Genomic DNA, 144,179 nt, shown 5'->3' on the forward strand with positions numbered 1-144,179 from the left:
TAGTGTTGTGTTGTGAGTTTGCTGCAGTCGGTTATTTGCTTGTGCCTAATTTTTTAATGACCCGAACGGCAAAGGCAGATTCGTATGGTAATGGTCATCGATCGTTGGTTTTGTCGTTCCTTTTAATGAATGCATGCATGAAATACTCCTTTATTACTGGTGGTCGGGATTGTAGAGTTGTTGTGCTGTAAAAAAAGGTTTTATATTTTTGTCTCTCCTTAGAATTACCTACTTAGATATTGAACAGATTCCGAGTCATATGCCTGAAACAAGATATTTTCATTTTATTATTGATCATACTTTGACATCCACTTACAGATTGCAGGTGAACATTGGACATGGTTCTTCTAAATTAAAATTAGCTCAGCTTAATTAAGCTTAAAGCGACGATCATACGATGGACGAGTCGTTACGGTTTGAGAATCAATATAGTCTCTGTACCAAATTAATTGTCTATAATTTCCACTTCCTTACAGTATGCAGTTATCCGATGAACTCTAAAAGCTTACAGACGGCAGGTAGCAGTTTAAGGCTGAGAGTAGTCGCACACCGTTGATTTTTCGTCGGCCGATAGTTTAGTCGGGCAGTTGATCAGTATGGGCATGTATGGGAGTGCGCACACTACGCCGATTCGATTTGGCCGATTCTTCATACAATTTAAAATCGGGCACAACTATCGGCCAACTAAAAATCAACGGTGTGCGCGAACTCTGAGTTGCACCACCTTATTTTAATAACAATGACAATAACTGGTGCTTTTTGTATAGAGTTTGACAAACTTTTGACGTTTGTCAAAGTTAAAGTAAGATGGTGCAACTCAGCCTAAGGCCCTGAACAGACGCTGAAACGCAACTGCAACGATACTGCAACTGCTAGTTACTTTTGAAACTTTCAAACTGGTCGCGTTATGTGTGGTCTCTCAACGGACGCTATGGCAGAAACTTAGATGCAACTCAAAAGTAACTAGCAGTTGCAGTTTCGTTGCAGTTGCGTTTCACCGTCTGTTCTGGGCCTAAGAAAACAGTCCAGGCATCTTCGTTTCATTAGCGATACCGGTACCCGTTTACGATGATTAGCCGGTCGCGACGCGGAAGCAGGCGCAGACTGCCCCGTTACGCGTTTACTGCGATTTCGTAGTATTAGGAACGATACGACACCTTGTGATTATGCTATTATAGTCAGATAATTGGCTAAATAATTCACAGGTTAGCTTAAGCCTAGGGCTATGTCTAGCGTTTAACTAAGTCAGTGCCTGAGCTATGGGAGCGGCACGGAAGGGGTTAGTAGTAGTATCGCACGAAATTAAAATCGCGTGCGAATCGACTCCTTCCAGAACGAGTAGTATGAGATTACTAGTTCTCGTAGGAGTCGATTCGCACGCGATTTTAATACTTTTAATATATCCGGGCGAAACCTCTACGAAACTACTACTAACCCCACACGGAAGGGGTTTTTGTGACAGTCTACTTTACTTTCAGATCTTCTTCAGACTTGTTTGCTCTATCAGGTCATAAATGTCAATGTCACCTCTCTTTTGTCGCTCCCATATCTCAAGTACTGATTCAGTTACGCACTACAACTATAATACTGACTCCAAGTTAAGTTAAAACTTGATTTAATCGTATAGGTACTTAGTTAAACCCTGCGTCCAGCGCCTTCCTGCTATACGCAGGCCGCTGGGCAATATGGAAAGCATTGGGGGAGGCCTATGTTCAGCAGTGGACGTCCTATGGCTGAGATGATGATGATGATGATGAGTTAAACCCATTTTAATGAGAGATCAAATGAATGCTGAAAGGTTTTGACAGGAAAACGCTGATCATAATAAGCAAATTTATCACGCGAATATGCAAAGTACACGAGGGATCCGCGATAATTACTTATCGAACCACAAAGGGTAATTTTGATATAATGAACAAAATTTATCTCGCTGTCGATTTTGATATACTTTTTCGTGTGCAGATAACTAAGAAACTAAGTAACATTACACAACATTAGTAAGGGCTAATTCCCATGGAAATGCAGGATCAGGGGTCTAGTAATGCACGATCCTGTAAAACTAGACTCACACTAGACTGTCGTGTGAGCACTTAATATTATTATGTGAGTTTGAAATTCAAATACAAATTCGAAAGAACGGTTTGCGGGACACTGCAAATTATCCTGAAAAAAAAAACAGTTCCTGCAAAAAACTGGATATATCCCTGGGAATAAGCTCTAATAAGTGCTGTTTTGTCCAAAAGTGTGTATTCTGATGTTTTCGCCTGTCTGTACAAACTACGGCACATCTAGACACTGTCATGGTGTCATAAGTACCTACTTGTAATGGGTGCAGTTTGTTGTGCACCAATAATGCTGTGGTGTTTTCGTCTACATTATCTGAGAATCTGCGCGGGCGCACCCCGCGGCTTATCGGCGGGCGACGCGGCGGCCATGTTTCCCGGAAGCGCCACAAAGCGCTTTCGCGGCCGCTCCCTTTTTGTGTGCGCCAATTAGCGCAGATGCGCTGTTGACGGTGCGCTCTTTAGTATTTATCGCTTTATTGTTCACCGTGTTTTGTTTTGGGACAATATTTTGGGTTACTGAACCAGAGAACTCATCTACCTCTGTATGTAGGTACTTATATTCAGTAGAGTTACAAGGGGTGTGGAAGACAATTTGTGGTACAACTTATTACGAGTATAATAATTTATTTATACTTATGATAATACCACGAAATTATTTTGCAATGTTCTGAACATGGAGTATGTCTTCAGTTAGATTTTGCTCAATCTAGGTAACGTTAGGTTATACAAAAAATTACTAACCTTCGAATGAACATGTTTTAGTTAGGATTCTAGATAGATACCCAGTACATTGTATGTATTTGCTAGGCCTCGGGCAAAAGGTATCTTTCCACCTTCGTTATACTAGAAAATAATTGCTGTGTTATTGATATCCAGGGTTTGAAGGCAGTACCTATACATTACATTGAAATAATACCGACCATGTTAAGCTCAGGCGAAGGAAGATGGTTCAGTACTTCTTCATCAAATGCTTAACAATAATAATACTCTTCATAAAATACAGTTAAACTAATTTACTGCTTTAAATACGACGTGCACAAACGCACCGATCCCAATTCTAAGCAGATAACATTGACAAAAAGGTTCTGTCGTCCTCATTGTACGACGGCAGCACATCAAGCTTGACACTGTAGGGTCTTCAGAAGATGTAATAAAGGCGAGTTAGCAACGAAAATGTAGAGTCTAATGTGCTGTCCCCTGTACTGATTTCGCGGTCCGTTATTACGGCGAGCGGCGGAGGATTATTTTTTAGGCTCGTAAAAATTAGCGATTTCCTAGTAAACGCCGAACAGTAATTACTGGCGGGATAGCTAGGGTGGCCAGGCTACCGGTTTAAAGTTTACGGGATTTTAAACGCTGCTTATTTGGTTATGTTTACTTGATATGCAGTAAGAGACGCAACACGGGTCCAAGTGCTCTAGAAAATAGCTAGCATTGGAAGGATGAGAATTAAATCGTGATGATTTCCCATATTTTAATTTCTGGAGTAAATAATCAGTACGGTTACATGGTGCCAAAAACTGTGAAAATAATTATGTAGTAGAGTTCTTGCAACTCAAGTTGATTCTGTAGGCTGTATATTGATCTCTTTTAAGGGCATGTCATTTTAATTGATCCATATCATTCGAATAATATGACCGCTCTTTAATCTGACACTAGGGTTATCGTCTCAGTAGCTAGCTACTCTTCACTGCGCCGTATGAGAATGTGAAAATTTAACTTTTTCCGACATTCTCCTACGATATGGCCGCCCTGAAGCACTGGCGGCGGAAGGCAACAGGCGTGAAACGGAATGGCGGCGCGCGGGAAAAAACGCGAGCGCCCGCGCAGGTATAATGAGTGCCAGGTACGTGCGCGCGACGACGCGAGTTTACCCCATGGATCCCGTGGCAAACCAAATTGACCATAAAGGTCCACTATCAAAAATACGCCGCCGTTAGGCCTGCAACTAAAGTTGCTATGGACGACCTAGCCCTTATGCTAATAATCTAGGATGCATCAAAAAAGACTACGTAAATGACCACTTGTATGTCAAGAGTAATTTATTTTAAGGCCAAAATTGACGCCAGTATTCATAAACGATGCTTGCTTAAGTGAAGCAGCAAATCGAACGCACAGCATTGAGTAGAGCTTTGTGATAAGTTCGTGTGTCACCCTGTGCGTCCACGCGCACTGTGAGACCTCATAGTAATGTTTGTGAATACGGGCGTGAGACCTTTGCCCAAGTGAATTGAGATAAGTTCATCCGAAACGTTGTCGTCATTGTTATATCCACTTTCGATTTCAATGTTCCTGAAAACATAATGGGAATATTCCGGCCCTCTGTGCCTCTAGTACTATAGCCAGGATCTACGATTCTAATTATTTAGGCACGGCTAGGCTCTCCCCATTTATACCTAAGCGCTAAGTAATGTTCTAGGTTGTCTGTCTGCGACCCTCGTTAGCTTAGGTGAGGCTGTCAAGCGCTATATTTGACTCTACCATGAAAATAGAGTGGTTGGATGCAGCTCATATGACTCACAATCGATCTAACAGGTTAACCACTTAGCGACGGATGAGTCAAGCATCATGCCCCCCTTGTTCATAGAAGCGATTGTTTCTCGTGGCCACTGTCTTTCTTAGAACTTACGATCAAGGTAGTACTATTATTATCACGTCATCTTCCGATAACAGATTTTACTCATACTTTATCAAAATGATACGAATGGTAATGTACTTGTTGTTTTTACGCTCGCCGCGCTATCTCATTATCTTTTAAGATATTTTCAGGATATCATTGCCATGTGATTTATGATGATAGTGTTGTGGAGTCATTCGCGAGGCTAATGTGAATGTCACTGTGCATCATTTTAGATTTCACAATATAGCAATTAGGTGTAAACTGTAAACTACTAATTCTTGCATTAAGGGTAAGCTCTCTTATACTCCAAGCAATGCATGAGCGGCAGAAATAGCAAACCTTTTCGTGAGGCATTAGCCGAGGCGGCTGCAGATGGTATGAGCGCCGCTTTTAGTGTTGTCATTAGACCGCGTTCGGGCAACGATTGATGGCTGCAATTCCGCGGCGCGCCTATCTGTGTCGCGGATATTATAGTTCACAATCTACCCATTAGCTGTAGGTAGTATTCTTGCATCTACGAGAAGCTCTTATACTCCAAGCAATGCACGAGTGTGGCGGCAGAAATAGCAAACCTTTTCGTGAGGCATTAGCCGAGGCGGCTGCAGACGGTATGAGCGCCGCTTTTAGTGTTGTCATTAGACCGCGTTCGGGCCACGATTGATGGCTGCAATTCCGCGGCGCGCCTCGTATCTGTGTCGCGGAGGCGCGCGGCGCGGATGGAAATGTGGGATCATGCCGCACTCAGGGCTGCCAAACAAAACTCACGCTTCAGTAAAGAAATATTTAAAGTAAGTTGAGTTAAGGACTTAATGTCCTTTCAGCTATTACCTTCGTTTCATTCCATTTCAGAGATCCTGAATTTTAGATTTTTAATAGACAGAAACAGGTAATAAAAAGAATCGCCGAAATCACGTCATGGTCATTAGACATCGCAAAAGTTTTTAATGACACAAAAAGAAAGAAAATATTATGTTTTTCTTTAGATTTTCTTTGGCTCTCTCATCTTTTTCACTTTTTTCCCCTATTTCATCGCTTTCGTCATCGGATGATGACCGTGGCATTGTTTATGGGTCGACTGTTTATCATACCATCCTTTTCGCCTTCAATACTATTAGAAAACTGCGCAGTTTTTGAATATTCTCGTCTTAGCGACAGCCCTGCATGTCGCAGGCTGGTAATTTAGCGGCCGCCCGGCGCGCGCCCATCGCGGCGCTTACGTAAAAACTCGCGATGCACTTTATGAACGCGCACGCAGTATCGACTTTCTCTCGAGCTAGCCCGTCCCTAGTTCTTTGTGCGATTGGATAATGCAAACTCATCGGATCGCATGCCGAACGGGAAAAAGAGCTCATTAACAATGAAGTAGCACATTTTGATTCGATTTATCAGGTAGAAAATAATGATTGAGTGTCCTTTTTATTTGTTGCCGGTAGCTGTACGTTATTAATAAGGACGCATTGTTGAAACATGCTAGAATATGGATGGGAATTATCTGGAAGTGGGCTCCTATTTTTTGTTTTCATTATCGCTACTAACTTACTAAGTATTTCTTAACACAAATGTTGAATCTCATTAAGCTTCAGACGCATAGGTCACCGGTTCGATTCCCAGTGGGGGCAGATTTCTCTGTTCGGTTTGGTTGGTGGTAGGGCTTGTTCTAAGTCCGCCTGGCTAGCTACCACCATCTTACCTAAGTCTGTCGCCATAACAACAATGTTAACAGCATTGTTGTGTTCCGGCAGTTAGAGGAAAGATAGCCAGTTCCTCCGTGGTTGAGGATTCCGGATGAAGCTAGCTTCCACCTTCGGCCTGATCGTCACTTACCATCAGGTGAGATACATGCCAAGAGCTTCCTCGTTGTGAATAAAAAAAAAGTATCTAATTCGATTGTTTTTTTTATTATCCTAAAATACTGCCCATTCGAATACGCAAATATGCATTCATTTCGTCAATGGAGGAGTCTAGCGCATTCGGTTATAGCGGTTCGCAAAAACGCGGCCCGAGGTGTGTGACGGGTTCGGGCCTAATGACTGCAATCAGTGCAATCGTGCGCAGTTCTAAGAAGCCTACGTTTATTAAATAAAGCGGCGGTAACTTTGTATCAAAGTAAATATAGCCTTCATCTTTCAAACAGTTCGCTACCGAACAAAGCTCGATCATAATCACAAAGGAGGCGCCGAATTTGAGCGAAAAAATCAAAGTAAACCCTTTTGACGACCCTGCTCTACATTTCTTAAAATTTCAGTATTAACTATTTTCAACCTTTTTTTAGATAGCTGGATTACCAAGATTAAATTAACAAGGACTCCTTGATTTGTTACAAAATACCAATAATTAAGGAATTAATAATTAGGAGCCCGCCTTAGGCAGTTCGATTTTTTCAAGTTATTTATAATTTTCAAATTAAGGAGTATTTTTGTTACAAGTCTGGATACTTTGATTTGGTTTTATGTACAATGACGTAGTCTACGTTTTATCACCAAACTATTTGGTATCGCGCGTCACTACTGATTTTAATTGATTTATCACGTAAACAGCGAATTTTTATCATTATTATATTACGTATATTACGCGCTAATGCATTATTACAAGCGTGGGCATGTTGACGTGTTTATTTTTATTCGAACACACCGGGACCGCTCCGTCAGGTCGTCGACTCGAGTCATTGCTGTGACATTGCCTTCGTAAACATGTCTATGCCTAGAGAGTGATATTATGGATCTATTACGTGGGCACTTATAAAGGTTTTCCAAATATCGTATGACTGAGATAGCGGCGAGGAGGGTTTGATTAGGATTCTGAAGCTGAATTAGGTTTCAAATGACGCTACCTACCGGCCAATATAGGAGCATTGGGGGAGGCCTGAGGCTGAAATGATGATTGGTAATGATGAAAAAATCGTTTACAATGATGTAGGAATGCAGGATTGCATCCCGTAGCAACCTCTTATAAAGACAGCCCTAAGATTTAACAAAGGTATTGTGTGGTAGAACAGTGTCTTGTTGGTTGTCCATAAATAAATTAATAAAAACAACGAAAAATTAAGGTGACCGAAAAGCGTGGCGGAAGATCACTGACGCATTTACATTGTTTAAACTGCTTACAATGCAAAACGTGTGAATACATATAGAGCCGATACGTAAATAACCAAATGTCTAAAATAAGTACGTTCAGTAATACAAAATGATCACAAAATCACTCGCAATAAATTAGACATGCAAACTGTATGCGGGTTAATTATCAAAAATTCGCACAAATAGGACTTGTAATAAAAAATAAAATAGCAGGAATATTGTAATCCTAAATTATGATTTTCAACATTCCATACAAAATCGCTCAAATTCGATGATAGACCACTAGTCTTTGTTGTTTGCTATCATTATTACGTTTATGTTTTTGAATTTTACAAATTCATAACACTTCTAATACTACATAACAACGTATCGTGCCATATTAGAGCGGGTGCGGCAGATGATGAATTGGCGCCCATTTTTCTTCAACCGCACGCGTTATACCAAATTCAAATTTTAACTCCGACGGGCCTAATCACCTTGTCTGACCTTGATGTCTGGCTGGCTGCTGCTGATAACGTTGGTATACCTACATTTACGAAATGGAGGTTTTAATCTGTAGTTTTAGTTTGGTTTGTCTCTCTAGCAGGCACAAAAGAGGTTTCGTTCTTTTTAAATTTGACTTTGGCAGGACTGGAGGCGTAATTCTAAATTCAAATTCAGCAGGCACAAAAGAGTTTTCGTTCTTTTTAAAGACACTGGCAGGAGGCATTTAAAGACTCTGAAAAAAAGTTTTTGGCCATGATGGATGACGTAATTCTAAATTCAAATTCTGATTTCTTACTGCAAATAACTTGGAAGAACTTGGTCTGTTTTGCGCATTAGCGACCGAGTGTGTTGCCAGCGGTTATCAGTGAGACGTGCTCTATCAAAGGGGACGCGTTTTTGTCACCCAGACAGTCGCGGTATAGGGGTGTAAGAAATCATTGTTATATTTAGAAAGTTCGTTCGTTCGTTTCAGCCAAATGACGTCCACTGCTGGACGTTTAGAAAGTATACTTTTGCAATCGTCAGAAGAGATCTTTGAATTAAAGTATACCCAAAAAATATTTTAAAGACTGTGAATTAAAAATTCATCAGTTTTCCATACATTTGGCACCTATAGTCTTTGTGAAATTTATTTACTCACCACTGGAAGAAAAATTCAATTTTTTCAGCGAAAACTGCGTAGCTGTATTCAATTAAATACCTAATCATCGGTAATGAAGGAAGGTACATTTATTTGGTCGCTTTTCCGCGACTCGTGAGTTCATTCAAGCAGTGCTTGTACTTGCAAGTGCACTACGTGAAAAATGCGGACACATTTTGTCATGGCCGCGGGCCATGTCACCATTTTCTCGGATATTGCGATGTTCTTCTGATTTTTTTAAGGTGGTATGCGTATGGATAGTTATTTTTGCTAATAATCATGTCCTATGTTTAGGACATAGCAGGCAGGCTATTCTTAACGCGCTTAAATATTTTGCACTGTATCCACATTCAAATCCTTGCGATTCTCGGTTACCGGCTGATATCAACAGTAATAAATACCTAAGTAGCATGTTATTTTGAAAGCAATCAAACTATGCCGATTATTTCTTCTTCCCATGTCGATTTTCTTAGGTTGGGTTGCACCATCTTACTTTAACTTTGACAAACGTCAAAAATCTGTCAAACTCCATAATATAAAAACACCGGTTATCGTTGTAGTTACGGTCAAAGTTGGGTGGTGCAACTCAGCCTTAGAGTCCGTGGAGATAAAGTATCATGTTAACTGACATGACAGCTCTCTTTGTGCTGACCCTTATTGTCAAATGTCTTTGACTATAGTGGGTATAGTACAGTCTATTCACTTATCAATCAGCCCTAAGCTGTCCGTGTGCCGTGCGCTCATTACAGCGGTGCCCGTATGGCGGCGCTACGTGCTCTATCAAAGCACGGACGCGACGTTTTTTGTCGCGCGCGGCGACGCGGCCGCGGGCTAGGGAGTCCAGTACCTCTAGTAGGAAAAACTTTCGAGTTCGTTTCGTTGCGTATTCAAAGTGTCATCGAAAAATTTTGTATGAAAAATTAAACAGCGCCCCCTATATTATAGCCGCCCTAGGGGGCGCTGTTTAATTTTTCATACAAAATTTTTCGATGACACTTTGAATACGCAACGAAACGAACTCGAAAGTTTTTCCTACTAGAGGTACTGACGACTATTGTTTTCGAGGATTTGTTTCGTGTGTTCTGGCAAGACAAGATTTATGTATTTTATTTTTCGATAAATGTAATGGAACATACAACAAGTAATATTAACAGCTTGAATAATAATTTCGAAGCAAGGAACTAATTACTTGACGTCCCTCAGTGGGGATTATCTGTGAATGAATTTACATTTGAATAGAGTTTCAAATTGGAATAAGTACCTACCTTCATCAAATATGGCAATATGTATGTAGGTAGAGCACGTGCTTTATAATCAAGGTTCATTCATAAGCAAGGTTGATACAATATAATATTTCGCTATTGGTTCATTGAAACTTTCAAACAACCATAAGCGCTATTTGGGAACCTATGAATCCTACAAAACCAAAAGATATGGTGTCAACAGCACGCGTCTCGCAAATGACAAAGAACTGGCGTTATCGTAAAGACGGTTGGATGTAGCGCACAGCCGCGCAGCCTAGCCGTGGGAACCGCGGAAGGGTTAACACTGGCCGGATGCAAAAAACAAAACTATCGGATGACGTGAGTACGCGCGCGTTAATTGGGTCCTTTTGAAATTGGAAGAATGTGAAATACGAAAAAAGAACATCATACTTTTTCTGACATTCCCATAGCGCTTGTCAGCTTTTGCAATTTGTATGTGGCCAGTGTTGATTGACGAGAAGTTCAAGACAAGCTACTCGTTATATTGTCGTAGAAATTATTTACTTACTCTTTTTTCTGTATAACTAATTGGGTATTGGCGTTATAGTAGTTAATGCAATTAAACAGCAATAAATTGAAGTAGTATTTCTGACATGTTAATGGGTCAGAATATCAATTAACACTTTCATCAACCTACCTATTGGTTGCGTTGTGTTTGTCAAACTGATCATCAGGGAAATTACTTTTTATCCAGTTTTGAACTTATTGTGTCGCTCGTGACGAACTTATTTCAAGTGGATAGATTTAAGGATAGTAACTAAGAAAACTATAACGCATTCTACTAAACTATGCATGTGAAAATGAAGTACCAACTTTTGATAGGGGCTCACAATCTTGTTTGTAGTTTTGCACCTGCAATACTTAATGCAGTCTTACTTATAATATCGTTCTGCGAGCATTTCTCTCGCTTATGTCATGTATTGCGATATTATCAATGTTATCTACAGATAGGACGTGGCCCGTGGGCCCGACCGATATCAGTCGCGAGTTCGCCTTGCGACATTAAGTAATAAAGAGAACAAAACGTTCAAGTTTTTCTTTCCGATCGTTTATTGATCGATATGTTGCGTAAACGTGTGATGACGATATGGTGTCGTCATAAGTTTTATTTGCAGGTAGCCTTAGGTACAAACCGCTAATGTTCGTCCATAAAACACTGTTTGCAAGATAGGCACTACAGGCTGTCTATATTTTAGAAATGCACGTCCCTGTATTTAAGACAAAAATGCTAAACTTATTGGGAATGCCAATGTCCAGCTGTGGACTGCTACAGGGTTGATATTGATGATATTTCCTCTATACGAAGAGCACATTTATAGAGATTTACTTAACTAGGTAGAGTTTAGGACATAAAGTGTTCCTTGAAAAACACCGCGTATGTCGCGATTGTATCACATATTACACCCTGGAACATCTTTCGCGAGGGCTTTCCCATTATTACCATAAACCAAAATTATTATGTATTTATTGCCTGGCATAGTTTTAAGCGACCACCATAAACGTGGTAACTGACATCCCGTTCAGATTCTCAGATAATTCTTGAATGACTTGAATTTTGATTCATGCGTATGCATAAGCAATTTGATACACAGTCGAAGTAGACGTAGTAGTGCCGCAAGGGTTAATAATAACCCTGGGTTACAGCCAGCGTGACGTGAGTGTAACGTGACATAAGGACGGTGCGTGACGTTTTCGTATAGGCGTGTCTTGTATCGTAGCCCGAGGTAACGATTAAAAAAAGAGATGACTTACCTGTAATTTGTGGTCATCTATCAAATTGTACGTTAATGTCACGTCACGTTCATGCGCACACAAGCATCGTTTGTGAATACGGGTGTAACTAAAGATATTTTACTAAGTTCCTCACTTGTAAGGCTCAGTTCCTCACTTTGTTTTAAGGTAAGCATAGGAAAATGCAAGGCTACTTTACGTCTCGCCACTGGAGTACCAGCCACACAGGTTTCGCCTCGCGACCGGCCCGCGCGTAATTAATATTCCGCTAATTATCGCCATTGACGTCGTTTTGCGCTTCGCGGCTAATTCTATCTTCGACGTGCAATCGGAACACTTGTGATCATTTGTACAGTCAGCGTCAAACAGTTCGTGACACGCAGTGGCCAAAAACTTGACAATACACCCTTATTCCAATTACAAAGACGTGTTGCGAACTTTTTAGCTACTTTTGGTGTCATGAACTATTTGACGCTGACTGTAGGTAGTACTTAAATGATATGAAATAATAAATGACAAGCGCTAAGTGATGATAAACCGAACGTATCCCTGGGTACCGATCGTTTTTCTTTTGTGCAGTTTTCGGAGAGAGCTAGCTCATTGGTTAGCTGACTCTATGCCGCCTTTAATCAAGTTGAAAGAAAACATTTTGCGTTTGGTCTGTGTGAGGAGTGTGGGTCAAATCCACCATTTTGATCGTGATACTCCTGCAGTGGAGACTAAATGACCAGGTGATGTTGAATGTGGGTCCAACAGTTGGGCACGCTCTCCTCATGAGTGCTATTAAACCATTTACTGCTTAATAGGCATTAAACATCAAAATGGATCTTACTAATAAGTGCAGTAAACCAGGCATTTGTGGCTATCTAGTTATTATGAGATGTTATGTGCATGGGTTTCCCGCTGCGGTTTTCCCTTTGCCTTATCTACGCATGGGATTCTGGAAAAAGATATGAGTAAACAAATTGCAACGGGGCGTCTTAGCTAGCTCAGTCTGACACCCCGCTGTTTAGTACTAAGTCCCAGTTCGCCTTCTGCGATGAGGGATGTGTACCTATCCAGGATGCCTACAGGGATATTCGACCAAGGAAACGCACAATCAATAACACAATGGCACTTATAATTCAGGTTCCACAATAGTTTTACTTATTCTAGTTTCACTGACTCTAAGCTTATTATTATTACGAGCAATTACTTTACAGGTTATATCACAATTACTAATTAATAGCAATGAAAAGAATAGCGACGCGCCCGATCCGCGTCCCGAGACTAGTTTACGTATCCGCGAGAGGGGCGGCGCCCTGTGCGAGGTTTAGCGAGTGTTAGTCTGGATANCAGGAGAGCAGAATGCATCTTATCAGCTATAGGATGTCCATTGCTGAATATAGACGACCCAATGATTTCCTAATGAGGGTTTTCGCTATTGAAAAATCCGCCAGATGGCAATACGTAGACGGGACCGGGTCCAAATCTTCAAATGCTGCATGATTGGTGGATTTTGACATATCTGTCAATGCCAAAACCCTCATTGGCCGGTTAGGAACTAGTTGCATCCAGCGCCTTCGTCATCATTTCAGCCACAGGACGTCCACATAGACGGGAGGCCTGATTTTCAGATTGGCTGCCTTTTAGCGACCTGCATCTAGCGCCTTCCTACTATTTTTATGAGGTCGTCGGTCAACGCTGCACGTGTCGTTGCAATGCCTCCATTCCAGAATGATAGATTTTCTGGACGTTACCCTATCAGTAGCGTCTTTTGAGTGTCATAGTTTTGTCAGAGCGCCCGCGAAGCGTCGAAACGCGGCACTAAGTAACGCTGGCGCCATGCGTGACGTTTGAAAGACGTTAATGTGAGGCCTTATCATGCTTAGATTTTTGTTTTATGATTTATTTATTTATTTACTAGCTTTCCGCCCGCGGCTTCGTCCGCGTGGAATTTTGTCTGTCACAGACAAAAACTTTATCGCGCGCGTCCCTGTTTCAAAAACCGGGATAAATTCTATCGTATGTCCTTTCCCGGGACTAAAACTATCTCTATGCCAAATTTAATTAAAATCAGTTTAGTGGTTTAGGCGTGAAAGAGAGACAGACAGACAGAGTTACTTTCGCATTTATAATATTAAAGTATAGATAGAAACAACAGCGATACATTGAAAATGGTAGTCATAAGATTTAGACTGATAGTAAAGCCAATGACAGTTTTCCCTCTCTTTTTACGTGTTCAGTGTATTTATCTCTGTATAAACCTTCCATGAAACTTGTTTGTGTTATTTGCCGAGAGATGTCACTGCTCTTTGAGACGCGTAAAGCTGTACCGCGGTGTCCAGATTTTTTTCCCCGGCTTTATATACCTGGAGTATTTTGACATCTGTGAACCATTGTGAACCATTGACAACCTGTGTCAAGCAATAAATTGTCACCTAAATATTGACGTCTTATTTAAACCTAGATAAGAGTCCCTTAAGTGCACCGAGAGTATCCGTGGTTTATTCAATCTCATTGTATCGGCTTGCAGATGGAAGTCGCGCGCGGGCGGGCTCCGCACGCGAGTGTCGCTGGGCAGCTCGGCGGCGCTGCAGCAGACGCACCAGCTGCGCGACAAGCAGCGCGCCTTCACGCTGTTCCGCGACTTCCTGCGCGCGCACGGCCTGCTGCGCCGCCTGCAGCTCGTGTCCACAGGTCAGCTCGTCATATAAATCACCTTAAACTTACCACAATTAGGCCCGGTTTTCAGAAGTTGAAAGAAGACGAGACTAGAGGAGTGGAGATGTGAGTCTTCGTCTTCTGGTGTGCGAACCGCGCCGATGGTGGAGAACATTAAGACGCATAAATGCGGGCACCTGTTGTCGCTGGCGAAGCTAGCATTCATTTGTATAGATTGTTTCATCCACGAAGACCGCGCCCCACCATCCTTACGCTAATGTTTGAGTGTTATCGATAGATGCAAAATTTTATCCATGAGTGCACACACACACTACAATAATGACGCTCGGATTATTCGGATCAAACTCCCCGCAACCCGCGCTTCCCTCAACCAAAGATTGGTGGGGCGCGTCTTCGTGGATGAAACGATTAATAGCATTCATTTGTAGGTGTTTTTTTATTTCTGGGCTCACTTTTAGTGACCACCAACTAGCTTCAAGAGGTATTTTCCCGGTCACCAACAGCCTACGGCGCGTAGCAACATACATACATAATAGCCATGCGTTATAGGCTTTCTTTGGCGGGCATTTGATTGCCTCGAGTGAGTTTTACCTATGCCTATTCATTTGTATAGCTGTAGACTTACGGTATTTTCTAGACGCGCAAGTAGACGTGCGACCAGTGTAAGAAAATCAAAGCAGTGTTTGAAATGAAATACTTATTAAATTGATAAAGTTTATTTTCCCATGGAAATTGTATTATCTTTAACATGTTTTTGTTTGTCGGTTAGAGTCCGGCGGCGGAGTGCAGAGCACGGTGTGGGCGCTGTGCGGACTGGCGGAGCAGCTGGCCATCGCCGCGGCGCTGCGCCGCCTGCAGCACGGGCCCGACGCGCAGCTCATCGACGCCGCCATCTACCAGGTGCGCCTCACTGGGGGAGGAAAAGGAAACATTAAGTGCTTGTTCACGTAGGTACGCGCGGGCGCGGGAAACGTTGCGAGCTCGTGTTCACATTAACCACCAGGCGTTCGCGCGAGTGTGACGTACTATATCGTTTCTAGCGACAAGTTCAAACTGGTTGAACTTACCTGACGTCGCGAGTGAAACGCGCGCGCCGCCGCTAGTTTGACATGAACACACACAAACATCTTCACGCGTTGAAATTACCGCGAGCGCTCCGCGCGCCAGTCGCTAGCTTGCTAGCTAGCTAGTTAGACCGCACGTGCGTTTCGTACGTGAACACTTGGAATCACTAATGTTTGATATTTCGTCACCGCGCGCGCCACCACGCCCGTGAGTCAACGTGAACAAGCACTAAGAGCCTTACCACTGGTAGATCGCAAGCGTTTTGTGGGCGGAGGCGCCGCGGCATTTTGCAAGCATTTTGGCGACCGCGGCGTGCCTGCCGCTCCGTTTACAATTCGCCATTGTGGCAAGACCCCTAGGCTTGAATTACTTCTATGCTGACGTCGAAACACATAATCGTATGTATATGAGGCACTGTATTGCAATGTCAGCGACGTGCTTATTCTTAATGTCGTCTTTCTATGTGATCGACGTCAGCTTAAAAAGAAGTACAAACCTATGTGCGTTCCCTTCGAGAGGCCACTGTGGAAAACAAAGGTTTCGTATACATAAATATTTAAAACAGAATCTCTAAAACAATTGTAGCTAGAATGATACATTTGTAGATGTAAGTTGGACGCTACAACTCGCCGAATGTGGCCCCTCAGATGAACTATGTCAAATACCAAATTACTGAATCTGACCAAATAAGATGATTTTGATGAATGGTAATATTTAGGAGGTAAATTGTAGGACTATGTAGTCCTCTCGAAGGGAACGTACATTCCAAACTTTAGGCAGAAATTAGTTTTATCGCTATGCTCTCATGGACAATGTGTTCATGAAGCGATATGTAACAATGCGCCATGAAGTTGTCGATTGTACAGTCGCGGAATGAAAAGGTTCGTCACCTTAGTGTCGGTTTTCGCTTGCACTAATAGGTACTGTGAGAGTCAAACCTGCCAACATAACAGTGCAAGAAACAGTGCTGCTAACATTTAAATAAATATGACGTTTGCTAACGAATAAGGTTTTGCTTGTTTATTTTTCTATCCCATCAGTGCAATGCNTACTTATTCTAGTTTCACTGACTCTAAGCTTATTATTATTACGAGCAATTACTTTACAGGTTATATCACAATTACTAATTAATAGCAATGAAAAGAATAGCGACGCGCCCGATCCGCGTCCCGAGACTAGTTTACGTATCCGCGAGAGGGGCGGCGCCCTGTGCGAGGTTTAGCGAGTGTTAGTCTGGATACTTATAACTAGGGGGGTGGGATGTGGCCCAATTAGCTCGAGCCAGAGGCCGAAGCCCTCAGGTGAGCGCGACCACAGAGGAAAGGCGTTGGCCCTACGTGGCGAGGGGGTGTGAAGTTCAGGAAGGGTGGCAGCAGGATTGCTACCGCAGGTCGGGGATGAGTATCTCATGCACTACTCGGTAAGGATTAGAACCGGTAGGCTATCAGCGGTAAAACGTCTCGAATCGACAATTAGATCACCGACCGAGTTATCGAGATACCGAATCAAGCCCGAGTCGAACAGTTAGGGTTAGTGGGAACAATGAGGATAGCTATTCGCTAGGGACTCTGTACAATGCAGCCGAGGGAACGATAGACGCGCGCGCGAACGTCTGGCTGTTGCAATGGCTCCCGAGCGAATGCTAGGCGCCCGCGGTCGCCGCCGTCTCATATATTAGCTCGGTCCGTGCGGCGTGCGGCCGCGCAGCCGTAGGGTTGTCAAAATCTCTGCGCTGGGTGCTAGGGCTGTCGATGCGTCGCGGGGCGCGTCACAAAATTATTAATTACTACTCGTATGTAGCGTGCTTTATTTAGTAATAAATATAATATATCAAATATGCACTTAATGACTTGAATTTCTCATTGTTTTGAACTGCTATTTGGGCGGAAATAGAGTTGTGTCAATATTATCTCTACAATGTCTATTGCGTGTTTTGTAGTGCTAGAGGTACGAATTATGTGACTATACACTACGCAGTGATAATACCTAATGGCTTCAACATGACTCGCCTTGATACTAAAGATTCAGGTATCGATACAGATAGTTAGATATGTCCGTAACAAAGAGTGAGCTCATGTTTTGGTCGGCAATGACCCAACGACGCGTTGCGAGAGCTCGTCGGCGGCGGCGGGGTAACGAGCGCGAACCGGCGATTATCTTCGCGACTAATTATTTCCGGCGCGCCGTCGCCGCCGGCCGCCGTGAGTCAGCGGCGCGCGCGCAATCGAACGCGCTCAAATGTCGCGGGCCGCGGTCAATAGACGTTAGGCTCAAGCTACACTGATGGGCAGTGTCGTTCGGTGGATGTACATCTGAAACAAAATTAAAACTGTTTTTTTCCAATGAGCAGACGTTAATAGTAGTTAGCCTCGAGCTACATTGATGGGCTATGTAGCGTCGCGACTTTTTTTGCTTCCCTTCAACTTTCCAAAATAGGCTTCTTTTTGTTTCCCTTCAACTTTTCAAAATGGGTTTTTGAACAGCAGCAGCATGTAGGATGGTAGTCTACTTCTGAAATAAAACTAAAAAAACTAAAACTGTTTAGTTTTCACTAATAGACTACGCTCTACCTCTATCTAAGGTCTACTTCTGCAAGATGATGTCGTAGCTGCTTTCGTAGCCGATTAGCTGTCGTAGCCGAGAGTCGATCGAAAATAGAGTAGAGTAGGCTTATCCTTAAGCGATTACGAAGTTAAGATTAGAGACGACTATTCCCAGACAAGAGTGATCGTAAAGATAGAGCAAATGTCATACTGAATAAATACCATGTCCGTAAGAGCAGACTCAAAGTCTTCTGCTATAAAATGGCAGCCAAGCATTGTAGTGTGGCCGCAGCCTTAGCCGAGTCCACCTCCTTGAAATGCCCACACGAGAATACGTTTTTTTCAAACCAGACGGCTGCGGCCCGGAATGTAGCTTAATTGATTGTCGCTGAATCCCGGCTTTGGCATACCCACAGCTTACAGAATGTGGCGCCTTGAGTGCTAGCTTTGGATTTGCAGCTTTCGGATCTTCAGATTACGCTATTTTAAGGTGATTTTCCTACTGAATGAGAAAATTAGTGTAGGATAATTTAGATTCTAGCACACAGCTGGCGGCTGTAATTTCAACTTGATAAGTAGTCGTCGTCTCACACAAGCTTACGGTTGTCAATTTGTATGGAAACGATGGCTCTGTGGTAGAGGCTTAATCTGCTAAATAATCACTTCCAATATCCTCTGGGGCTACCAGTTAATTGCAGTACTTGACGTTCAACATACAAATGAACTAATTCACCGTTTAAAACGTGTGCAGCTCGAACACGCTTCAAAATGTACAAAGCAACATCTGCTTTGCTCCATTAGCTGGTATTATCGAGCGTGCCGCTCCCAAAAACCCATTTTCGCTATTACATCTCGCGGCGCGGTATCTATACCTGACTGACACGGTCTTATTACCGGCGGCGAAAAAAAACAAAAGACACCCGAGCAGTGCGGAGAGATTTATGGAGGCGCGGCGCCGCCGGGGGCCGCCGGCCTGCCTCGGAGCGGGCTAGGCATTAAAGTGCGAGGAGCCCCTCTGCGACAAAGATTAAGCTTTGGTCACATCCTGAATGCCATGACTTATGCCTAATAGTTTTCCTGGGGTAGCGCTGAGATTTTAAATTAAAGTTATTCTTAGATTTCATCGTTTCTTGCTCTAGGAAGTTCTTTATTTGCTTTAGATTGCAGTTAGGTACATTATTAGTACATTAATATGTATCTCGTTGTTTAAAAAATCATTGCTCCATGTTTCGAAAACACGTCATTTGTTCCACAGTTTTGTTCAACTGCCCTTTAAATCTGTGCACACCGTGAGTTGCAGTTATTCCACGAATTTGTTATGTAAAGTTTTCATCGCGAATTTCAGTGTATTTTCTCGTTCGAGCAGCTTATCTGCGCTTAAATATTCTGTGCGCAGCGAGCCCCGCGGGTTCCAGGAAGCGCGATGCGGGCGAGGGTTGCCTACACACCGAATATTGATTGCCCGTACTATTAATAGGTCGTGGACAGGGTAGTGTCGCCACGTGTCGCGCTGGCCGAGGGACCCACGCTGTCCGCTTTGAATTTCAAAAGGTTTGAAGCTGTACTCGGAACGAGGAAGCCGTGCCGCAATCATTTCCTAAAGCATTCCTGGAAGGACGTTTGTGTGGCTTCAGCCTCGTTGCTTGCTCGAAATCGAAATCACTATGCTTTTATTGAGATACACAAAAATATCGCTCATTTTGTGTTTAGGTAAAAGTGACATTATCTGTTGGGTGTCTCATTATTTAGCTTGTCATCCTGTTCAAATTGACGTCGCTCGCATTAAAATTGGAAAGAAGAAATAAATAACTTGCACACCTATATGCCTATAGGCAAATGTCCACTTAGATTTTGCTTTAGGAGTTGTCTCATTAGTACTGGCGAGCTAGATCGTCTCCTCGAAGATCTGCCTGATGTTCGTCGGCATAAATATTTATTATTTCGTCTCGCGGTGATTAGCAGGCATTGCGATAGCGACCGTTCTCTCCAGCTCGTCTCTTGTACATTTGCTAATTACACTTTCCACTTGAGTCGTTGTACTGTCATGTATAGAAGGTGTAATGGACAAGTTGGCAAAAACAAGATTAATAATGAAGTACTGTTGAAACAAGTATCATTTTCTCGTTAAAATAGTAACGTTAAGAGACCCCAAAAGACCCGGAATCCTTAAGCTTACCGATCCAATGTCTAAATAAGAATGTGTAGATCTTATTTATTTTATTTACTAGCTTTCCGCCCGCGGCTTCGCCCGCGTGATAAAACGGATGTTTTTAGGGTTTTCCCGGAAGTTATTCGAATTTTTCTCGCCGTAAAAACCATCCTTGGACTTCAACGAACATTAAAAAAAGAATTGGTAAAATTGGTTCAGGCGTTGTTGAGTTATGCGCTTACCAACACATTTTGCGATTCATTTTTATATTATAGACGAGCTTTATATAATATAGATTATGTACAGATAACGGCACGTCAAGCTAAACACTATGGCCTCTAATGTAGAGCTTTTTTTGCAACAAAAATGAGTAGTCTGATTTGCTATCGACAGTACATGTATTAAATTAGCTAATTGTCATTCGTCATGTAACCCAGGCACACGTTAACCTGTCCTAATAACATTTTGCTCGTCTTACAGTAACTTGACCTTCACTGGTTGGGTTTATTGGCGGTCAAGCTGTAGATCCTGGCTACACAGGAGTTGTAGTGGTGGGAAAGAGAGGTGGGAATAGTCCCGTTTTAGCAGCCTTTAAAGCTGGCAACACTACAGCCTCATCCTCCACGGCGCTCGCCTTTCCGGTGTCCACTTTGCTAATTGCCGCTGCCGCACCGGAGACCGGTCTCTTGAATAGTTAGAGCGATCGATGCTGTTTGATGCGTATTACGGTACTGGGTCGAAAGGGCAGTGTAGAATGAAACGTTTTGATGCGTGAGCGGTAGTGTGGGATGATAGAGTTTAAAACTGGAGGGCTAAAGTTTTAACACAAGTGAACAGGTTTTTTATTCTTTTAGGAAAACATAAAGCTTTCATTTGCTGTGTGCTTTTAAAACTACCCCCGCTTTTCCTCTGAAGGTCCTAAAAGGCGACTAAAGGACAAAATATGCGAACATTTAAGCCTCTTAATTTAACTCCTCTGGCCAGTCACCGTAGGCAAGTTAAATTCTCCGTTAGCCTCTACTTATAGCGAGCGTGCTCCTTCAGCGTAGCCTGGTGATGACATCTTACAAACATATTTACAGTAGACGTGGTTCATAGATAGATTTCAGTGCGAGAAAAAGTCATTTTTATTTAGTTTCCCCGGACTTTTCTTACAAACAAGTTTTTCCATTTTTCCCTTGATTGAAAAGCAGCCGATTTTAAATTGTTGTGTAAACCGTTCTTGTTCAAATTTAATAGCGTAAGGGACACCAATTCATTCACCCGATTTAACTGTTCTAAAAGTCTTAAATAAACAGTAGCTTGAGCTTGTGAAGGGAAAGTATGCGCGCGCGCAAGTTAGCCTCTAGAAAGTTCGTCGCGTTAATCAGACGAGCAAGCTACTGACCTGCGTAGGACGGGAGCCGGGGCTAGGCGTCGTGGGGATTAATAAAAAGTCTAATAGAGGTACCTACTAGGTCTTGGCATCTTGATGCCACTTTCTGATTTAACCAGATGAGTCAATTGGTTAAACGAATTTTCACATACACAAATTCATTGGTCGGTCGAATTGTAAATCAAAACTGGAACCCTTTTGTTTTCTAAACCAATTGTTTATCATTTCTTTATAGTTTAAATATCCCCAATGAACCCATTTTTTTCTTTTTAGCACCATCTAAGCAAGGTTTAGTTTAGTTAGTTTCTCTTCAAGGAAGCTCTACCTACGTCTCCTGCTTTCGGTTTCTGCATATCCATTTATGGGTCAGTCGATATCCGTCCAGAAATAAACGTTGTTTGCTATCTGTGGCGGCCTTGGTACTGTGATTGATATTCAAAATGCATCCACGTGTCCGTCTCGCTGCGCCCGCGCCGCACGGTGGGCTGATATTAGAGCTTCATAGACTTAGCGTCGCTCAAAAATCAAGTGCCTAATTTTGAAAAAATANGAACGCTTAAAACTTCAAATTGTTTAGCTATAGATTCCTAACAGTGTTAATATGTCATCATAGGCTAATAACTGTGTGTGATTGTGTTCTACGTTTTACTAATATACCTATGCCTTTCAAAATCGCAGGTGGTGTGCGGCGACAGCGGCGAGGTAGAAGAGGAGCCCGAAGTGGAGGCGGCACTAGCGTCGGGCGCGCTGGCGCCGGCGGACGCGTGCTACCGGCGCGTGTCGCGCATCGGCCGCGTGCTGCGCGCGCTGGCCACGCTGCCGCACGCGCGCGCCACGCCCGACCCGCGCGCGCACGCCGCGCACGTGCACGCCTCCATGAACATCATTAATGTATGTATACGAGTGTTTTAGTAGCTCATTTGGAACCTTATTACAACTCTGTAGACACCCCTTAGGATTTCAGCTAAAACGTGGCGCGTGTTGAGTATACAAAAATAGTAAGAGCAGCGCATGTGTATGACGTTCACGAATTTCCGTGCATTATTAGGTGTCAAGCTGGGATGCGCGCCGTTATACACTTTATCGGCGTCAAAATGTATGTGCAAAATCGATAAAATGGCGTGATAACGCTTATCGCGGCGCGCATCCTGGGCCTACAGATAATCACCGCCCATTCAGACAGTACTAGTTTAGGGTAAGGCTGGCAATACACGGACCGCTTGAAGCAGTCAGGGTCGACAACTTCAAGCTGCGACTGCACAGTGAACTGCAGAGTTCTATGGACGCACATACACAAACCGCTCGAGCGGTTGCAACTGATTCGGGCGGTCGACAGCACCGTTTATTCCCGATGTCCCCCACTATTTGTCCACCACTGGTGGACATCGAGAAAAAAAGTTGCAATGTCCACCAGTGGGGGACAGCGCTACTGAAATCTTCCCGTTGGGCCCTACTGGTGGACACTGAGAAGAAATGAGTTGCTCTGTCCCTCAGTGGTGGACATCGAAACCAAAAAAGTTCCGTTGTCCCCCACTATTTGTTTTGTTTTCGTGATTATTAAAAAATAAACATTTTTAATTCGTATCAAATACAATTCTCAGTGCATCTTATTTTTTTCTTTTTCTTTTTCAATTTGTCGTGCACTAGATTCTGATATTTCCGACATTATTACAGATAATAAGTGCAAAATAGTAACATTACCGACACAATAATTTCTGATAACATGAACATTGTGGGTAGGTACTTGGAAAATTAAAAATGACAAAACCGTTCCGATTAACGCACACTTCCTAGGGGCGTCAGTATAAATTAAGGATTGTTTTAAACTAATAAAAATGCTTTAAAAATGTATGTATTATAATTAATAATTATAATAAGTATAAGATTTACTTAAAATGTTTGTATTCATCAACACAAATATAATAGTGGGGGATGTTACTATTTTGCACTTATTATCTGTAATAATGTCGGAAATATCAGAATCTAGTGCACGACAAATTGAAAAAGAAAAAGAAAAAAATAAGATGCACTGAGAATTGTATTTGATACGAATTAAAAATGTTTATTTTTTAATAATCACGAAAACAAAACAAATAGTGGGGGACAACGGAACTTTTTTGGTTTCGATGTCCACTACTGAGGGACAGAGCAACTCATTTCTTCTCAGTGTCCACCAGTAGGGCCCAACGGGAAGATTTCAGTAGCGCTGTCCCCCACTGGTGGACATTGCAACTTTTTTTCTCGATGTCCACCAGTGGTGGACAAATAGTGGGGGACATCGGGAATAAACGGACAGCACGGTGAAATTTCATCGTGCGGTCAAGCAGTCGCCAGCCATACACTGACTGCTCGAGCTGTCGACAGCTCTCGCGCAGTTTCCTCCGCCCACTTTCTTAATTCCACGGCGCGCGCGCTTGTGATTTGTTGAGCAGTTAATACCAACTGCTCGAGCAGTTATCACTGGCAGCTTCAAGCTGTTGACTCTTGACTGCAAGAGCGGTCCGTGTATGTTGATCACTGACTAACTGCTCGAGCTGTCCGTGTATTGACGGTCTTAGAGAGTTGGGAGACTATAAAAAAATAGTATGAGCAGCGCATACTTGTGACATGTTTCCCCAGTGTCTCAGCGGGCGTCCGCCGCTGGCGTCCGCTCTGTGCACCCGTGCAATTTTTAGCGTAAGCCCTACAAGTCCACTACTGAACGCCACAGCGGGCGACTCTGCGTATGTATAGGCATCTCGTATACATGACGCGTGTGTGATTACTAGATTATGACAAAAAGCCTCATATGTGAATAATTAATTGCGAACAAATATTAGCGAACTTCTGCATTAGCTTCGACTGACTGTATACAAAACACGCACGTGGCTACCTAAGTAAACTCCGACAAACTTTACTTCGACATTACGTTACTCCGACATTTCTGAATATCGACATGACTTTACTTCGACACTACACTACTCCGACAAAGGATATTCGCCTTTGTCTAAGTAGTGTAGTGTCGAAGTAGTCATGTCGATATTCAGTAGTGTCGGAGTAACGTAATGTCGAAGTAACGTTTGTCGGAGTTCAGTTTTTGAACCCACGCACGTATCTCCATAAAAACGTAGAACATAAAAAAAGTGAAGAAGGAGAAATAAATGAAAAACTTATTTATTCGCAGACGGTGCTAGGCGAGGCGCACAAGTGCCGCGCGGCGTGGGCGGCCGAGGTGTGCGGCGCCGCGCCCGCGCCCGCGCCGCCGCTCGGGCCCCGCGCGCTGCTGCCCGCGCTTGTACAGATGCTACGCCTGGCTCTCACGTGAGTACAGCCACAGAATAAGTAATAGTACAGGTACAGAAGGATTACTCCGCAAGACGATTTAAATAAATGCGAGTCTTGCTACGACGCGATACAGTGGAATTCAGCTCGCACAGCACTACGTACCTACAATTTTATTCACCTACAAGTTTTGTCTCTTTCTATCGCGTGCTTCTGAACTCTTTTTACGCTGTTAGGATTGCTGTATTATACAATATTTCTTTCTCTTTATGTCCATTTTTAAATAATACTTCGATCATAGAATTATAATCATACTACAACGCACGCCAGTGTCCTGACGAGCGCGCGCGTGACACTCGACTGATATAATACCCGCCGGCGGGGCGCTTCGCTGTAGCTGTAGGTAATTATCGGATGTACCGCGCGGAGTGAGCCAGGCCTGGTACAGCTACTGTTTAGCTTTTGCCAAGGGTTGGCTTGCGGAATAGGTTGCGCCGAATTTTGTCAGTGTGCGCGTGCGCGCCGCATACGTATATTGGCGCGCTCACATACAAACCGCGCTCGGTGCGTTTCTGTACTCATTTGTATTTACTCTGCCGCTACCAATCGGGCAACATGGAAAGCATTGGGGGAGGCCTATGTTCAGCAGTGGACGTCCTATGGCTGAGATTATTATGATGATGATGATGATAGCAGCGTGACAAACACGCGACAGACGCGCTGCCGATAAATTCATACTACATGACAGCGGATGCCTGCCTTCACATTATAAAAATGCCTCTGACGCGCTGCTGTCGCGCTTCTTACGCCCTAATGTGAAGGCGACCTTAGGCTAGGCTAGGCTTTGATGCAACCTATTCTCAAAACCATACATGTTAGAGATTCAACTAGTTGTTATCCTCGAGTCAAACTTGACCTTCACTAGTTGGGTTTTTATTGGCGATCAAGCTGTAGATCCTGGCTACACAGGAGTTGCAGCGGTGGGAACGGGAGGTGGGAATACTCCCGTTTTAGTTGTAGTTACTCAAAGCGTCTTTAGTAGCAAGGCTTGAAACCAGTTTGAAAAATACCGTTATTAATATACTCTAACGGTTTTTGCATTAATTTCGTACCGAGCGAAACCGAAATTCATTTCAATCTTTATCCTAAAAAAAGCGGTTAGGACCGCGCGGCTGGAATTTAACCTGCAGCCACAGGGTTACCTACCCGACGCCCAACTGTCGCCGACTCGCTTTGGTTTTAGGAAGAAGACAAAAATAGACGACGAGAAGAAAATGACGAAAAGAAAGTCGAGTAGGAGATAAGAAGAAGACGAAAAGAAGAGAAAAGAAAATGAGGATAAGAAAGGAGAAGAGGAGAAGGCTACAAGAAGAACAGAAGACTACGACATGAAGGGAATAAGACAAGAAAAAGAGAACATTTTGAGAAGAACAGATAAAGACGATGAGAAGAAGAAGACGAAGAGATGAAGACTACGAGAAGAAGAGAAGACGAGGAAAAGGATACGAGAAGAAAAGGCTACGAAATAATAGAAGAGAAGACTACGAGAAGAAGAAGAGACTCCGAAGAAAAGAAGAGAAGATTACGTGAAGATTAGAAGAAAAGACTACGAAGAAAAGAAGAGAACACTAAGAGAATAAGAGAAGACTACGAGAAGAAGAAAAGAAGAGAAGACTACTAGATGAAGAGAAGAGTGCAAGAAGAAGAAGACTACGAGAAGAAGAAAAGAAGAGAAGACTACTAGAAGAAGAGAAGAGTGCAAGAAGAAGAAGACTACGAGAAGAAGATTAGACTACGAGAAGAAGAGTAGACTACTAGAAGAAGAGAAGACTACAAGAAGAAGATAAGATTACGAAATGAAGAGAAGACTACGAAAAGGAAAGATTAAGAGATGAAGAGAAGACTACGAGATGCAGAAAAGACTACGAGAAGAAGACTGCGAGTAGTAGAGAAGAAGACTGCGAGAAGAAAAGATGAAGACTGCGAGAAGAAGAGAAGAAGACTACAAGAAGAAGAGATGAAGACTGCGAGAAGAAGAGAAGAAGACTGCGAGAAGAAAAGAAGAACAAGACTGAGAAGAAAAGAAGAAGACTACGAGAAGAAGAAGACTGCGAGAAGAAGAGAAGAAGACTGCGAGAAGAAAAGAAGAACAAGACTGAGAAGAAAAGAAGAAGACTACGAGAAGAAGAAGACTGCGTGAAGAAGAGAAGAAGACTGCGTGAAGAAGAGAAGAAGACTGCGTGAAGAAGAGAAGAAGACTGCGTGAAGAAGAGAAGAAGACTGCGTGAAGAAGAGAAGAAGACTGCGTGAAGAAGAGAAGAAGACTGCGTGAGGAAGAGAAGAAGACTGCGTGAAGAAGAGAAGACTGCGTGAAGAAGAGAAGAAGACTGCGTGAAGAAGAGAAGAAGACAGCGAGAAGAAGAGAAGAAGACTACGAGAAGAAGAGAAGTAGACTATGAGAAGAAGCCTAGAAGAAGATCTAGTGCCTGGAGGCAGGACTACGCGGCGTCGTACAGCGGCATCTAGTGCCTGGAGGCAGGACTACGCGGCGTGGTACAGCGCCATCTAGTGCCTGGAGGCAGGACTACGCGGCGTGGTACAGCGCCATCTAGTGCCTGGAGGCAGGACTACGCGGCGTGGTACAGCGGCATGTAGTGCCTGGAGGCAGGACTACGCGGCGTAGTACAGCGCCATCTAGTGCCTGGAGGCAGGACTACGCGGCGTGGTACAGCGCGAGGAGAAAAAAAGACTACGAGAAGGAAATCTATACTTATGAATTAATAAATGATTTGATTTGCCTAACTAGTGTTTCAGTCATATCCTATGTCACGGTAGGCGTGGCCATAGATAACCTCCCTCTAGTTTAGTTCCTCCCTCATGACTTAACTTACAACACAGGCAATCGGCGCACAACTGCCCGGATCCGAACGTGCGCTGGCAGCTGTGCGAGACAGCGGGCGCGCTGGCCGACCGCCTGCTGTCCGACGCGGCCCCGCTGCGCGCGCCGCACACGCGCCACGTGCACGACAAGCTCAGCCAGGACATCATCCGCCCCTTCAGTGAGTACGAGGTCCTGGTGCAGTCCTGTTGTCCCTCCTGTTTGGCCCAGTAGGATTTCCAACCCCCCTAAAAACCTGGACTGAACAGGACTGCACCAAGATCCCTGATGTCCACCAGTGGGGGACAAGGAAGCCACTGTCCGTTGAGTATTGGACAGTTACATAAGGACCGATAAGTCCGGTTTCCACCAAAGCGGAGCGGAACTGTGCGGAGCGAAGTGGAGAAGTGGAAATAATGATAATAATTCTATGATAAACTTCTCCGCTCCGCTCCGCCTTAGTGGAAACCGAGCCATAAGCGTCCACAGGCGTACTTCCGCGAGCGAGAGTAGGACCATAAGACGTTCTAAATTATCATATTCTAAGCAATAATTTAGAATCTCTGCGCGCGTCGAAGCGCTACTATCTAAACTTAGCCTTTATCTTCCGTTGCGGACATCCGCAGTACCCTATGCCTATCTAGTGTGAGTTTTCGTGAAGGAATAATTCTGTAGCCGACGATATATCGCCGCGACACTATTGTTTTCTGTATTTCTATGAAGTATGAACTCCCATACATTGTCGAAGGTATTTTACCAGAATCAGATGACGCGGCGATGCGTCGTCGGCTACGAACCGTTTGAACAGTGATTTCTTTTTTACTACTTATGTCATTCTGGGAGTGGGTAGTCAATGCGAAAAATCGCTCAACGGTTGGAATGTGCAGGTGTCAAAATGTCCATAGGGACCGGCTGTTAGTTATCTATTAATTTATAGAACCCAAAGTAGTAATTTGAGTATTTTTGCAAACGCCTGCTTCTTCTCCAGCTGAGACAAAAGCGAAACGAATACCTCAAAATATTTATGCAACGGCTTATCCAAAAGAAATCCACCCTGAACCGTCAATCTTATAAAAGTAGCACCAAATAAGAGAACGCCAAATAAAAGAAAGGGAATTAATTAGGTTCCTGTGGCAGAGGTGTGGTGATATAATAATATGTGACTTCGTATCAGACTTGTCACAGTGTACACGTTTAAAATCTTGCAGCATTTGACATAAAAAAACACCACCTCTCCTGCACCAGTTCACTGCCACAAGAACCTAATGCCTATGCCTAAAGCAACATCACACACCTATCCCACTTACCTCCAGATATGCAGTAAAAGGTGTGGTATGAAATGGGTGTGGATGGATATGGAAGTATGGTTGGTTTATGGACTTAACAACTGGAAACATGAAGCTGGGAATTCAGAATCTGCTACTGTTCCGCAGAACTTCGATTTTGAACTCGGCCCCGTAGAGGAACTAAGCACATTCAGTCGGCACCTCGGACTCGGAACTCGGCCTTCGGAACTCAGGCGCGGAACTCGGACTCGACAACGATCGCGGAACACTTGGCCAGGAACCTTGGGTCACGGAACTCGGCCTCGGAGCTCGCACTGTGTTACTTCAGGACCGTCTGTTTAGAGCACGGAACCAATCTCTGAACCTTGGAATCTGAACAGAAGTCTGAATTTCCAGCTTGGGTAGGTGTGGGAGTGGTAGGGTAGGAATTATGATATGTGACGAAAATATGTTAACATTACTATGACTAAACTATAAGGCTGGATTGCATCACCTTATTATAACTTTAACAAACGTCAAAAGTCTGTTTAACTCTATACAGAAAACACCGGTTATGGTTTTACTCACGGTTAAAATAGGTGGTGCAACTAAGCCTAAATATCAAATAGTTTCAAATACCTATTTATCATCATACTCGTACTTACATTGTTAAGAAATTCAAATTACTACTTTGGGCTCTACAATAAAAGGACTAAATAGCACAAAAAGAAATCACATGACAGTGTTGAGGTCAGGAAGTAGGGGTATGAATAAATTGACGCCGTTATCATTTAATAAAGCATCCACAGAACTTAACACTATTTTCTGATCAGGAAGTGGGGTATGAATAAATTGACGCCATTAGAGTTTAATAAAGTATCCACAGAACTTAATCTTATATCCTGATAAATGCCGAGGATGAGCCGGCTGGAGATCGAGGCTGATAAAGGTCCACTTCTCAGCGCTAGCCGACGGAAGTGTAGGGTCCTACCATCTCTATCAAACTATATTTGGGACGTTAAAGAGTCTCGAAAAGGTCCTATACGCTAGGCTTCTTGTACACGCTAAGAAATTTCACCGTGTCTGCCGCAGACAAGACAAGAATTTCGTCGGAGCTAGCTACGAAAATTTGTTACACAGTGCGCATCCGCCGCGTGTCGGTATCTAGCGCAGACAAGAATTTTTTCTCGGTCACAAATTCTTGCGGAGGCCCGGCGACTTCTTGGCGTGTACAAGCGGCCAAAAGGTCCTACATTCTAACACACGACTGAACTGATGTTTACTTGTGCAGTGGAGGAGGGGCTGACGGAGCGCGCGGCGGTGCTGGCGGAGAAGTTCCGCGAGTGGCAGCTGCTGGTGGAGCTGTGCGTGCGCGCCGCCGACCTGCCGCGCCTCTACGCATACGTCGACAAGTATCCCAGCGAGGTTGGTGTTCGTGACTCTTCTGTACGCCATGTAATCTGAAATGGGAAACGTAATGCAACATTGAGCAAGGGTGATGAATAAGCCGTGTAGTGACGGCAGAGTAGAATACATTTGTCACCAACCCCTACTTTTACCGCGGGTGTCGAAAGAGGCGACTTAAGGACTACACATCAAACAAAGAACGGGCAGCAGCGCTCTCTGAAAAACATCAGTCTTTTAAACTGAGAATTCCAACCCGCTCATAGTCCAGCATTAAAGGGCTGTTGATGATGATGAATAAGCGTGACAATAATTTTGCTGTCTCAAACTTTCAGTGTAACGACAACTCATTACATTGAAATACATAGTTCAACAACTAGATGGCGCTACTGTATAGTAAAATCACTGTCACTTGTTAGTGGTGAAGACATTGGCGTTATTTGGTGAATTGTCGCATTTGCGTAAACTAGTGAGCGTAAATAACTGGCATTGAGAAACAACCAATGACGTAATTATGTACCTTTGAAACATTTTATCAGCGTCTCAATCCTTGCAGGGCGTGGCCGAGTTAGCATTCGCTCAGATCGTGGACGGCGGCGGGCCTCTAGTCTCCGCTCTGGTGCGCTGCGAGCGGCCCAACGTAGCTTCCAAGCTGACGGCCTGGCTGCAGGCCTCGCCCACCAGAGCTCATCTATTAGCGCTGCAGCGGCTGACGGCGCGCGACTACAGCGCTGCCGCGCCGGCGTTAGCGCAGCTGGCTGGCGAGGAGCAGGACTCGGTTAATAGGATGACTGTGAGTATACTGGCTACTTGTTAGCTCATAATGTCAAGGGCTACAGAATTTCTAAGCCTACTTTTGTAAGTTTTGATCCATAAAATGACACGAGTTGTTATGAGTGAAGATCTAGAGACATTAGGTCATACAGAGATTATTTCTGTTTTTGGTGCTAGAGTTAACATTTAGGAGCTACGGGACTATTCCCAGTTCTCGTTCCCACTGCTGAAACTTGAATAGCCTGGCTACACAGGAGCCTTGACGAAATTAATCACAAGAACATAGGAGTTTGAACCATATTTAAGAGCTAGTAAGAAACATCCATAGGAAATGTAGAGCACGTAAGTGCCCTGGGCACTGTATTGCTAAAGCCAAATGGGGCACAATATTGCTAAAGCCTGGTCCGTGAGCACGTAGAATGCCGTCCAATGACCCCAAGCTACCCATCCTTATCGCTCGCGCGTTGGACGGGATTCTACGTGCTCACGGATCAGGCTTTAGTAAATAACCGTCTGCCTACAACTTTCTAGAAGAAGCTAATTGCAACAAGCCAAGAATTCAATTCAATCAAATTCAACTATATTATTATGTCCAGCAATGAACTGCTCTGGGCTGATGATGACAATTATTCAAAAATATGCTCACTTTCTTCCAGACCATGGCATCCCTAGCCAAGCTGTGTATCCTGGCATCCGACGAGCCGGAGAACCAGCCCGCCGAGACGCGGCGTAAAGTGGAGACGTGCCTGGCGCTCAGCGACCAGCACGCCGCACTACCGCGCGACATCCGCCTGCATTACGGCCTGGACGCGGAAGACACCAAAGTTATTCCGCCTGAGGAGATGATCCAGGTGAAATATCTACGTCACAACAAACACTTGATATTCCCGAAATTCTCTCGAAAATATCCTGTGTGCTTACCATAAGTTTACTCAATACTCAATTCTTAATTGCATCCATAATGTTACAGAGGTGGTATGTATATGGTTTTATAAGATACAATTATGGACCCTGTCGGGCACAGCATTCTAAGAGAAATATGACGTTTACGATAGGTATGCTCGCAAAAAATCTATGGAGATTTTTGTTCTTGAAAGTAGCCGCTGGGGGCGCTGTACAATTTGTCATACATTGAATATAATTTTTGTACGCAGTCGCTAGCGAGCATACATAACGTAAACTCATGGTAAACACACTATGGGTCTAAACAAAGTGCAAATTATAATCAAAACCAAAAATATTTATTCAGTTTAGACCACAAGTGGAACACCACTTTTGAACGTCAAAGTGGCACTTATAATCGCAAACCAGTCTAAAAGCCATTTTATTGTATGGTGTTTTGACGGATTCTATTTTCGATTTGATCAAAAAGTGCATTTTGTCTAGAGAGGTTGATCTTTTATATACGATACGGTTATCTCATTTGCAAATGTAGTAACTTTATATTGTCTGTTCATAGATGTACATCGACGCAGAGGGCCAGAACCTGACAGAGTACGACTATAAGAAAGCATTGGACCTTACCGACTATGTCCCTGACATCGAGAGGCGCGACGATCTGCGCATGAAGGTAATCTACCGATTATGGAAACCAATCTTGCTTAGTTCTTGGTGTACAACCAGCTCTATTGTTGCCAAATACTTCAAGTCCTCGGCCCTGGAAGCAAACACAAACGTTGACGAGTTGACNGAGTTGACGTCCACACCGGGTGGATGGGATCGCGAGGAACGGTCGACATTCTGCTCATACAAGAGCAGAGTAAGCAAGACGACAAGTGTGCCTCGCGAGCCTATGCGTCTGGTGTCGACTTATGTTTACACTTATTGTTCTCTCGTTCGTTTCAGCCAAATGACGTCCACTGCTGGACAAAGGTCTCCCCCAAGGATATCCACAACGACCTTTCCTGCGCAGCCTGCATCCAGGTTCTTCCTGCGACCTTTGCCAGATCGTTGGTCTACCTAGTGGGAGGCCTGTCCACACTAAGTCTTCCGGCTCGAGAACTTTCTGCCCCAACGGCCATCATATCTATGAGCTATTCCGTTCCTCCGTAATTCTGCGGGCTATACTGTTCCCTCTTAGAGTAGGCGCACACCGTTGATTTTTAGTTGGCCGATAGTTGTGCCCGATTTTAATTTGTATGAAGAATCGGCCAAATCGAATCGGCGTAGTGTGCGCACTCCCATACATGCCCATACTGATCAACAGCCCGACTAAACTATCGGCCGACGAAAAATCAACGGTGTGCGCCTACTCTTAAATGTAAAGAAATAAAAATATTTCTGTCACTCACCCTCACCGATAAGTGTGTTGTATATCATTTGTGTGTGCAGGTGTGGTGCGCGAGCATCGTGCGCGACGACTGGGCGGCGTGCCGCGTGGAGGCGCCGGCCGACGAGCTGCAGCGCCGCTTGTTCTTCCGCCTCATCGACCTCGTGCACCTCATGGGTGAGTGCATGTCTGGAGACAGGACGAGAAATTATATTCCTTATGATAACGTCACTCGCGTACCAAGTAAATAGAGTGGCGGCAGTGGTGACAGCGCAAAAAAGATTCGCTAGATCGTCGGTCCACCTAGTGGGAGGCCTGCGCACGCTACGTCTTCCAGTCCTAGAATCAAGCATAATTATAATTTGGAAAATAAGTGGTAAAAGACGCTAGAGCTATTTCAACGCATACCTATCATAAGCTCGTTCGAAAGACGACGTACCGGCAAGTGTAGCGTGAATCCCATCCACAAGGTACTGGTATAAAGGTTGCAAGAAGGCGCTGGATGAGGGCCGCTTTGAACTCCAATTGACTGAAACGAAACTAGGCAATTTTAGTGGGTAAACCCCTGCTCTTCTGGCTGGGAGAACCCCACATATCCCACTAGCTGCCCCCGTAGCTGGTGGGTGTAAAAATTTAAGTATTTTCCTGAAAAAAAAAAAAGGATAAACAATAATTGGCAAATAAACGTTTTGAATTTGAATTTGTGTTGTCCACATGTCTTAAATACTTTTTGTCAAGTACCTTATTATAATAAACGTCTTCAATCCAGGCGGCGAGGTGGAGCTAGTGCTGCCAGGCGCGGAGGAACTATTAGCGGCGCCGGCGCTGTCCGCGCTGGCGCAGGACGCGCGCTTCGGCTACATCCTCAAGTACGGCTACGAGTGCCTCGCCGCGCGCGACCCGCCGCCCGCGCAGGCCTAGCACGAACCAGACACTTCCACCGATGACTCTACCATAAGCTGATTTACACCAAAGGATTTTGAACTTTGACTTAGAGCGCTTTCACATTTAGGAGATAATGCCTTGATCCCACGTACCGAGTAAACAGTGCTCTCGGCCGAGTACTCGGTGTGTATGAACATTACGCCGAGTGCTCGAATATGTGACCACCCAATGAGGGCTATCGTTTTTATACTTAACAGTTGGCACCCCTGGCGATTGACAGGACCTTACTCTACGGTGGCGCCATCTTGATGAGTGCAAATACGATAGTCCTCCTACCACTTTCGCGCTCACCAGTTGGTGCCACTGTCTTCGCTACTAGCAAGTGACAGGACCTTACTCTACAGTGGCGCTAACTGGTGAGCGCTAAAACGATAGCCCTCATTGTCTCGACCGAGTAAACATTTTACTGTCTCGCCCGTTTACTCGGTACGTGTGATCAAGGCTTTAGCAGCGCAACAAACGCGCGACAGACGCGTTGCCGATAATTTCATACTATGTGACAGCGGATGCATGCCTTCACATTATAAAAACGCCGCTGCCGCGCTGCTGTCGCGCTTCCCTAAAATCGATTTTTGTCCAAATCTGTCCTTCAACTGTCAAATTTCAATCTTTTTTGGATAAAATATCCATATTTTTTATGCTTTTACACTTTAATATTGTTTAAATAGTCTTATAAACAATATGAAAATGTAAAAACATCGAAAACCACAGATATTTCGACCAAAACATATTGAAATTTGACGGTTGATGAACGGATTGGATAAAGAAGAATTGATTATAGAAAATCGGCATTAGTTGTAAGGTTCAAAGTCAGTTGAGTAGTGCTTCTGGTAGGTGACATTCTGGCGACACACAACAGCTCATCAAACTGAACAGTATCATCTTATTTCCTGAAACAAATGTGTAAAGTTAGATAGATATACGTCTACATTGCTGCAAAACGTCCGCTGTAATCACTTTTTAATACCTGTGTGGATATGTTCCCAAGAAAAAAGCGGAACACGCGACGGCTTGCGTAGTTTGTAGACGACAGCACAAGCTAAACAAACATTATCTTTCATATCTTAATGCCATGTTGTAATTAAGTTCAATTTTGCAACAAATATTAATAGTCTGATGTGCTTTCGACCTACCAAAGCCTGAGTAGAACTCAAGCTCACTGTAATAGTTGCCATAAGCAATAAAACCATTCATTTACTACTGTGTAATTTTGTACTTTCATCAGTACTGCTTTATTGGTGTTCACTATGAAAAAACATCCCACGCAATCACCAACTCCAGTGTTCTTTTCAAAATTGCGTTCATAGTGATTCACTACTAAAACCACGGACTTGATGACTACGAGAGAAATATCTCCACCCCTAATAAGATTCTGTAACTCGACAGCAAATACAAAGAGACCTGTCAAAATTTTTATGAAGCCAACATTTGGCATTCAAATAATGCATTGCCAATTCGATGAAATAGTTTCTTAATAACATTCCTAACGCGATGACGATTGTATTTGCTGTCGGGCTGGATTTAGGTTTAATACTTTGTACTTGGTGTCTCTTACTAGTTCTTTTCCAGTATTTTATTTGGAAAACTAAAAGATCATTCACATTCCGAAAAGTATTTTTTTGCTGATAATAGTGTGTGAAAATTAATTTAATTTTTGGTCATTTATACCGCAAACCTAGTTTTTTTTGTTCTTCATATCGATGTTTTCGCTAAGTTGGAATTCTCTTTCCACGACTTGTCCCTCAAGAGATGTATGAGTCATATTGAAGTAGAGAAGTCCATCTTTTTATTGTGTGTTTCATGCAGTAAAAAATTGATTTTGTTGACTGTTTCTATATGTTTCATATCTATTTCTAGAAGAGTAAATCGTGGAATGATACATTAATAAAAAGATACGCCAAGCACGAAGTTAGTATCGTAAGCTTAGTCGTAAGCTAGTGCTAAGTGTAGGTAAGTCAGCCGCGGCAATGCCACAGAGATGGGTTGCCCGGCTCCCCAGCGGATGCGTGGGCTATTCTGGAGACGCTCGACACGCCCCCAAAGCCTGGGTGCATACGGTATCGCACGATATCGAATGCATTACAGAGTTAAAGCAATCACAATGTTCAGAATCAGTCACTTTGAAAGGTTCGACCAAATCTACGCGTGCAGCCCGCGTGCGCGATGAAGATGGCGATGGCGATACTACTGATCGCCATTGCTATCGCCATCGCGCACGCGAGCGGATGCACGCGTTGGTTTGGTCGAACCTTTATTTGCTTTGAATTATTTCAAATTAAATGTTCCCAAATAAAATCAAATTCCATAACAAGAACATCGTCATTTCAGTACTAATTTTTACACAAGTAAAATTTCCATATTAAAATAGTCTTGCAATCCATATTAAAATAGTCTTGTAATACCAAATAGTAAGTAGATATACGCTCTGCTTGCTACGTGTCGACCGGCTTGGGAGTAACACGCCCAATCTGCACCCTTTTTGAACTCACCATTCGATGAATAAAGGCAGACTGACTTAGGCTTAGTTAGGAATAAGATAGGCTAACTTTTTGTTTTGTTTCCGCTTCTTATCTCAGACGACGTTTCAAAAGGGCGTGAAAAGTGATTTTGAAAGGGTTATGCCTTGTAGGAAAGTTTGTAATTTTAGATTTCAGTTAGCAGCTGAAGGACGATTCACACAAATAAGTTTAATTTGTAGTTGTCACATCACATCATTACACCACCATTGCGCATTGAAAACTTTATCGCGTAATCACTTTCAAACATGAAGCTATAACATCTGCAAGCTTAGATTACTCGAGTTGACCTAATGATAGCGTGCAGCAATGACTTCATTTTGTGTGGATCGCGCCTCCAAGCCCATCATGTTTCACCCTCATCATCACCATCATCATCATCAATCAATTTTTTATACACCATTAATTTCACCATCTGCATGATTTCTTATGCTATATGAATCTGATATTAGGACAGTTTGAATCATGGTTGTTTTATGAATAACAGCGACATCTGGATTGTTAATGGGCATAACTTTTGAAAGGCGAATTTTGAAAGAACTTTGAATGGGATGGACGAAAGGAGTTAATTTTTAAGGCAATTTAGCGTGTAAGTATTAGGCATAAGTACATATGAAACGCAATGAACGCACATATTGTCAACTTTACCACAGTCTGGAAGCCATTTTTGCGGAGGAGATTAAAATTTATTGTAAGGAGAATAATCATCAAAAATACATACCTATCATCAACTTATGGCACAGGACTTGTATAACAATTTTTAATGCATTTTATAAAACCATTCGAATATTATTTAACTTTATGTCAAAGATGTTTAGTTTTTAAGTTTCGATTGTGATTAATGTAATTGTTTTCAAATGAAGTTTATTTTGATATTAATTTTGTTGTTGATTTGTCAATAGCGGGTCTAAAGACTTACGAATTCGTTGTTGTTATCTTTTCATTTCTGTATTAATCAATGTATCAGTAGATTTTGTAATAAAAATTAAAAAACCGATGGGCATTTTCCTTTATTTCCCGCGCGTTTTCCCGCCAGATTCCGAAGGGGTTAGTTAGGTAGATAAAAGCGGCGCAGCAGTCGGGTGGCCGCCGCCGCGCAAGACGCATGCGTATTGCGGTTGTTGAAGGATGCTCCGCGTCGGTCACGATCGTCGCACTAACATCGCTACGTCTCAACGAAAATAAATGCAGTGACTGAATAGTGCTAAATTAAAAAGTGGTAGTTAGGAAACTGAAAATTATAATCAGTGAGTAGGGGTTGGAGTTGCACCCTCCGATCGATCGCCGAAGCCGGCTGTGACTTTGTGAGTTTTGACGTTATTGAGCTTTGCAAATCTGATTTTGTTGCTTTGCAGTTTAATTTTATTAGTTTAATATAATATTTATGCAGGTTGTTTTGTTCTGTGTATACACAAAATTTTGAAAAAGTAAAATTGATTTAGGATTTATTGTCTATCATAACTTTTCTTATGTTGCGCGTATCGTTCCTAATTACTTTATCGAAACTTTTGTAATATTTCGATAATAATCCAAAGTAAATTAGTTACTGACTAGCGTAACTCAGGTAAAAAGTTAATGTTATCATATTATCGTTAGTATGTTTGCTTACGTCCTGTTTAGTTATGATAGAGATGTTATTTTTGGGATTATTGGATTCCAAGTTAGTAAAAAAGCGTAAATATTACACTAAATTGCTCTGTAAAACGAACTAGATAGAGTTAGGCAATAAAATTATGTAGAGTCAAATCAAAACTGCGTTCAATCCATAGTTTCTTTAAGCGCAAAGCTACGCACGTTAGTTTGCTAAACAAAGTCATTTATCGGCGACTACTAACGCGCCGTAATATGAAGTAACACCCTTGTGTATTGTAAACTGTGGTAATAGCGTAGCTGATTGCCTGCCACGGTCTAGTAGGCACAGAGGACAGCCCTTTTTACGCAGAGGAAGTATAAAGCACGTTTGATGTCTAATTCTCTTGGCGTTAACCACTGTCAGTCACCAATCATACCTACTAAACAGTGTAGCAGCTAAGAAAATAAATTCTAGCCTCTACTCTGCCCAGTCCGATAGTAAAATCAACGTTTCTATATTGAGAAAAAGGTAGAGTTGCTAATCCCAAGTCGAAAGCTGTTTATAATAACCCGTAACGTCAAAGAAAACTTTCTATAAAGCTGAAGCTTTGTAAGCTCTAAAGAAAAATGTTGCATTCGCGTTTTGGGCGGTAAGTAGAGTTAGGCGAATCTTAAGATAGTTCAAAATCGTTTTGATAAAGGAACTAATTTTCGTTTATTTTTGCTGTTCTTTCGAAGTATTAGGTACCTACAAACCTTACTTCGGAATATTATCAAGAGGCTCAACGAATCGATCAATCTTGTAAGTCGTTATGATGTCTTAATCCAAAGAGAGCCGACAAATATTATTGTAGTATGTCCGGATTTGGGACGTTCAGTAGTCCTATGATAAGGCCGGTGATAAAGTGATTAATGATTCTACTCGGTCATAGGATTGACAGTTTAAAGCTTAAATAATCTTTTAGGCGGATTAAATAGTCGTTAATAAGGATTATAACTATTTATCTATTTATATCGAAATATTGAACGTTCTAACAACAAAGAGTAGGTAACCTATCTAAACTTATTCGTAGGTAGTTCGTTTCAAGTTGTTTTAATGGTCTCGGAGGCCGAACCGACAGACGGATTAAAGGGATTTAGGATTTTCGGGTAAAAAGATAAAGGTGGTGAATGTTGTGAATCGATAAGTTGATTAATCAATGTTAGTATTAAGGCAGGATTTAAATGAATCTGTTTAAAGGACCGCTCCACATACTAGCAAATGGAAATAATATAAGAGGACAACCATATTTTAGAAAATAAATTCATGATTCATTCAAGTTGTTAAAGGAATTACACACCTACTTACGTAGTTTACATGTAAGATAATAAGAAAAATATCGTTTTCTGAATGACTCTACCAAGAAATAAACAGTAATGGAACGCCATTGCGTTGAAATTTTATTTATTTATTTTAAATGGCGCCAATGCGCTATAATTTCAGATAATTCCGTCAATCCACATTCCTACTTAACTTTAATTGATTAAAGATGTTAAGTTCATTGCCAAACGGTTACTGTATCCAGCTTTATTGCGGTTTTACTGAACATATTGGCGTCTTTACGATGTCACCTGAGTTGATTGAAAGCAAACGCTCGCGTGTCGGCTGCGCCAGAGCAGACACGCCAGAGTTCACTTTCAAAGGACGGCTGATTACTCAGATCAGAGGTACTGAAAGTGGCGCATTATACTTTAGGAGAAATTAAAAGGGCTTTTTCTTTGTGACAAATTGACAGTGGATTTCCATAGAGTCCTATTATAAATTCAGGTAACTTGGGGATGCGGATATAGCGAATCTTAATCTCGAATTTAAGTTCATAGTTCGTTATATTATCCACAGAGGGTTATCCTATGTGTTTAAGCTTGGGTAGCTCTTAAAGTCTTAGCTTAGGGATATCCTAGGCGAATTAGGTGAATGAAAGTTATTGGGAGACGTAGGATGAGAAGTTTCTGAAGGAACCTGCTACATTACAGTTAGGACCAAAATATAATCAAAAAGAAGGATCGACACGAAATGTTTAAATAAAGAATAGTAGACATGGCCTTTAGCATTGAGTGTTTTACTGAAGAAAATGGTAAATATATTTATTTATTACAATATTTTAGGATGTTGATGTTTTGGGACCTTGACGCGAGACATCAGGGTCTCCAAACAACTGACTGTCATCGTGAACCCTTGTCAAAACATTAATATTTTCTATTGTTTTCTTGGGGCAGAGATCAACGACAGACACACAGGAATTACATTGTTATTAAACATACTTGCATAAAACATTCAAAAACCACAAAGTATGTAAGTATTTAAGGAGAGATTTAATTTTGACTTAAAACTCAATAATTGGCGAACTTGCGTTTTCTACGAGTCAAAGAATTTGATTTATTTAACCATGTGTGTTCCACTTTATCCTAAAATCCTTTAGAGTATCCCGGAGGCGGAGATCTCAAGTAGTTGCCTGTTTCTATCAATTTGGATGCTCATAGGCCTCAATTCCTCAATTGGGACAATTTGTGTTTACACTTTACGTCGCCTGGGTTGATCGGGGAAACAGTAGAGGCAGTAGACTTTTTTAACGTACTAACTATAACGACATAATCATTTACATTTAAGATAGACAGGTAATAAAACATGTATAGCCATAAACTCATACGGCGCCTGATTAGGTATTCCTTTTTCGTATCAGTTGGCTGACCGTCAACAATTACTTACTTAGTAGAGTCGGTTGAATAATTTTTTCGAAGTTTTTTTAGTTAAACTCCTACAATTTTTTAGACCATCATACAATTTCATTTACAATTAGGTACCAGCTGAAAGGTTAGGTTGTAAAAAAAAAGAGTTTACTGAGCACCTCTGTTTGTTTTACTGCAGAAGAATGGTGACACATCGCTTGTCAATTAAACGGATTCTAACTAACTTACGGTAAGTAGTAAACGGCTTACTATAAAACGTTCATTAATATATCAGAACTTGTGTTTCTTTAATGAAAAGACCGATAGTTAGCGAGGTAAGCATTTATTATTCGGGTTCTTACACAGACACATCTTGTTCGTACATAGCCGGAAGAGGGAAGGACGTTCTACCGGAAACAGTTAACTTTTTAATATTNACCCATACTGATCAACAGCCCGACTAAACTATCGGCCGACGAAAAATCAACGGTGTGCGCCTACTCTTAAATGTAAAGAAATAAAAATATTTCTGTCACTCACCCTCACCGATAAGTGTGTTCTATATCATTTGTGTGTGCAGGTGTGGTGCGCGAGCATCGTGCGCGACGACTGGGCGGCGTGCCGCGTGGAGGCGCCGGCCGACGAGCTGCAGCGCCGCTTGTTCTTCCGCCTCATCGACCTCGTGCACCTCATGGGTGAGTGCATGTCTGGAGACAGGACGACACACTACATTCCTTATGCTAACGTCACTCGCGTACCAAGTAAATAGAGTGATAGAGTGGAGGCAAACGGTGTCACGGCGCCAAAAAGAACAAATCCCACCACCACCCATGGTTCTTCCTGCCTCACGGCGTACGAACCGAATCTCGGGAGAGCGCGCGGGTACTTGCTCTGGACTCTTTTCCCCGGGCGCTTTGCTTGACTCCCTACAAATTTTTCTGATCCATGTGCCAAAAAGAACAATCGAGCATCAAGCAAATAGGGCTGGAAAGTAAGTGTCTGGTGAAAGACAACGCATACCTATTATAAGCTTGTTGGCCATGGTACCGGCAAGTGCAGCGTCAATACCACACCCCAAAGTGCAAGTTTAAAGTGCGCACAAAGGCGCTGGGTGAAGGTCGCTTTGAACTCCAATTGACTGAAATAATGAAAATGAAAATAATTAAATGAAAATCATAGGGCAATTTAGAACTTGTAAACGAACACTATAGGCGTGGCTGTGTTCCGCATCTTGACCTTCAACTGGGGTGCTATGTGAAACTAGGAATAAACATGGCTTACCAAGGGCAACGTCAGGTTTTTAGTGGGTAAATCCTGCCCTTCTGGCTGGGAGAACCCCACATAACCCACTAACCGCCCCCGTAGCTGGTGGGTATAAAAATTCAAGTATTTTCCTGAAAAAAAAAAGGATAATGCGTTTTCCACATGTCTTAAATACTTTAGTGTCAAGTACCTTATTATAATAAACGGTGTTCTCTCCAGGCGGCGAGGTGGAGCTAGTGCTGCCAGGCGCGGAGGAGCTATTGGCGGCGCCGGCGCTGTCGGCGCTGGCGCAGGACGCGCGCTTCGGCTACATCCTCAAGTACGGCTACGAGTGCCTCGCCGCGCGCGACCCGCCGCCCGCGCCGGCCTAGCACCACCCAGACACTTCCACCGATGACTCTACCATAAGCTGATCTAAAGCCCGGTCCGTGAGCCCGGTCCGCTACCCGTCCTTATTGCTCGCGCGTAATTATGTTGCTATAGCGCTCGCACACTCACTGCGGGTCGCACAGTCGCGACAGCAATATAATTACGCGCGAGCGATAAGGATGGGTAGCTAGGGGTCATTGGACAAAATTCTACGTGCTCACGGACCAGACTATACACCAAACGATTTTGAACTTTGACTTAGAGCGCTTTCACATTTAGGCGACTTTAGCAGCGTGCCAAACACGCGACAGACGCGCGATAATTTCATACTATGTGACAGCGGATGCATGCATTCACATTATAAAACGCCGCTGCCGCGCTGCTGTCGCGCTTCTAACGCCCTAATGTGAAAGCGCTCGTAGGCCGGTACCCTAAAATCGATTCTTGTCCAAATTCGTTCTTCAACTGTCAAATTTCAATTTGCTTTCAATTATTGTTTAAATACTCTTATAAACAATATGAAAATGTAAAAACATCGAAAACCACAGATATTTCGACCAAAAACCTATTGAAATTTTACAGTTGACGAACGGATTTGGATAAAGAAGAATTGATTATAGAAAATCGGCATTAGTTGTAAGGTTCAAAGTCAGTTGAGTAGTGCTTCTGGTAGGTGACATTCTGGCGACACACAACAGCTCATCAAACTGAACATTATCATCTTATTTCCTGAAACAAATGTGTAAAGTTAGATAGATATACGTCTACATTGCTGCAAAACGTCCGCTGTAATCACTTTTTAATACCTGTGTGGATATGTTCCCAAGAAAAAAGCGGAACACGCGACGGCTTGCGTAGTTTGTAGACGACAGCACAAGCTAAACATTATCTTTCATCTTAATGTCATGTTGTAATTAAGTTCAATTTTGCAACAAATATTAATAGTCTGATGTGCTTTCGACCTACCAAAGCTTGAGTAGAACTCAAGCTCACTGTAATAGTTGCCATAAGCAATAAAACCATTCATTTACCACTGTGTAATTTTGTACTTTCATCTGTACTGCTTTATGTGTGATTCACTATGTGAAAAAAACATCCCACGCAATCACCAACTCAAGTGTTCTTTTCAAAATTGCGTTCATAGTGATTTCGTACTAAAACCACGGACTTGAAGACTACGAGAGAAATGTCTCCACACCCAATAAGATTCTGTAACTCGACAGCAAATACAAAGAGACCTGTCAAAATATTTTTGAAGCCAACATTTGCCATTCAAATAATGCATTGCCAATTCGATGAAATAGTTTCTTAATAACATTCCTAACTGATACGCGATGACGATTGTATTTGCTGTCGGGCTGGATTTAGGTTTAATACTTTGTACTTGGTGTCTCTTACTAGTTCTTTTCCAGTATTTTATTTGGAAAACTAAAAGATCATTCACATTCCGAAAAGTATTTTTTTGCTGATAATGGTGTGTGAAAATTAATTTAATTTTTGGTCATTTATACCGCAAACCTATTTTTTTTTGTTATTCATATCGATGTTTTCGCTAAGTTGGAATTCTCTTTCCACGACTTGTCCCTCAAGAGATGTATGAGTCATATTGAAGCAGAGAAGTCCATCTTTTTATTGTGTGTTTCATGCAGTAAAAAAATGATTTTGTTGACTGCTTTTATATGTTTCATATCTATCTCTAGAAGAGTAAATCGTGGAATGATACATTAAGGCGATAGNCACGTATCCCGGAGATCTCAAGTAGTTGCCTGTTTCTATCAATTTGGATGTCCATGGGCCTCAATTCCTCAATTGGGACAATTCGTGTTTACACTTTACGCACCCTGGTTTGATCGGGGAAACAGTAGGAGTAGAGGCAGTCGACTTTTTTAACGTACTAACTATAACGGCATAATAAATTTCATTTAAGATAGACAGGTAATAAAACATGTATAGCCATAAACTCATACGGTGCCTGATTAGGTATTCCTTTTTCGTATCAGTTGGCTGACCGTCAATGATTACTTAGTAGAGGCGCTAGGCGGTTGAATAATTTTTTCGAAGTTTTTTTAGTTAAACTCCTACAATTATTTACACCATCATACAATTTCATTTACTACTAGCTGAAAGGTTAGGTTGTAAAAAAATGAGTTGACTGAGCATCTCTGTTTTACTGCAGAAGAATGGTGACACGTCATCGCTTGTCAATTAAACGGATTCTAACTAACTTACGGCAAGTTAGTAGTAAACATGGCTTACTATAAAACGTTCATTAATATAGCGTCCACCGGTGGCCTATTTCGTTAATTGAAGTTAATACAAAGAGTATTTCAAAATCACCGCTTCTATTATTATACAGTTTCGTGCAGACTTCAGTTAAGGTCCTCACATATCGTGCATGGAAACTGTTACGATGAACTGTGAACTAACTAGCCCGACACTTGAAAGGTCACATTTTATTTCATGTCCGAACGCCATGCGAAATAAAACTTCAGCCCTTCGTGAAGCATGAGTCACGGCAATCAATCCAAGCTACTCATTCATTAAGCCTAAGGCTACGTGTACATGAAGTACCGGTTAGCTATTCGTACATTTAATCCATATTACTGCAAGAATGTTGCTCATTAAATAAATAAATAAATAAAGAATCAATGAAGGTGATAACGATATTCACCTATAAGAGCGGATTTGCTCTACGTCCTTTCCGAATCCGTGAAAATACGGTCCAGAGTACATAATCTTTTAGTGGAAGGACTCAGAAAAAAGAAGCTTGACAATATCATAAAACCTTACGGCAGAGTGACAGGTTTAGCCCATTACAGACAAACCTTCGTGTTCTTTCGCCGGATGACCATGGCAGAATCTGGTGGCACCCAATAGAAGAACATTATTCAGATATTTTGTGCTTAAAAAATAAGCAGTGTACTGTACATTACGCCTAGCTCTAATGTTTGATCGTGCTGACTATAAAATCGGCACCGGCCGAGTGAGCCGCGATGACCTGGCGATTGTAGAAACGCAAACGTTGACTTTACTACCATCGCCGCTTGATTTGGGACGTGATACCAGTCATAGATCACTAGATGGGTTTTTGATGTGGAGCTACTTGAGAAATAGGCTGAGAATAGCTGAAACACAATGCCTATGAACATAGACGTGACAACTCTAGCGTGTGTGAGCTAGACTGTGATTCTAGATAGAGATTCATTGTTTGTAAACTTTTTAAGGACAAGATCACACCGATAGAGATAGTGTAGTGTAGAAGTAGCGTTATACTTGATTTCTTTGAAGACTGATAATCACAATTTCTTGTGAAATTATATTCCAGAGAACAATAACGCCAAAAATTTTTTTTGAAGGTAATTCAAGTAACTAAAGGAAAAGTTACGCACCTCTATCTAAAATAATAACAAATCAATGTGTACTTTACAACTTTAAAATCAAAACACGATATTGTGTGTTGTTGACTGCATCTGTTACGCGAGTTACCGTACAATACAACTTAATTACGCGGTTTACGCGACTATTATGAAATTTTCTTGATTTTATTAGCAAAAACAGCGAATGACTGTGTTTGCCTTAGCCTATTGTAAGTATGAGAAAGCGCAATCGGTTGGTAAGCTAGTGTTGCTTCACCGCGTTTTTGTATCATTGTGTGCAAATCAGCTGACGCGGCAGGCTCTAGGAACCGATTATTGATGCTACTAACCGATATTGGACGAATAATAAACACTTAGGTTTCAAGTTCAGTTGGACGAATCGAAGGTTGAAATGCCATTGTAATACTAAGATGATTAATTGGTTTGTTTTTGAAACGGAACATGCTATATTGTAATGTTAAGTAATAGGTACGCTTAATACTACCGAGATTTAAAAATGTGTCGGGGCATTTCCAGTTTTGCCAAAGTATCCGAAACTACGACTACGTCTAACTTTTCTGTAGGTCCCTCATTTCCAATCCACTTTGCGATAGATGGTATGTACAAAGCTTGTAGGTACAATGGTTCCACCGTCCCTGATGGAACAGATTCAGCTAATAGGTCCAAAGTGGAATCCTTCGACCTTGCTGTATACCTAGCTAGATGTTCGTATTTCTTTTGTCATAATCCGGTTCGCGTGTCTGAAGACTTCACCTTGTGAATATCTAAAACTCCGTTTATCTTTAAATGGACTTCATTTTCCGACCAGCCCGTCAATGAGCAAAGTACCTAAGTGTCGCAAAAGACACGAATTGCCTAAATCGCCTCAAGGTGGATTCGGGCCAGGACGTCCTATTTACCGGCTAAATCAGCGAATTACCTTCGCGCATTATTACAATTTCTGGACTTAGTCGGTCATTACATTTAAGGTTCACAGTTTAAATTATCGACACTATTACATGTTACAAAAGAATTTTGGTACCTACTGAGATGGATCGCATTCATTGAATCGCACGTGTACTTGAGTGGTCAACTGGCCAGTAGAGTCGATCCGATCTATGTGCTTGACTTTCAGGGCTATATTTCTTTATATTTCACTTAAAATTGAAGTTAGTGGTAAATTAGCTAGTAAAAGGTACTAATTCCGTGATAAGCGACATGCGGATCTTTCGCCAAAGGCGCGCATCCTACTGCATAATTCATCGCTTTGTCTGCGCGCGCGCCGCGCCCACTTCCGAGCGATTATGACTGCGCGTTACGCGATTTGCCATTCATAGGTTGATAATAAGTTGAATAGAAGCGACTTTACTTAAATTGGGATCATTTGTAGAGCAATATTAACGTTTAAGGCCATGAGTGTAACATAACATGGTAGAGTTAAATTTTGAGCGGACATAGAAGTTTGCTTAGCTTTGAACAGGGATTGTCTATTTATAGTCGTCTGTATTAGTTGTTATTAATTAATTTACTAAATAAATAACTGAAATAAAATCTAAAAAAAAGATCGAGATGAGGCCTCTCTAAAAAGTAACTAAAAGCTTTCAATATATCTACCTTGTCTAGCTTAAAAAAAAAAAACAATGCCGTCAATAAATTTAACCCACTAAATATCCCAGTCTATGTGGAGTGAAAGGATTTTTTAAACTCTAGCGTGGCTTATCTAGCACATATCTTGCCAAGTGACAATATCAGTTGACTGAAACTCCCGTGACCAGCGAATATAGAGCAGGCCGGTGTTATTCCGCATTGAGTAGCCGCCGTATTAACATAATAATGTCTATCAAGCATATTATATTATTATGTTTGTGTAGAGTTTCCTTTGTGGAGGCTGGGGGCTCTATTGTCGCATCTCGCGACGGGCGGATACGCGGACTTTGTATGTTGTGGGTAGGGCTCCCCTTTTATAATACAAGAGCTTTGTATTGGATTTTAAGCGAATGAGTTGCGGATTCATACAAAGTGATTTGATTGATTAACCTAACTACGTACCAGTACCTATGTGATGCTTGAGGTTTTTGCATAAACCGATTTTTGCAGTAACCGACTTTATCGCCTTTAGGCTAGGCGCAGACCACCGACTAGTTGAGGCCGATTTTAATCTTATGAAGAATCGGCCGATACCAAATCAGTGTAATGTACGCACTTTCATTCAAGTCCATAGTGATTAACAGCCCGACCCAACTATCGGCCAACTAAAAGTAGGTGGTCTGCGCCTAGCCTTATTATTCTTAGACTGAATTTAATCTATTGACTCGAAAGTAAAGTGTTCACGGATTAAGTCACCCCATTCAAAATCAGACAGTGTGTATCTTGACCTACTTCGGATGAGACGGGGGCACGGGGCCCACCTGCCCCAAGCTGGGACCCCTCGCGTTAGGGCGGGTCGACGACCCGTGACTGAAGGTCAACGGACGATAGGGAGCGATACCAAACTTCGGTTAGCTTTAAAAAGTACGAACAGTTAGAATACGTTAGACATTGTTATGTTGTTACAAAATTTTGCGGTTATTAGATACTTTTTATCGGTAATTCATGTAACCTAACATAATATTTTTTATACTACTGGCATAATACTCTAGTTAATATCGAAGCCACTAATTGTGTTACATATGCTTCATTACTTTGTAATACTTGTTGCTCGTTATTATAGAATTATTATCAAGTATTAATTATTTATTTGCAGCTTCATTATGCGCTCCTGATTGCTACGAACATTTCGTAGAGACTACCAATTACGTAGTTCTATTTCAAATTAGGGCGAATTCACTACTCTACTTGCATGGTTTTTGGAAGCTATTTTACTCTGAAGTAGTTGAGCTTTCAGTTTATGAAGAAATATCGAGAATTGAACCAAACGGTTTTAGTATTTATAATATTCACTGATTCTACGTATATTTATTATTCTAGGGACACAATACTTATTATTGAAACAAATTAACGTGAAAACTTATATTTTACATTGAAACAAACTATCAAGCCCTATGCCCAGAATAATTGTGTAAACTGTAAAGTAAATGAATGATGAAATAAGTGGTGTTGTAATGGTAGTGACAGCACGCTTGAGCGGAGAACCCTTTGAGGGCCTACTGGAGCGCGGCGATGCGTGCGCGTCGCGCGGATCGGTCAGTCATATTTTATTTTATCAATGAACGGGAGACAAAGAAAGGTGGAGCATTAACCGGAAAAAAGGTAGAAACATGTTTTTCATGTAGGTAATATTGTACTTTCGATGGGATTGCTTCGGTTACCATGTCTTTCTAAAAGCGCATATAGCATCAAATAGAGTAAACACAAAGGTGAAATAGTGTTTTCGATCCCAGTTTGGTTAAATATTCTTGGATCACCCGCATTTGGATTCAAAAATACATGATGTTCAGCAGATATTCAAAGTTATAATCCAGGTTTTTGGCTCCAGCTGTTACAACTTATAAAGATGAAAGGAATCTTGGCCGGCATCATGTGATGCAAGTTGCAGAGCATGTGCAGAAAGTATCATCTTTCTTGTTACGTGAAAACTACCGATCAGGTAACATGTAGAGAAACGTTTCAGCACAAACTTGTTTGATGACTTACACTAATAGCAACTTTCTATTCAAAATGAGTCTTAGATTACTAATTTGGTGCAAGTCAACAGATAGCAACAACTGGACTGATAAATTATTACGGAGTACGTCGGTTTTTATTAAAAGGCAAAAACGGCATATTTACAATCTATAGATGAACTCAACAGCAGCGCCGGAGCGGAACGGTACGTTACTTTGTTCCGCGGGCAGCTGTAATTGCTGATTAACAATGCGTTGATTGATTCCTTCACTATGTTGCTCTAATCTAATATTAACAGAAGCATTGTGCTTAGGTGCTAAGTTATAGTAATAACGTGACTCATAACCACGACGACTCTTTATTTAAAAGGCTTTACATAAAAGGAAATAAACAATTTTAATTGAGTGAAAACTTTGTTGTCCCCGTAAACAACATTGTACTTTACTTATTACGATCGAATGTTCAATGATAAATAGTACTTTTGCACGTGTAAAGTGATGTGTTAATTGTAAAAACAGATTAAGTTATAATTTGTGTTTAGTTTATTACTATACTTTGGGATATATCAATCGCTGGTAGAGTCTGATTCTGATAACTAAACTCAAATGGAAGACTTAGAATAAGCCCTACCAACTACCAAACCGAACAGAAAACTTTACCCCCACTGGGAATCGAACCGAAATTAAATCATACATAGACTGTTTCTGATTTTAAATTGAATGTGATTAAAAACTAAAGCAATATTCTTATAACGCGTTCCTTTACATTATTACTTTCTAGAAATGCAATGTAACTGTAATTCATCTAATATTTTGGTAGCATAAAAAGGTAAAGTACAGTATTGAAAGAGACTGATGCTAAAAAACAACCTAAGTGTCAGTTATTCAGTCCAATTGGTCTCGGGAGAGTTTTTGTAGCGCCGACACCGTTCTCATTCTGACCGCTACTCGAGAAATGCAATAGAACGTCTGCATGTAGTAGTAAAGCTCTTTACAAAGTGTAAATAAATAAAAAGAGATTATTACCAAAATTAAGTATTATGGATTAAAGTTTTGTACATAGAGATTAGGAACATAGATTAGATTCCTTAGGCTGAGTTGCACCAGCTAATTTTGACTGTAACTATAACGTTAACCGGCTTTTTTGTATAAAATTTGACAGATTTTTTACTTTTGTCAAAGTTAAAGTAAGATGGTGCAACCCGTGCAACCCAACATTAGTATGACTTCACGTTTATGTAATTCCCTTAAATTATCAAACGGAACTGGATTACTTTGACTCTACATTTCTTATTTGTGTTAAAGAAGTGGTTGTTTAATTTATCCCACCGATCGGTGAATGATGTAAGCAAAGTCAAAGTCAAAATTTCTTTATTTGTTTAGACTAATAAATAGTTCTTACAAATCGTCATTTTGCTCTTAAGGAGCCTCTACATGTCTCATAATCTTTTTACCCTACCAGCGCTTTGAGACCAACATTAGGCAAGTGCTGAGAAGAAGCGGTAGGTACATAACGATATGATTAAGAAATGTTTTATAGAATTTGTCCCAAATCCACACGTGTGATAAAGGTACCATACACTAGTGACACGGGCCAGGATATGGTTATAGTTTATCTATCTTCGGCAAATCTGCCGCCACAAAGAGGTCTGTAGACGCCGCCGCTCCCGCTGAGCAAACGCCGCGGCCGATAAAGATAAGCTGCGGCAGGGGATTCACAGAAATTAGTACTCAGTGTACCTACATTGAGTACTAATTTCCATTACCTAACTGTTATGTGACTAGTTACCATTCTGATAGTCGCCCAAAGAAGGTTCCGGCAGTTTCTTGGTATTGGACGCACCCAATTCCGGATTCTCTTAACACTGACTTAAGCCGACAAAACAAAATAAAAATAAAAATTATTGAATGTTCTGCAAGTTACACAGTTGAACTAATTTAAAAGTGGTTTGTCTAAAACATTAATAGTTTTCTTTTAATTTCCTTGCTTCATTTAAAATAACATAGGTGCTCACGAATAATATTTTTCTTTAAATAAGATAGTTAATCCTGGTTAAGTACAAGGAATGGTATCAGTTACGAAGTATTAATCATGAGTTCTTACACCTCTTACTTAATCAACCTTAATCAAATACACTTACCTACTTAAGCTATAGATTAACCAAGTAGTAAGTGCTTTAAGATAAAGCGCAGGTAAACATTGCAAGTTGCTGCGGCGAGAGAAGGCAGAGGGTCGGCTTATCTTATCAGTAAGCTATCAGTTTCGAAAGGCTTTCAAGTGCTTGGAATCCACTGTCCTAGAAGGACAAGGTTTACATAAACCATTAATGAATATTACACAATCTCATGCTATAAGACAGCCATTTGACCTGGTAGCGGTGAACGACAATGCATTGTTTGCGGGTTCGAATTCTGTTAGTGCAAAATGTTAATGTGATTAGTATGAGCATATTTTAATACTAAAACCAAAGCTTACTAATAGAAATAATAACTGTTTTGGATGACTCCTGAAAACTTACTAATGTAAATAAAGTAGGTATGTATTGTTATAGGTACTTCAGTATTCTATTTTGTATTTAAGTGCTTCAGAATTATTTACCAGAACACAGAGGGAGGGAAAGATTAGAAGCTCAACTGCAAGAATGTGTTTTAAATCATTAAAGTTCAGGAATCGTATGGCAAGTGTAATGGAGAACTCAGATGTGTCGCGGAAGCGGAACCGCGGCGTCGGGTTACAAAGATGCGCCCGCGCAGTGCTCCAGTATCGATTATGCGCTCTCGTTACATCATCCGCGATCGCCATTTTCCTTATCGATTGCAAAAAAATATTAACTAATCGAGGAATGTTTAATTTTCTTTGTTTTCTAGTCGTTATTATGGTTAGGTTATGTTTATTTTAATTTATTTTTACTCGTAATGTGATGGAAAATCTCAGAGAAATCGAAATCCGTTTAAAAGCGGAACTAATAACGCCCGTATTCACAAACATTACTATGAGGTCTTACAGTGCGCGTTGACGCACAGGTTGACAAACAAACCAATCACAGAGCTCTATTCAACGCTGTGCGTTCGATTTGCTGCTTCATTTAAAAGCAAGCATCGTTTGTGAATACGGGCGTAAATGAAGTTTTCAAGTATTAGCTACTCAAAATAATTAAAGAGTAAGTGTTAAGATATGTTTTCTAAGTGCATGCTGGTGTGGTGGATAATTCCTAACTGAAAAGGTATATTATTTCTCTTGTAACCTCTATAAATTGAGTGGTCACGAATTATTTACCAGCTCTTGTTATTATAAAAGTAAGTGTTATGTTGACCAAACTTATTCAAACTTTAGTTAGAAGGTCAAAGTCGTGACTGTCACACTCCTGTTAACGATCAAGGGATGACATAACTCGTCCTTGTTAGCGTCTAATGAATAGTATTATTTACTATCACGGGCAATAGAACTAGTTATCTGTTTACAATGTATTCTGTGGCATAAAAGTGATTTTATTAGTCACTAAACACGGCTTTTCTAAATTTTATTATACTTTAGAAGCAGCTATCATCATACATCAACATTGCATAATCCTATCCTTCGGATTAGGATCGTTCGTTTTCAGCCAAATGACGTCCACTGCTGGACAAAGGCCTCCCCCAAGGTTTTCCACAATGAACGGTCCTGCGCTGCCCGCCGGATTAGGATCATATTTTGGAAAATCAATTTGATCTACAATGTCCTAACCAATGGAAATAATACGCAATGTGATTTTGTTTGGAAATTGAACCTAGGACCTACTTCAACTTAGATCAACGTCTCAAACTCTAAGCACTAGACTACCAAAACCGTGGGGATCGGCGTAAGGGTGGATTCGACCAGTTATGGAGTGAATATTAATCTCAGAATAAATCGTCAGTTTTGACATAATATTTCCCATACTGAAACTGTCAATGTGCCAGTTATACCAGGAGTTATTCTCGGATAAAAGTTTGGTCGAATCGGGCCTAAAAGTTTTAAATTAGACTTAAAGAAACTTTTCACTTGAATACATGAAAATAAGAGTGAGTCACCACCTCTAACAACAGAATAGTTCACACGCTGGTAAAAATAGTTAAAATAATGAGATGGCATTCATAGAGCATCCTTGAGGATGCATTATCGTGCCCGTTCGGCTGCTGTTAACACTTCAATAAAATGTGTGTCGTAAAAATGGAAGTAAATCCCACCGATGAGTGTAATCCGAATCGGGATAAAATCAAGGTTAAAAATAAATAGAAAATGCGTCATGTGATTTCTTAGGACACGGTTATAAACTACGAACCATTTATGCCAATTTATCTATGCCCAAACTAAACAGAACTTGTATTATGGTGACTAAACATAAAGTTTAAACACTTTGTAAGCGACTCTTGCGATATTTTTATTTGTCATATTTATTTTCATCTAAAGGATTTTCCAGGAATCCAATACAATTTTCAGACAGTTAAATTAATGGCATAACGTCTATTGGAAATTGATCAACAACGTCAATAACAACCTACAGTCCTTCAATAGACTAGACTCTACTACTTGATCCTATAGCAAATGGTTTTCTTCAAAATACATAATGATCGATTGACGATGATGACTTTAAACACAGACAAAATGCTACATATATACAGACAAGCGTGTCAATTAAAACCAATATAAACAATTACTCCACTAATGAATATTGATAAATCTACGGTTCCAAACACCATGAATCACTTGTAACCAGGTGCATCCTTCTAACGGTTCCCGAATACGTGCGCGCGAGCACGGAGCCCTACGAGCCCTACTGACCCACTAAAGGTACACAGACGATGCCTATTCCATCAGCTGGCTTTGATGATTATGCATCAGCAGGCCCTAACTTGAATCGTTGGAAGAGATCCACTAGCGTTGCGATGATTAAATTTTAAGTCAATTATAGCGTGTTCAACGATAAATAATTAGTGAGAAAATTTATGTACTTAGTCATTCTAGGACTTTTTATGAGAATACTTTCAAAAAAGTTCTCATATCTATTTTACACCATCATGTTATCTCTATAAAGTTTTTGAGCAAACAACAAACATTATTAAAAGCTGAAGTTTAATGAATTGGAATGGAAAGATTCATCGCTCTTCTCTAGTTTCAAAACATCGCTGAAATACAGTTCAATTTGAAATGTACAGTTTTAGAGACAAACAGAGAAATAATCTTAACTGGCCATTTAATAATTTATCTAACAACAGTCGTGAAAAGCGTTTAGTGCCAGTCCCGGCGAGCACTTTACCCTGTTTTCAAAACCTCGTAAATCCGCACTCCGGCGATCCACTAGCTACCGTCCTACCTACCCACAGTATAAGCGCTTTGATGTCCACTACAATATGGGCCGCGTCTTATATTTTATGTTACGAAAACAATGTGTAACAATGTGGCTTTCAACCCAGGAGGTATTTCGGTTGGCGACCTTGGCATATTTAGGTTTATGGAGAGATTTACAACGTATAATTTTAAAGTATCTAGCACCGTATGGTCCGTTTTATGTTAACTAGCATGATTAACAATAAAAAGTTTTATGAGAAGGGTTGATTGTCAACTTTACCCGATCTACATCAAAATGAAAAGTATTTTTAGATAAAAAAGTAGAATTGTAAATGGTATGGAAAGTAGTTATTAGATAAATACTTTTGTTGGTTTAATACCTCATATAATAGAATCACAGAATAAGGACTCATACTTCGATAGAACCAATTCTGCCTGAAAGAGTTGACGGTAGTGTAAAATAGTACTAAACATTTATTAATAGTTAATTTTCTTATTGAAGTCCTTCAAAACGATATTGCAAAATCTATCACTGCTAAGTCGTAAGAATGCTCATTAGCATTAGAACTTCTGTCCTTCTCTTCCGGACAGCATGTGAGCAGGACCTCCTACCACACGCGCTGCGAGGCAGGCGCGGATTGCATACGAATGCTGCAATTTGCTCGTCGCGATGTGACTGACCTACGAGACTAGTGGCACGACGCGGACGGACTTGGGACAAACTGACAAACATTTATGGAGAGATATAGAAGTTTTTGGACGTCTATTCATAGGTCTAAGTTTCTGATCTTTAGTAACTATTGAGCATCTCTCGGGAGTCGAGATTAAAACGGCATTATGAAAGAAAGTAAAATTGACTAAGATCAGAGAAATTAAATCAGATTTCGAGAAGCTGTAAACACAGTTCTTAAATATTTCACTGATCTAAAGTAGATTATGAATGTTTACTAAAACATTTAAGTTCAATAAATTAATTAAAGTTAACACGTTGTTTCAATTATCGTTAAATGATGCTAAAGTATTGGAACGTGATGTTCAAACGTGCGTTGGGCTGAACCCCTGTAGCTTAATTGACAAAAGTAACTGCGCTTCAGTCTAGCAAGAGTCTCCAGTTCAAACCCGACATGAGCGAGTTGTATTATGTATTCTTAAATACTAGCTAGGTTACAAATAAATTATTTTAGAGACAGGATGTTAGTTACCTACCTCTCCACTAAATACCTAGGTGTTTGAAAAGTAACTTGCTATGCATTTTCAGCACCTATCGGTATAAAAGATCCTTATAAATTCAAGAAGCGCAACACGATATTCGCGCTGCGAATTTACGAGCCCAATACAATAGAACTATTAGATGCTTAATGGTATCCAGTGCAGTGTCCTTCACGAGGGTTGCCTGCCTGGTTTATGTTCGATATACAGTTTATGTTCGATATACAAAAAAGAAGTTAAATTGTGATGAATTTCAAAAATTAAAACAAACAAAGTTAATTGTAGTCTTGCACTTTACCTTACCTCCACCTTAGAATTGTCTTGTTCATTATTATTGCAGATTATTGGGGGTTTCTTCTTCTTTTTTATTTTTTACTACATTTTGACGTTCATAAGTGCCACTTGTGGTCTAAACTGAATAAATATTTTTGATTTTGATTTTTTGATTTCAAATAGGAAAGTTGAGCATTTTCAGGAAATAAAGTTTACAGATTTTGAATTAAAAAAAATGAAAAAGTTTAAGCCAAAACATTCTGAATTTTAAATAAATTAGGTTTGGCAACCCTATGGAAGTGCACCAGCATTTCCAAGAAGGCTGCACCAAAGTGGAGACCAATGGGGCATGCTAACTGCTCGCAATGAGGATGAACACGGCACCGCTGCACCGGCGCATCCGATGCTAGGCGTGCGCTTTCTAATGGTGAAAGTGATTAGAAATCGTGTCAAAATACATTTTTGACCTATCGACACAAAAAGGATCAAAGTCCTTTAGAACTACTCTAATTTCTGCTTAGACCAAAGCTATTATGGGAGAGAATGCCTTATAGATAGACAACAGTGTTTGGAGGGCCATCATCATTGAAGTAATTTTTCCTTTTCAGTGCGAGCGGCGCTATACTAAGAGTGAGATGGGATGGTGGCGACGTGGGCCGTCTTGCCTCTGCTGGCAGTTGTCGCGGGAGACGTCATCTTCAGGGTGCCAGAGGTGTTGGTAAGTTCCTATCAAGAGATACTAAAAAGGATGCAGAAATGCAATGACATAGCTTTCTGTATGAAGAGGGATTCACGAGAGAGAGAACTAAGCCGATCAACTAGTTGTGCTCAATGGAAAAACAATATTCGAAAAAACCGGAACAAAAGAATAAAAAGTCCGAAAAAATTACGTCATAATTCATCGTCAGAGAATTTAAACATGACCGTCGTAACTTAAGTACAGACCTGCACTTCCAGCTAAACACTGGTTGTGTGTTTATTAGCTATTATTTTGCAATAAAAATGTATGTTGAATGTGTTGGTTCACTGTGTACGTCATTATTGTCATTGATTTTTTTCCTTTAAAACTAGGTTTCTAGCTATATTTATTATCATCTGTCCTAGGTCCGACACGCGGCAGCGTCCAAGCCAGTGGGCACGGGGCGCGCGAATACCTCCCGCGTGAACAACTCGGAGCACTTGAGGCACGATGAGAACGTCGTGGAGGTGCGCTACGAGGAGTACTTCGTGGAGCACGATATCTCCACCGCCGACGCCCGCAAGGCAGCAGCAGAGCTCCACCTTGACGATGGTAAGCTCATATTCCTAGTCTATACCAGGATTCTATAGAACTCCTCAGATGCTCGTGTGAACCACTAAGAGCATTGGAGGTGCGACGAGAGCGTCGTGGAGATGCGCTACGAGGAGTACTTCGTGGAGCACGACATCTCCACCGCCGACGCCAGGAAAGCTGCGGCAGAGCTGCACCTTGATGATGGTAAGCTCACATTACTAGTCTATACCAGGATTCTATAGAACTGCTGGAATGGTCGTGAGAACCACTCAGAGCACTGGAGGTCCGACGAGAGCGTCGTGGAGATGCGATACGAGGAGTACTTAGTAGAGCACGACATCTCCACCGCCGACGCCCGCAAAGCCGCGGCAGAGCTTCACCTTGACGATGGTAAGCTCATATTTCTAGTTACCAGGATTCTAAAGAACTCCTGGAATGGTCGCGTGAACGACTCGGAGCCCTGGGGCGCCAACGAGAATGTTATAGAGATGTGATACAAGGAGTACTTCGTGGAGCACGACATCTCCACCGCCGACGCCCGCAAGGCCGCGGCAGAGCTCCACCTTGACGATGGTAAGCTCATATTCCTAGTCTATAACAGGATTCTATAGAACTCTTCTGATGCTCGTGTGAACTACTAAGAGCATTGGAGGTCCGATGAGAGCGTCGTGGAGATGCGATACGAGGAGTAAGTACTTCGTGGAGCACCTTGATGATAGTGAGACATATTTCTAGACCATTCTCATAGAACGCCCCAGATGCTCGCGTGAATCTCTTGATGCACTTAAGAGAGCTTGGTGGAAGTCCGCTACAAGGAGTAGGTACTTCATCTCTACCGCTGAGGCTCGGAAGGCCGCTTTCATAGGCTAGAAGCTCAGCTTCATGACTAACTTGCTTCGTGGAAAATGCCGTATTTAAATGAGTATTGTTCTCTTTAAATATAAGTCAAGGTGTTCTTAAACGTGACTCAAGCTCCAGGAATCCAGAATTAGATGACTTAACATTAATAGCTACATGATCTAAAAAGAAGTAGGCAGTTTTATTGTCGCTGGTGCTCGTCCGATTATACTGGTCTGAACACGATTTGATTGTTACGTTTTCTAGTTTATAAAATAGTTCATAAAGGTAACCTTATATCCTGGCTTACGCACTGCACGCGGCTGTTGGATATTTTATTTCCTGACTCAAATCAAAGAACAAACTGGTATCACTAGCCGATCGTGCGAAACTGTGGCGTATCGATCGAAACGCTTGATTTTAGATTGATAAATTTACAAATGGAAATTATTAAATATTTAATGCATTCTTCTGGGAATCTTTGAGCCCGCATGGCCCTGGCCCTCGATTCCTGAATTGGCTTGTGTCGCAACCTCAATTAACGAGCCGTTTAATTGTGGTTCCGACAACCGAGTGAATCAGGCGGTGACGGGATTAGGAGAACGAGATTAATTGGGTTACCTTGAAGGTTACTATAATTACAATAATACAAACGTAGAACGATCTAGAGTCTAAGACTCATCATCTTATCATAACCGATGTAAGAGTGCTTTTGGTACATAGAGGGCGTAAACGTATTACAACAATTATTCAAATAACTTCTTTACCATTACAATTGCAATAACGTTATTATATCTACGAATAAGTACCTTCGGCCTCATTATTACTTTCATAAGATGAGAGGCAAGCTAAGAGGACAAAAAAATTAGCTTGTATCCGTTTCCTAAGAAAGACTCTCTGTATTCATATTTTGAAGCGTACAATTCTGTGATCTACCGAAGACAGTTCATCTAGATGCCCATTAATTTCAGTAGTATCACCAGCTATATTTATAGTGTTGACTTTAGTTAATTGGTCTCAACGAGGCACTGTGATATCAACACACCAGCTATTAGGGCCATGAATCATGGTGGCAAATTGATCAGCAACAATGTGGGCTTTACATCTGAAGATGTCACAAAAAGATAAGAGAGTTCCATAAAATGTATAAATGGGAAAAAACATAAAAGAAATCGAAACTATCACCCTCGGTTATTGTTTTGTTCTAAATGATTTGCTAAATGAATACATTCCTCAATAATCCCGTAATTTCACTTTTTATTTGAAACATTCCCAATAAGTAATACTCATTCCCGGAGATTCCTACCACTGCAATACTTGTGTAACTGTGCTTGACCGTCGATTAAATCTTACAAGTGAAGGTCAGCTAGTATGTAGAGACTCCCCTTACCCTCAAATTTAAAATGTCGTTGATTTCGTAACTGTTTGACTTTAAAGACCCGTATACTGCACGAGTGCTCATCAAAATAAAAACTATTATTTTTTCAAAGCACACCACAAGATCAGTTTTTGATCTTGCAGAAAGAAAAATAATGTAATATGAACAACCTACTCTTCTAGAATCCTCAATGTCTTCGTGGTCAGTGCCTAATGATGGCCGCGAGTGTATCAGTTTCGCGATTAACAGCCGTGTCTCCGCCAACAACAAGTACTTAGTACAATGACATAACGACGCGGTTAGATCGCTTCCACCACGTGTCCGTAGGCGGCGGCAATTAGAAGGTCCGCTGGTGGATATACGATACTTCTTCATAGAATGACATGATAGAGCGGTTTAAGTGCGCTTGAAGCTGAAAATATTAAAGCTTTAAATCTCTTAAATAATATGTAATTTAAAAGAAAACAGTCTGAATGTTGTGCTTACCCTTAAGTGACATATATATCAGAAATGTTATCTTCATAAATGTTAATCATAAGAGTATAAAATATATGTTGTTGGTATGCCATATAATTATAGTTTTTCATCAGGTTATTTTTGGCTGAACTAGACAGTAGAGACATGAATGCAAATAGACAGTATGTAATATCTAATAAAATAAGAAAAAATAACTTGTCTTTATAGCCTGGTGCTAGCAAAAACCGAGACAATAAATAAGTACAAACAATGGAGCGTCCCAAAGATCAATTTAGTAATTCTATACCTACGTAACGGTATCAACTACACTTTGAATGCTTTGCAATTTAAATTCTTTTGTAGCAGTCTAGATTTTAGTACCTGTTCTCGAAATTACTTTGCATAACGCGAGTGTAACTACTACTATTCACAAGTAAAAAATAAGAGTTAAAGTATTAATTTTTTAAGTCGTGTGGGTTGATTACACCTGAGATCTAAATTCCGGTCTGAGTAAGATTTAGTACGTTTTTAAGATAATTATTATTTCAAACCACCTATTATTATCGATTCAAAACTGCAATATTCTAATTAAACCAGGACAGGGTGGATTCATTCCCCATCCGAAAATCAAACCCAGAAGTTCTGGGCCAGAATATCTGATTCGAGAATTTTCATAATACCTAATACAAAACGACATAGAAAATCTTGATCCCAGATGCAGCCCTATAGTGTTCAAGTACACAAATGCGCGCACATTTAATTTGCGCGATTGTCGCCCGCGGGCTAATGGGCGATGCGCCGTGCAAATGGCTGCGAATTACAAAAATTGCCGCCTATCTCCGCATCGGTGTCATTTAATCTGGATGGACTCCTGTGATGAGCCTAATGGAGGGTAATGATGATTGAGCCATGTCTGACGCCCATGGCGGATTATAATCTGACTTCAAGTTTGTTACAGCAGTGATAAAATGAAGATAATGATAGTTTTGAGAATAGAAACGTTAAAAGATTGTAGTCACGGTGTTAACGGGATTTGAAAATGTACCTATATTTCGGATAAGTAGTATTAAATTATTGGTTAAATAATCGACTGGTAAGGGCAGTCGACTATAGATGAACTACACTGAACTGTCCCACTAAACACATTGACAGGGGGTCGCCCCACCTCCATCGTTCAACTACTTTAGTACTTTATGAATGGATGTTTGAAAAGGAAAATCGCATGTTGCAACTATAAGAACTGATTGAAAATTGGTATCCAATTTCAGTATTCGCTTAAATGACTCGTAGTTGTTAGCACATTGTTTTCTCATGGCCAGCGTCTTGAATGTCTCTGGTGGTTCTCTAAACTAGCCGTAATCACGGCGTTGCTTACTAATTGCACTACGAAGTATTATTAATTGTTGGACATAGCTTCAGTACCTACTATTATGATGCTCAGGGATGTCGCAAATATAAGTTTAACCCGAATGCAATTTTTCCATTTTTAAAATTTTTACAACTTCTTCCGCTTATCGTGAATTTACATAGTTTTATGTTATCTTCACAAAACAAAGCTCCGCCTTTGTTATCGTATTGTCTTGTTAATCGGATTCCATTTTTGGAAATCGCGAAAAATTCGATTAGGTATGACAATGCTAAAGCAAACACGTGTATTAATGTGTTTAAAACAAAATTTCATTGTGTCATTCATTTGTTCACTTAACCATTTTAATAAAATGTTTTAATTAGTAGAATATAAAACCATTGTGCATGGCTAGACTTAGTAAAATTAATCGAAACGTAACGGTTTTTACTTATGTAATGTATGTATGACCGATAAAAAGGAATTTGGGTTATTTTTTTAACATAAAATACTCTGTTTTTATTAAATTGCAGAATTATATGCAATATGTAACGGGTCCTAAGTCCTAACCTAACCTAACATACGCTGAGCGATAAAAGAATAACTATTGTTGTCTGCAAAACCAATTACACTGTCAAAAAAGTTATAAGTATAAATGCTCGATTACTTTAGGCAAATGAATCAATTCACAAACGATCTGCCCTTTTGAATGATATCCTCTGTCCCCAAGGACGCCTTTTGTTGGTTCCCCAAGCTGGCAGCCCTACTGGCTCCTGCTCTACCCAAGGTCGGATCAGCTGTGAAACGCCATAGTTATCAATACCTATTACTTTGCAATCTGTTCGGCTTTCATCAATTAATACGGTTTACGACCATAATTAGGTAATTAATTAGGCATGTAACGCAAATAAGAAAAATGATTTTTGTTCTACAATGAAGTATAATTAATTGATGAGAGAATTTCAAGGTAACACCCACCGAATTACAAACAACTTTCTTCGAAGGTTGTTTGAACGAGATAAAAACTCTCAACTTTAAAAACTCTCAATTAACTTTCAAACTAATGCCAAGTGCCGATTGCTTTATTTTTCTGTTACGTAAACTTTCAGTAGGTTACCTAACCTATACTTTTAACGACAAACTATATGCTATTTATCCGACTGCGCCAGAAGGAGGGTTATGTTTCAAACAATTCTAGCCGGGTGTTCCGTAGACTGTACCTGTAGGTAGGTACATATTTGCTTTGTCGTGTGAACAAACAAGCGATAAACAAAACCAGGGCAGGGGGTGGGCAATCAAAACAAGTGAGTCATAGCCAACTGAGGCTGGTGGTGACGTCAGAGGGTGCGAGGACATTAAGTACCTACTTCTCCTACAGGGTCTGTTATTGCGCACTTCAATATTAAATACGCAATACGGTAGGCAAATGAAATATTTAACGACCAAAACTTCACACTAAACTTCGAACATGGTATTCAAATCAAGTTTCGATTTTCCTACGAGTCAAATGGTTGATTAGGTTAAAGCACAAAATTAACAACAACAACAAAAATGTAAAAAACCATTAGAAAATATAAATCCTACCTTGTTACTTTTCCATCTGGCGACTTTTGCGGTCCATGAAGAACACCCTCTTGGTAATTTTGTCACTTCACAGTTTAAACATCACACTTTTTTACACTTACTAGGTATTCACTTCAGTTTCTATCTTGATTTTACCGAAATCTACACCGATAAATCCAATAAACCCGAAAAAAAGAATAATTAGTTGCAGAGAATTCGCACCACGCGTCTGCAACGAAATAATAAATGAGACTGGCCTCCCTCACAAGCCGTTAATATCATCTTGTGATAGTACCCACTTTTTAATTTAATATTATTTCACACCAACTACCCTTGTTTAGACGCGTTTGGCGAACTCGAGAGTACATCGTCACGCTTGAATGCTCGCACCATGTAAAGGCGCGCGCACACGGTTGACTTTTGGCATCGTGACAAGTTTATCTTTTTTTACACTTCAAAACAAATACAATTTTTTATAGGGACTACATAGAGATTTTACTCATTTTTACTAAATTGATGAATATTATACTAGGCTGCAATTTTGAAATATATTATTAAATGAAATACATATAATGAAATAACAAAATCTATCTTCTGTACTAATATTATAAATGCGAAAGTAACTCTGTCTGTCTGTCTCTCTTTCACGCCTAAACCACTGAACCGATTTTGATGAAATTTGGCATAGAGATAGTTTGAGTCCCGGGAAAGGATATAGGATAGTTTTTATGCCGGTTTTTGAAACAGGGACGCGCGCGATATTTTTTCTGTGACGGACAAAATTCCACGCGGGCGAAGCCGCGGGCGGAAAGCTAGTTAATAATAAAATTGTACTACCCAATCTAATATTGTAATTTATTTTTTTATTATAAAATTTTAATTTATCTAAAGTAAGAATTAATGAAGTAAAATAATATATTTAAGTTTAATAAATACTTGCTATGCCCTTTTACAGGGTGCATGTGCTATACTATCCTACCATTTACTAACTATTAAACCACACACTCACAAAGTCCACAAAGTCAACCATGTGCGCGCTCCCTAAGATAACTAAGTATTACCAATTACTGGTATTACTTGTATCACAGAATACATAATAGTAGCCTTGTATGTAAGCTTAATCATAAAACAGCAAGGCGCTGGACGCAGGCCGCTATGGCTACCAACCGGGCAACATGGAAAGCATTGCGGGAGGCCTATGTTCAGCAGTGGACGTCCTATGGCTGAAATGATGATGATGATGATGAAGATGATGAAGGTGAGATACAGGCCAAGAGCTTCCTTGTAGTAGATAAAAAAAGGATAAAATAATTATGGCGGTTTAACGGTGTGGTTCTTTTAATACCTTAAAAGCGCTATTTAATAGCCTAATGCCTGTTTTCACCATCAATCCCTCGAGCGTTTCCTAACTAAGCATCACTTTAGTTAAACGATCCTCTAAACTACGAAAATGGGCATAAGTAATTATTGCAAAATATAATGACTTTTAATTATGTATTTTTCCTGTTGAATTTAATTTAACTTTTAGTTTGCGACGATATGGAATTATACATTGGTAAGGTGAAACCTATTAGTCATCTAAAATCCTCGTACTCATGAGTTTCCACCATAATTACATCCCAATGTCATTTAATTAGATTTCAGCAATGTTCTCAACCAATGATTAAGCCAAGGCCGAGGGCGGGGCAGCCAAATGACACGGTGCAGCATCACCAAGGTTTGGAGGCAGGGCGCTGTGACATTGACTAACTCCCAAAACAACTAGTCTTAATTTGTTTACAAAGTACTGGGGTACTGTTTAGAGGTTAAAGTTGTAAAGTTTTAAATGAGTCATAGCAGTGGGCTTACAAATCGTAGGTAACTTAAAATAAATGTTGGAAAGTATGAAAAGCTAGTCATCATTATTTGATAAGGGGTAACCTTAAAAAATAATGTTTATTTTTGTAGGCTTTTATGTTCATTTGGTCTAATAAATAGCAGCAGTATCGAATCCATTGCTACTGATTTGATGAGGTAGGCATAGGTACCTTGAGAATATGGTATTATGTTTTAGGGTTCCGGAACTAAGTAAAGCAAAAAACGTTTTATTAGTCGTTAACAACAGAAAAGTGTTGTATTTGTTCCGTGATGGCGCTTGGTCGAGCGGAACCGTCGGTACACTTGCAACCTTCGATTTTACTTTGTCATCATGTTTTTTCTCAATTTTTCACGCCACCACGCTTTTACGTGATTGCATAAAAACGTCTATTTTCCACGACTACGAGGTACTAACAACAATAATAATAGACGGTAAACTGCCACAGCAAGCAATGCAGTGACTAATTCGTCAATATACCCGCACTTATTATAAACCACCAGACATAAAGGCTCAGTGCGAAGCCACATATGGGAATGCATTATGTAACAGGCTGTGGTTCTCCGGCATAAATCATTGCAAACCATTGTTCAAACATTTGATAGGAAACGCATTGCCTCAAATGTTCGCACCACATTGAATGAATGGAATACAGAATTGGCATATTTGTCGTATGAATGTATGATGAACTAATTTTGAGCTACGCCGCTTTGAACGCAATCTAGACAAACATTTGACGATTCTATTTCGTCCAGTTTATTTTCAACTCCAAATATCGTTTCTTCGGATTGATTGGATTCTCAAGATCCAATTGCTACTCGGCAACTTTCACTGGAATCTAATTTTAAAGTTGTTGTTTGGTTTGCTTGGCTTGGCTCTAAGTTTTTATAATTTAAAAGATTCCTTCAATTTGCTTGATCTTGTGACATCTGCTGAAAATAACTTAGGCCAACAGATCAAGGATTGCTTTAAAAGAACGCCACCAAAGTACCTTCATTATCTCCCATTTTTGGTGCTCATGTAGTTAGTTAGGTAGTTCGAATTTTGGTTCGACTGGACTTTTCCCCCAAAAACGTTGTATCCTGATTGGTTCATTGTGACTGATCGTGTTCTTTCTTCTTGCCTGTATCATCCCAGAAACCGAGCAGCATCCCATATACGTGTCTTTTTTTCTGCTGCTGTCAGGGTCATAAAATGTGGAATCCAGTAATTTTCAACTGTCCTCTCCTCATTCCAGTGCCATCGACCCGCGCGGGCTGCGGTACCTGCAGCCGCAGCGAGATGGAGTACTGCGAGACGCGCGTGCTGGCCGACCACTGCTGCTGCGAGCGGCGCTTCCTGCCCGAGCCGTTCCCTTGGCTGCCGCACACCTGCTACGTCGGGCCCGCGCGCTGCCGGCCATTGGCACACGACTGCGTGCGCTACGCACGTCTAAGGGACTGCTGCTGCTATCGCAAGCTGGCTGAGCGATGTGAGTATCATCTAACTTATGGAGTAGTGTGAGACGCGCGTGCTGGCCGACCACTGCTGCTGCCGCACACTTGCTACGTAGGCCCGGCGCGCTGCCGGCCATTGGCACACGACTGCGTGCGGTATGCGCGCTTGAGGGACTGCTGCTGCTATCGCAAGCTGGCTGAACGATGTGAGTATCCTCTGACTTATGGAGTACTGTGAGATGAGCGTGCTGGCCGACCACAGCTGCTGCGTGCGACGCTTCCTGCCCGAGCCATTCCCCTGGCTACCACACACCTGCTACGTCGGCCCAGCGAGGTGTCGTCCCCTGGCGCATGACTGCGTTCGCTATGCACGCCTGAGAGACTGCTGCTGACTGACTTATGGAGTAGTGTGAGACACGCGTGCTGGCCGACCGCTGCTGCTGCGAGCGGCGCTTCCTGCCCGAGCCATTCCCCTGGCTGCCGCACCTGAGAGACTGCTGCTGCTACCGCGAGCTGGCTGAACGATGTGAGTATCCTCTGACTTATTGAGTACCGGGAGACGCGCATGTTTTCAGACCACTGCTGCCCTTCCTGGCCGAGCCCTTCCCCTGGCTGCCGCACACCAGCTACGTCGGCCCAGCGAGGTGTCGTCCCCTGGCGCACGACTGCGTACGCTACACACGTCTAAGGGACTGCTGCTGCTATCGCAAGCTGGCTGAACGATGCCGATGTGAGAATCCTAGCTTTAGGTTGAGCTGCAAGGTTCCTTTCATCTGCGACAATAGAACCAGATTGTGAAGCAGAATCTTCCAAACAAACCAAGACGATTAATATTGATGCCGAATTATCTTATGTTTCTGCGTCTGCAAGTTCTGTATCATCAAGTCTCGGCTTTGTCAGGAAATAAGATTGTGTTATCGACGTGCCCTTTTTAATTCTTACTGTCGCGAATGGTTAAGCGTTTAAATTCAACTAACTCCTTCCATTGCTTTGTTTTGTAGATATTTCTAAAGATCAATCTCGTTGAATATTCATGCTCTTGGTTTCTGTCATTGGACGTCATAACTAATCCAAGTAATCTCGTTCCAGGGAAGAGTATCCTGTCCAAGTCGTCCCGGCTGGGCGTGAGCGGCGCGTCGCTGCTGCTGCTGTCGATGCTGCTGTTCGTGGCCTACCTGTGACACGCGCCTGCGCGCGCGCCGCTTGTGCCCGCGCACGTGTAGGCACCAGCGGCAAAGTGCACAGGATTTAGATCCTTATCAACATTAGTATTGGCTACTGCTGGTCGTAGTTTTTCTTCAAGCCTCATGTCGATTCTTGGACCCTTTAATATATCTGTGTATTTGTGAAGAGGACACTTCAATTTGTCATGGGCAAGGGAGCTTATCTTCTGTTGAACTGTCAGTTCTTACTATTGTATCAATATAATTACGAAGATAACATTTCAATTTCCCAAACGCGAGGAGCTTCTTCTACTCATCTGAACCACCAGACATTCGATTCGTTCGACTCATTCAGTATGTTCAAGCTTTAAATTGATGAGGGTAACTGCGGGTACTTCTTCAATCATAACTCGTTACTGATGCACTATTTCACTATCATTAAGCGGACCGCTATACTTTTTGACATGTTTTTTAAATTTAAATAAAACTGACTGCTTCTTATTATCTCTTTTGTAACTAGAGAGTAGTTGAAATAATGAACTTTGGGCACAATAAGAAGAAAGAAGAGAATAGCTATTTGTTCCTATTCTTGATCTTGACTCATGGATAATAATCAAACATGTCTTGAATGAAATAATTTTAATATAGTAGTTTTAAATGTTCTTCGAAATTATAAGAATTAATTGTTTCGATCGATGTATAAATTGTAGATACTTGTAATTAAAGAAGTTTAGTGAACTAGTAAGCACTAATTTATTTTCAGGGCTATAAGATAGCTTCGTGTCTGCTTAGCTGCACTGAATAGAAGGCTTTTTAGTTAAATGTAAAGCTATTTTTCCTTTGGAATTAAAAATATGTTACCTTCTTGCTTGTATTTTAGATGTTGGAATTTTACGCATTTATATTTAAGAAAATTAACTTTGCAAATATTTAAAATATTTTCCTTATTTTGAAAAACCAATGATTTAGTTAAATGTTACGTTGTACAATGTTTTGGTTAGACGTTATTTATTTATGTTAAGTTCAGTATCGACGCCAAAGGTGTATTAGTGTAAGGGGCTGTCATGTAATGATGGGCTGTGTGTGTTTGAATTAAAATAGTTCACAGAAATTAAAATGATTAACAGCAACCTAAGCTACCTATAATAATTCTGTTTTTAATGTTGTCTAATATACGTAATGATAATTTCAAATGTAAAAATAATATAATTAAAAATGAAACCACGTTTCGTACACAATTTAAAATTGATGTTTCAGGAGTTTCAGTTCTTTGTGAAACTGTAATAAAGGATTATTTTAATGTTTTAATTTTGTGAACTATTTTCCTATACAGGGTGCGACACCAGTCTGCATAGTTATGGTGTGATAGGTAAAGAATAAGAGAGATTGGACAATATTTTTGTAATTTACTCATGTAATTACGCCTACGATGGAAAAATACCTACTATTTATATGAACTTATTACCTTTCAGATAATATAACAAAATCAAATTAAATAAATAAATAAATAGAACAGAATTTTAAAATATTTAATTAAATATTTTACTATCCAAAACAGATTTTCGTAATTAATATACCTTGAAAAGTTTGAAATTATACCTACTCGTTTAAAAATATGTAATATTGTCTTGGATTATAATATTTACAAACGAAATAAAGAGTTACCGCATTGATTCTGTTTTTTACTTTACATAAGCTTGTATAACTTTAGTGCCCTGATTGTATAATTGACCTACTTGTATAAAAGGAAACATATTTTTCTTAATAGCAATTTGATCAGGTTCATTAATTAATATTTTAGTAGGTACCTACTTAGTGATTTTCTATGTAATAGTTATTTAATCCTAATACCTAAATACTGAACTGAAGTTCAGAGGACACAGAACCCCTAATCATTTTGGAATGCAAACATTTACATGATGGCAAATGGAGAACAGAGAATTTTCGAAGACAAAATTTCATCAGTTTGCAAGTGTACGTAGAAAACATTTTGTGCGAATGCAAATTTCGAATGGAAACAACAGTTAAAAGAAATCAGTTAATTTTTTTTATCCACAACGAGGACGCTCTTGGTCTGTATCTCACGTGATGGCAAGTGACGATCAGGCCGAAGGTGGAAGCGAATTTCACCCGGAATCCTCAACCACGGAGGAACTGGCTATCTTACCTCTACTAATTAATATTCATCTATTAAACTAACCACGAATGCGTACGAGAACTAAAATAAGCTGCAGTTATAGGTTTAACTTCAAAAGTCAAAAGTCAAAAAAGTCAAAAGTCAAAATTTCTTTATTTGTTTGGACTAATAAATAGTTCTTACAAATCGTCATTTTGCTCTTAAGGAGCCTCTACATGTCTCATAATCTTTTTACCCTACCAGCGCTTCGAGACCAACATTTGGCAAGTGCTGAGAAGAAGCGCCGCAACAAACTCAGTCACCACTGTCTGCCGGTTAATATAAATAAATAGAAATAGTAGTAGTAGGTACATTCGATTCAGGAGCAGTTCACTGAATTTACCATGCATTCTTGTATGGTGTATCTTATAAGAATGGGTATACAAGATTGCGTGGTATATTAAACAAGGTAGTGACGTGCTAATTTCTATCTCATGGCGTGGCATACAACAGTTAAATAGAGTAATTGTTAATTTAGTAAAATGTGAAAATATCTGAACGAGGTAAATAAAAACAAAGTAAATAATTGAAACTATCATGGAACTGTTTTAAATGTACAAGTACAATCATGCTACTGTCACGCGAATATTAATTGCATGCGGTATGATTTTTATTGTGGAGTGATTCGTGCAGTCGTGCAGTGAGGGATTGACCATCAATTAAGTTACAATAAAATAATTTATAAATACCGCTATTCTCTGCTATTGTAAATACAGTTAAACCAGGAAAAGATGTTCTTATTACTCCTACTTGAATTACGGGCTGAACTACCAAGTACCTAGGTCTTCTTCTTTTCGTGTCGACTACAAACCTACACAGTGTCAGCCCAAAACTCCGCCACAAGAGTGGCGTTGTCAGTAGCACTCATCAAATCCTCCTGAGTGCAGTTGCTTGGGCACTCAGGGCACGACATCAGGTGCTTCATCGACTGGGGAACAAAACCGAAGTACCAAGGTTATTCTGTTCTGTTCGGTTCAGCCTAATCCCCACAATGCGCACAGTAGACCCGGCCGTCTGGTCCAAGTACAAGGCCAAGAGCGGCGTGAAGCTGAGCTGGCAACAGGCCGAGAGTCTGGAGGAGAGGCTGCGCAGGAGTCTGGTGGACGCTTTCAAGGAGTACGTCACGCACTGCACGATCAAGGGCGTCAGATTCGCGACGGATAAGGACTCTCCGACGGCTATGAGGTGGGTAACATACAAGTATGTTACCATAAGTATGTAAATTCTTTGAAAGTGAGCTAAAGTGAGCCAATTTGTAGGTACGCCTGTTAGTTTCATGCTTTATCAAATCACCTGGCGGTGAATTATCGCTTAGGTACCATTGAAGTAATCAGTGATTTCAAAATAAAAGATCCCATCGTTTTTATTATCCGTGGAAATATCGTGGTTGGTGCAATAAAGTAGCTCTTCAATTTCTCAAATCTCACTCAATTAAGTACGAGTAAGTAGCTGTACTGCTTATAGAATTACAATAATGCCTTTCAACGACATAAGTACGTTTTCTTCGATCTTCAAACTCAAATTCCACGTAAAAGCTAGAGCCACGGCTTTCCTAGGTGGTGCTACAGGATCATCATGCTCCTCCTCATGATCTGGGGCTCGTCGTGGGTGGCGTTCAACTGCTACAGGGCGCGCGTACGTCCTCCGCTGCAGATCAACCTGCAGGACAGCGAGGGCGCGCCCTCCGTGCCCTTCCCGGCTGTCGGCATTTGCAGCAACTGCCTCGTCAGCGAGAAGGCGCTCCAGCTCTATGCTGATGAACTGTGCGTATGATTGCTAGAATCCTCGGCACTTGCAACAACTGTCTCGTCAGTGAGAAGGTACTCTAGCTATACGCTGATGAGCTGTGTATAACTGCTACAGGCCACGTTCACGTGCTCATCTGCAAATTAACCTTGAGGCTAGCGAGTACGTCCTCAGTGCCCTAGGGATGTTTCCTGGGTCAAAAAGCAAAAGTTTTAATTAGTCCGTCAGTTAACTTATCAAAAAATACTCTACACGTATTTTTCACTTTTTCAAACTAATGAAAATTTAAAGAGATAAAGCGCGCCAAAGTTCATAAGAAGAGGCCCGTGACGTCAATGCGTAGATAAAGCGCGCCAAAGTTCATAAGAAGAGGCCCGTGACGCCAATGCGTGCATAAAAAGTGCCGCACGTTGTGACGTCGTGCGGAACTTCAACGCACCATAACTATGTAATTATTTGTTAGATTGACAAATAAAAATATATGTGTCCAATATTTTTTGATATTAAACATGACGGACTAAAAAATTTTTTTTAGGAAACTAGCCTATTGCCTCGTAAGCACTTTAGCTTTATGCTTATGAGCTGTGCGTATGATGGCCAGTAGTGTCCGACCGAAACAAGTTTTACGACCGAAACCGAAACCGAAAACGAATTTCGGCAACGGTGTCTATTTCGGCCGAAACCGAAACCGAAACCGAAACTTCCTTACAAAAAAAAAGAAAACGTTGTTATAATCAGTCAGTCTTTATTGTTTTTTCTTTAAATTGCATTAAAATTGAACTTATAAAGTTCCTTTTTAATCTAAAAGGTATCAAATTATGTATTAAAAAAGAAGGATTTATAGTCTAAATTTTTTTTAATTACGCAATATTCAGAACATCTACATAACCCGTCCCATGGTCGGGCATGGTCGGGTCTTTTACCTTAATAATTTCTCAAAACAAAATTGGTAGGTAGTACGTAAGTTAGTATCTACTGTACTTGCCACTTGGATACCTTGGTGATAAATACTAAAATGAACTTTGAAACTCTGAATCCATAATATTATCACCATGAAATGCACTATAGTCATTACTATAAAACTTACCAAATTCAAAATAAATCACTCGAAAACTCGCCACCACAACAAAACAAAACTAACAGCAAACAAACAAGCGAGCGAATCACGACATTGGCTTGGCTCTGATCGGATTCATTCTCTAATTTAACGCGCCGAACATGACCGATAACAGCGCGGAAACTCCCGAATGCACATTCGGTTTCGGTCGTAGTTTCGGCAAGTTTGCCGCCGAAAACGAAATTAAACCGAAACTCGTGTTTTTACCGAAACTCAACCGAAAACGAAACCGAAACCGAACATTCGGTCGGACACTAATGGCCAGTTTCTATTCGGTGACAGGTATTCGGAGGCTTTCCGTGGTACTAGTCAAGTTGGATTCTCTATAGGTACTCAGAGGATCTGGTTTTGATCCTCAGTTGCGAGACGCTTAGTGTTAGATCACTCTGTGTATTTGTTCCCAGTTTGGTTCAATCCACTTGCTTGTCCGGAAAATAAAATGATTCCGTCCAAAACATATCAGCCTCCTATTTTTCTCAGAAGTTACAGCCCACACGACATGGTAAGATCTGTGACATTGCTTTAATTTTAACGACAGGTGCTCACGTTTTTTCATAACCATTGATTTGTCACAATCACATTCTTTCACAAGTTATGACTGATTTCAGGGTTGCAAAAGATAATAACAGATCACTCTCGAGAGAGGACATAAAGACCTATCTAAAGAACTTCGGAGCGATGATCACTAGCTCCCGACCGAAGAATGAGGACCTGCAGTTTCTACGCTTCCTTTACAAGATAGATAACAACTTTAACATAACCGATCTTATGTATAAGGTAAGGTAAAGTAATAATAAATCAATAATGAAATTTTCCTAGTACTATGTCATCATCATCAAGTCATTAGTCTCCACTGTAGGTAAGAGCACAACCCCCCCCCCTCAAATTAATTAAGTGAAGGATTTGGTCTACTTGGCATGGAAAGGAGATACAAAATAGAATTTAATTTAAAATTAAAATTCCAGCTGGCACCTAAGTGTTCTTCCATCCTTAAGAAGTGTTCCTGGCGCGGCCGCCTGATTGACTGCCAGATCATGTTTGCAGAGAGGGCCACTCCCCTCGGCTTCTGCTGTGTCTTCAACTCTAGATACTAGTAAGTTCTGACAACAGAACAAAAAGAGATCACAGCTTTCTAAATCTGCATCTGTTTAAACGAAAAGTTAACGGGCTTAACTTCTATTTTTAGCCCAGTGGATATGAATAACGGAGCAAAGACACTCGACAGGACCGGCGTGAACCATGGACTGCTGGTGGTTGTGAAGGAGAACCCTGATGACTTTGCGGTCATCCGACGCCCCACTCTAATCGGTTTGGATGTGAGTTTTAAATTATAATTGAAAAAGTTTGCTCACTTCGAAACCATTAAATTGTATGTATTTCCTTATCTCAGGACTAATGCTCAACCTTTGTTGGTTGGGCTGCCAAACAGTAGCCTTGTTATATGCAGGAATTGCAGTGATGGAAACAAGAGGGGATATCCCTGCGAGGCAAACAATGGCCATTGTTAAATTTCTTCCTTTACTTCTACTCAGCACCAGCAGATATGTTGTTCCGTATTGATGGTCGGGCAAACTATATTGGTGCCAAGAAAAGGGGCTCCATACTTATAAAAATTCTGAATTTGAAAAGAAANGAAAGAAACACCGCTAGATCAATCTGCGAATGATTCCAGGTGATGGTGTTCGACGGCGATGAATACCCGCTACTGGAAAGCGGCGCGGTGCGCACGTACTGCGCAGGAATCAACGACTCGGTCTACTTCAAGCTGGAGGCGCACGCGCAGTACGTAGCTGACTCCGTGGAGTACTTCGACGAGGAGAGGGTGGGTATTCTATAAGTCTCTTTGACTTCAGAAAGAAAAGAAAGAAAGATCAAATCGTCTTCAAAAACGTCAGAAAGATGAAAAAAAAACTAGTATACCTGACAGGTTTTGCAGGCCAACAGTTGACAGTAAATTTGCAGCAAAGAAACTCATCATCATCATCAACAGCCCTTTACAGTCCACTGCTGGACTATGAGCCTCCTCCACTATAGTGGAGGGTTTTGCCATAATCTCCACGCTAGGCAGGCGGGTTGGAGATTGCAGTTTAAAAGATTGATGTTTTTCAGAGAGCGCTGCTGCCCATTCTCTGTTTAATGTGTAGTCCCTAAGTCGCCTCTTACGACACCCGCGGGAAGAGTAGGGGTTGGTGACAAATGTATTCTGCTCTGCCGTCACCACACGGCTTAGCAAAGAAACTATCAGGAAAATAATCTGTCTGGAAATAGAATCTGTCTGACAACTTTTAGATTCTTCCAAGTTTGATGGCTTGATTCAAGCACATTGTCTAAAGGAATCTTTGAATAATAGATGTGATTCGGTTCTTCGATTCTGTTTCTTCTAAGAGCGTTCGTCATCCAAAAGATCATCATTTTAAACATATCTTGCAAAGGAAGTATTGTGGCATTAATATGGAATCACTGAATTTATTATTGCGTTGGGAGAAACTATAGCTTCATTCCTTGTACAGATGATAGCATGGTTTCTTTTTATAGCGAGGATGTCGAATCAGCCAGTCCCCTCGCAGTAGTTTCGCCTGGTGCCTGACAGAATGCCGCCGCGCGGTCACCATGGCGATATGCAATTGCGTGCCTTTCTACCTGCCGCGCAACGCCACCGATATCGTCTGCACCACGGAGCATCTTCAGTGCTTGTACAAACATAGGGGTAAAGTAACAAAATTTTTTAAGCGTTTCCTTGTAAAATAAACTCTACTGGACCAAAAAATAAGCTTTTAAGCATTGGCTCACGGCTCATCTACTGCTATGCATTTTGTCAATATCTTCATAAAAGATGAGTTATCGAGTACCATACGGAATACGATTGAGGACATAGTGTGTTGGTGAAGAATGAAAAAACAGCCATTTTCAACATCTCAAAGCTGTCGCTAATTTTCAATTGGTTATCCTGAAATTGGGGGAGACCTATGTTAAGCAGGGACCATCCTGTGTCTGAAATGATGACTATGATGAAGACCCTCACCAATTTCCAATTGGTTTCCCATAATTGGGGGAGACCTATGTTCAGCAGTGACCAATTATTGACCATCCTGTCCTGTCTCTTGAAATGATGATGAAGCCTCTAAGCTTACTTTTATCAACGCCCAGAGAAGATGAGGTACTACTACCCGGGAGACATGCAGGACGCCAGCCTGGGCGAGGAGCTGCAGGACTCGCAGTCGTGTCCCGCCTGCGAGCCTGACTGCGCGCGCATCTACCACTCCGCCAACGCTTTCCACACGCTCTACTATCGCTCCGAGAAGCTGTTCAGCAATCAGTTCAGGTGATTTTGTTGCTTGCTTCTTCTCCGTCGAAATCCTCAGCCAGAATATTAATTAATCATAGCTATCATAAAACGTTTGACGTTTATATCCATTGGACATAATGTACTTGCGTACGAGATACTTTTAAATGGCTCTAGATGATTCTCGATGGACGGATCAATTGACTTTGTCCCTTCTATTGACTATTGATGCTGGCAATTAGAGCGTACTATTTTGGTATGATGGCTGATGAGAGCTGCCTCAATCTGCTGAATCAATCTGCAGTTTATGTCACACCTACACTGTTACAAACTCAGTGTTCTCTGACACCGTTGTTCATTATCCTCTTCAATATTAATGAAACGTTAAAAAGGGTCTCACTCTCAACAAGAAGTTTCCTGAAGTCTTATCATTACTTCTCTTGAGTAGTTTCATTTCGTGAGTACAATGACAATGTCTTGTTGTAGATTAGCTGTATCGCTCGCCAACACAACAGTGCTGCGGTTCTACTACACGACGCTCAAACACCAGGTGTACAACGTGGAAATCAACATGAGCTGGTACGAGGCCTTTGGTAAGTGTCGTGAAACAAATATCTTTTCGTTCATTCTAGCATTCCGACCACTGCTGGACAAAGGACTTCCTCACAGATTTTCACAAGTGCTGTGTCTCTCAGATCTTCTCGTTTTATATTTTATATATCTCACTGATAAAGAGCTTTACTCCATTTTCAGCCACAATCAGCTGTCACATCTGTTTCATGCTGGGAGTTTCCCTGATATCCGTGGCCGAGCTGGTGTTCCACCTGACCTTCCGATGGGTCTATCACTTCATACGGAGGTCACGACGGATCAAACGAAGAGATACGTAAACTTATGTTATGTAGAGTAACATATTTTAATAATATGTGTACACAGCTAAGTTGTTTGTTTTTTAACAATAAATGGTTGTTTGCCAATCGTATAAAAATTATGTTTGCATGTATAAACAATTAGTAAAATGTCATTCGACCTACGCCACGCTTAAAGTGTAATGTAATGATGTATTTTATTGTGTAATCACATAGTATACCATACGTTACTAGTAACATATTACTATAAAATTATAATCAAAATAATGTGGAAAAAATGTGATATGAAGGATAGGTAACAGATATTATAACGGAAGTAAACAAAAACAAAAATATAATTTGCATTGATTAATTTATTTAAGCTTACTTATATTTCTAAAGATAACAGTCGCTAATAAAACATTTTTGTATTATTAAATATAAATAATAGCTTGGCACAAACAATAACTAGTTAAATAGCAAAATAAAGTTAATTTAAGATAACTTCTGAAATCCAGTTTACAATATTTTTGTTAAAAATGCTTGCGTAATAGATAAACTTCTTTGGCCTTTTGTTGTATGATTTTATTTGTAAGGGTTATTATGTCTTTATCAAATATTATTGTGTAGATTTGTTAAGAAGACGAGTGTACAAAGATCTTTCCGCTCGTGCGCCTACGAGCAGTTAGGCAAACGATTCGGATATATAGACNGCCCGCTGTGTAATGAAGAAAAAATTTTTTTCACCTACTTTTTGCGAAAAAAGTACCATACAATGTTATATTTTTATAATCCTGATAAATGTAGCTTTCAGGTCATATTTTTTTTATTAGATTATCTCCAGTGGTTTAAAAGTAAACGACGTTTATTTAAAAAAATACTTTTTGGTTTTTGTGAATTTTACTCAATATTTCATTTTTTTTGTATGAAAAGGCAAAAAGGTTGTTCTAGAAATGAATTCGCCATCTTTTAATTATCCGAAAATGATACCACACTTGCCCTAGTACCCATAGTTTTGAAGATATGGGCCTTAAAGTGAAGCGCGGCGGAAGGAAACTTGCCCCCCCTCCCCCTGCTACCACAGGGGGGGCTCCCGATGTCTACCGACAGAAATCCACTCAGGAGCACCCAAAGAACCACTGTTGCAAAAATGAGCCTTCTATACCAAAGTGGAGGGGTTCTTGCACTAAATTCCCTACTAATAATGCCGTAGTTAGAGAATTAAAAGAAGCGTCCTTTGCGAAACTGCTCGGAATGAGATGTCGCCACACCTGCGTGAGGTTGCGATACTGGCCAAAATAATACGAGATTAAATCTGCATTGTTTTAATCATTACCGAGATGATTTATCTTGAATTAGTGTTAAATGACGTATTTTTGCCTTAACCTTGAATTTTATAGGAAAATAAATGACAGACTTAAGTGGATTCGACCAATCAAGGAATAAATCGTCAGTTATTCGACATTTTGACATATTTCCCATATTGAATCTGTAAATGTGCCAATTATGCCAGGACTGCTGGCGCTATTTTAGTTTTGAGAAGGGCTTACAAATTCAAACAACGGTTTTTATAAAAGTTTCTTGGCATTACTTCAGCTGCTGTCTGCGTTCGTTGTTTGTTTAATTTACTAATTGTAAATTGGATTTCAAAAATATAGTACGTTTAGTTAGGGATTATTGACGATGTCATTGGGGACGTCTTCGACTGCCCCCTCGCAGTTGCCCGGGGACGGTGGGTCGCCAATTATCGCTGGGATGACCTGAAATCATTACGTTATTGTTTACATTTCTGCAATAAGTTTCATTGTTATGCATGCATTGAGATTTGAGAGTGTATACAAAATTTGACGTTCGTGATCGCTTCGCAACGTCTCTAAATTACGTACTACATACATACAAAATGATGAAATAGCCCCTAACTCCTGCAGCCCAGTCGTGTTAAGCTCCTAGAACGAGTATCATGGAATATAACTAAAAATCCCGTCTACCTTTCTTCCCAGCATGAAGAGGATCTGCGCGACCTTCTTGATGGCCTCCAGCTGCTGCGGCGTGGGCAGCGGCAGCCAAAGCACGCTATAATGATCCTTAGGCACATAGGAATAAGGAACAGAACTGAACAGCAAGCCTACGCCAATACCTGTTCTCCCAGCATAACCAGGATCTGTGCGACCTTCTTGATGGCCTCCAGCTTCTGCGACGTGGGCAGCGGCAGCCAGTAGGTCACGCTATAATGATCCTTAGGCACATAGGAACAAGGAACAGAACTGAACAGTAAGCCTACCCCAGTACCTGTTCCCCCAGCATAACCAGGATCTGTGCGACCTTCTTGATGGCCTCCTGCTCCTGCGGTTTCGCAGCGTCAGCCAGAGCACGCTATTATAATCCTTAAGCACATAGGAACAAGAAACAGAACTGAACAGCAAGCCTACCCCAAGACCTGTTCTCCCAGCATAACTAGGATCTGCGCGACCTTCTTGATAGCCTCCAGCTTCTGTGGCGTCGCAGCGGCAGCCAGAGCACGCTACAATGATCCTTAAGAACATAGGAACAAGGAACAGAACTGAACAGCAAGCCTACCCTAGTACCTGTTCCCCCAGCATAACCAGGATCTGCGCGACCTTCTTGATGGCCTCCAGCTGCTGCGGCGTGGTCAGCGGCAGCCAGTAGGTCACGGTATAATGATCCTTAGGCACATAGGAGCAAGGAACAGAACTGAACAGCAAGCCTACCTTAGTACCAGTTTCCCCAGCATAACCAGGATCTGCGCGACCTACTTGATGGCTTCTAGCTCCTGCGGCGTGGGCAGAGGCAGCCAGGAGGTCACGGCATAATGATCCTTAGGCACATAGGAACAAGGAACAGAACTGAACAGCAAGCCTACCCTAGTACCTGCTGGCGCTATTTTAGTTTTGAGAAGGGCTTACAAATTCAAACAACGGTTTTTATAAAAGTTTCTTGGCATTACTTCAGCTGCTGTCTGCGTTCGTTGTTTGTTTAATTTACTAATTGTAAATTGGATTTCAAAAATATAGTACGTTTAGTTAGGGATTATTGACGATGTCATTGGGGACGTCTTCGACTGCCCCCTCGCAGTTGCCCGGGGACGGTGGGTCGCCAATTATCGCTGGGATGACCTGAAATCATTACGTTATTGTTTACATTTCTGCAATAAGTTTCATTGTTATGCATGCATTGAGATTTGAGAGTGTATACAAAATTTGACGTTCGTGATCGCTTCGCAACGTCTCTAAATTACGTACTACATACATACAAAATGATGAAATAGCCCCTAACTCCTGCAGCCCAGTCGTGTTAAGCTCCTAGAACGAGTATCATGGAATATAACTAAAAATCCCGTCTACCTTTTTTCCCAGCATGAAGAGGATCTGCGCGACCTTCTTGATGGCCTCCAGCTGCTGCGGCGTGGGCAGCGGCAGCCAAAGCACGCTATAATGATCCTTAGGCACATAGGAATAAGGAACAGAACTGAACAGCAAGCCTACGCCAATACCTGTTCTCCCAGCATAACCAGGATCTGTGCGACCTTCTTGATGGCCTCCAGCTTCTGCGACGTGGGCAGCGGCAGCCAGTAGGTCACGCTATAATGATCCTTAGGCACATAGGAACAAGGAACAGAACTGAACAGTAAGCCTACCCCAGTACCTGTTCCCCCAGCATAACCAGGATCTGTGCGACCTTCTTGATGACCTCCTGCTCCTGCGGTTTTGCAGCGTCAGCCAGAGCACGCTATTATGATCCTTAAGCACATAGGAACAAGAAACAGAACTGAACAGCAAGCCTACCTCAGTACCTGTTCCCCCAGCATGACCAGGATCTGCGCGACCTTCTTGATGGCCTTTAGCTCCTGCGGCGTGGGCAGCGGCTGCCAGTAGGCCACGGTATAATGATCCTTAGGCACACAGGAACAATGAACAGAACTGAACAGCAAGCCTACCCTAGTACCTGTTCCCCCAGCATAACCAGGATCTGGGCGACCTTCTTGATGTCCTCCAGCTCCTGCGGCGTGGTCAGCGGCAGCCAGTAGATCACGGTATAATGATCCTTAGGCACATAGGAACAAGGAACAGAACTGAACAGCAAGCCTACCCCAGTACCTGTTCCCCCAGCATGACCAGGATCTGCGCGACCTTCTTGATGGCCTCTAGCTCCTGCGGCGTGGGCAGCGGCTGCCAGTAGGTCACGGTATAATGATCCTTAAGAACATAGGAACAAGGAACAGAACTAAACAGCAAGCCTACCCTAGTACCTGTTCCCCCAGCATGACCAGGATCTGCGCGACCTTCTTGATGGCCTCTAGCTCCTGCGGCGTGGTCAGCGGCTGCCAGTAGGTCACGGTATAATGATCCTTAGGCACATAGGAACAAGGAACAGAACTGAACAGCAAGCCTACCCCAGTACCTGTTCCCCCAGCATAACCAGGATCTGCGCGACCTTCTTGATGGCCTCCAGCTCCTGCGGCGTGGTCAGCGGCAGCCAGTAGATCACGGTATAATGATCCTTAGGCACATAGGAACAAGGAACAGAACTGAACAGCAAGCCTACCCCAGTACCTGTTCCCCCAGCATAACCAGGATCTGCGCGACCTTCTTGATGGCCTCCAGCTCCTGCGGCGTGGGCAGCGGGAGGCGCGCGTCGTCGCGCTGCGCGTGCGCCGCCAGACGAGAGCTCAGCCCCGATACAGCCGACAGCGGGTGCGAGGATTCTGGGTCGTGGTAGAACTGGGGAACGTTGGCTTGTTAATTTTTTCAGTTAAAGCAGCTATGCCAAGCATAAACTTGAGCAGTACTCAACATGAACTTTGGCTTATTTATATGGGCAAGTCGTATAAGTAATAGGTCGGAGACACAACTGAATTAAGACAAATAAACAAATATTTATTATGACATCTTGAAAATAGGTGGTGGAATGATCATTGCTCATTCACATTCGATTACCAATGAATTAGATGTAAGTAATTTTTATTTGAAGGAAATAAGTATTAAACTAATAAAATATGACTATGGTACTCACTGCTGGACCGCTCCATACATTTTCTACGATCAACACCAAAAGAAGTGCACACAACGGGATCCTTGCTGTCGCCATGGTGTTTCAGTACTGCTTCCAAAGGTTACCACTTATGGCATATAAAGCCCATGTAATGGGTCGAATTTTCACAATTGCTTGATTCTATAACTGCTAAGATTGTTGCAAATATGTAGCTTGATTTAATGCAAAAATGCATGGAATGATTTGCTGAGACGGGTTTCCCGCATAATCTATACTAATATTATAAATGCGAAAGTAACTTTGTCTGTCTGTCTTGCTTTCACGCCTAAACCACAGAACTGATTTTGATGAAATTTGGCATAGAGATAGTTTGAGTCCCGGGAAAGGACATAGGATAGTTTTTATCCCGGTTTTTGAAACAGGGACGCGCGCGATTAAGTTTTTCTGTGACAGACAAAATTCCGAAAGCTAGTAATAATATAACATTATACTAGCGATTTTCTAATTCATTTTAAATTGTGTCAATATCTGGGGTGGTGGGAGCCTGATGACCTGTTTACAGGCATACAATTCCTATCACAGTCATCAGTCTTACACAAACAACTTTGTTTTATGAATTGTAATATATTGAACAACTTGTGTCATTGTAATGTTTGTGATGAGAAAATAAAGGCTATTTGTTTATTTATTTGTTTATTTAAAAATAATGCTAACATTTAGGCCTCCCCATGCCAACGTAGGATGAGTAGACCAAATTTTCCATTTGCCCCTGGTAATTTGAAGAGAGGAGACTAGCTGACCGGATGATGACATTTTATTTAAATTGTTTATTACCATGGTAGGTTAGGTTTAAAAACCATTATGTGTATGGTAGATTCAAGGATTTCATAAGTCATTATGTATAATAAAAATGCTCAAACTGTTAACTTTAGTCCGTAGTTATCTAACAACTCCGATATTCATCATACAATATTTAGCGACCGCCAAAAACCAAGGTGAGTTGGTGGCATTAATAGCAAAACGTTAGTTCCGTAGCGCATCGATATCATCTGTCTGCGGAGCTAGTAGTCGCCGCACTATAAGCGCAGGCGCAGCAGGACCGTGGCATGCGTTGGCACAATAAAAGCTTTTATTAATTTAATTATTTTCCGCAAATAGGCTTTTAAAAAGTAGGGATGATAAGGATATGTATTTTCGGTTATGGATCCGTATCCATTACCGTTTACGGATATACAAATAATATTAAACATTGGAGGAGGCCTTTGTCCAGCAGTGGACGTCATTTGGCTGAAACGATCGAACGAACGAAATAATATTATACCGATTTCGGTTACGGATACGGGTATCTGTGCAGAATGCAAATTGTAAAAGTTGTCCAACACGGTTCATTCCATACGAATAGAATGGGTAGAAGAGATTTATTTGGCATCTGTCACGCTCCTATAGTTAGTAAAAAAAAGCTTTCATTTTATGGAAAAAGGCTCATGCACAACTATCACTAAATCAGCGTAGGGACTTGTTTGACTCTGCCTACATCCGAAACTATCCGAAACTTTTGAATCGGTACGGTTACTAGGGTGTCCCTTATATGGCCGAAAAAAAATTTTTTTTAGATAATGAAATGCATACCCCCTATTTCTTTTCGTAGTACTCAGACATACTTAAATACAAAATTTCATCTTCCTACGTCAACATTAACCCGTGCCGACCTAGCTCTGAAGATTTTGAAAAATGCTGGTTTTACCCCTTTTATTAAGTAGCTATATCAATTAAAATATTTATTTTTTATAAAATATTTATAAAAAGAAGATAACATTACAGATCAGACAATATATTTTACTTTTGAGGGACTCTTTTTTACATTCTGGATACAGATTTCCATGCTCCTGAATATTGGCCTGATTTTGGCTTCACTGTGCGAAGCAAAAAAAGCTTTTGCTCTTCCTTTGCAGTGATCAAACCATGAAAATCTTGCATAAGCTTTATAGCTCTTTCAGCTGTATCATTAACTACCCTTAAAGAAAGCACTTTTTTGCCTTTAAATAGGCAACATCTTTATCTCATATAGAAATGTGTCTCAGGGGGAAATTATTATCAATTTTCAATCGAGAAAATAAATTTATACTCTTGACAGACACAAAACCACTCAATGGTTTTCCATCAACAATAAATAAGGCAGTAGTATTATCAATTCATTAAAAACAGGATAAAAAACTAGTACAAAGTCCTATTTACCATAGAAATAATCATACCTTCTTCAGATGGAATGTATCTCTTCTCAGAATCATACATACTCTCTCTTTGTACTTTTACTACAATATTGACGGTGTTTGTTCATTACCTTCATCATTAAAGAGTGATAAAACGGCAATTTCTTCTGATATGAAGTACCAAAGATGTTGACTAAACTTGCTCAGGGCTGCCTTGGAAATCAATTTGTCAACACTCTCATATACCTTTTGGAAAGTGGATGTCAAGAGTTCCTTAAGGCTTTCCTCATAGCTGGTAAGCTGGTCGTGATGTCCTTGCGTTTGTATAGAATCTTGCGTAGTAAGAGATGACGATATAACCTCCGAAACATATTTGCTCTATTTTTTATTTATTTAATTACTAGCGGCCGCCCGCGACTTCGTACGCGTGAATCCTGTTTTTCCCGCTAATTCCCGTTCCCGTGGGAATTTCGGGAATTCCTTTCTTAGTGCACCTCTACGGTACCTAAGCTACGTCCCTTCCAAATTTCAAGTGCCTACGTTTAGCCGTTTAGGCTGTGCGTTGATCTGTCAGTCAGTCAGTCAGTTTCTCCTTTTATATATTTAGATTTAATTTTCTTTGTCTTGCACTTTCTACTTTCTTTTCTTAACTTTTTGTCTACACCTTAACACTCTGGACGCCTTGGTTTTATTTGTTTTTGTTAAAATATTTAATTTGTTTTTAAATCCTCCTCACCGCGGCGCTTATAAATCTTGATAAATTTTAATAATTTTTCTTGCAACTCCCTCCAAGCATGGTGAAGATAACACAAGTTTTTTTACACAGTTAGGCTCTGGTAGGATTTATAGCTTTTCCCAAAATATAATACACTCCCGAATGATCAGATTAGAGCTTTCAATAACATTTAATTAACTTTGCAAAATATGTAAAAAAATACTGCAAAAACCTGACGATTAACGGTAACTTTGTGCCTATTATTTGATAAATTTACGTCCCCGACTAAGAAAATACTTTTTTTATTGTTTCTTAATTCCACAGCCATCTTCTGAATGTCAAACAATAGGTGTTAATCACGAGATTAATTGAGAACAAATAACAAATACCGCGAATACGCACCGCTACTGCCGCGCAACATGTTTCGATGCAAGTCGGCACGGGTTATCGTACTCCAAATAAGGTAAAAATTTATTTCCGAGTGTTTTAGAGGCAAACAAACAAAACTAAGACCTATACGTTACAAATTTAAAACTTTGAAAAATAAGGGACACCCTAACGGTTACCATTATATTTTTATTTCGGATATCCGAAAGTTTCGGTTACGGTTACGGATATCCATAACATCTCTGTTAAAAAGTGCTTTTCAGTATTACTTTAATCCCACCACTTCCTCAGGACAATAAATGGGCCCTGTTTAGAATAAGTTGCGAAAGAAACTTATATGTATGAACTTACTATGTCAGAAATTTATTATTATAATGTAACATAATAATAGGTATTTAAACCAGTTAATTCTCTACCTACCTTTCGTTATATAAAATTGAGGAGTAAAGTGTAAAAAAAATGAAAGTTTCGATTGTGATCTTGAGCTGTATCGTACAGAAGCTGAGCCTACCACATCCACGTCACATTATTGCCGGTTAGCCTTACTGTTGGAGTAGGTAGGTACCTACAATAAAAATAATAACTTACTCAACTTGAAAACGAATGATGATTTTGAATAGCTTTGACAGTAGGTAAATGGGAGGTCGTGGGTTTGGATTCCGGGATAATAAACTTGCGTGCAAAAAAAATCGGTCCGCCCCACACGTCACGACTCGGAACACTATTATAAAAATCTTATATCAACTAATAATAACTTCCAGTGCTCTATTTATCTATACAGGGTGTTAGGTAAATGAGTATATGAGCCGACACTAGCCCATGTTAACATGGGCATATAAATGGTATCATAATGGTAATGGAAGTCAGAAATTTGATATCATCATTTTTTTTTAAATTTTCATACAAATTAAATATTATAAAATCCGATTTGTATTTAAATTTAAATAATTAAAATGAAGATATCAATCTATGCAATTTATATATTTGTAAGCTGTTTGTTTTCTGAATAAAACAAAATAAAATAAAATAAAATGTTAACATGGACTAGTGTCGGCTCATATACCCATTTACCTAACACCCTGTATAAATATTTCGGTGGTGGGCTTGTTCCACACAGTCCGAGAGTGTACGGAGTCGTCACGTCATAGTAGTGCTGCTAATTAGTCCTTTTGCTTAGGGTGACGGTGATAATAGTTCACTTTGTGATACCGGCACTAAATTTTAGTATGTTGATAAACAGCATGATAATCTGGCTAAAAAATCGTCGGAAGCCCATCTGTAAAATGTTTGGCCCCGGAGAAAAGACGTCATCAAAATGTCAGCTGCAACATTTTGAAAAATGCAAAGTATTCTGATTCTTTTAACCTTACATGCGTGTGGGGGGTATCAAATGAAAGGTAATTAATTGCTTTATAAAGCTATGATACGTAATATCAGCTACATTTTGAGTACAGTACTGGGATTAAGCTTGAATTGAAAAAGCTATAAAACAATTAATTACCATTCATTTGACACCCCACACATGCAAATAAGGTTGTTAGAACAAGAATAAAAGCAATTTTAAAAATGCGTCGGCCGCCATTTTTATGACGTCTTTTCTCCGGGACCACATATTTTACAGATGGGCTCCCGGTTTTTAAGCCAGAATAACATGCTTAACAACATAATTATTAAAATTTGGTGCCGGTATCACAAAGTGAACTATCCCCATACAAATTTTACGCTAAGCGTACGGTCTAAGTGTGGTAGTACTAGTACTGGTAGTGGTAGAAGTGGTAGTGGGTTCAGCAAGTATATCCATACAAGTATTGAATATTAATTCATGGTACGGTCTTACATCAGTGAACACCAGTATACTTTCGTTGCATTTTGTCAGAACGAAGCTGCCGACTCCGAACAACTTGGTGTCGTGGAACAGCAGCGCTCCCGAGCTCGCGCCGCGCTGGTGGTCGTCGTTCCTGACGCAGATGAAGTAGCCCCAATACACGGGCATCAGTTCTTCGCAGTCCACAAGTACATTCTCGTCTTCGTCATAAGTCCTCGAAACCAATTTAGCCTTCTTTTTGATACGCCGAATGTTTTTGAATCCCAACGACACAAATTTGATGCCTTCTGCACTCAGATCATCTGCTTTAGTTGCAACAGTGGTGATCGTGGGGCCAGCGACTTTATATTCACCCGGGATGTACTGGTCGAACGAATGCAGTTCCGAACTATTTGTAAAATTAAGTTGTGTACTTTCTATTTGCAACACCATCAAGTCATGGACTGGGCTATGCAGTCCATCGTTCCCATGCATTTGTCTATCTTTTCTCAACCTATGCTTGGGGATTGGTATGATTTGGTGACCGCAGTGGAATGTAATGTTTTTTAGTTTGTATTGATGTAGTTTAGGCTTTATTATCGCGCGCTCCATTAGCACGCTCACGAACATTACTTGGTTGACTTCGTTGGGCACGATGAAGAGTCTTCTGAAAGGGTTATATGACGTCAGTATGTGCTGATGAGTCACAAACACGCCGGGAGCTATGTACTCGTTTTTCAGATCCTTCCAGTCCGATGGGTATTTTTCACCCATAGTTTCTTTCAGTTTCGCAAAGTCGGCGCCAATCAAAACAACTCTGTCGAAGAATATGTCCATATCGATTGGTCCCCTTTTATCAGCCTCGTCGACCCATCTCACCTAGAGGTGAGATAAATTACGTTAAAATGCCAGTGGCTTAGCGGCTTTTACAATTCTTTTTTTGTTAACATTTAATCGTTAAATGTAAAATTTAATCTTAGTTACAAAAGCGTGTCTATGCTCGTTTTCACCATCAATCCCTAATTTTTAAGTGATCCCTATGGTAACACATAACAGGCATTTTGTTTTCATAGGGATCAAATAAAAATTATGAATTGATGGTGAATACGGGCATATAAGTAATTATAATTTTTAAGGGTTTACCTACCGATGATTTGATGATCAAAATCTGCATCATGGTAACCAGAATAATTTTCAATTGATTCCTGTAAAAATATGCACTAATTGATATTTTCTAAAAAAAAAACTATTACCTACTTTACAAAATGTAATTTCTACTTACATGTTTCAAATGCCCAGATCAAACGCAATTATTACTTCTCCAATGCCTTCCCCTGATGCACTCGGAGTTGAACTGATATTTTATATCATTGAGTTTATATTTATAAAGTAGCCCAAATCTTTTGTTTGCATTCAGTATTAATATTAATAAAAACATATCAATGAAATTCATAACAATCATAAAGCAGTCACGACAGTCAATCCAACATGTCCCTTATGCCGTTGACATTCGGCAGAGAAGACTTCAAAACATTTCAACGAGTTCGTAACTACTAATGTATTTGTTTTGTAACAATAACTTTTATTAGGTATGCCAATCAAGAAACCTCTACAACAAATAAACAAATTCGTTGAATTGGAAAAAAATTACAAACCTATCTAACAATGACGTCTTTATGAATGACTAGCTTTCCGCCAGCGGCTTCGCCCGCGTGGACTTCGAAAAACCCAAATACTTTACGGAACCCAATTTTTTTCCAAAATAAAATATAGCCTTGTTACTCGTGGATAATGTAGCTTTCGAATGGTGAAAGAATTTTTAAAAACGGTCCAGTAGTTTTTGAGCCTATTCATTACAATCAAACAAACAAACAAAGTTTTCCTCTTTATAATATTAGTGTAGACTAGCGACCCGCCCCGGCTTCGCACAGGTGCTAAGTATACCTTACTCATGAATCATTTTATCTACCTATTAAAAAACCGCATCAAAATCCATTGCGTAGTTTTGAAGATCTAAGCATACATAGGGACAGACAGCGAAAAGCGACTTTGTTTTATATTATGTAGTGATATTCAACGAGTACCTAGGGTACTTGAAAATGTGAAGTAGTGCCAAAAAAGTAAACAAGTGAAATATTCTGCGTAACGGCTCTGACATTGTTGGTCGACCATTGAAATAACAATCATAATTAATGCAGCACTCTGCTATAGGTGCCGCATTGCCTTAAATGCTACAGAATAATATTTATTGAAATGATAGAGTAACTTTTAGATATGTTGCAATCGGCAAGGCAGCAAGGGCCCTCTGGCGGCCATTGGGCCCTATTATTGTGAATACTTTAGTGTGGAAATCTTACACTCGCAGTATAGAAAAATCATTGTCAATTCCAGACACAGGTGCGTGACGTGATCGCTTTGGAGGATAATGCCAGTTTACATTCAACTGTTTAGCAATCGTTCGTGTTCGTTGCGCAGGAGTCCGATAATGGGATAAATGTGTAAGTGCCGTAAGTGGACGGTGTCGCAGCCTCACTGAAGGCTGAGAACACCATGTGCGTTGTATGCGGTCATAATGTATTATCCTAGAAATCACACATGTAGCTAAAATTAATCTAGGGATTTTAGTAAGCAATACGTTACTTTTTTCGTAATATCAATGGTTCTGTATTGGATCCAATAAAAGTTGAGGGCACCAGACCACGTGGTAGATCACCAATGAGATGGACGGACCAGATCAAGGCCGCAACTAAGTGCTCGGTTAGCGAAAGTACCCGGAAAGCTGCAGTCCGCGAGGAATGGCGCCGTATTACGAGGAACATCACTCTGAATCGTGATTCAAAATGATGACCACGACCACTCTGACAAGAGTGTACCGACTGAGAAGAAGAAGTATTGGATCCGTACAAAACTATGGTAAATGGTAATATAATGGCTAGAGACACTGCGTTATTCCAGTAGGTAAGTCTTTAGTAAGTACCTAAGTCGGTGAAGTATGGGACTTTCAAACAGAATGGGCAGGGGGCGGCGGCACTGCAAGTGTGACGTAGTAGGAGGATGGATGTTTTATTGAATACCTAAGAAGCTTGTAAACCACGAGCCTGCGGTATTTATTATTTTAAATCTTTATAATTTTTATTTTTTTTCCGATTCGGTCAAGTTAGTTGGCATTGTTACGATTCACGTATCCAAACAGCAAAAATCTGCAGCCACTTACAACTTTGGAATAGAGTGGCATATCAAATTCGGGTAAAGCTAACAGCAGGTCCATCACGAGCACCTCGTGTCGTGCTGTATGTTCATTGTTCAATGGCAATGGTTCGACCCATTGTTGTACCACACAGGACGACCATCGCTTAAACTCTTTTCATGGCTGACCTATAAACGAATGGACTATACATGGTGAAAACGATAAGTGATCTCACTCGATTTTTTCTAAATTACATATTATTGTACAAAACATCGAAAAACTGGTTACTGATCCTGAAAATGCTTCACGAGCTCTGTCAAACGGTATCAAAAAAGGTTGCAGAATAAACTGGATCTATCTGAAAATTCAATGTTTCCAGCTTCCATTATGCGAGTGCGAGAGCAGAAGCAAAGGAATTGGAAATTAAATAAATAAGAATTACTTACTCGTATAGTCAAATACACACTCGTTTTAGGAATTAGTCAATCTCATTAGGAAAGTAACTAATTCTCAGTATCTATGAATGAATCCTTTCATCGTTCAAAGAATAAATATTTAGTTAGATGTTTGATTTGAACTTGACCTTTTTTAACTTACGGAAATTCGTTAACGATGATTATAAACTGTATGACTAACTGTTAGCAGTAACACAACATTTGAAGTTCTTGCCGAAAATAATTTTATTTAGATTTTAAATCGGCCATAACAACTAATAACGTTAACGTACCCTTCATTTGCATTTTCTACGGCAGTAGGTATTGTGTAATCATTTTATATTTATTTTATGTGCAAGGTTTTACTCGTACTTTAACGATCAAGTATTCGACTAATTTTATTCACTTCCCAATTGAAATTATTAGCCTAAGGGAACGGAAACACCTTTAATAATGTACTTAAACAAATTACTAATAACTTCGTTAACACCTCGTGGTAAGCTAATTAAGCTTGTGTTACGAGTGGGTTCACCACAATAGTCGAGCGGCGGCGGGATTCGAACCCGCGTTTCTCGGATCACGAGTCGGCCAGTTCGACCCCTTCACCGTTCGGCTATCGCGGCTATTATACGTTTAGTTCCTATCTAAAAGATACAGTTAGCAAACACAATAAAAATAAAACGGGAATACCAATAAATGCAGCTGCCTGCACCTAAACCACATCCAGGAGCGACGTATTAGACCATAATTAGGCAGTTAAGATTCCACGTGGTCACGCGCACATTAAAGTGTCAAATGATACGGGACAATGAACGAAGCAAACATATTGATCCTTTCATTCATCTTTTGAAATAATAATGTGTTTTTTTTTTCAATTTAATTTATAATATTTGCATTTATATTATCAGAGAAATGAAATTATTCTCAAGTAATTTAACTGGTGATTTAAAATAACACAATCCAGTTTTAATACATTAAGATGGCTGGATGGCTTTTAACTGAAGTGAACTGAAGTGTGCCAAACATATTATTTAGTTATACGTTATCCGACGATTGAAAAATCAGCCCTAAAGAAACTTTAAAATATGCATATCGTACGAACTTGTCAACGAAATACGTTGGCATTACATTGTTTTTCGTAAATAAATATTATGTAGTTTTAATGAAGAAAAAAAATAGCCAGCTAGAAAAAATCTTTTGCACGTTTTTGTATACTTACGCAAAACAAAGCTCCAGATGTGCAAAAAGCTCTACCTGTTGTTTCCGTGTATTAACTTCCAAATATTTGTTACGAATCGATCATGTTTTGTTTATGTTTGTTGATTAATTAGATTAGATATTACGTGTACGATGGGCGCCATGACGTATGCTGACGGCGCCGAAACCGAGAGTCGAGGTGAAGGCTTGACTCGGCCAGTGCTGCCTCATGTCGATATTACATTTATTCAAATTAGAAACGAAAGCACAAACTATTTAACTATTTATATGTTTTATAGGACCTTTAGGAAAATGTCCAAATGGTTTTTTTTTCAGATTCTCCATTTTGCGCAAGTCTCTACATTCTACAATTTTCTTCATAAGAACAAGTAGCATTTTTTTAAATACAAGTTTTCAGCGGTATTTTACATATAATATTATCAATTTTCAAAATAGTGTATCAAATCAATACTTATCACTAACCAGTGAACGCTTGTTAAGCCTAGAATCTAGATTAATAGAAGAATAGCAATCCAGACTGATTAATTAAAATATTTAGTTGAGTTTACGAAGATATCACTTTCCTTTTCCGTGTAAGATTTGTTAAATAAAATAAAACTGGATACTTTGTGTTTCGCCATGAGCTGTATCAGTATTGAATAACACATAGTAGTTACCTAGGTATAAGAAAAAGAACTCTTCCCCTGACATTACTCATGTCTTAAAATAACAGTATCGCTAATATAAAATTCAATCGACTTACCCATCACTATATCAAGGGCGCGTGGGTCGTCCGCCGCGCAGTGATGCGGCCGCGCACAGTGCCAGCGATGCGCACGCGTGCAGCGCCCGCGACGCACGCTCCGCTCGCAGCGGTTGTTCTGCTCGCCTCGCTGCTCGCGAACGAGCGGCTCGCGAGCGCGGAGACGCTCGCCACCCTCGGAGCGATCCTACCCCCGTTCCTGAGGACCAATTTTGAAGAGTTCGTCAAGACTGCATCAAATTCGTGTATGTTTCGTGTTTTATTGGATTGGATTTTGTTATCACGGAAAGAGATAACAAGTTATTATGTGGACTAAATGAGTTCTGGTATAAAAAGTTCTGTTAAGTACAACTAGGAAATATCATGAATAATCAGTGTTAGTTTGATAACCAATTAAATTTCGTATGAGATTGAGTATCAAGAAGCCTAATAATAAACAAACGGCTCTATTCAAAAGTATTTTTTTTTATCTTTTGTTTTACAAAAGTATCTAATAACTCAAAGGTGACTGACTGCCCAAACCACTAGACGGATCGGGCTGAAATTTGACATGCAGGTAGATGTTATGACGTAGGCATCCGCCAAGAAATGATTTTACGAAACTCCACTCCGAAAGGGGTAAAACGGGATCCACGCGTACGAAGTCGCGGGCGGCCGCTAGTTATACTAAATAAACGTTTATAAACAGAAATTTTTTATGTAAATAAACAAATAGACATATGCCCGTTTTCACCATTAATCCCTAATTTTTAAGTGACCCCTATGGTAACACATAACAGGAATTTTGTGTTCATAGGGGTTACTTAAAAATTAGGGATTGATGGTGAAAACGTGCATTAGAATCTCTTTTTGAACTCTATCGTGCATTTAACTCCAATTAAAGTAGGAGACGGACAAATAAATAATGACGATATATCAAATTGCTACTTTCAAACAAACGCGGTGGCATAATCGACACATTGTTGATCTGTACCTCTAGTAGGAAAAACTTTCGAGTTCGTTTCGTTGCGTATTCAAAGTGTCATCGAAAAATTTTGTATGAAAAATTAAACAGCGCCCTCTATATTATAGCCGCCCTAGGGGGCGCTGTTTAATTTTTCATACAAAATTTTTCGATGACACTTTGAATACGCAACGAAACGAACTCGAAAGTTTTTCCTACTAGAGGTACTGGCCTTAACATTACAGATTCGAATACCGACGCGACCTTATAACATACGTCAGGTTTGTTCAAGAGCTTACTATTTAATAGTAGGTATATCTTGGGTTCGTGAGAAGCATCTGACGGATTGTTGAATTAAAGGAACAATACAAGTGCCGTTTCCATTGTACTGCCAAATATTACCGCAGCAGATAATGGCATAGAATTAAATAAAACACTCAAGTCTAGCAATCTAGACGAAGGCTGTTTTAACGCCATATAGGTGTATTCTTTTGTTTTTATGTGTTAAGGACATTTATTTTTAACCTATTTACGAGTAATATAAACAATAAAATAATGAGCAAGAGAAATAAGGGCTGAAGTACCTACTTAAATGTTTATGCACGAGTACGATATAACCAAACCAAAAGTCGAGAAAATTTATTAATTTATTTTATAATGATAATCGAGTAGAAGAATACTTCCTTCAATTTTTATAGTTAAATTCTGTAAACATCATTGGAATTTATCAACTTTATAAGGCAAAGTCTAATTTATTTATAAATCGTATAATTTAAATAATTCTATGGCAAAGCATTCAAAACCGGATAAATTGCGTAGGAGTTTTGAATTAATGACACTATTATGGATTATGTTTCTATTTTTCTGTGTTCTTAATAGAAATTATTAATATAAAAGGTATGCCAGTGGATAAATATAAACCTTGAACTATTAAATGGAACGTCCAAACAAAGAAAAACGTGCACAAAATCGATGAAGCCAAGGAATATTGCGGCCTCCCCGCGATTTCGTACGCGTGGACCCTGTTTTACCCCCTTAGGGGTTGAATTTTGTAAAATCCCGTCTTAAAGAGCACCTACGTTCTAATAGGAACCACTATGCAAAATTTGAGACTCATAGCACTTGTAGTTTCTGAGATTTCGTGATGAGTGAGTCATCAGTTCCTGTTTGCTTTTCTTACATAGAAAATCGACTAATTTTAAAATATAATTTCTACGTATAAGAAGTTTCTTTTTAACCGGCTAAGACCCGATTCGACCAAATATTTATCCGATAATAACTCCTGGTATAACTGGCACATTGACAGTTTCAGTATGGGAAATATGTCAAAACTAACGATTTATTCTGAGATTAATATTTACTCTGGTTTGGTCGAATCCACTCTAAAAAGGAGGAGGGTCTCAATTTAGACTGTATGTTTTTTCAGCAAAGTAATCTTAGTAGTAGAGTCCAAGACGTGGTTAGAAAGAAGAACTCGTTAGACTCTCAGTTCTGGGTTTGATTTTCTGTTGTGAATCTAAAAAAATNCAAAAAAAAATTGACCTCTTTTTTGTCGATAAAAATAGGTCTAGTTTCATCTATTTTCATATGTACACTTTAACGTGACTCACACTGTATAGGTACGATATGAGAAGAAAAAAAAATACTAGTACAACAATCTTAACTTAACTATTTAAGTTATTAATTAGCGTAATAGTATGATGAGTAGTACCACGGATAATATAATACCAGTGTAGTACTATACTACTAGACGTGTAGTACTATGATGAGTAGCAAATTAAAACAAGGCAGTTCGTACAAGGTGAGGCCACATCACTGTAAATAAATGTTTTTAAATATGTAAGCAAATCGTCCGTTTGTCACTCTGACATGCAAATATCACGTAGTTATTGATAAACGATGAGTAACTAAACTTGACCTCAAACGCTGGAACTGCTGGTATTAATATGTATTTTTGTTAATCAGCTTAAAGGAATATATGAATGATTACATCCACTACTAAATGCGCAAGTCCGTCTTTTAGGTTTTCGGTCGGTATTTTATGTATTTTGGTATAATGCAGTAGTTGACTTTTGACCTGGGATACTAACACAGACATAACATTCGTCAAACTTTTACTAGGAACCCAACAAAAAACAAATTAGCATTGTACAAAAGAATCCACTTTAAAAGTCATGTTAACTATATCCTGTGATTAATGTTTATTTTCAGAAAATAATAATTACTAACGAATAGGTTAAACTACATGGTCTAATAGGTTAAGCTATAAACGTGACATGAAAGTGTTTATTAATCTATACCTTTAGTAATTTCGTAAACTTCGTACTTATCTTCGCTCTTGATTGAGATAACGCAAGAAATTATCTCAAAGATTCCAGTGAACATTTTCAGGGAACTCAAAACAAATGACAAAATAATGTTTTGCGCAGTGCTATTAACTACGTAATATTATTTACATCAAATGTAAATGATTGAATTTTTCCCATTCCAGGTGAAGTTTTACCATTGGAGCTGCTGTATTCTCGGCAGTACACCGCTGAACTACCGCTCATAGAAGTGGTAGAGTTCTCCGCTTCCGGCCGAAGAAAGTTGCGTCTGTCCCGCGCCCACAAAACCATAGAGTACCGGCCACCATACCCCTTGGTGCTATACATACCGGGGTGGTGGAACACCCCCACTGACGAATCTTCGGAGGCTCTGGTGAATGCTCTGCTCAACAAACATCCATCAGTCCTCGTTCTCGACACAAGACTATGCTTCTGCCGAGGCTACATCGCCTCAGCATCACGAGTCAATCCCCTTGCCAACCTCATTTTCGAATTCATCAAGAATTTGAATAAAAAGGGAGTTCCCCTTTCTTCTATTCATATAATAGGCTTTAGTCTAGGAGCACACGTGGCTGGAATCACTGGGAAGTTAGTGCAGAAAAGACTAAGTGGAAAAATTGGGAGGATTACTGCATTAGATCCAGCTAAGCCTTGTTTTGGTAGAGCGGACTTTAGACTGGGCCGAAGAGATGCCAAGTTCGTTCAGGTGGTGCATTCCAGCGCCGGGGTGTTGGGTCTGGAGCAGCCGGTGGGGCACGTGGACATTTACGTGAATGGTGTGCTGGTGAAGCAGCCAGAGTGCTTGGATAGAGGGATAACGATAGAGTGCGACCACGCGCAGGCCTGGCGGCTGTACGCAGCGTCGGTTATGGACGAGGGGGCGTTGACGGGCCGCCAGTGCGGCAACTGGGACGAGCTTATGCGGGCTGACTGCCAAGGAAACCTGACTGCACTGGGGTTCAGTTGCAGCGACAACTCCCGGGGCATGTTCCTGTACAAGTCTGAGACGCAGACGAAACGAAACGAAGTGAAGGTGCAGGCGTTCAACCCCTTCGACTTTCGTACGTGGTGGCAGTAACAGATTATTATTTATTAAAATAGATTTGCCAACAAACATATGAGTGATAGTTGTGAAGGCTGTGATACTAGATACAATTATTGTAATTTTTATGATTTATACCTCATTATTGTTAATTGAGTTTTGTGTTCTGTTTATTTATTAAACATATAAAATGTATATTCAATTATTGTTATTGATTGATTTATCATGATTGTTCAAAGCAATTTTTCAATTTAAAGATCATAAGACGAAACAAATAATGAAAATTAAATAAACTTTTTCTTTAGTAAATTAAAATAACAGTAAAAATGTAATTGAATAAGAAGTTGTTACAATGGAAAAGTGTTCGGTGTTCCCACCTTAGGCAATTAGATTTTTTAATGCTAAAAATGTTTCTATGAAATAAAATTATTGTAAGTAAACGCACATCGTACCAACACATATTGCTATAATTTTATTCATTAGTTAAATGATTACCAACTAAATGCTTTGGAAATCACTTTTCAGTAAGTAACTTTCAGTAAGTGAATGTAAAATGCACAACATAAAATAAATAAGTAAGAAAAAATAAAATTCTTAAACATAGAATTCTAATAATTTTGATGTTTAAATAGATATGAGTTTTATTTGTTTACTATTCAGATAGTAGTCAATTAAAAAAAAATGGTGCTCTCACATTCATTCATAGCGATTCTCATATTTATACCTGCCTTGTCTAGCATAAAAAAAATTTAAAGTTTGCAACTTGCAACGACATCTACACCCGACGTGGAAAACTAGCTTCACATAACGAAAAATAACGACTGTGCGTCCTACCGAGCACTATTTTTCGAATCGTCAACACACTGTGCCACTAGGTGGCGCACAGTGACCGAATGTAGGGATGAGCTCTACATAATTTCCAAGTTTAGCAAATAGATACATGTTAGAAATACAATACGTATATTATTATCCCAAACAAGAATAACCCATTATGTGTTATAAATCACCTAATACCTTGTCGTCATCTCAACCTGGTGCAAGATGGAATATTGATGTTGATATTTTCGCTCGTAAGTTTGTTTCAGCCAAACAAAAATGAGAGTGTAATAACGTACATTAAACTTTTATGTAAAAAAAAGATTACATAATTTTAGAGTGAAATAATGAAACGTGAATTTGTTTAGTTGATTGCTTTCGCCCTCGACACACTCAATTTGCTTTTATTTGTATTGCCATTCAGCCAAGTCGGGGACGTGAAGTAAAAAACCCTATTATTGTTCTGTATTCTGTATTTTCGTTACCCCGATTCCCTGATCAGCTATGGATGGCTGGAGGCAAATGGTTGAAGCAAAAAGTCGAGGCAAATCGTGACTCATCGCTACGAGAACGCACAAAAATAACATTTTTTTAAGTAACTGCCAAAAAATGCCGCCATGCGTGTCCTGACTGAATAATCCTGATAAGTTAACCGAGAGGGCTGTTTTTTGATACTTTCGTCGTACATTACTTAAATAATTTGAAATCAGCATAGGTATTTAAACTTAGGTTTCACACCGAAAAGTTTAGTGTTAAATTCTTATCATAGATCTACGTATTCGTCTAATTTCGACCTAGATTAGACTTAAAAATTGTTTACATTTATAAGCTACAGCTAATATAATCCACAAAGACAAAGACAAAGACATTTATTTGCAAAGAATAGGTTGATACAGATAGTGTTGTAAATACAAAGTGCTCTATTCTGCTAAAATACATTAACATGCAAATTTTTGTCCAGAAATTCCTGAACACTGTAAAAGCAGGAAGTGGTTAGCCATTCCCTAAGCTTCCTGGTCATNGTGAAAATGTTACTCAAACAGGTAAAGACTTTAACAATTTTATTAAGGAATTACTTGCTTAGAGTTAAAAAATTTTTTGCAAGTTATTTAATATTCAACTAATGGTGTATAGTCATGATGAAATTATAAGTGTTTTCTCCATTATCAATGAAAATAACTGATAAAATTTGATTTCTAACGGTCATTTTAACGGTGGGTAATCACTGCACGTAAATCTGTATATTTTTAGTTATTGCCCACCATCATTTCAGTTATTGCCATATGTTAATGTATAGTTATTGCCCAGGGCAATTATTATTAGAGTGTTGCCACCATGCAGTAGCAGTGTTTAAGTTGCTCATTGCTAGACTTGTTTTGCAATTTACAGGTATAAATATTGAAATGGCTTTTAATGTTTCATTTTTAGTATGCCAAAGACTCCAAAAGTTCAATATAGCATAGAAAATTTGCAAAAAGCGATCGAAGCTGTACAAGATGTATCCAACAATTTATCTACAAGATAAATTGCTGAAAAATATGGTTTGGCTTGAAAAAATTGATAAAAATTCAAACGCAAATACAAAAAATGAAAATCCTACGTTAAATCTACTAGTGAAAATGTTAATTGTAAGGAAATAGATATAACTTTATGGAAGAATAACCAACAGCTAATTGAACATTCTGAGCAACCACTTGAACTGATATCAAAGAAGAAAAAAAAAATACATATAAAATTCAAATATTTGCGTCATCTATGTTTTGAAGTAGATGATTCTGTCTCTACCGATTCTGACTCATCAACATCAGCTGAAGAAATATTTGATAATATATTAATAAGGCCAAACGCAATTTATTTTGAAATTATTTTGAAATTTTGAAGACTGTACTACTAGAATTTAAGTTTAATGTTTTGTTTTGTTTATTTAAGCCTATTTAGTCATTTTAAAATTGATTATTTTGTTTTAAGATACTGGGCAATTACTGTGCTTTGATGTGGGCAATTAGTGTAAGTAATGGGCAATGACTGTACTTTTTGGAGGATTTTAAATTTATTTAAATATTTTCTAAGTTACGTAAGTTTTAACTAAAAACTGTTAATATTCTGTTTAACAGTTTATTGAGTTATAAGAAAACAGTCATAAATGGTCGATAATTAAAATACTTTCTTTAATTTTTCATCTCAATGTGTTTGAAATCTTTAAGTGGGCAATAGCTATACGGTTTACCCTATTTAAACTTAGGTTTCAAACCGAAAAATTAAGTGTTAAATTTACATTTTACGTGGACTTTTTAGTGACCTGTGGCTCAGTACATTCAACGTCTGTTATCTTAGATCTATGTAAGTATTCGTCTTATTTTGACCTAGATTAGACTTAAAAGTAGTTTACATTTTTATGCTACAGCTACTTTAATCAACATGACTGTAATAAGTATCATCAGAAACATTTATTATACATTTCAGGACAGGCAATGCCTAGTGTGGAGGTCTGTCTTTTAGTTATTGTATTGTTTGATTCTGGCAATAAATATTTTCATTTTCATTTTTTTTTTCATTTTCATTTATAGGTATAAAATAACAGAGTTTTGTTGTCTGACCGTATATTTCTTTCTTTTGTTTGCAAGATTATCAAAAATAATTTCCATAAAATAAATTACACACACAACACCGAAAGCCCTAGCTATCACTGAAACAATACGTAACGTCTATCTCCACAAATTCACAACGGAGTGATCCGAATATTATTCTGGCGTCTTATCGCTCTGTCCATCTTCCCATTCATCCCTTTTTTGCGGCGGGTTACTGCGTACGGCCGGGATGGCTGGCATTATGGGATATTAAATTAAATCGTTGGAGATAGTTTCATCCTCCAGTGGGGATGCAATTATCCGGCGGGCGCAGTGTTGCAAGAAAGACTATCGATGTAATAACAGAAAATCACGGTGCGAGCAATAACAATAGATGTTGCGGTGAAACAGACAAGGAGCGAGCTGTAGATGCCAGATATTCTTAACGTTATGATAAAATGAAGGAAGTCTCATATTATTGCTACTTTAAGACCTTAATAACATACTAAAAATTACAAAAAAAACTATCTATTTTTTTATTTGCTTTTTATTTTAGACTAGCTGACCCGGCGAACTTTGTTCCGCCTTAATAGCAATAAAAAGTATCCTATGTCCTTCTCCTGGCTCTAAACTACCTCCCTGACAATTTTCAGCTAAATCGGTTCAGCCGTTCTTGAGTTATAAGTGGTGTAACTAACACGACTTTCTTTTATACAGTGTGAGTCACGTTAAAGTGTACATATGAAAATAGATGAAACTAGACCTACTTTTATCGTCAAAAAAGAGGTCAAAAAATATTTAGGATTTTTTTTAAATTTTTTATCGATTTTTTTTTCTTCCAATTACCTATTGTAAAGAAAACGTAATAACTTTTAAACTAAGCGGTATATCCTGATAAAATAAAAATAGTAATAATGCTGAATAATAGGCGATACTAAAAAAATAGATAAAATACACAAAAAAGGCCAACAAATAATAAAAAATGATACTTTTTGAAAAAAATCTGCTTGAAAATTCGTTTTTTTTGGTTATTTGATAAATTTCTCCAAAAAATGCCCCTATAACCGGTGGTTTTTATTACTTTGTATTATTCTCTATCGTATTACCTTCGTAAAACCAAAAATCGCATGTCCCTATCCCTATCACAACGTTTGCAATGATTGTTTGAACTAAGCCTCTCCGGGCGCGCCATTCAACGCTTCGTTAACAACGAAAATGAAAATGGATCTAGATTTGTAATTTTGATAAAGACAAGTTAGATTTCAAATAAAAATAAAAGATTTCGAAGTAAAATAAGCATTTTAGTTAAAATTAAAATTGTCTCTACCTGTAGCGGAGAATAATGTTGTGGCAGGCCTTTGTTCAAACGATCATAGCAAATGTTGTGATAGGGATAGAGACATGCGATTTTAGGTTTTACAAAGATAATACGATAGAGAATATTACAAAATAATAAAAACCACCTGTTATAGGGGCATTTTTTTGAGAAATTTATCAAATAACCAAAAAAATACGAATTTTTAAGCAGATTTTTTTCAAAAAGTCTCATTTTTTATTATTTGTTAGCATTTTCTGGGTATTTTATGTATTTTTTCAGTATTGCCTGTTATTTGGCACTATTACTGTTTTTATTTTATCAGGATATACCGCTTAGTTTAAAAGTTATTACGTTTTCTTTACAATAAGTAATTGGAAGAAAAAAAATTCTATAAAAAATTTAAAAAAAATCTCAAAAAATTTTTGACCTCTTTTTTGTCGATAAAAATAGGTCTAGTTTTATCTATTTTCATATGTACACTTTAACGTGACTCACACTGTATATGTATATAGATTTTTCTAATTGCTCATCTGTTTTGAGCCTGAATAATACTAATACTAAGGACTCGACTACGAGATGAACCCGAAATTCAAGCTGTCATTTTGTCATTTCGACACCATTTCTGGTTATGAGTGTTTAGTTGTGCTGTTTCCCATCAATTTATTTCGGTGGTGTGCAGAGGGCGTCCGCCGTCACGCGCCCGACGGCAGATTAATGGCGCGGAGGCGCGCCCCGGCGGCGTGCGGCGTGCGTGCCGGACACGTATCAAGGAATACAGAAATATGCTTCAAGTGGCGGTTGGGACACAGTGCAGTGGAGGAGTAAGGTGTGGTTGTTACATCACCACAAGAGCTTATTTAGTGCAGAAGGTGTGTAGAAGGAAGCGATACTAAATATAAAAAATATACCTGCCGCGCCGCAACTAATGAAATACTGAAAGTAGCCCGCTTTAAATTATTAAAAAGCCCAGAGAAAAATAACTGTTTTTGCTTTGCGCAGACTCTATTAATCTAAACGATTCCATTTCCAATTAGTCATCGCCAGGGACAATACCTACAGTTTAATGTTAATCAGCTTATGTACTTACTGCAAGATTGCTAAAGTTTATTGATTCGAACTTTATTTTGTCATTCAAATTAGTTCATTTATTTGTTATTTATTTTCGTGCAATCAAAAATAACATACTATCTTGTTCCTACACTATGATAACATCTTCGAGCACGGACGTCTCTGCAAGAAACGATCCCCATGAATAGTTCCATTAATTCGCTTCCAGAAAGTAATTAGGGACTCGGCCCGGGAGACGGGACTCACTGAACGCTTCCCGTAATCTCCTGTGAAATTGGAAATAGTTTTTTTAGAAACGAACACGGGAGAGATTCGGGCAACTGATAGTGCAGACATTTGAGACTTGAATACAATGTGTAGCCTCAGATTTAACGGAACAACGGGGCGGAAAGGGTAGAAATAGAGTATTAGTAAACACAATGTGTATTATTTTTGCTGTTGTAGAGAGAGAGGGTATTTTTTTGAGGTTGATAAAGGTGTAAGAGGTAGGTAATAAACTATTTAAGGCTGAGTTGCACCACCTAACTTTGACGGTAACTATGACGACAATACATGTCTTTTGTATGGAGTTTGACAGTTTTTTGATGTTTGTTAAAGTCAAAGTAAGATGGTGCAACCGAGCCTAAAGGTTTTCAATGCCAAATATTGTATACTTAGTAGTGTGTTTAAATGATATTTATCCGGCGAAAAGCCCAATTAATCAATCACAAATCCTCGACTGTAAATCGTAAAATGCGTAGGTGGGTATTACTACAGCTTATTTCCATAATTTTTTGGTCAGTGAGTAATTTTATTCCGCTGTTAGTCGGGCTGCTGTAATCTTAAGAAAAGGAAACATTTCATGCCAAACAAACTATTGATGAAATTTTATGTTGTCTTTAAAATGGTCCCCTTTGTCGCGCTAACGAAGCCGAGGAGGACGCGATTGTGCCGGTGTTAATGAGCTGTGAGAGAAAAACTTCTCACTTTTAACGAGCACAAAACTTCAACCAGTGACTTTGCTCATTATTTTCTTAAAGGCGTCAAAAGGCAAATTCGATTGTTATGTTCATTGTAATAGATTAAAAAATGCTAAGTGGAACTGCATGTTTTAACCTGTCCTGTTTTATATTAAGAGAAATTTAAATAAATATCTTAACTTCATAAAAACCGACACCGTGGTTCTCAGGTTGGTCGATTCCGTTTGTCACAGCAGCGTACCAAATTATTAGTGAATGTGGTGAATGATATTTCGGGAAAAGTTTTTTTGGGCTGTATTTCCAACTGTCATTGTGTAAATAATTGCTTAGGGGCGCCATCACGAACAAAATTAATGATAGAGCACACGTAGAACGTTCTGCCTCGTCAGCGCAGGCCCTTAGGAACAATCCCGATTAATATTTGACAAGATCGCTACTTATTTACTGAGGCGAGGGACATAATGCAAATGGTGACAGAAGATTCTAACATTAAGTCTTATGTTTTCAACTTTGAATACATTTTAGTTTGACGAAAATATAAGTATTAACTTTTTTACTATGTCTTTTTATTAACGTCATCAAGACCTAAGGTTAGTATATGAATTTACTTGTATATTTATTTTTGTTCAATCTAGCTTGAATAATGTAATATTTGAACCATAATCCAAAAGGGGGACCGTTATTATTATGCGATTTGACCAATTTGATACAGTTGACTAAACAGATATAATACCTACATAGTTAAAGCGATCAGTAAAATACTGAGCCCACTGTCCGACCACCCCACTGCACTCTCTAGGGGTTGCTCCCTAAATCCTTTCTTTCATAAAAAAATCGCCGCCGGTTCTGAACTTTTCAATTATGTTTCGGACTATTTGAAATTCAAAGCGAAGGATTTGAAGGGGATTATTTAAATTTATTCATCTGTAATGCTCAAGAAACTAAATCCGGATACTGGCGAAATGTATTTCACCACAGCGGAGGGAGACGTGGCAGGACCCTCTCTAGGTCTAGTCTACANAATCTACATTGTTGCTACATAAAAGAGTTCCCAGCATCTTGCCGCTTACATTAAACATTTAAATAAAACATTCTCACAAGAATCATCTGGCCCCACACTTAAAGCAATACCACAATTAAGCAGATAACATGCATAACTTATGCTTTAAATGGATATTTTCAGTTCTTAAGTGAGGCAATAAAAGAATATATTCATGTAAAGCACATAATTTAGCCATTAATTAAGTGTGAATGCACGCGTGTGTCATACGTATTAATAGTGTAAACATTTGTTAATGTGGGATTCGAACCCTGGGAAGTTTTGGATTTGTAATCTGGAACACGGAACAAAAATGGAGCAAAATGGAAATGAACTACATAGAAGTTGCTCATAGCACAGAAGAACTATTACCCGTAGTAATAATACCTGTATTTTATGGGTTCACTATTATTCAAAATCAAAATCAAAATCAAAATTATCTTTATTTGTTTAGACTAATTAAATTAGTTCTTGCAAATCGTCAAATGCTCTTAAGGAGCCTATACATGTCTCATTCTTTTTTTGCCCTACCAGCGCTTCGAGACAAACATTTGGCAAGTGCTGAGAAGAAGCGCCGCAACAAACTCAGTCACCACTGTCTGCCGGTTTAAAAATAAAAAAGTAGGAAGTTACATACATTCAGAAGCAAGTTACTTACCACGCGCTCCCGTTGATAGAAGGTGGCCTTTAAGACGCCCATCTAGCACGAGACCGCGTGGCAGTTTTGAATAAATTTCTTTAGTGCCGTGCTAATTTCTAGGTTAATTGTTGCGTTTTGATACATATATTTTATGTCAGGTATATCTTTCCTTGACCAGTCCCCGAAGGCAGCGCCTGTTCACAGACATGACGTGTGAACCAGCCATCGCTTCACTCGACCATATTGTAGGGAATGTAACGACCCGCCTCACACGCCACTACCCCAGAGACATTTTAGTGAGCATGACAAGTCTAAGATATCCTTCTGGCTAAGTGCCAGATATAAAACTATTTAGGAGACAAGGCAAGAAAACTCTAGAGAGAAAAGCAAGGCACCATAACAAAACCGTGTGGTAGTTTTAAATAAATTGTATATACTTATATTTAATGCCGTGCCACTGTCAAGTTGATTGTTAATTGTTATGTTAAAAAATTTAAGGTAGGTATATCTTGTCTTGACCAGTCCCCGAAGGCAGCGCCTGTTCACAGACATGACGTGTGAACCAGCCATCGCTTCACTCGACCATATTNTTGGTCGGGCTAAAAGAGTGACCATAGAGTTAGAAGTAGAGTAGTGACGTGTGCATATAAGAGCTCTTAAACATAATAAACACGAAAACTTCGTATCTTAGAAACTCACGGTGCAATCCTTCGTCAAAGTTGCAACCATTTTTCGATAATTAAAGATGACAGACGACATTAAGGTTGATTATTTTATATTCGACGTCGACAACACATCATGATACAATGCTGAGTCGAGGCACGAGGCGATATCACATTGGATTTATGTGTAAGACCGTTATGAAGAAAACACTTTTTTGACTCTTCTGATCATCAAATCTCAGAAACGCTGACTCTTAGGAGAAAGTGTATAGACAATTTTCATAGATAATAGTATGATCTTAAACCTTGTCATACATATTTTTGTGATAAAACTTACCGTTTAGCTGAAAATCTCAAAAACCCGTATTTTTTAAGTTTGACCTTGAATTTTTTTTTAGCACATGTCGGATCGATGGGGACTTTTCACAGTTAATTTATAATGGTGCTCCGAACATGCGTACCAATTTTCAGCTGTATGCGAATTAATGCAGGGTTCATGTCTAAATTGACTGGACTAAAAGGCACATAATTTAGCCATTAATTAAGTGCGAATGCACGCGTGTGTCATACGAAGTGTAAACATTTGTTAATGTGGGATTCGAACCCTGGGAAGTTTTGGATTTGTAATCTGGAACACGGAACAAAAATGGAGCAAAATGGAAATGAACTACATAGAAGTTGCTCATAGCACAGAATAACTATTACCCGTAGTAATAATACCTGTATTTTATGGGTTCACTAATTAATGGACAGAAAGTAGTAGGTATTTATTTTTATTACAATATCGAAGTACCTAATTAATTTTTCATGATTATGTTCTCTTTTTTTCCATAGTTTGTGTTTTGTTTTAGATGTTTTCTTTATTTTAGACCCTACTGCATACACCTGCATATTATTATGGCTCTACTTTAAAGCGGTTTTGAAATACCCGTTTTTCTCTGAGATAGTAGCGATATAAATATATTTGAGTTATTTTAAATTCTCGTCGTTACTTATGAAGATACTTTAGTAAGCTTAGTCAAATTAGATTTCTTCTGAATTCTTTGAGATGTTACTTTTAAACTATGTGTAGGTATGAGTGTAGGTTTAAAGTAGACTCTCATCGTAATAAAATTAATTCTATCTCTTTGAGGACCGAGCTTAGTTATAAATAACTTTACATTAAGTAGGTGCAAAGGCTTTTCATAGTATTTTTTATTATAAATTGAATTTGACATCGATTTATCTCTCCTTCCTTTGAATCCCTGATCGTTGAGTTTATATTATCAAGTACTGATTGATCTCAGTCGAACACAAACATGTTTTTAGTAGTTTTTCCAGTTTTTTCCCAAACGAGGCTACTTTGAATGCTCTTTGAGCGGAACCAGCAATAGGCTCGTAATCCCTTTCAGCACGATACGGAATCCCATACAAGTCCCATCCACACAAATAGCCCTGCCCCATTGATAGCGGCGTTACACACGCTCCACTAATGGCGCCTATTCACTCCCTTTGCCATACGCCAAGGAAAAGAGCCAGAACAGTAATTACCTACATCTTATTTATTTCATATTATAATTAAAAACTTGCTAACAAAAAATATCGTCACAAAATATTGAATTTATTCTAAAAATCTAAGGTCCACCGCTGTGTGACACGGAATTGTGGAAAAACACCGTAGGGCGGACGGTCCGCGCAACGTAGTGGTGTTCCAAGTTTTTCCACAACGGGTTTCCGCACACGGATTCCGCTTCACACAGTGCAGTAGTGGATATAAGGCTCTAAACCACGAAAGCGCGATAAAAGTAGTTGTAGTAGTACGAATGAGTGTTCACAGTTGGACCATAACAGAATACTAATTCTGTTATGGTCCAACTGTGAACACTCATTCGTACTCAAATATCATAGCCATAGAGATAATGGTGTTACTGTTCTATCCAGGCTGTGTATCTGTCCTTCTAGTTAGGAGCCGGCTCACGTACCGCCTGCTGCACTCCGTCCGCGTCCCGTCCGGCACAACCGAATTACCGGACTTTCCAATATGATTATCATATTGGGATGTTATTGGACGCCTCACGCCGAGGGCTGCGAGAATACCGTTTGGCGCTTGAATAGAAATTTAATATCGAAGAACATGTCGAACTAAAGAATCACGATCTGCACTTACAGGGCAGATATGGAAGTGACTGCATCTCACTTAACACCAGGTGCGATTGCGGTCAAATACCTGCCTTGTTATGCATAAAAAAAGATTAAACTAAAATTATTAAAAATCGAGAATCAGGTTTCGAGAAGAGAGACTGTCTATAAACTTGGCTATTTGTAAATAAATCACCTTTTAAGTTCATTAATATTTTTGCCACATTCTATCAAACGTTGATACTGCAGTAACGGAACAAGATTATGTATTAAAATAGGTACTGTATTTATATCTCGTCAGTTACTTTAAGGAGTATCTTCGTCGTCTTGAGTTTTAACCCTAACTTAAAGCCGTCCCTTTATCTCAAGCTCATTAAGCAATAGACGCTATCCAAGTAACACCAACTAAATAATGGGTCCTCTTAAATATACGATTTTACCTATGCGCTGAACTTACTAAGAACCAAGAACCTCGTAGATTAATCTGACTAAATGTGAAGGAAAGAATCTTTAAATATCCGCCAGTTATAGAATTTCAGCTTTGCGTAGAGCTGCTGGATTCCAAGCACTTAATCGGATACTACCTGGAATGATATCAGCTTCTCATTTTGCCACAGTAAAAAAAACGTGCAGTGTGCTCACTTCATTTACATTCACGTGTATTTCTGTGAATAAATGAATTTGAATTTGAATTTGAATTTGAATTCAAAATGTGTCAACAATGCGATAATTAAAATGTTGTTCTCGCGGTGTCTGTCTGTGTTATTTTAACTTCATTCGAAGACTTCATTTCTGAAATTCTCGTAAAATTTTGTATAATGTCAGTTAGATGGACAATAACACGAATAATACATGAATGATTGATTGAAGATGAAATGATTAGGAAAGCCGACCCCACGTAACAGGATAATGCGAAGCAGAAGAAGAAGATGGACAATCAACATTTGCATAAGCATGACCTTATTCATGTTTGAGTCTTTTCAGTATTTTTTATCTAGGTAATTGAGCTCTACTCGTATTAAAAATATTGACTCTACATAATACACATAGAAATAACATACACAGCTTAGGATTAAGCTTACTGCCAAGCTTTCATTTGTGTCCTGGTGGTCCAGCGCTATATTCCGGGAACGCGACCAGAGTTATTGTTGTTCGATATTGCCAATTAACTGCTTCATAGAACCACGGTGTTGGATGTCGAAATTAATCAACATTGATTTGGTTATTACGTAGGCGGTACTGTATTAATTTGTCTGATAATTTGAGTAAATTAAATGGTTTCCTATTTCTAGAACAAGTGGCAAATGGATTGTTTATAAAAGCGGTAGTTAGTGTTCTATAAAAGCGCATTACTTCATTAGCTTGGCCTAGTTATTATGAAGAGTTCACTGCTACTACTACTACTGGGAATCATCTTATGTACTGTGAATAAAGAAGAATGTGAGAAGGTTACCATTGTTTCATTTATAAATGGCCATCCATTAGTCTATCTATCATCTTCATAAGTTTTGCATGCTCTTTACGGGACATCCTGTATTTTGAGTATGACACTTTCACAGTGTGCACATAATTATTATAAATCCTCTGACTCGACTAATGCTACATCATAATCAGCCATACATATTGAAATCACATCCGCGTCAAACCGTTGACCTCCTTAGCGCGCAGGTTTCCCGGTAGGTGTGTTGATATGCATAATTAAATTGTAATTAATTTAATGGCTTCCATGGAAGACTAATGCTTGGTTCTATTATAACAAAATACTTAATAAATAGGTAGTAGGCACAAGAAATAAATATATATGAACTAACTTGTCAAACGTTAATTACAAATTATGTGAAAAAAGTTGGATCATATTCTTATTTTAGCTGGGTACCTATACTTCGTTGTAATTGGTTTAAAATCATTAAAAAAAATTGAGTAGTGAACTTTGAAAAAGCCGAATATAGTTAAAGTGACGTCAATCATTGGTATTTCCATAAAAAAACTCACAATAACGATGCAATATTTCATGATAAATTCATTAGGAAACAGCCCTAATAAATAATTACCTAATAAAGTAGAAAATGATGGAATTTTTCCGATATAATATGATTTGGTACTTTTGGTATTCCGATCACGTAAAAAACTATGAAGTAAGACATTACTTTTTCTGGGTATTTTGTTATTAAGTAAATGACTATTTGAAGAACTAAATAAGAATAATAAATAGCAATACATTGATTTGCTACATCAGATTTATTAGATACTTTAAGATACGAGTAAGTATTAAAAAATTCTTTTTCACACCTTTCGGGTGGCAAAGCAGATGTTGTAGTTTGGGCCGTGGGTGGTCGCACAGTTGGAATCCATAAAGTAAACTAAGACTCAGCATTCGGGCAGCCTGCCGCAGACTTGCCTCAGTCCCTCGCTACATTGGCATTTAATGTACAGTCGCGGAATGAAAAGGTTNGAGAAAAGTCGACCCAAAAAAAAGATAAAAAAATGTAAAGCCTACTGGGTCATACAATTTGAAAAAATCACAAAATTAACGATAACTTCTAAACTATGAAAAATCGTAGAACATACATGGGGGTGAAATCGATAGGTCTAGTCCTCACCTATCACCTGCCTTCGGCTTGACACCTTACAAGAAACACCCTGTATATTAAAAATATTGACTCTACATAATACACATAGAAATAACATACACAGCTTAGGATTAAGCTTACTGCCAAGCATTCAGTTGTGTCCTGGTGGTCCAGCGCTATATTCCGGGAACGCGACCAGAGTTATTGTTGTTCGATATTGCCAATTAACTGCTTCACAGAACCACGGTGTTGGATGTCGAAATTAATCAACATTGATTTGGTTATTACGTAGGCGGTACTGTATTAATTTGTCTGATAATTTGAGTAAATTAAATGGTTTCCTATTTCTAGAACAAGTGGCAAATGGATTGTTTATAAAAGCGGTAGTTAGTGTTCTATAAAAGCTCATTACTTCATTAGCTTGGCCTAGTTATTATGAAGAGTTCACTGCTACTACTACTAATGGGAATTATCTTATGTACTGGGAATAAAGAAGAATGTGTGAAGGTTACCATTGTATCATTTATAAATGGCCATGCATTAGTCTATCTATCATCTTCATAAGTTTGGCATGCTCTTTACGGGACATCCGGTATTTTGAGTATGACACTTTCACAGTGTGCACATATTATTATGAATCCGCTGACTCTAATACTACATCATAATCAGCCATACATATTGAAATCACATCCGCGTCAAACCGTTGACCTCCTTAGCGCGCAGGTTTCCCGGTAGGTGTGTTGATATGCATAATTAAATGTAATTAATTTAATGGCTTCCATGGAAGACTAATGCTTGGTTCTATTATAACAAAATACTTAAATAGTAGGCACAAGAAATAAATATTTATGAACTAACTTGTCTATTACAAATTATGTGTAAAAAGTTGGCTCCTATTCTTATTTTAGCTAGGTACCTATACTTCGTTGTTATTGGTTTGAAATCATTAAAAAAAAATTGAGTAGTGAACTTTGAAAAAGCCGAATATAGTTAAAGTGACGTTAATCATTGGTATTTCCATACAAACACTAGCAATAGCAATATTTTATGATAAATTCATTAGGAAACAGCCCTAATAAATAATTACCTAATAAAGTAGAAAATGATGGGATTTTTCCGACATAATATGATTTGGTACTTTTGGTATTCCGATCACGTAAAAAACTATGAAGTAAGCATTACTTTTTCTGGGATTTTGTTATTTCGTAAATGACTATTTGAAGAACTAAATAAGAATAATAAATAGCAATAAATGGTTTGCTACATCAGATATTAGATACTTTAAGATATGAGCAAGTATAAAAAAATTCTTTTTCACACCTTTCGGTTGGCAAAGCAGATGTTGTAGTTTGGGCCGTGGGTGGTCGCACAGTTGGAATCCATAAAGTAAACTAAGACTCAGCATTCGGGCAGCCTGCGCAGACTTGCCTCAGTCCCTCGCAACGACATAAAAATGGGTTTTCACGATCGGCAGTATCCTAGAATTCAGTATTTATGAATACATTAACTTTGTTTTTTGCGAGTATACATTCCATTTATTACAATAAGATCTTTAGTTGTGTGAGACAATCCCTAACGTGTTTTTCATGACTCTATTGAAGCCATTTTTATCCGTTATCTATTTGTTTGAGGCAATCAGGTTGATTAAAACATAATTGCAATACATCCTAAGATATGAATTGATTGAGACAGCATGAGCCACGGAGGACATGTTTATAACCAGTAATAGTAGAGTCGGTCTAAGAATATTAATAAAGCTTTATAGATTTATAGATTCTGAAAACATGTAATTACGAAGTGTAATTAAAAGGTGGCCTCTAAAGACTTTTGAATAGATATGGATAAAATGATGTTAATTAAAGTATATTTCAGTCGCACAAAAAACTAGTTATAATAATTATCCATTCATTATGGGTATTTTTTCTTTAACGAGCGAGTGAATTACTGTAATTCAAATTCTTTGAATAAAAAAGGTACTTACTGCTAATTAAAAACTAGGGTTTTAAGTATAATTGCTTTAAAAGTTATATATTAAAGGTAGCAGAGTTACAATCTAATGTACTCCGGTATATCAGCTTCCATTCCATTCCCGTGCGTGCCGTACCGCCAGATAGCGTTCTTCACGAATCGTTTGCCGTAACGGCCCATAAGAGATAGTACGGCGTCCTATCGGGCTCACTATCTTTATTAATATACCAACTTCGGGACGACGGCGCCGCAGTACAGGCACGTACAGTGTCTTTGCACAAATCGTACGTCTAAACGCAAAATGTAAAGGGGCACAGCAAGACACGGTGACCAGACTCTACTGTTCTAAAACTCATAAAACTCATTTATTTTTTCAAATAGGATTTTAAAAAGCACTTTTACCCGTCCCAGTATTAACCCTACCACTGCTTCGGGACAATAAATGGGCCAGTGCTAAGAAGAAGCAGCGCAAGAGACTCAGTTACTATTGTCAGCATCCTTTTCAAGGGTTCATAGTTACAAATCTGTTGCTGAATGGTAAAAACTCGGTGATTGAGAGTATTTGACTGAAACTATTTTCGAATATAAACTACATATAAATTCGAACATGATATAAATATGCAGTAAATTGGATTAACTCAGATAAGTTCTAAAAATGACGTCAAACTTATGATCTTCGAAGTAATAATCTGAGAGCTGATAAAAATACTTATTTAAAAAAAAACAACGAGAGAAATGAAATGTTAGAGCTTTCTTCCTGTGTTTCTGCTGTGGAACACCCAGTTTTGGACTGTTAAGAGGATTTCGGAAGAATCGTTCGGGAACGCACTAAAATTCGTATAACAATGTTATGCGCCATAAACCTGCTATTAATGATAAAATATTGGAGATTTACGTCTGTGCGCTGCACTTAAAGGTTTTATTGCGGAGTTATTGTCGATTGTTATTAGACTACGTCCATAATCGGATTACGAATTTATGATATTTTTCAGCGCACTTCGCTTTGAGAGTTTATCGTTAAATTTTGTTGAATAAATGCTCTAATAGCTAGCTTTATATCACGAATAAAGTTGTATCCCAGATTTTTTGAGAAACAATTTGAATTACAAACTTAAAGAGCAAATAGTAGAGTACCTACTTAATTGAGATTAGAGAGTATTACTCTCGTATTCACAAACGATGCTTGCTTAAGTGAAGCAGCAAATCGAACGCACAGCATTGAATAGATTGGTTCGTATGCCACCCTGTGCGTAATGTCATTTAACAGCGACAACTGACTGATCATCAAATTCCAAATTCCAGAAACTAAACAGGTACCTACTCGTAGGTTCTATGTTTAGGGTTCGATACTACGAGCTTAATTAAGAGCATAAGGACTAAAGTTCTACTTACCATTATTATTCTGTTCACGAGTTCTTCCGAAATTCCCGAAGGCAGTAATTGGCCGCATGTTGTGATACGGTATTCGATGTCGGTACCTGTAAATCCACAAAAGCAGAGATTAATTATCTCAGAGATATGCTTTTCACTGTGCATTTTCTTTATTAATCACGATATATTGTTATTTATGAAAGAAAGAAAAAAATAACGATTTTATAAATTTTTTATGCATGACCAGGCAGGTATGTGGCACCTGGTGTTAAGTGAGATTCAGTCTAGGATGGTATATATCTGCTCTGTAAGTGCCTATTCTCGCCTTGAAAAGGCCCGGATTATACTGTTCAGGAAAGACAGCAACAGGCAGCGAATTCCAGTCTAGCTGTTCGCGTTATAAAAGAGTCATCAAAACGCTTAGTGCGAGCTGGTGGAATGTCGACAATGACAATATCTGGTACAATTAGAAATTACTTAACCTACATTTGTGATATTTTTCCTTTAGATGTCTATGTCAGTCAGTATTAATTTGCTTACAATGTTATTCATTGTTTTAAAGGCGTTCAATTTACGTTAGGAAAGCAGTAATTCAATATATAGAGATAGACCTATTATGACTTTACATTTTTTAAAGTATTATAAACGACACTAGCACTTTATTATCGAACAAAATCATCGAGTAAGAGCACAAAAAGTGCCCATTCACAAAAACCCATAAAAGTACGCGCTTTGTATTGTGCCCGGCAATTATTGAGAAGCCAATCCATTTGTTAAGGTCTCAAACGCGAAACTGGGGGATTATTTTTTACAAAAGCTTTATTGAAAAATACGTCAAACAGTAGAAATACGACATAGTAGGTACACATAAAATTCTGTCTAAAAATCCATTGTAAGTGCGTGTTTCGTCTAAGAGATTTTCATAGATTATCCTGCTTTCGCCTCCGAGATTTATTTTACCATGTAGTACCCCTGTACGACAACCCAATCCGCACACAATATTCAGCGTAGTAGTATTAAAAAACAAAAGAGCGGGCAACCCCACCCCTACCACGCTGTGGGCTCTGTGTCCGAGNAAGAGTAGAGATTAATTATCTCAGAGATATCCTTTTCACTGCGCATTTTCTTTATTAATCACAATATTATTGTTATTTATGAAAGAATGAAAAAAAAGAAACTATTTTATTTGGCACAAAATAGCTTAAACAACATTTATGATATTCTTTCCTATGATCAATAAATAAAGCATTTATTGTATCAGTTATAGCACAGAATAAGTAATAGTACTTATAGGTAATACAGTAACAAATTCTAGCTGTTTACATAAGTCCGCTATAACCTGCCGATCGGGCGTACAATATTTAGATGTCTATGTCAGTATTAATTTGCTTACAATGTTATTTATTGTTTTAAAGGCGTCCAATTTAATTTAGTATGTAAATACACCTATTAAGACTACATTTTTTAAAAGATTATAACGACAGTACAGTAGCACTTTATCATCGAACAAAATCATCGAGTAAGAGCACAAAAAGTGTCCATTCACAAAAACCCATAAAAGTACGCGCTTTGTATTGTGCCCGGCAATTATTGAGAAGCCAATCCATTTGTTAAGGTCTCAAACGCGAAACTGGGGGATTATTTTTTACAAAAGCTTTATTGAAAGAATACGTCAAACAGTAGAAATAGACATAGTAAGTACACATAAAATACATATTCTGTCTAAAAAATCCATTGTACGTACGTGTTTCGTGTTAGAGATTTTCATAGAATCAACTGTAATAGTGAAAGTACTTATTGGTTGATTAATATTACGATATCTCCTAATTTCATCTTTATAGAAAAACATTTTAACCTCACGAGAATTAGATTGCTAAGGATGAGTTAGTTTTACTGATATCATGCTGATGTACCTATCAAGANTGGAGGTAAACGTCAATGTCATCTCTTCTCTAAATATAATGAGACCGCTCGGACACAGAGCCCACAGCGTGGTAGGGGTGGGGTTGCCCGCTCTTTTGTTTTTTAATACTACTACGCTGAATATTGTGTGCGGATTGGGTTGTCGTACAGGGGTACTACATGGTAAAATAAATCTCTTCGGCGAAAACAGGATAATTTAGATCGAACTTCACTTGGTAAGTTCGTTTGATCATTCAAATAAACTGTAATAGTGAAAGTACTTATTGGTTGATTAATGTTATGATATCTCCCCATTTCATCTTTATACTTGTAATAGGCAAATTAATGTGTATATGTTATGTGCTTGTGCATAACACCCACGGAAGATTACATAACGCAAAACTCTGCCTTTAAGCAGCTAATTGTTTTGATAGAGTCGTTGACTATTTCAACACCTTCATAGAAAAACATTTTAACCTCACGAGAATTAGATTGCTAAGGATGAGTTAGTTTTACTGATATTATGCTGATATATCAAGAGGATATGATCTCACTCTGAAAATATAATGATAGAGACTGACCCTACTGTTCGTAAATATGCTGTGGCCTAAATAAGTCACGGATTGGTAATCGGAGTCTGTGACAATAATTTGGAAAGCAACAGAGTTGAAGGACGGCACTATGTTAAGGTTATATTAATATCTGTAGCAGCTGTCGTAATACACCTAAAGTTTGCCAGTAAAAAACACCCCAGTGTTGAGTTTTATTTTATAAAGATTTAACGACTGCTTTCATTACACAGGGATGCCTTTCAAAGAGGTGTTCAATTTCAAAATAATAATCTATTCGTGATTTTTTACTGTAGCTAAAAATATCGGGTATCTGGTGACGTCAATAACAAGATAAGAACTACCTTTAAAATTACAGAAAGGTTACAAAGAATTTACTATAACAAGGTAGACAATCTGTTATAAAAATACCTACTCGTATAACTAGTCTCATGTTTTATTTAAAAGAGAAATTACTCAAGATTTGATTATGTTATACTATATTCTTGAGCTCTCGTTGCCATTAGCCAATAGGTTAAAAAAATATTATTGTTTATGTGATATATGACGCCCATTTGTGAAGAGATAATAAAGTATCTTCAGTACGTAGTAATAACTACTGTTTTATAAACTACAGTTCGCAAAATAATCTTAATCACAATAATAATAAAGACACAGTGCGCCATAAACAAACATACGTGTTTATTTTCTATTTGGAGACATTTGAAATATAAACCTCTTGTTTATACAGCGAGATTACTCATAACATAACCCAACACATAACATTTGTTGTTGAAGTAACATTATTTGTGAATTCCACAAACGGTGTTGACATACATTATGTGCTGTAATGACGGAAATTTATTGGGTATTTATTTTAATTTGTGTCAACGACCTTCGCCTCCAAAACTATTTCGATAAAGTCCAATTGACACGCATGATAATATCGTAGTCAATCGGCCTTATACTTTTAAACTGAAAGAAATGATTAGTGACCAATTAGTGACACGATAAGAAAAAGTAATTATATTAATTACAGATAGAATTAAGTCTTGTCTTTTCTTGCCAAACTCAAGTAGTTATTCATGAATTACAGTTTCTCGTACAATATGAAGGTGGCTTTATGATATAAGCAAGTAGGTACAATAAATAACTTTCAGTACGTAATTCCAAGTCGTTAAAGATAACCGTCAAACAAGATTGTTTGTCTAAGCACCCTCTTTTCTGGGGGGTCCCGGGGGCCCCCCGACGGGAAGCGGGGAAATACATCAAAGCACTTGCGAACTTTGACCGAATGTGAACGTTGGAATTTATTTGCTATAACTGCTAGCATGTTACCCACCGATTTGATCAAATGTTTTGATCAATACTGACCGAATCCCGTGAAAACCAAGTCGAAGTGAAAAGTATGTTTTCCAAGAAAGTATTTATGCTTGATGTTTTTCTGACGTGTTCAAAAGAATGAGTTTCTTGGGCAGGTGATTTTCAGTCGTCACAAGCTAAAAAGTGGAATAGAGCGTTGCTGTATCGTTTCCTTGATAACTGAGACGATTATAAAATAACTAATACGCTAGTACCTATGTTACTAAAATAATACTACATTATACGCTAGTATGTACTAGATACAAAAGCGGTAATACTAAACCTTTCCAGTTCCAATTCAGTCCCTAGAGCTGTATCGAGCGAAACAATATAATGTTTCTGGTATCCAGTACCATAGATAAAAATGATGAATGGGATTGTACACATTGTTTTTGCAATAATGTTTTTACAAACGTCAGTAGCTTTATTTATTGGACTTCGCGAGGCAATTCTAGCTAGTTCAGTACAGAGCAGGTTTACGACAGTGAATCATCAAAATGTTTCGTTATTACTTCGAATGCTGCAATGTCCGCATTTACAACATTTTGTGATAGAATGTAGTAAATAACACCAATTTCTGCTGATGGATGTAGTGGACTACATTCTAGCCTTTATTTACCACATTCTACTAGTTATTGACATTGCACGAATTAGCTGACGTTACACAATACATTGTTTAGCACGTGAATACNATGAATACTAATGATTGCATTATTTTAGACAGTTTGAAAAGCAATAAAAGATCACAAAATGATGTGCGAGTCATAATCGACGGATATTGAAATATACGATATTATGATTTATGTATGTATCTTTTCTAACAAGAAAACCTCCTGTCCCCGCCTGCTTTATGCCAGCCCCTGATCTATTCATGTCTTTCTCCAGCTTTGTATGGATATGACACGACATTTGCAACGGTTTGAAGGCTTGATTTATTTTCTATTCAATCGTTCCTCGTCCTGTAATGATCAAGGCGAAGGCACGCTTGGTTTACTATGAATGCTATTAAAGTATAGTAGACGTGTACTATTAAGGCATTCAATGCTGTAATGAGAAAATGCTATAATCATAACACAGATGCTTACTTTTAAAGGAATTTGTGTGACATTAAAATAATAAATAAATAAAAATCTAGTTTGGTTAGTAACAATTTGAACTTAGAGACTATATTAGTAGAGTTAGTAACAATGTTCTTAAAGTTGCCACGCTTTCTATAATAAAGTAAAATGGATGTAACAATTTAACAAAGAAAACATATTTTTTTACCACCTGTATTTACCATGTGACAAGCAAATAAATAAATAAATTTCATATTGCTTTCGTGGAAACATAAGTTTAGTGGGAAATACCATATAAACTCGTAAAGATACGGGAAATTCAATTCACACAATCATGGCATTCATATGGAATTATAAGGGGAAATCATCAAAACAGTAGCTTTTCCAAGAAAATTAATAAGAATTTTGATACAGAAAACCAGAGACGATTTACGAGAAAAAATTAGTAGATACGAAAATGCAAATAAACCAATTGATTTCGTAAATGAAAAGCATTTTCCTTGAATTGGTTATTAAATCAACTTTTATATTTTCAAAAACGTCTCACTGGATGGAGCCGAAATAAACATTGAATAATTTCGATACAAAAATGTCGGAGTTATTTCTCATTAACGTTTGAGACGCAGACTTTCAAAGAAAAACGTTAATAGCAGTTTCTTTGGAAAAATGTTTTAATTTATTAAGACTTATCTGTAAGAAACATTTGTGCGGATTTTTAATTACGAAAGAAATTTTTAGAAAAGTAATTTCTTCAAAATATTTAGCATGTTTCTATCCTCACAAGATATAGACGATTTTTTAAGTGTGCGTGATTAGCCATGTAGCAACTATAAAGAATGATTTGGGTGTTTTGCCAACCTGTCATTTCCACAGTGCAAGTTCAGTTTAGTGCATTATGTCATCACACGCCCTCACGCCTGCCGCAGCTTTAAAGCCGGTACTGGCAGAGCTGGCATCCATTAATGGGACATTAAGCACTACCCGCTGCCGCTGATAGCCAGTGATGACAAGGGGCGATATATTGATCAAAGAAAACATATTTCCCCGAAGCTCATAGAGATTTTTTTGTTTGAAAATGGGAAAATTCTGGAAAGGGAATACCTGTATTATTTGGTATATTAAAATAAATCAAGGGTGTACTTTAGCATACATTTTAAATACAGCTATTATTTTCAAACTACTACTACTGTTGCAAGATAATTTAGCGTCCAGTAGTAAAATGACGTGATTTTTATGGTAGCTTGGGTATTGTGGGGACAGTAAAACATTGGCATTCCGAGTAAATCTAAACAAAGCCTCATCTATGTACCTTTATTTACGCCCCAGGTGAATATAACTGTCCCCGCATGAGTGAGTCGGGGAAAAATGTCCCCGTATGCGTTCGGTTGACAGGCGCAACGCGGCAAGTTATTGCCCTTTTGTGTAGATGGCAGTGCACGGCTTTATTTGATCGCAGCGGGGGAACTGTGAACCGCACGAAAGGTTTCTATTGATTGAAAAATAGAAGAATAGAACGCCAACAATCGCTTCGAACTATTAAATAGAACGTGAATTACTACTTGCTCTTACATTAAAGTGTTCAGGGCCGATTTGAAAATCACAATGATTTGGCTTGGGAGGAAAATCTAAGAGTGCTTTAGAAGGGCTTTACAATTATAATTATTATACCCATTATGTTTTGGCATTATTATAAACCATACAAATGAATACAATATCCCAATTATAATTCGTAACACTTAAAGAGACTAAAGTTAATAATAAGTACCATTTCTTTTTTTAGGTTTTATTTTTTCCGTACCTTCAAAATATGGTAGAGATGATTATTATCTTTCCCTACAACGTATTTTTTACCATTGGTTTATACATCAGAGCCCATCGACGATCGTTGCGGCCGACAGCCAACCAGCTAACCGATTTTTGTTATCCTCGTGCGCCGCTCCTCTGTTATTATGTGCGCAGTTATTTTCTACTCTGTGCCTCTGCCAGCGCGTGATTATAAAGTGAGTGGACTCTACCAAATTACTCCCATTTGAAAATTCGAAACCAATTCAAGGGTTGGTAGTTCATTCTTAGTCCGTCCGCTGGACGTTTGTGGTGAACACACTACGTACTAACGAGTTTTTAAACATAAGTAACGCTATATGTACCTATTTAAATTAAAGTACATACATTTTTTTGTATTACTTAATAAACTGTAACATGGAAGTAGAAGATAATTAGACATTATAGTTACATCAATTAAGATATTTTTAATTAGTAAGCGCAGAATGTAAAGAAATTAATAGAAATGTGTAACTATTGAAGTGCTTCAGTTTAGTGACACCTTGTAAACACCTAGCATCTACGCAAGTAAAGTTTTGAATTTGAATTTTTGAAGGAAAATACAGGAAAACAATACCTCAAAAACCGTATAATGAATGGGGATAAAGTCACAATGCTCTATTGTACGAAGCATCGTAGTAACCTTTTAAATGCTACACTTAAGATGACATAGAAAAGTTTCCCTTTCAACGTAAAACTGTGGAGAAAAGATCCTGCTCCTATTATTACTGGTGTACAAAGAAAAACAGCTTTATTTTTTAACAATATGAAACCCGTTTATGTACTGGATGCCCTATTTGGAACTGAGCAAACTTGCTGTACAGTCGTCAACACGATTCGGGATTTCTTTAAAGCTATTCTGAGAAGGGTGAAAATAGACCGTTCAGTTCTGGTTTTATGTTGCGGTTATCTGCTCAATCTCATCTTGCGCAATGCTGATGCGATGCGCAGGATTCGATAGCTCTTTCTCCGCGTCCAGAACAATGGGAGTCATAGTTCTGAGATAAGGCGAGGCGGGCATGAGCGACTTTGACCCTTGGATAGCCTTAGTTGAATACAATGTAATGCAATGCAGACCTACCTTGAATAACGAGCTCAATGTTTCCGACCCTATCCCTTTCTTACTTGTACCTCAGAATAATTCAATTTGTACATACTGGTGAGTGTGAGAAAAACGAATTGGTAGAGTCAAAATACATAGCGAGGTATCTTAAATTTTATTTATTTGTTTACATGATATAATTTATTAAGTAACTTTTGTTTAAATCAATTGAGAAAAAAAAACAAGTTTCAGTATCATATATTTCATTTTTAAAATCCTACATAACTAATTACTTCATAAGAATTTGGGAGATCAAGTCCCATAGATAAAAAGAGGGTGTTGTCTACAAACTCGTTTGTGTCAAAATTCCCAAGTCGCTCGTTAATGACCGCCCTAAGTTTTTATGTCTGGAACCATAATACCTGATTGCGATTTATAATGTTATCGTAACCAGCATTGTCGGCCGGTATTGTATATTGTCGGCGAGCATGTGGGGGTAATTAGGCAGATAAGACGCGTGATCACAGTAACGAGCCCGTTATTACCGTGCTCCACTCGCCCGGCCTCCCCTTGCCCTGGTTAGACCCCTCGCTCATGTGCCAATGGACATTTATGTGATGTGACATGACATGTTTCTGAAACGTTCAAATTCCAATTTGAATCCCAACTAATATTATAAATGCGAAAGTAACTCTGTCTGTCTGTCTGTCTGTCTGTCTGTTACGCTTTCCCGCTTAAACCTCGCAACCGATTTTGATGAAATTTGGCATAGAGATAGTTTGAGTCCCGGGAAAGAACATAGGATAGTTTTTATCCCGGTTTTTGAAACAGGGACGCGCGCGATAAAGTTTTTCTGTGACAGACAAAATTCCACGCGGGCGAAGCCGCGGGCGGAAAGCTAGTACGAAATAAAACTAATCTTATAAGAACAGAATTACTAATTGGAGATCAATAAATGCTTCCAATATACCTAGTCTTCAGTCGTAGCGTAGTAGTCGTAGTCTTTAGATATTCAATCTAGTTAGCTACATACTTTGATTCCTCATACATACATATTAAAACCTGTATTATATTCCAATTGGAGTTGTCTTATTTACTTTTTCTGTCTGTTTGTTTACTTATCATACTCGTATTCAATCTTTCGAAGAGAACGTAGGTGATGTTGATTGATAATAACTGACATTATTTACATAAATAACGTCAATAAAGACCTTTTTATTTGAATCATGTTTATTAAAATTAGTTCAAACAGAAGCCGCCTTAAGTTATCAAATTAATGTAGACTCTACCTTTTTAGACTTTACCATATTATGAAGAATTGGATCATGATCATCGCTTTATTTGTATTGAAAATTACAAAGCCATGTGCCAGGGTCCCCAGAGCCGGAAGTACGGTGTGTTCGACAATTACAGCGCGACCCGTCCGGTGCCCAGTAGCGCCCTAATGTGTGCCGTCTTAATGGCTGCATCGCTCCAACGAGACATTGTATTATAATCTGATGCATGAGTGGAAAGACCCTAATCATGGGGATACGCTTTGAAGAGGAAAACACAAAAGCTTTTCGAAATAGCAGCAGGTTTTCGTAAAAGCTCTAATACCTCTAAAAAGCTGCACGCATAACTCCTGTTTTTAAATGGAATAAACTTTGTTGGGAGAACACGTTAGACCAAAATAGGCTTTAAAGTGTTGCAGATTTATGTATACCGACGACAGCACATGAAGGTTAACATTTTTGTAGCAAAATCGCACCTACTGCAACTACATAGGTGTCACAGTTAAACTTGATTTNCTTGATTTACTGCCGCCTGTACGATAAAAATGTAACCTACAATACATTCGAGCGAAGCCCCCGGCTTACCATCGAAATGTATGTCGCAAAAATATAACTCAAATCGGGATTTAGTACCGCACCCGCTCCCGTTTAAGCCACGTAACGTTTACCCACTTAACCGAACTGTAGCACGAATCACGCATTAACCATTCATGAAAGAAACTGGCAATTTGCACGAAATCACCAATTAAACTGGCCCCGCGCGTGTGAAGTTCCCCAGAATCGACATTTTGGATAAAATTCAATTGCTTAATTACTGCCATTCGACGCAAAGCAGCCATTAAGATAGAACATATTCCGCGGACTCGTTTCCAAAATTGTGAATTTTTAGCTTTCTAATTGGTAATTGCGTAAGGCTCACTTAATTAAAGTGCTTGTTAAAGCCTGGTTTCTAATGTAATCAGAAAGTTAGATTAATCTAGAACCGTATATTTTATTTACTATTTGGTTCACAAAAATAATGCGACACATAATGTAGTCATGAATAACTAATTTTATAGTGATTATTCCTATTTACTGAGGCCTATACGATCTTGTACATCTAAGATTGGACCGTAAATGAATCCCAACCAGTGAAGATTACGTAGTCTTGGGGGAAAACCGCAACGAGTTTAATCAGAACAATATAGGAGGACTTAAAATGTAATATCGACTATATTGCAAATATTAAGACACGATATTACCAAAAAATTTTTAATCTAATAAGTATTGCCGCTGAAAAGATGTCAATTATTTGCCTAAAATAATTTTAAGACTCGTAAATATAAGTTATTCAGAATGTTGTGAAGTATAGATACAAGATGTATATTTCCTATATTGCGATACACACAACGAACACATTACACAGGATACAATAATATTTATGTAGTGATAAGGAACTTTTACTAACCACCAAGGATTCGTGAATATTCTCTAGTTCATTAGACTAAAATAACACCTATTTCAACTGACATAAGATGCCAGAGTTCAACTTCATAATTATGCTGTCTCGCTCCACACCTCCATTAAAGTAACCATCCGAGCATCAGAACGAAAGACATTTACAGTAATTTAGGAGAGCCGCCATTTTGCCGGCAGTTATGTCGGTTAATCAGGATATTAGTGGATTTGAACAAATTGTGGCCGTTCCGAGTTGAAATGGCGCCGCTGTACAGAAGTCGCAAATTGTAGGAAACAGCTGTTACAATGTATGCGGTTGCACTAAAGATTTTAAATTAGAGTTTTCAGAGAATACCTAGCCAGCTTTATGATGAGTCAAATCAGTGTTTTGCGTTGCAACACAATAAGCATGTGCAAGCAAGCGGTGCATATCCAAAGGAGGTTATTTAGCTTAAATAAACTTAACTTAACTTTAAAGGAGCTTTGTTACGTCTTGTTTGAATAGTGTAATTGGTACTACCGTTCTATTCATGAATAAATAAATAAATAAATAAATTAGTGGATTTGGTTGATAATAGTCAAGGATTTGAAAATAAAAAAGTGCAGCTAGACTTATAATAAAAGTAACGCCACTTACACCAAGAGAGACTAGCTATTTATTAAGGTTTTGCAGGATCGATATTGATTCCATAGCTCACGATTATGATATTATACGATTACAAGGCTATACTTTTACCAATCTTTCTTGGCACTTCCTAAAACGTATCAAATTTCTATCTGCCTGCAACGTTATCGGTTTCCCTGCAGGTCGTGTATCAGATCTCTCGCTATGGGAGATTTCCAGTTCGCTTGTTCGAAAGCAACAATGTAATGCCAGCCTCCGGCGCTGTTCGAGGTAGGTAGCATGCGATCGCTCATATTATTATGTACTCCCTTTTTTGACAGAATACTCAAGCAAAAAACGTTCTCAGAAACATGTCGTCAATTATGGCTCTACGTAGCTGTGTAATAATTTTAGTCACGTTAAATTGACTTCAACTCCAGCCTGTCAAAGATTTCGTGCATTACAGTTTAAGAGGCTTTTATTTTGATGTTATGAAATCCCAAACCACAAATCAAGGAAGCTATTTATACATACATATAATATCAGAATGTCTGTCCTCAGAATAAGCTCTTCCAAAACCCCGCACTAAAGTGCGTAATCTAAATAAACCTTTGTATTGCAACACAAAATTTTTATTGATTCAGTTATCAATCAACAGAGGTAATTGGTTGAGCGCAACACGAACGATTTGATCAAATAAAAATAACGAACGAATCTCATCGGTGCTTTATTTGAAATTGTATATTTTATAGGCTTTCAAAACAAAAAAAAAATATTTTGCATTGTTACCATTCACCTAGATTTATATTTATTTATGTATTTTCCCATGACGGTAAGAAAGTTCTATGTAGCGACTTTATTTTAATGTAAAAGATTTAAAGAATCATAATTCTTTTAAATATTTGTTAGATACCAATCGTCGTGGTTCACACTTCTACAAAGGCAATCATTACTGAATGCTCAATCAACACACAGTTCAATTCAAAGCACTGGACTAATTGTTGTGCTGAATATAAGTTAAAAGATTGCTTGTTAGAACAACATTTCAAAACATAATATTGGCTAGTATGAGAAAAAGGAGCGCTAGAAATATCAGTAAGCTTTCTATTCAGGCTCTAATATTACTTAACGTATAGCTGTATACCCACGCCTAGTTTGCAGTTTAGTGTACGTGCCAGCAGCTTTGCTCGTACCGAGTATAATACTTTTTTCCATTTATTTTAATAGAAACAACTCGTTAAAAATAAACGGAATATGAACCATTAAAAACTAATCAATTAACGTAGCGAAAAGCGGCCTAGAAAAAGCAATTAACACAAACACTCCTGCGCGCTTTACGGCATCGTTAATAAAATGAAATCCAAACAAATTGATCAATTTAAAATATTGCCTTTTTGTTTCATTGCCTCGCCAAAAATATGACTATTCTCCAGGTATACAATACATTATGTTCGGCCCAAGGAAATAAGGATTAAAAAAAGGTTATCTAAAATTGTTTACACTCAAAATCTATGATACTCGTACGTTGTTTACAAAGGTTTTTAGATACCGTACCTTTTAATTACCCACTAAAAAAGCACGAATACTACTATAGAAACAAATAAAGGACCCCCTGTTTGTGTGGGGGGTCTAAATTAATATTACAGCCCGCAATAAAGTTACCCATCAAAAACAATACTTGTCAAAAAAACCAAGTCTCGCAACTCAGTTGTTCTACGGTAAAAAGTTGTGAGATCCATGTAATACCAAGTCCAGGTCAGGAAATCTTTAACGTTTTACATAAATTATTGACTTGGCCATCGCACTAAATAATTTAATTTACACGTGTTTTCATGCGATGGCCAAGTCAATATATTTATGTAAAACGTTAAAGATTTCCTGTCCTGGACTTGGTATTACATNAATAGAACCGTATATTTTCTATTTGGTTCACAAAAATAATGTGACATATAATGTAGTCATGAATAACTAATTTTATAGTGATTAGATTATTCCTATCTACCGAGGCCTGTACGATTCTCTTGTACATCTAAGATTGGACCGTAAATGAATCCCAAGCAGTGAAGATTACGTAGTCTTAGGGGAAAACCGCAACGAGTTTAATCAGAACAATATAGGAGGACTTAAAATGTAATATCGACTATATTGCAAATATAAGAAACGATATTACGAAAAAAAATATAATCTAATAAGAGTTGCTGCTGATAAGATGTTAATTATTTGCCTGAAATCATTCTAAGACTCGTGAATATAAGTTATTCAGAATGTTGTGAAGTATAAATAGATGCTAGTCCTACTAATATTATGCGAAAGTTTGGATGTCTGGATGTCTGGATGTCTCCTATATTGCGATACACACAACGAACACATTATTACACACGATACAATAATATTTATGTAATGAAAATGAACTTTTACTAACCACCAAGGATTCGTGAATATTCTCTAGTTCATTAGACTAAAATAACACCTATTTCAACTGCCATAAGATGCCACAGTTCAACTTCATATGCTGTCTCGCTCCACACCTCCATTAAAGTAACCATCCGAGCATCAGAACGAAAGACATTACAGTAATTTAGGAAAGCCGCCATTTTGCCGGCAGTTATGTCGGTTAATCAGGATATTAGTGGATTTGAACAAATTGTGGCCGCTCCGAGTTGAAATGGCGGCGCTGTACAGAAGTCGCAAATTGTAGGAAACAGCTGTTACAATGTATGCGGTTGTACTTAAGATTTTAAATTAGAGTTTTCAGAGAATACCTAGCCAGCTTTATGATGAGTCAAATCAGTGTTTTGCGTTGCAACACAATAAGCATGTGCAAGCAAGCGGTGCATATCCAAAGGAGGTTATTTGGTGGATTTGGTTGATTTAATAGTCAAGGATTTGAAAATAAATAAGTGCAGCTAGACTTATAATAAAAGTAACGCCACTTACACCAAGAGAGACTAGCTATTTATTAAGGTTTTGCCGGTTCGATATTGTTTCCGTAGCTCACGATTATGATATTATACGATTACACGGTTATACTTTTACCAATCATTCTTGGCACTTCTTAAAACGTATCAAATTTCTATCTGCCTGCAACGTTATCGGTTTCCCTGCAGGTCGTGTATCAGATCTCTCGCTATGGGAGATTTCCCGTTCGCTTGTTCGAAAGCAACAATGTAATGCCAGCCTCCGGCGCTGTTCGAGGTAGGTAGCATGCGATCGCTCATATTATTATGTACTCCCTTTTTTGACGTACCAAAAACAGAATATTCAAGCAAAAAACGTTCTGAGAAACATGTCGCTTAAATTATGTACTTACAAGCAATTTTGTTTTAAACTATAAAGAAATTATGGCTCTACGTGGCTGTGTAATATTTTTAGTTACGTTAATATTAACTTTAACTCCAGCCTGTCAAAGATATCGTGCCTTACAGATTTAGAGGCTTTTATTTTGATGTTATGTAATCCCAAACCACAAATCAAGGAAGGAGACACACGGTCAGTTAAAATCAGCAGATTACAATATCACCCTTTTTGTATCGTGAATCCTAAACCGCATACAATAAACACAATATGATCCATTATTTATTACGATTAATCCAGACGGAATTCATTAATGGACACCTAAAGACTACTCGAAGGATTCCTGCAAGTATCCAGATAGTTCAACAAAACCATTTAAAATTGAATGTATGAAGCAGTCTGTATTCTACATTGCTACGTTTATAAAATATCAGAATGTCTGTCCTGAGAATAAGCTGTTCCAAACCCTCGCACTAAATGCGTGATCTAAATAAACCTTTGTATTGCAACACAACATTTTATTGATTCAGTTATCAATCAACAGAGGTAATTGGTTGAGCGCAACACGAATGATTTGATCAAATAAAAATAACGAACGAATCTCATCGGTGCTTTACTTGAAATTGTATATTTTATAGGCTTTTCAAAACAAAAAATATTTTGCATTGTTGCCATTCACCTAGATTTATAGTACTTATTTATACCTATATGTTACAAAGTTCTATATCTCCTTTATATTATTGTAAAAGATAAGAATCATAATTAGTTTATATGATAAGGTTTGGTACCTTCATAGTCCATACTTCTACAAAAGGCAATCATTACTGAATGATCATGCAACACAGAGTTCAAAGCACTGGAATATAAGTCTAAAAGATAGCTTGCTCTACCACCACTTCAAGACACAATATTTTTACTAGTATGAGAATAAGAAGCGTAAAATATTTCAGTAAGCTTTCTGTTCAGTCTCTACATTTTCATGTAGCAGTACACCCACGCCTAGTTTGCAGTTTCATGCACGTGCCATCAGCTTTACTCGTACCGATTATAATACTTTTTTTCCATTTATTTTAATGGAAACAACTCGTTAAAAATAAACGGAATATGAACCATTAAAAACTAATCAATTAACGTAGCGAAAAGCGGCCTAGAAAAAGCAATTAACACAAACACTCCTGCGCGCTTTACGGCATCGTTAATAAAATGAAATCCAAACAAATTGATCAATTTAAAATATTGCCTTTTTGTTTCATTGCCTCGCCAAAAATATGACTATTCTCCAGGTATACAATACATTATGTGCGGCCCAAGGAAATAACAAAGGATTAAAAAAAGGTTATCTAAAATTATTTACACTCAAAATCATGTAGATACTCTTACGTTGTTTACAAAGGTTTTTAGATACCGTACCTTTTAATTACCCACTAATAAAGCACGGATGCCTAGTATAGAAACAAATAAAGGACCCCCTGTTTGTGTGGGGGGTCTAAATTAATATTACAGCCCGCAATAAAGTTATTTACCTTCGTTTTATGAGGAAGGTTTTATATTTCATTTGTGACCCATCTCCGTTAGCTTTATGTGGGCGTTAAAAGTTATTGTTTGTTCGCGAGACTTCGTTATGTTCGAATCAAAGACAATTGCCTAGTTTAAGTTCGAATGATTCAATTTAAAACATTGTAAAACAGTTTAAATGTAATTCTTATGATTCAGAGATTTAAAGTAGCACGTTGGAGCAATAAGATTAAGGCCTCTGGGAAGCAGATGGCGAGTCGTGAGTACGCGTTTGACGCACCCATACAAATTAATGAATATTTCTATGAAGTTGGATTATAGTCAGCTTATACATTTTCCTAGAAAAATTGTCCGCATTACAACGACTTACATACGACGCTACAGTACGAGGCTTGGCTTGGTAAAGATTAAAAATACTAAACGGTATACTCTAAGGATTGGTAGAGCTCAAAATTATAAGAACAGTTTCTTTGTAAAATGTAAGACTTCAAACTTTTTAGTCCACCAATATGCTCTATTCATGTATAATATACGGTTTGGCCAAACTAATAGTTAAAACCAATCTGTATGAAGTAGTGACTCTACAATTAAGTATCATTAAACCTNCTAATGCTTTCAAACCGATAATTCCTCCACAATTTAAATTTGGCCTTCCGCCTAATCAAGGCTACAAACCCTTCCAGCAATATGGAAATAAACCTTTACAACAATTCGGCTATTTCAAGCCTCCGCATCAACCAGGTTTCAGGCCGCCGCAGCAGTTCGGCTACAGGCCTCCACAGCAGTTCGGATATAGACCGCCCCAGCAATTTGGCTATAGACATCCTCCTCAGCAATTCGGTTACAAACCGCCTCAATTCGGCTATAAGCCACAGTTCGGTGCTCAGCAAGCCCAACAAGTCCAGCCGCCACGTATGCAGCTGACCGACGTGTCTATGCGTACGGCTACAAAACCAAACAATGTAAATGAAACAAACTTAAATGATCTGAACTACGACGAAGCAGAACAGTCGTATTACGATCAATATTATTGTGAATACCCTATAGACGAATATAATAACATGTACAGCGAACAGTATTACCCTGATTTCGAGGAAACTCCCGAGGAAACCCAGGAAACTGAATTCCAACAGGATTTTCACGAAACAGCCTCCATCAAAGAACAGAACAGATAAACATTAATTGCGATCCGGAATTAACATTACCATATATTTACCTACCGGAACTGGATGCTCGCATGATGATCGACACTGGCAGCATGCGTTCGTTCTTCAGTCCGCGTATTGGCTATCAGTATTTCAGTNCGGATGCCTAGTATAGAAACAAATAAAGGACCCCCTGTTTGTGTGGGGGGTCTAAATTAATATTACAGCCCGCAATAAAGTTATTTACCTTCGTTTTATGAGGAAGGTTTTATATTTCATTTGTGACCCATCTCCGTTAGCTTTATGTGGGCGTTAAAAGTTATTGTTTGTTCGCGAGACTTCGTTATGTTCGAATCAAAGACAATTGCCTAGTTTAAGTTCGAATGATTCAATTTAAAACATTGTAAAACAGTTTAAATGTAATTCTTATGATTCAGAGATTTAAAGTAGCACGTTGGAGCAATAAGATTAAGGCCTCTGGGAAGCAGATGGCGAGTCGTGAGTACGCGTTTGACGCACCCATACAAATTAATGAATATTTCTATGAAGTTGGATTATAGTCAGCTTATACATTTTCCTAGAAAAATTGTCCGCATTACAACGACTTACATACGACGCTACAGTACGAGGCTTGGCTTGGTAAAGATTAAAAATACTAAACGGTATACTCTAAGGATTGGTAGAGCTCAAAATTATAAGAACAGTTTCTTTGTAAAATGTAAGACTTCAAACTTTTTAGTCCACCAATATGCTCTATTCATGTATAATATACGGTTTGGCCAAACTAATAGTTAAAACCAATCTGTATGAAGTAGTGACTCTACAATTAAGTATCATTAAACCTCAGATCATATGATCTGAGCATTAAACCAAGCGCTAGGTCGGCCATGGGTGCGATGGCGTCGTGAGGCGGGTGTTAGCCATTGCCCGAGGGTCGCGGGTTCGATTTGACTATAATTACTCGTTTCGTGGTACTTAAACAACCTTGTTTTAATAAATGGCACACTAGTTTTAAATATGGGATTATTATAAAGATGATATTTTATCGACAATAAAGATATTTTATCGATAATAAAGATATTTGTATCGATAATAATCCCATAAAATTTCAAGAAGCTTTTTCAAGGCGATCTTAAATTGGTTATCATAGCATTTATTTCGGTAAGTTTTTGACGCCAAATTATTTCTTAAATTAGCAGGTAACCTATACCAGTTGCAGATAGTGCAAATGCTAAACCAAATCTTTATAGAAATATAAAGAAAGATGAATAATCCACCTATAACATTAATGTTTCAAAATAAAATACTTCTTTATAGGCCTTTTTAAGCACTTTGCGCGAAGTTACAACAAGGGCTCTCGCGGAAGACCAGTTTCTTGACATGCCCTTACGAGCATGTCAGGATAAATTCTGAGCGGGAGCCTATTGACGCAGTGGTCCACTATTTTCTATATTCGTTTTGTGTTGTTATTGTTTATAATTTGTGCTTACTGTGATCAATAAAGTGTAAGTATTCTATTCACTTATGCACGTCCCAATATCATACATAACTAATTTACTTTTATTTTATACAGCCAGGAAGTTAGTTAGTCCTTGACGAGACAGGAGCTGTCAATGACAGTGACATTCCTGTGGGATGGAGAGCATCTGACGGCGCGTGGGAGGAGCTGTGTTTATTGTTTATGGAAATACATTATTCAGGGCTCTATCAGGTTACGAGGACACGTGAACATGATTATGAATACTGTGTAGGATAATAAAAGGTGGCAGCGCGGTATTTTGTTAAAATATTTGTGCAATTTAGACCCGTATTATGAAGTGATACAAATTCGATTCAGACTCTACCATACATTAGTTTTATTCCAACATTTAGGCTTTGTTATTATTATTGAGCACGGATCAATGCTTCTTTTAAAGTCAACTACGCTGAGTGATGCAAATCACGAACAAGCGAAACCACTTAGCCTAGTTAAAAGCATGGCTTATTTTATGTGATATCAAAATTAAGCAGTATAAAAAGCTAAAAAAATTGATGAGGAGGTATTAAAAGAGGTTGAAACAAAATATTTTACCCAATAGTCGATTAACACATTAAGGCCCGATTCGACCAAACTTTTATCCGAGAAGAATAACTCCTGGTATAACTGACATAATATTGACAGTTTCAGTATATGAAATATGTCAAACTGACGATTTATTCTGAGATTATTTGGTATTACTCTTGTTTGGTCGAATCCACCCTAAGAAACAACAAACAAAAGAATAATAACAATTCATAAAGTCGTCGTCGTCGTCGTCGTTTCAGCCAAATGACGTCCACTGCTGGACAAAGGCCTCCCCCAAGGGTTTCCACATTGTGGAATTCATAAAGTAGTTGCATAAAAAAACATAACCCTCCTTCTGGCGCAGTCGGGTAAATAGGTATACTCATACATTACAGTAACTGCAGGGTGGCATTGATGATGACGTATGGGAGCTCGTATGAATGTCACTCGTTTCCATTTAATGGATGGGCTCTGGGAAATCCCATCGGGCCGCGACTAGTAATTTCCATCAAAGTGGACATTTCTAATTATTTATTCCACCCCAAAGTACACTGAAACTTGTACGATACCTGCTTTTAATTGTCCCTATCAGTAATCAAAACTGACAGTAATTCAGGTTAATTTCTTGTAATTTATGTCCCCTCTCCACAGACTGTACTAATGACCATACTGTCAATTCTATACGTAGTATAAATAATCTCAGTAGGCCTGCGCCGGCGCCGATGTCTTAGTTTTACGTTAATGAAATAAGTTAAAACAACTAAAAATAATATGCATCCGAATTCATTTAACATTGAATCATAAAACAAGTTTCATAAAGCGCTGATTAAATGCCATATCAACTTTTTTTAAGAAATAAATTCTTGATGCATCATAACGTCATAAAAAGTATTGAATTAGATAATATCTAATTCAATACTAAACTAAAGAGGTAAACTAGGTACCTAGGAAATTCTTAAAAGTTTGCTAAGAGTTTGATTGTTAACTAAGTAATAATTAAAATATTGCTCTACAATCCCTCGCTTACTGTGCGTCGCCGCACTGTGCCGCAAACGTCAGGTGGGTCGGTTCCCAGAATCTCTTTTCAACTGTCGTTCAAAGGGAATATTCAATCCCACATTATGCTGTTATCTTTGAACGCTCCGTAGGGTGAATGTATGAACGTGATTTGTATGACAATTAAACATCTGTGCGACGTGAAAGGAAGTCTTGGTCGCGCTAAATGGACTCCCATTTCGTTTGGTCCTGTCCTGTCCCAGACCGGCTAAGGACTGTTATTGTAAAAGCTGNCAAGATTCCCCATTTCAGGAAATTTTCATTGATCTCTTCAGTATTGAAGGAATCACATATTTAACCCTAATTGACGCCTTCAGCAAATTAGGACAAGCAATAGAGATACCTAGCAAATCAACATCAGACGTTACTAGAGCACTTATGAAATATTTCTCATTCTACGGAATTCCAAAACGTATAAGCTCAGATCCAGGAACCGAATTTAATAACGAACTCATGAAAGAATTTCTAAATTTACATAAAGTTGAACTTCACATCGGAACCCCAAATAACCCTAATTCTATGGGACTTATCGAACGCTTTCACTCGACAATTATAGAGATCTATAGATTGGCTAAATACGAAAGACGATGTACAGATGCCGCATCAGTTATGACATATTCAGTAATGGCATATAACCACACCATCCACTCTGTAACTGAGTTAACACCATTTGAGGTAGTTTTTGGTCATACAGATTCAGACNAAAAGCTGGACAAACAAGTAACCGAGGTTATCTTGGCGGTTGGGAGCTGAATCCTGAATTGAATTGAATTTTTCCCATAACCGTACATAATATACACGCACATAAAAACACGCTCCAACTCTCAAACGAATCCAAATATTTTTATTGTAAATTGTAGACTATGAAAGTCTTTTACAACTTGAACCACTATTATTGCACTCATTCTTATCTATACTATCTGTAAATATTTCCTAAATAATAGACATAGAAGAACGTTTCACCCTATAACACAAACTAGATTATTTTGTTATTCATTTCTTTTTATTTAGGTACATGAATAAATATTATATTATAATAACCAACAATGTGGAATTCTTATTAGAAATGATAATAGGGACAATAATTATGTCACTGACTTCTACCTATCTAGCTAGTACATTTATTGTTTTAGCTGACATAAATAGGATCTCACAATGGTAACCCAGCTTTTTGTGGTAGGTACCTAATCCTTATCATCTACGATTTATTATCCCAAAGTAATGGTAGAGTCCCTAAGTTTTATTCAGGACGCATAAGGTAGTACCCACCAATAATACAAATACAGAATTTGAATTCGAATGTATTTATTTGGGATCTAAAATAAACGCGAGTGTGATGTNCCGATGTTCTTGCATATCCATTATCACGCATATTCAACAAATCATTGAGTACCGGCACATTCCCATCGAATTGGAAGACATCATTGGTTCTACCTTTACATAAGTCTGGTCATCTGGGTCATGTTGATAACTACAGGCCAATTTCTATTCTTCCTACATTTGCCAAAGTGTTTGAATCGATGGTAAGCCCCTTGATTTCNCGAGAGATACGAGCAAAAGGATCACTGATGCGAAGCAATTTTTTCACGACCATGGAAGAAGTTGACACGTCCCTTGACGTCCAATTTCAACTGACACTGGAGTTCCTTTGTAAATATATCTCAAAAACATTCGTGTTTCGGGATTGCTTTACGTGAGGATTATGAACGAAACTTGTTATGGCAGGATTGTGACTCGAATGCGAACGAGGGGCGAAGTTATAAGAAAACATCGGAGAAGTTTGCGCTTTATTGATCCGATCCGGATTGAAAGTCCTGTCTGCGCTGCGAGACACGTGAGAAGATTTATGTTTGACAAGCGAATTCATATTAAAACGACGAGTCTGCGTTTTTGAAACTGTGAAGTAGGGTATAAACCTCCAGATATAAAACATCTTTTTGTAGCGATAGCTACTAGAGCTGGTCGTAGAATTTTTAATTTATTAATGTCTTCTGTGAACTTATAATCCAGATACATGTTAATGATAACGGTGTCCTAAACTTTATCTACAGCTTTTAAACGAACAATGACAACACCAGCATGACACTTTTTATTACGATAATGTAAATTGCATCCCGCGGCGAGCCCCTTTCGTATATTAAAGCTATCTATCCAATAACGCACATGTCCAATATTGCGTTCTTTGCTGAACGGCGGCGAGCGTGCAAGTGCCACAATGGCGGACAATATGGAACTAATGCGCATCTGTTGCGAGATCCGATTGTTATTTCGGGTTTTTGTGTTGCATTTGATAAGATATGATATCGTTTCGGGATTGTGCAGCCAGTATGTTTTATTTATGGCCTGAAAAAAAGTATTTCGCTTTTTATGTTCATTGCTTTATGGATGCTATGGTAGGTACACATGCTATGGCCTAATTTATGAAAGTTTCAAAATATAAAGAGTAGCATAACAAAAACGGATTAAAACATTATATTCTGTATTTGGAAATAGTTACAACACACGTTATTTATTATTTATATTTTTTTAAACACGACAAGCTTAACTTCTATTGTTATATCATAACAAAGAGTGTTGCCGATATTTTTTACCAACGGTAGAGCGCCAGCAGGTTTTGTTTGACAATTGTAATTTTTTGCACAATTTGGGCACAGATCGAAATTCGAAAATTGCGATGTGAAATTTTAGCAGATTGCCGTTTTTTATGGGCTCGTTTTTCGAATTGGACCCAAAATGGTTGTTTTAAAACGTTAGAAGTCGATGTCTCTTCGATTTTTGACTGGGTTGTTAACATGTGTCTGTAGTTAACTATATTTCGATTTTTAAACCATTTATGTCTATAAGTAGGGTAGGGTATTAAAGTCTTTGTGTGTCAGGGCGATGGTGTTTTCCAACAATAAGGACATGTCACCTTTGTACCAAGCTGATAAGGTCTGCTGTCAGGAGCCTGGCGTGTTCCGTCGCTGGGAACGTGACACTTTGTGCTGAGCACTTATAGCTTTACAATTAGTTCCGCCGAAAGTTTCAACCCTTCACTACAATGGTCCGTGAGAATTGCTCTCGGCGCACATAATGGCCGAAGGTACTTGAGGCAAATAGATCCCTTGGTAAGGACAATGGTGCGCGCGAGTGTAAAATCGAACGTAATTAAGTGCGGGGATTGCTGGGGCGCGTTTGATGGCCGATTGACTCAAGTTCTCAATCTTTTTTGGGTAAGTATCAAGAAAATCGTTATTATTCGCTTTATTTGCAGTAGAGCATCGTGGATAGCATGCAGTAACAATAGGTTAAAAGATCGCTTCGATCGTTTATTTAAAACTAGTTTTAAATATGAATCATCATCAGATGACTTTCTGTGAGTTTCTGTAATAAGAGGATGGCTAACAAAACGACAAAAGATCGAATACAATCAGATAATGGTGAAAGTACATTTTTCAAAAACATTTAAGAGCTTTCAAACATAATCCAAAAGATTTCAATGCGAAAATATAATTAAGTCCGTGCCTAAAACTGAAATGTTCATTTTCTAACAGTTTGACAAGCAGTGGCGTGACGGAAGGATAACAAAGGGAGGAGGTTGTTCAGGCCTGAACGGCTTTATAGCGGCTGGTAACGAAATGTACTTTTTATTTCATTGTGCTTCAACATGGCCGCTTGGCCGCGCCAGGTAACTCAGGACCGAGGGACTCGTAATGGTGCTTATATTTCTCCAAGAGTAATTGTTCGAGGAAAGTCCTGTTATTTATTTTAATTGCACAATGAACTGAATTTTCTAATTTGAATAGTTTGTCTTGAAGTTACTTTTGGTTTATTCCAAACTGAAATTTTTTACAATACGATTCGTATACTGGACTAATACAATGTCAAAGGCATCTGAGGATTCAATTTCTTGGTTGCGGCTAGAGTCAAAATATTAATTTAAAGACTCATTGTGAATCTTTTTAAATCTAACACAAAGTTGAAACTTGGTCAAAATTCAGAGTTATAAACACAGATGTTATAGCCACACGTTAGACATAGATAAAAACGACTGTAGATACACAGAAAATCCTCAAAATGCTCTAAAAATATATTTTTGCGAGTTCAACAAAAACTTAATAAATCTCCGCGAAAGTAACCACGATCTATCTATAGTGAAATATAACATTTCGCCAAACGCAAGCTCGCATTTCCTTTCATCGCGCACAATGGTGTTTGATCCAAAGATTACCCATAACTTATCATTTGTTTGGCCGCCATTGTGGGCTCCCGGCGTTTTGTAAGGATCGCCGGAGACGGATCTGATACGTGCTTTTGTGCGAACATCTGAACTTAACACCCAATACTTTATGAAGCGGTATATATTTGAAAATGTTATCTTTCATGTTAGATAATCAAACTATGTCTTCTTTCAGTACGAGCTTTATAAAGAATAGAGTAGGTACTCGTTTTAAGCTCTTAATAGCTTTAAGAAATGAAATATTCTGTTAGTTACCGCAAGTTGTTACAAATCTAAACTAATCTTAAATCCTCACCAACCTCTCTTTGTCACTAGTAACTTTTTTACTTTACCTATTTGATCACCATCAAGGTTACATTGTAGCATTCCCAAAGAAACTTTCTATATGAATTAAATAAAGTATCTAAAAAAGAAAGGATGAATTCTAAAGCACTTGTTAGTTTTTTATTTAAGTGCTAGAACCAATTATGACAAAGAAAGCGGAGGTTTAATTATTTATAATTATAAGCATTTAAATAATGATACTAATTTGGGTACAATTAGAAGTTTAGTTTGATTTAAATAATTAGATGAAAATTACTAGGAATTGTTAAGAAAATAAGTGGTGTGGAACAATTTTTAAAAGTAAACGTGTAAAAATCTTATTTACGAGTAGGTTATTATTTATTTATTTATTATTATTACCTACTTATTTATGTTTGAAGGACAGTCAAATAATGTAAATCGTTCGTTGTACAGCTACGTACTTTGGCATCATTAGTATGTAATAATGTTTTTTTACGATATTCTAACTAAAACGTATATTTCTACTCAGTCACCGGCGACTGTTCAATTTATTTTGAGTTATATTTTTTTCCAGTTAACGTATTCACAACGCGCAACATAAGTAAAATAATTCTACTGAGAATTCGGTAATGTGAGGTAGAGACGTAATCTGAGAGGAATAAAGTGATCCAAATAGCAATTAGCAATCTGTGCCATATAAAGCGTGTGCTTAAGTCCCCGCTAGACTTGGCAGGCGCACGCGGGGAGTTATGGGGCCATTATATGCAGGCCTCGGCGCAAGAAATCGGGAATCCTTGAAACTATGAATCGGATGCGGGGAAAACAATCATAAAAAGCTGCAGTATAATACTGTATCATTATGCATGAGCCCCTGCATAACTATTTTGCCAAGGAAAACAATTTCAGGAAAATGTAGCAGTCAAAAACTAATTTAGCTTCATAAGGTTTATCAAATCAAATCAATGGAAAATATTTATTAAATGACCAGTATTTGGACGTCAAAAATAATAAAAAAGTAGCCCTTTAGGGACACTTTAAATTTCTCCTTATCTTTTGGGCCCTTGGGAGTTGGGCTTAAAGAGATCTTACCTATTGCGTCTATTTTATTTAATTTAATTGATGTTTACGACGGCAGAACATCACAGATACATACGTATCTATAACATTGGGCCGTAAAAAAGGAAGGCAGAGGGAGGAAACACCGTAAGTCTTCGCTGAAAGTTCATTGTGTTTATGCTTTGAAGCCATGATTAATTTATGACGGCGTCAATGTTCGCAAAGGGCGGGCCGCCCCGTGCTCGTGGAAGCGGCCAAATATTAATAGAGCCAGTCGTATCGATTGGAGGTTTTTCTATTTCGCCCGTCGCGAGCAGATGACGCGTCGATTCGATACTACAGTACACTCACCTATATCTGTACAGTCGGCGACAAAAAACTGCAGTTATCATAGCAATTTAGACTGAGCTACGTTATTACTATGCCTAACTTTGATATATTTTATGGGCCTAATTTGAAAGAAAGAAAAAAATTTCTTTATTTACTTTATTTATTTATTTTAGGACCCTTCATTGTGGAAAACCTTAGGGAATGCCTTTGTCCAGCAGTGGACGTCATTTGGCTGAAACGAACGAACGAACGAACAAACTTATAATAGTCTAATTTTAAACGAGGCACTAGAAAAAGAAGGCTCAATGTGGAAAATATAATTATTTCAGTAACGTGTCCAAAGCACTTTCAATAGATAGAAAGAGGTCAAAAAATAATTCGTAAACTTTGATTTAAAATATGGGAAATAATTCCCAGTTATATTGGTGCTGAGTGTAGGCGGCACTCGTCCCTCCCCACTCAGTCGGGCGAGTCAAGAGTTTTTTTGTGGACTGTAACAGCCTAACAGCCTGACGGCGAGTTTAGGGACCGCCTTTGACGGCTGACATGGTACTGATAACAAATTAATTATCACTATCAGGAGCATTTACCGGCCAGAGTTGGTGTAGGCGACATATTTAGGCATTGAATTGATGCCAGAGGAAGTTTAGGCGACTTTATTTAGGCATTGCAATGTATTTATTGTCACTATTGTGGTGACAAGAGCATGACTCATTACTAGTTTACATAAATAGGTTAACAAGAATAATATGTAGTACAGTATGCTACAAAATATCTACAATAGAATAAGAATAATAGAATAAGAATAATTTATTCAGCATAGAAAAATAAAATAAAAATACAGTACATATAACATTAAACTACAAGCTATGCTGAAGAGGCGTAGAATAGGGAAGTATACTTTGACTTGCAAACTCTATGGAATTATCATATTTCTCACTGATTCATAAACACACAATTAAAACTTCTAGTTCTTCCAGTGTCTAGAAAGTTAATATTTGGAAGGCAGGTTTATTTTTAACTTTAAGTCTTTGTTTAAGAAAATGGCTTATTAAATGATTTATCGAAAGAAACAAAAAAGGGGTAATAAAGTTTTTATGAAATTGTTTTAAAAGTGGGGCACGTTGGTATTTCAACTTAAAAATAAAACACGTGTTATCTATTTTTGGAAGTCAGAGGGGGCTTTGATTGAGGAAAATGGGGGATCAAAGTTTGTATTAACAGTTTAATTTTTATTAAAAATATGGCACGTGTAGCCGCAGGTGGACAACTGTATAAATAGCACAAAACATCCTGAAACTAGCTTCTTTATTAATAACTTGCTTTCAGCCCGCGGTTTCACCCGCGTGGAAATTTGTCTGTCACAGAAAATGCTTTATCGCGCACGTCCCTGTTTCAAAAACCGGCATAAAAACAATCATATGTCCTTTCCCGGGACTAAAACTATCTTAATGCCAAATTTCATCAAAATCGGTTCAGTGGTTTAGGCGTGAAAGACAGACAGAAAGAGTTACTTTCGCATATATAGTATTAGTATAGATTTTCTATTAGATATTTAGATTTGGTTCTTCCATATACCTATGCAGATGTGGATAGGCGTGTCCGAATTGCAATATTTAAGCTTGATGTCAGTCGCAGACATTTTTTCTACTCGCAGTTTCAATATGAATCCAATATGAAATCTTGTTATTGTAGTCTACCTTGGATGGAGTCACGTTGTTATTGATTTTTATTTTAGTACAATGTTATAATATCTATGTCCTACTTTAGTTTATTTATTTTTTGCCTACTGAAACATTTAATTTGTCTTTATAGTGCTTAGTAGAGATCATAAAGTGTAATGAAATCAGATTAGGAACTGTTAAGATTATTAGCAATTTGTATTGCCCAAAACTTTATGAGGGCGCATCGACTTTCAGCGCAGCTGTTACACTGTAGCTAGTACAGTTAACCCTGCTCATTAAAACTAACCTCTTAATTTTTAATTCAGTCATTAAATAGGGTCGGAAGATTAAATTAATCCTCGAACACGATCCCATAGGCGCGCCACGCTCGCGCTTAACCAGCACTCACGTCACTCGCAGACGACTGTGTGGCTGGCGGCGACTGCAGCTTTAAACCCTCATTACTGCCATAACCCACTAATAACACCCTTGGGCGGCCGATCTAAAGCTCAAATTGCAGTCGCCGCCAGACGCAGACGGATTTGCTTTCAAATTAATTTTAGGGCGGCGAATTAATGATATTACACCCTTGTATTTTTTGCGGAAAAGAATTTCGTAAATAAAATGCAATGTATCTGTTACGCTGCCAACGATTGAGAGCTCGGTGAATAGATTATTATTTTAATTAATGATGAGAAAATATTTTCACATTTATATTCCGGTTTGTTATTATTTTCATTACAGTCAAATATACTTGGGCTTATTTTTTTTGTAATTTTGTAGTTATGAAGAGTACAATAATGAAAGCCAACCAATTCAGTAGAAACAGGAAATTAATTCTGAGCTCCTTATTATGAATTTACGCTTAGGCTGAGTTGCACCACCTAGCTTTAACAGTAACTTTAACGATAACAGGTGTTTTTTGTATGGAGTTTGAAAGATTTTTGACGTTTGTTAAAGTCAAAGCAAAATGGTGCAACCCAGCCTTAAAATTCAATTCTAACTTAATAAGTCCCAGTCCGTGATCGACTGAATTTCATTTCATCCAATCGAAAGCTTCAAACCTACTCTCGAGTAGTTTTCCTTGCCGACGAGTTACTTTTATAGGTAGAGAAATAACGAAAAAAGTTAAAACTTATCACATTCAAACATGTTCTCTGTGACCCAAAGTCGAATAAATCCGTTCAAATAGTGTTCAACTGTGAGAACTAGGGGCCGATCTCTATGGGGTTCGCGTAATTTAATATTATAGCCACGAATAAAAGCTCGTTCGAAGACATTGTTTTACTTTTGTCGTCTTGCCAAATAGGGGCGAACTTTCTGCTCGCTCCAAACTTTAAGCTCTGATATTATTTCCTCTTCCTTTCAAGTAGGACATAATTAGGGTTGATATCTTCTAATTCATAAATAAATATTGCTTTGTGAATTTAATGAATGGGTTTGCATGGTAAGCTTTCAAGACTTTCATTCCAAGTGATGTGATCGTACTAGATCTAGAATCATAGAGTGATGAGTATGGGGCAGGTTGTGTTAATTGGACATAGCAACGTAACAAAATATAATAAAACACGTAATAAATGTTTCGTTGATGCAATGTATTAGTAGAGTTATAGTATTGATCAGTATTCCTTCATATTACAAAAATGAAGTTGGACATAACTAAAGGTTAACCTTAAATCTGTGATGACTGACTTAGATAGCCGAGGGAAAAACCACAGGCAAGAGGTAAGTCCTAGCTGTTACGTGCCTCGATCGAGCCTAACATAGTAGTTACCGTTTTACGTCGTGAAGGCTACTTAAAAGTTCCCGGAAAAGTTTTACCGACGTTCCCGTGATGGGCGCCATTACCGCTCACTCGGGAACTGCGGTTTTATTAGTGCGGGGTTCCGTGGGGAACGATGGGACCCGTGTATGATCGATTACGAAGACGTTCACCTTTTATTCTCATGTTGTGGGAATTCGGGAAACGTGAGTTCCCGAACAGATATGTGTCATTTTGAAATTGTAATTAAGTTCTGGAAATGTGGCTTGTTAAATTTTAATTACTAAGGCTGGTTGGCATCGTCTTACTTTAATCTTAACTGGAGTTTTTTGTATGGAATTTGATAGACTTTATACGTTTGTTTTAATTAAAGTAAGATGTTGCAATTCAGAGTTATAGTTTCTACATAATTATAAGCTATGTTAATAAATAAATATTAGATTAATCCTTTGAAGCCAACATCTCACTGTATTATTCTACCAATAAATTAGTTCATTTATTTAATTACAGACCGAAACATCA

At 38.9% G+C, this 144,179-nt stretch overlaps 8 protein-coding genes and 1 pseudogene across 9 annotated transcripts; 6 read left to right on the forward strand and 3 right to left on the reverse strand.

Annotated features, from left to right (window-relative positions):
- Positions 1–26,830: 26,830 nt before the first annotated feature.
- LOC114358141 (nuclear pore complex protein Nup133-like) lies at positions 26,831–34,570 on the forward strand. Its single transcript, XM_028312023.1, has 8 exons — positions 26,831–27,135; positions 27,838–27,998; positions 30,374–30,507; positions 31,043–31,279; positions 31,917–32,111; positions 32,720–32,830; positions 33,592–33,706; positions 34,299–34,570. Exons 1-8 carry the CDS (start codon positions 26,831–26,833, stop codon positions 34,448–34,450), a joined length of 1,410 nt encoding a protein of 469 aa, XP_028167824.1. The 3' UTR covers positions 34,451–34,570.
- A 3,498-nt stretch (positions 34,571–38,068) lies between these two features.
- LOC114358156 (uncharacterized) lies at positions 38,069–69,440 on the forward strand. Its single transcript, XM_028312039.1, has 5 exons — positions 38,069–38,294; positions 57,257–57,366; positions 57,753–57,939; positions 66,593–66,826; positions 67,881–69,440. The coding sequence occupies exons 2-5, from the start codon at positions 57,289–57,291 to the stop codon at positions 67,970–67,972; spliced, it is 591 nt and encodes a 196-aa protein (XP_028167840.1). The 5' UTR covers positions 38,069–38,294; positions 57,257–57,288; the 3' UTR covers positions 67,973–69,440.
- LOC114358142 (nuclear pore complex protein Nup133-like) lies at positions 40,167–42,962 on the forward strand. The gene is made up of 3 exons (XM_028312024.1): positions 40,167–40,269; positions 41,781–41,963; positions 42,751–42,962. Exons 1-3 carry the CDS (start codon positions 40,167–40,169, stop codon positions 42,900–42,902), a joined length of 438 nt encoding a protein of 145 aa, XP_028167825.1. The 3' UTR covers positions 42,903–42,962.
- A 1,681-nt stretch (positions 69,441–71,121) lies between the features above and the next one.
- Positions 71,122–77,670, forward strand: LOC114358143 (sodium channel protein Nach-like). Its single transcript, XM_028312025.1, has 10 exons — positions 71,122–71,315; positions 71,687–71,893; positions 73,602–73,770; positions 73,959–74,086; positions 74,180–74,309; positions 74,666–74,815; positions 75,529–75,700; positions 76,141–76,315; positions 76,763–76,869; positions 77,030–77,670. The coding sequence occupies exons 1-10, from the start codon at positions 71,122–71,124 to the stop codon at positions 77,164–77,166; spliced, it is 1,569 nt and encodes a 522-aa protein (XP_028167826.1). The 3' UTR covers positions 77,167–77,670.
- An 808-nt stretch (positions 77,671–78,478) lies between these two features.
- Positions 78,479–82,319, reverse strand: LOC114358164 (uncharacterized). Of its 2 annotated transcripts, XM_028312046.1 has the most exons (4): positions 82,156–82,319; positions 81,696–81,863; positions 80,014–80,258; positions 78,479–78,639 (listed from the first exon to the last, which is right to left on the reverse strand). In XM_028312046.1, the coding sequence occupies exons 1-3, from the start codon at positions 82,228–82,230 to the stop codon at positions 80,166–80,168; spliced, it is 336 nt and encodes a 111-aa protein (XP_028167847.1). In that variant the 5' UTR covers positions 82,231–82,319; the 3' UTR covers positions 78,479–78,639; positions 80,014–80,165. The 2 variants fall into 2 exon arrangements, with proteins under 2 accessions (XP_028167847.1, XP_028167848.1); XM_028312047.1 differs by lacking the exon at positions 78,479–78,639 and having other exon boundaries at positions 80,096–80,258; positions 81,688–81,863.
- LOC114358144 (uncharacterized) lies at positions 78,722–79,667 on the reverse strand. The gene is made up of 3 exons (XM_028312026.1): positions 79,595–79,667; positions 79,262–79,413; positions 78,722–78,884 (listed from the first exon to the last, which is right to left on the reverse strand). Exons 1-3 carry the CDS (start codon positions 79,665–79,667, stop codon positions 78,792–78,794), a joined length of 318 nt encoding a protein of 105 aa, XP_028167827.1. The 3' UTR covers positions 78,722–78,791.
- A 1,611-nt stretch (positions 82,320–83,930) lies between the features above and the next one.
- Positions 83,931–85,387, reverse strand: LOC114358145 (uncharacterized; annotated as a pseudogene).
- Positions 85,388–92,867: 7,480 nt separating this feature from the next.
- On the forward strand, positions 92,868–97,362 carry LOC114358168 (lipase member I). Its single transcript, XM_028312051.1, has 2 exons — positions 92,868–93,076; positions 96,266–97,362. The coding sequence occupies exons 1-2, from the start codon at positions 92,875–92,877 to the stop codon at positions 97,177–97,179; spliced, it is 1,116 nt and encodes a 371-aa protein (XP_028167852.1). The 5' UTR covers positions 92,868–92,874; the 3' UTR covers positions 97,180–97,362.
- A 32,487-nt stretch (positions 97,363–129,849) lies between these two features.
- On the forward strand, positions 129,850–131,271 carry LOC114358146 (uncharacterized). Its single transcript, XM_028312027.1, has 2 exons — positions 129,850–129,864; positions 130,780–131,271. Exons 1-2 carry the CDS (start codon positions 129,850–129,852, stop codon positions 131,269–131,271), a joined length of 507 nt encoding a protein of 168 aa, XP_028167828.1.
- The last annotated feature ends 12,908 nt before the right edge of the window (positions 131,272–144,179 follow it).

Source organism: Ostrinia furnacalis, unplaced genomic scaffold (assembly GCF_004193835.3).
Source record: "Ostrinia furnacalis isolate ACB-3 unplaced genomic scaffold, ASM419383v2 OfSCF3745, whole genome shotgun sequence".
Classification (NCBI taxonomy): domain Eukaryota; kingdom Metazoa; phylum Arthropoda; class Insecta; order Lepidoptera; family Crambidae; genus Ostrinia; species Ostrinia furnacalis.

Bases quoted from the DNA above. Each gene is read 5' to 3' on its own strand.
- LOC114358141 (XM_028312023.1), top strand. From the start codon at position 26,831: ATGAAGAGAAGACTACGAGATGCAGAAAAGACTACGAGAAGAAGACTG. The intron at 27,999-30,373 runs GTGAGTACGAGG...TTACTTGTGCAG, and splicing joins GGACATCATCCGCCCCTTCA to TGGAGGAGGGGCTGACGGAG. The intron at 32,112-32,719 runs GTGAAATATCTA...GTCTGTTCATAG, and splicing joins CGCCTGAGGAGATGATCCAG to ATGTACATCGACGCAGAGGG.
- LOC114358142 (XM_028312024.1), top strand. From the start codon at position 40,167: ATGTCACCTGAGTTGATTGAAAGCAAACGCTCGCGTGTCGGCTGCGCC. The intron at 40,270-41,780 runs GTACTGAAAGTG...CTCTTAAATGTA, and splicing joins GCTGATTACTCAGATCAGAG to AAGAAATAAAAATATTTCTG. The intron at 41,964-42,750 runs GTGAGTGCATGT...TGTTCTCTCCAG, and splicing joins CGACCTCGTGCACCTCATGG to GCGGCGAGGTGGAGCTAGTG.
- LOC114358156 (XM_028312039.1), top strand. From the start codon at position 57,289: ATGGTGGCGACGTGGGCCGTCTTGCCTCTGCTGGCAGTTGTCGCGGGA. The intron at 57,367-57,752 runs GTAAGTTCCTAT...CATCTGTCCTAG, and splicing joins TCAGGGTGCCAGAGGTGTTG to GTCCGACACGCGGCAGCGTC. The intron at 57,940-66,592 runs GTAAGCTCATAT...TCCTCATTCCAG, and splicing joins AGAGCTCCACCTTGACGATG to TGCCATCGACCCGCGCGGGC.
- LOC114358143 (XM_028312025.1), top strand. From the start codon at position 71,122: ATGCGCACAGTAGACCCGGCCGTCTGGTCCAAGTACAAGGCCAAGAGC. The intron at 74,310-74,665 runs GTGAGTTTTAAA...GAATGATTCCAG, and splicing joins CCACTCTAATCGGTTTGGAT to GTGATGGTGTTCGACGGCGA. The intron at 76,316-76,762 runs GTGATTTTGTTG...GTCTTGTTGTAG, and splicing joins CTGTTCAGCAATCAGTTCAG to ATTAGCTGTATCGCTCGCCA.
- LOC114358144 (XM_028312026.1), bottom strand. From the start codon at position 79,667: ATGTTCTTAAGGATCATTGTAGCGTGCTCTGGCTGCCGCTGCGACGCC. The intron at 79,414-79,594 runs GTCGCGCAGATC...CTGGGGGAACAG, and splicing joins AGCTGGAGGCTATCAAGAAG to GTACTGGGGTAGGCTTACTG. The intron at 78,885-79,261 runs GTATTGGCGTAG...TAATGATTTCAG, and splicing joins TGGTTATGCTGGGAGAACAG to GTCATCCCAGCGATAATTGG.
- LOC114358164 (XM_028312046.1), bottom strand. From the start codon at position 82,230: ATGGCGACAGCAAGGATCCCGTTGTGTGCACTTCTTTTGGTGTTGATC. The intron at 81,864-82,155 runs GTGAGTACCATA...AACGTTCCCCAG, and splicing joins ATGTATGGAGCGGTCCAGCA to TTCTACCACGACCCAGAATC. The intron at 80,259-81,695 runs GTACTGGGGTAG...TAATGATTTCAG, and splicing joins TGGTTATGCTGGGGGAACAG to GTCATCCCAGCGATAATTGG.
- LOC114358168 (XM_028312051.1), top strand. From the start codon at position 92,875: ATGCGGCCGCGCACAGTGCCAGCGATGCGCACGCGTGCAGCGCCCGCG. The intron at 93,077-96,265 runs GTATGTTTCGTG...TTCCCATTCCAG, and splicing joins CAAGACTGCATCAAATTCGT to GTGAAGTTTTACCATTGGAG.